The 144,179-nt window shown below is 33.0% G+C and overlaps 2 protein-coding genes across 2 annotated transcripts in view; one reads left to right on the top strand and one right to left on the bottom strand.

Moving 5' to 3' along the window:
* Nucleotides 1–15,320, top strand: part of LOC129231827 (hemocyanin C chain-like) — a 20,373-nt gene extending 5,053 nt beyond the window's left edge. The window contains exons 2-9 of the mRNA XM_054866207.1: nt 2,452–2,672; nt 5,513–5,721; nt 7,136–7,532; nt 8,371–8,499; nt 11,703–11,837; nt 12,035–12,221; nt 13,311–13,534; nt 14,854–15,320. Coding sequence (XP_054722182.1) covers nt 2,452–2,672; nt 5,513–5,721; nt 7,136–7,532; nt 8,371–8,499; nt 11,703–11,837; nt 12,035–12,221; nt 13,311–13,534; nt 14,854–15,045 — 1,694 coding nt within the window. The 3' untranslated portion in view covers nt 15,046–15,320. The remainder of the gene's footprint in view (nt 1–2,451; nt 2,673–5,512; nt 5,722–7,135; nt 7,533–8,370; nt 8,500–11,702; nt 11,838–12,034; nt 12,222–13,310; nt 13,535–14,853) is intronic.
* A 32,432-nt stretch (nt 15,321–47,752) lies between these two features.
* Nucleotides 47,753–137,391, bottom strand: LOC129231436 (sex comb on midleg-like protein 2). Its single transcript, XM_054865751.1, has 13 exons — nt 136,690–137,391; nt 129,596–129,664; nt 106,647–106,789; nt 104,370–104,553; nt 98,857–98,927; nt 94,993–95,316; nt 85,341–85,584; nt 83,488–83,814; nt 78,429–78,629; nt 64,529–64,705; nt 50,947–51,096; nt 48,718–48,842; nt 47,753–48,644 (listed from the first exon to the last, which is right to left on the bottom strand). Exons 2-13 carry the CDS (start codon nt 129,627–129,629, stop codon nt 48,516–48,518), a joined length of 2,109 nt encoding a protein of 702 aa, XP_054721726.1. The 5' UTR covers nt 129,630–129,664; nt 136,690–137,391; the 3' UTR covers nt 47,753–48,515.
* Between the last annotated feature and the right edge of the window lie 6,788 nt (nt 137,392–144,179).

Below are 144,179 nucleotides of genomic sequence, written 5' to 3'. Positions count from 1 at the left end.
TCTGTGGGTCAAACCTACCTTATATCGAGCTTAAATCAAAAATTAAAGATTTTTTTATTTATTATTTATGGTATTTCTTTAATTGCATGTAAATAAGTAAACAAGTTTTTGTTATTTATTTTAGTTTTTTTTTTTATTTCTACCCGATTATATCCTTTGTACATTAATACTATTTGTTCCATTGGTATGGTTGACGTTTGATTTTTGTAAATTAAATTTTGAAAATTGTTCATTATTTCAAGTACTTCAATATTTGTTTGTTTTATACTTACTATTGGTCTAACTTTTTTTTTTTTTTTTTTCATTTTTATTAATACCGAAGTGGGCCAATGGTATACTTTCAGATAGCACTCAAGAGGTTTAAACTTTTAATATATTACGTAAATTTTTCGATCCGATATCAACATACTTCAACCTATAATTATTATGATAGATATCTATCAAAATATCTATCATAATACATCTTAAATCAATCGGCGAACGCTGTTATTTTCCTAAAAAGTTTACTACGATTCAATTTTAAGAAACTTGATAGAAAATAATCTTTAGTCTGTTAGTTAAAGTATCAGATTGTTATTGCTTCATTAACAGCATTTAATATTGAAAATTAAAAAACTTGAAATGTTACACAGTGAAAATGGGTTTTAAATGGGATTGTTCTTGCAAATAAACGTTTTCGTTGAATACTTAAACTACAGTATTTTGTCATGAATAAGGAATTTTTAATTTGTTTTAGATGACTGAAAAGAAATTTGTGATTTTTTTTCCAGACATAAAATACCTACCACGTATTAGTATTTCGATTTTAACTTACTTTATAAAATTTAAAGTAACACATTTGAAATACAAGGCTTCCCTTTTCCAACTGTACCGTAATTTGGTGTGAAGTCAGACTTCCACAGTACGCACATGCCATAAGGCCCCGTTTATAGGGTAGGCAACCATTCACAACACAACAACATATTCACACAAAGGAAGAACAAGAACAGGAGAGAGAAAGTACATCCATGCCAGAGCCGGGATTCGAACCCGGGACCTCCCCATCGCAGTCAGCCTCCTCTGACCCCAAGTCCGAGCGGGCGGCAATTGCTTGTAAAATTTTCTTCATGAAACATTTTTTTTCGCAAAATAATACACATAATAATTTAAGTGCAATTAATTTTGTATCGAATGAGTTACATATGTTTATAACATACATAACTCAACTTGATTTAAAATCACAAAATATAATCACTGCATTCTTTTTTGATCAATTATCGCAGTATCAGGTCTGCTCGTTCATGGACAGATACTTTAAGTTAGATCCTTTAAATGTCATTCATACTCACCTACTTATAAGAGGTAAAAGACAGTTTGGAATGTAGCTGTTAATTCTTACTTCTAATTTATTGCTTTCATCTTCTAGATAAGCAAATGTAATTCAAGAAAAAACACTTCATGGAAAACCCTAAAACTATTCCGCCTTTACAAATGATTTCCAAAAAAAAATGCATTATGTTGCAATGCCATAGTTCATGCAGAAGCACGCTGGTATAACAAAATGTGATGATTTAACTGCTAGAGTTTTCAAGAAATTTATATTTTAACCTGTTTTGCGGACTATCTTTTTGTGTAGTTTAAGGTTTGCAAGAAAATACCATTCACTATCTTAAATATAAACAGATATAATATCAAACTTCCAAATTAAGCAACTGCTATGAAAATTTTCTTTGTTCCGTGCCTTAAAATTATGAAAATCGTAAATAAAATAACTATTTAAGCTCAAACACTACTTGGGAGAAGATGTAGAGAACTGCAAACGCAACCGGTTAAATTGTGCATAACTTAGTAAGCAGTAAGTTACCACCCTTAAGCCGTAATTAAGGCAGAACAACTTGCAATTTTCCGAGAGCTCAGCTTTGACACCCACAGACTGCAGTTTCGTCCTACATATGGATTCATCAGTCTGCAATAGTCAATAACCGAGTTGGAGACGGATGTTTTTTTCATTGTAACTGAGATTATCGTCAAACATGGTTGCTTGGTACTATTGCCTGCGAATTATCGCTTGGGTGCTAAATTAAATTTAGCCACGAGTTTGAAGGTAATCTCAGCTATAATAAGAGGACATCTGCCTTCAGCTCTTTTATCGATTATTACAGACTGATGAATCTGCAGTAAGGACGAAACTGCAGTCTGTGCATGTCATAACCATACTGTCGGTATGTTGCCATGTATTGCAGTTACATAGATTTTGAAGAATTTCACGTTTTTCCTTTTTGGAACAGCCACTGAAAAGCATGGTATACAGAGTTTCATCTATGGTCTCTGAAGGGTTTCATGTTCAAATTTCTAACATCCCTACAGCGCACTTCTAATGTTGAAAGCAGATGAAATAAGTCTATTGTGTCTATTATGTCTATTATGTCTAAGTCTATTTAAATGTATCATTAATGAAAATTCAATTTCTAGGTGCTGAAACCTTCGATGAGTTTGTTGATTTGTGCCATCAAGTACGTGATTTCGTCAATGAAGGTCTCTATGTGTACGCAGTGTCCGTGGCTATCTTGCATCGCAGTGATTGCAAAGGAGTTTCCTTGCCACCGGTGCAAGAAATCTTCCCCGACAAGTTCATTCCCGTTGAAACTATCTACAAAGCTAGAAAAGTAGCCTATAGCCACCCTGACAAAGATGTAAGTTTGAGAAATTAAGCATTTTCTTTCCATCTCTTTTGTACCCATGCTAAGTTATCGATATGTTTTGCTATTGTGTGAATACATTTTTGCGGAGGATAGTGCGCAAAAACAAACATTATGTTGTTATCGATTGCAAAATTGTTCTTGGTACATTGTCCTTAAAAAGTTTGCTTAAAGTTTACAGCTTAAAATATAAAAATATCAATTCTGAAGTTTTTGTCATTGTTTCTTGCTTCGAATAATATCTCTACTCGTCTTTTCATTTAAATTACTACACTAGTGCAACAATTATAAAATTTAACTCATTAAGGGAAAAATGTAAGTTTTCACAAATACTGCTGCCATGGTTTAATGAATCCAAAGTGAATCTTTTGAACTAATATTAAAAATTTGTATCTACGGGTGAGTCAAAAGTTGCTATAAATTACTTATTTAATTTTTTAGTAATACATTGTTAACTTTAGAAACTTTAGATTGTAAGTACAGGTCATCATGTTCTACTATCTTAAGCCAACTTTCAGCCAGTTCTTCGATACCACAACGTTAATTTAACACTTTGTTATGATCGCAATGATGATCGTAACCATCATATTAATCAGTATAAATGTTTTCCGTTAAATAAGAAAATCGAGAAAAAAATTTCAATAAAAATTTATTGAAAGCCCTTGATTTATAAATTAATTTATTTCTAAATGAGTCGGGTAATAAATGCTGAAAATCTTCCTGCCCGCAGCCCTGTTCAAACCCGAGAACTTAAGGTTGCTGGCCCAGCGGTTTACCGACTGAGCTATTCGGGCAACATAAGTTCGAGCTATTGATGCAACGAAAAATGCATCATGATTATTATTGATTTAATTTCAGTTTATTGCAGCTCCACTTTTATTAGTCATATCGTGATGTTATATAGCCTATAGCCTTCCTCAATAACTGCACTATTCAACACAAAAAGCATTTTTCAATTTGAACCAGTAATTCCTGAAAATAGCGCGTTCAAACAAATAAACATTCAGCTTTACATTATTAGTATAGAATAGATATTAACTTTTGATATCAAAACTACTTTGTTTACACGGAAGACAGGTTTAGAACTTTTATGGATTTTTTGATAGAAAAAAAATGATTTTATAGAATCCTATATGAAAATGAGATTTGCACATAAGTAGACATTTAATTCTTTTAGTACTAACTGAAAAGAAAACAGGAAATACAGAAGGGTTGATTGTGTTCCGTACTCTTGTAAAAAAAATATAAAAGTTTTGCAATTATTGTATATTCATGTTTTATATCAATTTAAAGATTTCAAAAAAAAATTAATTAATTAATCAAAACATATGACGCTAATTCTAGCCCAAAAGTTTTTGGCCAATACCCTTTTTTAATATGTGAATGTGTTGACTCATTTGGGCAGTGTTTTTTTTTTTTTTTTTTTTTTTTAATTTTTTAGTTTAACAACTCCAAGTCAAAAAGCTCTTTTGGGCTTTAATTTAAGTGGAGTAAATTGAAATTTTAAGTTCTTTGAAATCTTGGGTATAATTTGCTTTGTAATTTTGGGGGGTTTTTTTATTAGTTGAGGAGTACAACAAATAAACATTTTTTTTTTTTTTTTTGAAATTGACTCAAAGTATTTTATTTTTGAATTTGATTTGAATGTTCTTATTTTCATTTTTTTATTGAGCATAAATATTGGTTTTGATGTCGAACCTCCAAACGTTAACATTTTGAGCTGAACTTTGGAAATAATTTGTTATAGGCAGTTAAAAACAGATAAATTACTCAGACTGCTATGAGTTTTTGAAAGAACACTTTTATTATCCACACTAATAGCCTTGAACCCGACTTACTGTCCAGTCTTAATCAGGCAAAAGTGCAGTCCAAACATCACATTTGAAATCTGTATCCCTTACAGCTCCTGACTTTGCACCTCGCCTTTACGCGTCGTAAGTTATCAACTGGGAAATTAAAGTATTTATTGCAAATGTGCAACAGCGTGAAATGAACGTCAAAAAAAAAAATCTCTCTTACATACAACAGAAACAATGAATCAATACACTGTATGCAGCGGCGTCGTTACGGGGGGGGCGGCGGTCTGCCCCTGGTGTCACCTGTCTGTGGGAGGGGGGAGATACTCAAAGTGAAATCGCAAGTTTTTGAAGAACATAAAGCTAAAATGTATTTTTAAAACTACAAATTTAAAAAAAATTCCCCGGGGGGGTGGGGTAGGTCACCACAAATTACCGCCCCGGATGTCACCCATATTAGGTACACTACTGCTGTATTTGCTAACCTTTATTAAGGAAAAGTTTTCAATTTTTCCCATTCAAAAAAAGAACTGATGAAGAGAATGCTGATAGTCATTAACAGCAACTAACTAACAAGCAATAAATAGTAAAAGTTATACAGAAATCAAGTTTTTTTTTTTTTTTTAACTTTTTTTGACAGAATATTTGCCAGAGAAATATACGGTGTAAATCAAAGCACCAAAAAGAGTATAAAAGAATTCATGAATTTATTTGAATTCATAGCAGGGTAAGTAATGACGGATGCATAAACTTTATATTTTATTTTTGAGCTTCTATTTTATTTTATAAAAACGATATTAAAACAGATTATGTACGCAATATAGCAAATTACATAATAAAGAGTTATATCTTATTAAAAGTTCACTAATTAACCTTGATAGGGTTCCTAAACTATACTTGTAATCTAGCTCGCTATATTTCAGAGCATTAAACTCAGAATATCAGATTTACTTTGAGGGTCTGCATACAATTAGACCAATTTAACGGAACTTAAAACTTTCGCAGTTCTTATAATTCTAATCTACAATAATTTTCCAGGACGAAATCATTATCGACGTAGAAACAACAGGAAACATCTTAGATCCTGAATATAACTTGGCATACTACAGGGAAGACATTGGAATAAATGCCCATCATTGGCACTGGCATTTAGTTTACCCTAGTACATGGAATGCAGCAGTAACTGGAAAAACAAAAGATCGTAAGGGAGAAATTTTCTTCTACATGCACCAGCAAATGTGTGCTCGGTAAGTAATGTAATTATTATTTTTTTACTAGTTTTTTTTAATAGAATAATTTAACTTACATCTACAGTCTAACTCCTTTATAGTTGTTACTAAACTTATCAGATGCTTACTTCATCTAGTGATTTTTTTTTTTTTTCTTTTCTGGAGTAACTCTACTGCAGACTGACAATAAGACAAATATGCCAGAACCAGAAAGTGCTCAAAATGGAGTGAAAACTGCTCATTTTGGGTATAACAGTAGCACTAATCTAAAGAAAAAAAGGAGATATAACAGGGCAAAACTAATTTCATACTTCGATTCATCGCCCCAAATATAGCTAAATTCAGTTCTTAAACTCTGAGCACCAAAGGACAAAAATTGTTGCCAAGTGTTATTGAAAAGCGAAAAACTTGGGGGCCGGGGAAAGACCGTGTTCGGAAAACTGGATCATATTTGGATTCAGGAGGTCAGTTTGCATCAGAATCGACTGGAATGGTCTTGGTTGGAGGGGGTAATTTTCATTCCTTGTAGTATAATTAGTTATCTTATGTCACTTCTCATATTAATGACAGATTTCCAACCTAAAAACATTAAAATAGATCCATGGAAATAGATATTACTAAAAAAAAAGAGCACCGACTGATTTTTTTTTTTTTTTTTGAATGTATCATGCAACGGATGATTTTGTGTTAAAAAAAAATCACAATTGCGGAAATAATATAATAACATAGTAAATTAACCAACGGGGATTAGGATGGCAGGATGAAAGACCTGTGAATGAAATTGTTTTACAGCGTGCTGAATTTTAGTGAAACTGTTCAACTCCTAGTGCCGCAATTTCGAGCAAAACATTTTGAAAGCATGACGCGTATTTTGTTTTTGCAAATTTATACCAGTTCTGTGGGTTCAAGTAATCACAGTCACTGTCGCCCTGCCGACTTGGACTCAATCTTCGGCAGGGGAATAACCTACCACTTCTCCCGTGGTGTATGCTAATCCTACAGCTTCACGATAAATGCTAAGAAATTATTGAATAAAAGTTATAATCTTGCTCCTTGTTCGAGGTGAACACTACTAATACTATAAAGTTTATGGACAACAGCAAATAAACCTAGTGTGGAAATCAGCTAAAACATATATAACTTTATTTTGTTAAAACTTGAGGAGAGAATGCTTGCATCTAATCCTATGCTAATGAGATAAGATGTTAATTTTCAGTCAAAAAATGATTTTCGGCTCCTACTTATGAATGAGATTGAACTCACTTAAGATTATTTCATTTGATCAGCTAGCATACCTAATGTTTTCATTTTCTTGTAAATTTGCAGAGAAAAAAAGCGTTTACATCAGCGGCCACTGTCGACTTATGTCATAGTGCGCTTTGATGCAAGAGTAATGATTTATAACGCCATATTAAGTCTTGACTCATTTCAGATATGATTGTGAAAGACTTTCCAATGGACTGCCCCGCATGATTCCTTTCCACAACTTCCATGAACCACTAGAAGGTTACTCTGCTCACTTGAGTTCCATTGTTAACGGACTGACATATGCATCTCGTCCAGAAGGCATGAGATTGCATGATATTGATGGTATTGGTGTTCAAGATCTGGAACGAATGAGGGAAAGAATCTTGGACGCTATCAATTTGGGTTATGTAACAGATGCAGATGGTAGAGAAACTATTCTGGATGAGACACATGGCATTGACATTTTAGGAGACATCATCGAGTCCAGTCATGAATCTAAAAATCCTGAATTCTATGGAAGTCTACACAACTGGGGACATGTGTTGATGGCTAATGTGCTGGATCCTGACGGCAGGTATCAGGTAAAACTTATGGTTAAAAACTTTCTAAAGGATAGCGTTGAGAAAGTATTTTGAACTTACCATAAAAACATGAAAGTAAAACTGAAGATCCGTTAACTTTCAAAATTTTGCGCTCCAGAACATACCAAATCACATAAATAACTCATGCTGCATTCAAACTACTGGAAAATGATTTCAATGATTCTGTCCAGTATTAAATTAACAAGTGGCGCCATTCAGCAGATCTCATAGTAGTCACTTGGGAAGGGGATGCCCAGATTTACACTTTTTCCTGAAGCAACAAAAATAACCCCACGCTGTGATTTTTTTTTTTTTTCCAAACATTGCATGATGACTTTCATTCAATTATTTAAATTGTGAATTGCTGACAACATTTGCTGTAATAGTTTTTATGCCATGTAAAATTTCTCAACGATAGTGCCAGAAGAGACTTTCGGAATAACCAACTACATTCGATTCGGAAATAACTTATTGACACGGCACACCTTGCTATTTCACTATGCAATTAAACGCAAAAAATGGATCTTATGTTAAACTAAATTCAGTTTTACTGATTTCACTTGAAACAAAAAATAAATAATGCTTTAAACGCAAAAAATAGATCTTATATTAAATTAAATTCAATTTTGCGGATTTAACTTAGAACAAAAAATGAGTAATGTTTTATGTTCAAATGTACCGTTTTAATTGATAAAAAGATACTTTTCCTCAAATCAAAAAATAAACATTGTTTTATGAATAAATATTCTATTTTAATTAATAAAAAGATAATTTTTATTAAGTTTTTGTACTCTTTCCTTAAAAAAATTATTATTATTACTATTATTATCATTTTCAGAACAACCCAGGAGTTATGGACGACGCAACAACTTCCCTTCGGGATCCTATTTTTTACAGATGGCACAGATTCATTGATGACATGTTCAATGAATACAAAAAGAAACTTGAACCTTATTCTAAGGACGAGGTAAGAATGTTCGACCTGATTTTGTGACAAATGACTAGCAGTAGCATATTATAAATGTTCAAGAATTCACATTTAAGTAGTTTTATAAAGTAAATAGCGGCTCGTCCCGACCTTGTTCGGTTTAAAAACTATCTATCTTAAACCAATATTATGCAGGTACTTTTAATTTAAAATTTAATTGTAAGCAACATTTTCTTAATTTTTTTATAAGGTTTGATACAAATTGATTTACTTCATTTCCTGATCAAGAGAAACCAACATATAATTCCCACTGAACAATAGAATCTTCCCGTATGTAACTTTGTACTACGCATCGTGCAGTTGCAGATTTGATGATGGTGATAGTATGAGAAATTTTCATTGGAAATTGTACTCACTTAAATTGGAAAAGGAAATATGCAGGGACCATGGGGATGCAAGGAATACGAGCCAACTAATATATTTCTGATGCTGTAAGAACAATACTCTAAATCATATTATTCCGTAGTGAATTTAATTGGGAACTAATTACACTGCATAGATTAGGCAAATTAAAATTGCGCAATGAAATTATTGCAGTATCGCCTTTAATTTTAAAAGTATGAGTCCTGAATAGTCAAGGGAATTAAGGAATTCATGTGGATGATGCACAATGTTGTTGGATAAAACTATAACCCTCTCGCACATCCACGTGTAATTTTCTTGACAAAGAGACTTGGTTTCAGGATAAACATTGAAGATCAAATCATGTAGAGAAAATTTCCCAGGTCACCTATTTTGATAAGATGTATTTTTCCAGGTATTTTCCCGTTACTTACTTGTAATAAAACACTCTAGTAATGCTTACCACTATCCCCCAAACCGGCTCTTATAATTGTTTTTAAGATACATAGATTGTAAAGGGGTACTAAAAGGAGACGACTTTAATCAGGCTTGAAGTATATCTGCACGCATTCCTCTAGGGCACCAAAAGAAGAGTTTGGTGAAAGTCACCGCCAAATACAAAGGTGACACCTCTCATAATTTTGTCTGAAACTTTTTGGCCTTTTAGGATTCTATCTATGCCTTCTACAGTCGAATGGTGGTTCATCGAACATTCGTCTTGCTTTATGAAACACCCTATTGAAGAAGTTCTCCATGTACCAATCTTGTTTTAGTAGAATTGTTTTTGTTGATTCTCTGCGTCCGGGTGAACTGGAAGCAAAAACGAACCACTTCATTTTGTCGTAGGTAGAATCGGAAAGAGCGTGTAAGCAGTCAAGTCTCGCGTTCTCGCAAATTCCGCCTAGTACAAAATGAAGTGGTCCGTTTCCGCTTCGAGTTCATGCACCATCTCTCCGTGGCCAAGCTTTAGTCCACACATACTCCAAAATTCAACTAACGTCTAATAAACCTTTAACTATCTTAATAGTTGAGTAAAGAAATATTTCACCATTCATCAAATAATAATGAAATGATATGCTAATTGCAATAAAAACGTTTAATTTTAAAAAATGTATTCCTAATCAACTCTCACTCCCCCCCCCCTTTTATTATTATTTTTTTCTATAGTATTCGAAGCGAACTGTAGATATAAATGCTTGGAGCAGACGTAACATAACAACATATTCATAACTACTAATCGATTATTATGTATGATCTGTGAAAGTATCAAAAAACAATAATACATCATATAAAATTAACATTTTTGAGCTGAAATGGTAGATAATAGAGACACAAAATTTGGAATAGGGTTTAATAACAGATAAAGCAAATTATAAGACCCATTTACGAAATGAAAGTATTGAAAAAAAAAGAACAAGGCGCAACATTTTTCGTTTCTTAATTTGATAAATTGAAAAGGTTGAATGAAAATATCGAAAGGTTTCATACAGCTGTAACTCGTAAACTATAAAACTTGGTTTGGCTTGTTCATATTTTTTTCTAATTTAAGTATAAAACAATTTTAACTCGTGGTTTAAGGTGTATTTCATTCAAAAGACAAATGAAACAACAAAAACTCTCTCTCTCTCTTCTCTTAAATTCCTTCTTTATTTCCATATCCGTATTCATTGCATTTTCTCCTCATTATTTGAGCACAAAATACAATGACTTTTGCAGCACTTTTCATGACATTTGTCCAACATCATGTGGACTAGGGAAAACCAGAAAACTCTGAATCGTTTGATTTCGAACCACAACAATAATTTTCCACCCAAGCATTAAAAAAAATATTCATACAAAAACATCAAAAATGAGCTATAGAAAAGGATAAAACGTTAAGGAGCAATACAACGATAAATAACTTATAACAAGGACAAGGAATGAAGTACACTGTTAAAACTACAGGTTGCATTTGGCACCTTTTAGGGTGAAACGTTGTAGCACCATCGGCACCTTTTAAGAGTTTCATTTGTCTCCTTATGGCACCCCAACAGTACCCTTAAAGGTGACATTTGGTTCCTTCTGGTACCCTAAAAGAGGTACCTCTGGAGCTACACCGTTTCACCCTGAAACAAAATGCCAAATGCAACCTGCAGTTTTAACAATGTATTTGCAAAAACTGCGAAGTTTGACCCTCCTACCAAATTTTCACCAAGCCACGCCACTCCTTCATGCTCTTCTCAGATAAAGTGGTGATAAATGTGGTGGTTTTAGGTAGAAAAGTAGAATTATCTGTTCCGGATTATATAAAGACTAGAAAATCGCCCGTCAAGATATGAGGGGTGAAAATTGCTTCTACATTTGAACGAAGCCATTGCCTGTTTGGTGATATTTTGATAGTTGAAATTTTAACCCTAATTCCAGTGCATTAACCCTAAACTCCAGTAGATAGCGTTCATTGTTGACCACTTTTTTGTTTCTTCATTGCCCTGAAATGACAGTCTTACCAGTAAAACAGTTAAGTTACCGGATTCAGTTCAGCCTTGTCACAATAAAGCACTTCCATGCATGTCAAACATTACCAAAACATACTATTAAATTATCATGCCGTTGCGGAAGTTTCATTGTTGATGACGTCAGGAATGTTACTCGATCATTGGCTATTATATATATGAGGATTGATACTGAAAAACGTGAATAATCAGATAGTAAATATGCCGGCAAAACTACTAACCACTAAATTTCAATTTTTATTATTATTTTTTTTTTCCTTTCAGTGAGTTGATTTCAAAAAAAAAAAAAACCTAAGTATAATGTGTAGTTGTACTCCTTATTGTCGGATAACACTTTACTTTTTCTAGCTTGGATTCAATGGTGTCGAGATCGAATCTGTTACAGTGGTTGCTCATCAAAACAATGTCTTAACAACAACTTTTGAAGAGGACACTTTGGACTTATCGAATGCTTTCACCTTTGGAAGAAAAGGAGCTGTAAAGGTAATTTCAGAGATAACATCCTTTTTATAAAAACAAAATATTTCCACCATCCCATTAATCCTCTTTCTCTCTTTATGTATATACATAAGAGAGAAAGTATGTTATATACACATATATCTATCTATATGTATATATAGAGTTACATATATCTATATATACATATAGATATATGTAATGTAATACATCATCTGTTACAGGTACGTTACCAACATCTGGACCACGAGCCCTTCAGCTACGATATCAAAATTCAAAATAATACCAGTAAAACTAAACATGGTACCTGTCGAATCTTCCTTGCTCCGGTCCATGATGAATTGGGAAATGTCATTAGAATCGACGAACTGCGTCGCCTAATGATCGAGCTGGACAGATTCCATCTTGTTTGTAAGCATCATTTTTGTACTCAATTTTAAGCATCAAAGAAGTAGATTCTTTTCTTATAAAATGCATTAAGGCTTCATTTGGAATAAGTTTTTTAAGATTAATCTTATTATTTTAAGAACGCCAATGTTGTAAAGAATTCAAAAGTGGTTCACTAGACAGTTAACCGGACTTTCCAACATGAGAAAATTTGCTTGCATAAATCTGTCGCTAAACTGTGGCTAGAATTTAATTCAGTTTAATAAAATGAGAAGTTTAAGAGCGACGAATTCAGTTAAGAAAAAATAAGAAATAATTCGTTTGAATTTTTTTTCTTTATTTTTCTGCGAACGTAATTTTTTAAAATTTCTCATACTAATGTGTTTTAACTGAAACAGGCCGCTCATTGACAAAAAGCGTTATCTTTTTTTTTTTTTTTTTTTTTTTTTTTTTTTGCTAAAATGAAGTTTTAGAAAAAAGAAAAAAAGTTGAATTAGTTCATATGCACACAGAATAAAACTTATACACTGTGAAAACGATTCCGAAACGCTCCTGGAAAATAATGGGCTAAGTCTAATGTGCACAATTTCTGCCAATAATAGATACAGTGTGTTCCGATTCACCCTGTAAATCTTATATCCATGACGTCGTAAGTAATTATTAATTTTTTATGACTCAATTTGAAAACTACCCAAATTCTAATACGGCATACTGATACGTAAGCCTGTGTCTAATAATAAAATATTATTATTTTGCATAAGAAAATTCTGTACTTACATACAGAGTTTTGCACGGGATGAAAACGTGAGGTTATTTGCCATTCCACAAAATGTCTTCCTCATACTCCAGTTTTATTTACCAGGGGAATTATTTCGATTACTTTGTTTGATAGGAACGTTTTGTTCCGATTCACACCTCTGTTCCGTTACACCCCATTTTACGGTAATAATTTAATTCATTTGCGAAGATCTCCTTGTTTTAATTAATTTTATTTATTTATGAATAAACAAGCTTATAACTAATGTTAAAGCAATAAACTCGCTTAAATCTAGTATTAATGTATTTAATAAGTTGAAGCTAAACATAAATATAATTATGTTTTTCTATACGTAGTGCAACCTGGAGTTAATAATATAACTCGTGCATCAAAGAGTTCAAGTGTTACCGTTTCATCGGAGCGCAAATTCAGCCAACTGTTGTCTGGTGAAGGAGCAAATGAGCATACTTCTGAATATTGCAGTTGTGGGTGGCCAGACCACCTCCTTATTCCAAAAGGAAATGATAAAGGAATGAAGTTCCATCTCTTTGTGATGGTTACAGATCACTTGAAAGATTTGGTGAGTTTTTCTTCATTATAGTAAAACCTAGGGTATCCATATTTAATAGTATAATAGTAGGGAAGCCCAATGGGTAGTTTGGGATTTACTTCGAGAGCGTCAGATGAACACAGGGGGGATACCTTGCATACTGTGGAGTACCTCCGCCAAATGTAAGCCCTTTGTGTAAGATTGTGCATCTAAGACAATCATCAGACTAGTAAACAGCCCATCAGACTATTTTTTTCCCCGTTTTCTGATTCATCAAGCAAATAGGGGATGAGCATAATCTTTGGAATAAGAGATATGCTGGGGCATCTAAGCTATCAATATCTGGAATGCTCAAGTACTTCCATGTAAATGTCTTTTCTTTTCTTTTTTTTTTTTTTTTTTTTTTTTTTTTGAAAATCTGTCGACGCTTTACCCACTACTCAAAGGGAAACATTATGTAACCTTTTATTCATCTTCTAATCTAAACTACAAAATTTAATAAGTCCCCACTACGCTCGAGTCGCCCTATTTAGCATCACGGGCTGGCTCTCTCGCCTACTATAAGCTTTGATGATTTTTCATAATTTTGTATTTAAGTGAATTTAGCTGAATTTCTTTATGTTGAACTTCGAACTTCTTACAAATCTGTAACGCAACATATATTTATTTATTTATTTATTTATTTTTTGTCTTTTGTAAGATGTAATTCAACTATTTTTATTATACAATTTCAAAAACGTAGCATTGTGGAGCGTAGTCGTGTTCGAAAGGTGGCTCAAGTGTTAAGTGAAAAACATAAGCAGCTAACTATTTTTACTTCTAGAAGATTAATACAATATTAAATACATTTTAAAAATTCAATCACAAGGAAATTACGGGGAAAAAACATACAAAAAAAAATTTTTTTTTAACCCATCTTTCTATCCCGCTCTCATGGCTTTAATCGCTCTGGATTTATTTATTTATTTATTTTTATTTTTTATTTTATTTTTTTATTTATTTATTTATTTATTTATTTATTTTTTAATGGTAGAAGAACTCTGTGTACTGTTGAAAATATTATAAAATAATGAATTAATGGAATACGGTAAATTACCTTACTGCATTAGTTCACTTTTCTTCCTTTAAGGGAACATTACAATATAAATTACCAAATCTGGAATTAACTTCCAGACTGTCTTTCTGCTTATATGTTAGCCAACCATTTATTTCTAATTATGAAAATGAATTGAAAGTACATGCAGTTATTAGATAGAGCATGCCACATAATCGATGATCTTTACTGATTCATTGTACCGTAGGAAAAACTATTAAAAAAAAAACACTAATTACAATTTTGTGTTTTACAGGTTGGCCAACTTACCGATAAACTCATCTGCACAGATGCTGTGAGCTATTGTGGTGTAAAAGACGATTTGTACCCAGACAGAAAAGCAATGGGTTTCCCATTTGATAGAACCATCAAAGGCGACTTCATCAGTGACTGGTTATTGTCCAATATGTCAAATACTGAAGTAGTAATCCACCATGCTTCCACCTAAATTGTATAACTAAAGAAAAATCGAAACACAATAACTATACGATTTTCAATTTATCACCAAAACCAATCCAGAACATGAAAAACAGGCACAATAAATAAAGAACTTTTGATCAGCATTTCGTGAGCAGTTTCTGTAAACACCTTGCATTTTCACGAAATCATTGCAGTTTTGTAAATATCTCTTGCGTTTTCATTAAATCATGCAATCTCCAACGTCATGCAGTGAAAACTATTGTGTATTTTATAGTTTAATTAAAGCTAATTTTTATTCTTCAATTTTTAGCAATTTAAAATTTCTTTTTAGCAAACCATTTAAGGCAAAACTACAGTTTTGATTAGCTTGAATTTCAGTCAAAGAGAAACTTAAAGTAATACAGTCTGCAGTCAAAAATATGGTACAACTTAAACAAAATAAGGCTAAAAAGCCTTATTATAGCATTAGTTTTTAAGTAAAAGGTTGTTAAACACTCAAAATGTGCATGAGCAATAAAATACATCAAAACTAAAAATTTATACAAAGAGATTATAGTAATCAAAATCAAAATGTTGTATACTTTCTTTTGAAAAAATAATTGTATGCCGTCATGTAACACAGACAATGATCCAAATTCTTAATATTACAGCTAAATATCCAATGAAAAGCGAGTTGATACTAAAATAAAAATAAAACCAAATATCGTCGCCTCCTAATCCCAGAAATAACACTAACATTAAATAACTAATGAAGCGACGATATATGTAACAATCTTAAATTTCTTTTTATAGCTATTTCTTGAATCTATAAAGAACTGAAAATACAGCCTTCTGTTTCTTGTCTAAACACAAGCAAAAACTATAATTTTTGCAAAACTTTTCAGGTAAAATCTAGAGTTTTTCTGTCGCAATCATCAGTTGCGGAGTTGTCATTTTATAATTCACAAAAATATTTAAAAGCAAATTTACGCCCAAAATGTTATCAATACTTTCAATGGAAAATAATTTTTTCGAATAAAATTACTTTCCGCGTTATACAATTGTTGAAATTCATAATACAAAGAGTCCCTTTACTTAAGTAAAATACCTAAACATAAAACACCAAGTATAGAAAAATATTTTTTTTAAATAATTTTTTACTTCACTTGTGAATCAATGAAACATATATCGTCGCCTCTGAGCAACAGTAGGATATCTTAGTGTCATTCCTGGTGTTAGATGTCTTACTGTTGCTACGAGGTGACAATATATTATTTGTCTTGAGCCTTGGTCCTTAAATCATCAAGGGTGCAAAAATCCCTACCACTTTAATTATGTAAAAAAATTGCAGTCGGATCTCGATCACTCAAATATTCTTTTATCTCGAAGTTTTATTTGGTCCCAAACTCTTGCGACTCTTGTGGAAACTTGCTATATCCAGGCCCTGATTACCTAAAAGGCTCAGGAAGCTTGAGCTTCCCCTCAGAATTAAGAGGGGGCCCAAAAATGACTTAAAATTCTCAGTTTGAATGTACTTTTTAATGTATTCAAACCTTGGAACTCGTTGAATAAAGATTTTGGATGAATTTTAAAAAGTGAGGACACAGTTCATAAAATAAGGTAGTAAGCTATTTTCATCTGTGGAATTTGCCCCAATGTGCTACAATATACTTTTATGACACTTGATAAGTTCTATGAAGTGATAAATCTGAAACACCAACTTATTTGCTGCGAATGGGAATAAAAATAAATAGTGTACAAAAGTTCAATACGTCGGGGGGGGGGGGGGGGGGAATAAACTTTAATTGGAAGTCTGCTTGGCCGTTTTTGGAAACAACACATATAGCATTTGTGAGTTTTGTTTCAAAGGGCATAAAATTTTGAGAAAATATATCCTGAAAACAAAAGATGGTGGGGCCTGAAAAGAGACTTAGCTTCCTCTAACTTCAGATGTTAATCGGGCCCTGCCCATAACTCAAACTACAAATAACTCAAACGTTTTAGCCTGTCCCTTGGGACTTCGATTTATCGAGAGCTGACAATTCTATTATTTTAACAAAAGATCAAAAGCATTGCTATATATGTACATCTGAAAAATTGCTGATTTTCAAGTTTCACTTAATACAATCTGTAACGAGCTGATATGTACATCACATGACTTCCTTTTACTCCAATTTAATGTCATTTCCCCATTACTGGCAATTTTAATGTGATTCAATAGTTTACTCTCTAAATATCACAAACAGTGGCCAAATTAAAACAGGTTTTTTTCTAAAAAAATCGCCAAATTTGTTGCCAATTTCGCGATAAAACTTGGCGACCAAAAGACTGGTGATATATCGTCAAGTATCTGCCAAATTATAACATCATTCGAGTTTACATCGAAATTAACAATGATTCCCCCCCCCCCCAAAAAGGGGCCAAAGATCCCTTTAGAAACATCCGAATGCAACCAAAAGGGGAGCTGCACAATTAGACCCCACTAGGAGACTATGTACCAAATTTCAACGTTCTAGGACTTACCGTTCTTGAGTTATGCGACATACATACGCACATACGCACATACATACATACATACGTACATACATACAGACGTCACGAGAAAACTCGTTGTAATTAACTCGGGAATCGTCATAATGGATATTTCGCGTGTCTATACGTTCTTAGGCACTTATTCAAGTGTGGTCGAGTCGAAAAAAAACTCAATATTCATTCGGGGGTGAGTAAAATGGAAATTAAGGTCGATTTTTTGAGTGAAAATTTTTTCGCGAATACAATTCTTCCTTTTTTGTAAAAGGAAGTAAAAAACGAATGAATTAATAAAAATGTGCGAACCAACCGGAAGTTGAGTTACCAGTTTAAGGGAGGGCGAGTCCAAAGTTCCCAAAAAAACTGAAACTTATTCATTTTTAATATTAAACAAAATATAAATCAGTAGATAAAAAAGTCGTACACTGAAACATATTTACTTCGCCCTGTATTTATGTTATTGGGCTTTTATAATGTGCAATATGAAGGTAACAAGAAGAAAAACTAACAAGGTAATAACGCAAAAATATCAGCTGTCAAAAAAATAAAATTGCTTCTTTTAAGAAAAAAAAAATATGTTTTTCATTTCAAAAGCAACAACTAGCTGCAAAGAAACAACCATGATACAAAGTGACATGCATATGTGACGAATTAATTGATTTAAATTGCATTTAAAATTATATCAATATTTAGCTGCCATGACACTTCAAATTCTTTCGAAGGGTACTCCGATTGGAAGTGAATGAACACGCACCTTAGTGAATGAACAATTGTAATTAATTCAACAAAAAAAAAGAGAGAGAGAGACAAAAGTTTTAGAAAGGTTTATTTATATGAATGGGTCACAGTAGCTCCCGTCAAAATCACGGGCTAAGCTTTAATCTCTTATTCCGTGGTATTTCCGGGCAAAAGCGTACAAAGTTCAAGTTAAAAAGCATTTCCAAAAATCAAACAAATATGTAGATTGTACAAACACCTTTTTCATGTAATTTTCTTAAATAAAAATAGGTGCTTTTAATACCATTTTCTTCAACATAATAAGGGGGTTAATGATTGTCATACTATCATCGATTTGGGATTAATGATTGCACATGTCAAAAAAAAAAAAAAAAAACGTTTTTAGTTTTCAACGACACTTCAAATTTCTGAAAACGATGTTATGCAGTCAATGGTCAGACTAGACCATTGAATGCCCAATTGTGATTGGAGCAAACTTCACATGGCAGCATTATGAAGGGTGCGCACATCATAACGATAGCATTACGACGCTCCCAGGTTAGGTTTGCCCCAACTATCGAAAACTATTTATTTCTTTAAAGCTGAAAGTTTTTTCCTTTTAACATCTCTATAACATTCGGGGCAATCAAAATACTTTCATTCGAAAAGCGTACAGTACAAATTAGATACGAAAGTTCATGTAAAATTGCCTTCAGCACATTTAGGTAATGTACACTGGTGTGCAAAAATTAAGGACGAAGTCGAAAAATTAGCATATCAGCTGAACGAAGAGGCAGAGAGGACAGAAAGACCAATCAGGAGCTAAGTAAGATGATGTACGGTAGCACATGCGCAGATATGCAGGCAGACGTAATGGGGGAGTGTCTGAGTAGTATAAAGCATGTTGTCGGTGTAAGATCAGTATTTCTGGCAAAGAGATTGCATGCCGTATGCAGTTAAAATCACACCGAGTTGCTGCCTCAGCGAGAAATGGCGAATAATCAATCTGTTAGACGACATCTGGATGATTTTACCCGAGGTCGAATCATTGGGAAGTTGGAGGAAGGCCGCAGTGTGACAAGTGTGGCTGCAGAGTTCGGAATTGCTCACAGCATCGCTTCACGACTTTGGAAACAATTTCAAACCACAGGAACAGCTATCCGGGGGTTCAGTAGTGGTCGTCCACGAGGAACCACACTCGCAGATGACCGGTATATTGTCTTACAGGCCAGAAGAAACAGGCGGCAGACAGCGGGAGAAATCGCTAGACACACGACACAGGCGACTGGACGACGGATATCGCGTTTTACCGTGGCCAGAAGACTGCACGGTGGTGGTCTTTTTGCACGACGCCCTATACGGTGTGTGCCTCTAACGCCTGCCCATCGGAGAAGGCGTTCTCTGTGGTGCCGGGAACACCGGAATTGGAGAGACAATGAATGGGGACGAGTACTCTTTACAGATGAAAGCAGATTCAGTCTGAGTAGCGATTCTCATCGCATACTCATCTGGAGAGAGCGGGGAAGCCGCAATCATCCCTCGAACATCATTGAAAGGGACAGGTATGGAGGTCGCGGTGTTCTCGTTTGGGGAGGCATCATGCTTGGTAGTTGTATAGACCTTCACATCTTCGACGCAGGTTCAGTTAACGGGACCCGTTATTGTAACGAGATTCTTCTTCCATATGTGCGTCTTTTTAGAGGCGCTATGGGTCCGCAGTTCCTTTTCATGGACGACAATGCACCATGTCATCGCACAGTAGCTGCCGAACAGCTCTTAGAGAGTGAGGAAATTGAACGTATGGATTGGCCGGCACGATCTCTGGATCTCAATCCCATCGAGCATGTATGGGATTTTCTAGGCAGACGCTTGGCAGCTCGTACCTTACCACCAGTAACGATTCGGGAGCTTCGATTGGCGCTGCAAGACGAATGGGCAGCAATGCCTCAACAAATCATTGACGCCCTCATTCTCAGCATGGGCAGACGCTGTGAAACCTGTCTAGCAGTCGGGGGAGATCATATCCCCTACTAAAGACCGGATGTTTCTTGCTGGACACTCATCACAGGGATGTTTCGGCCTTCAGTCGCATTGCGCTCTATGCTACTTTTTCAATAAAACTTCTTTTTATTCCTCTTATTTCTCTTTTAGTAAGTGTTGCTTACATTACACATGTCGTTACGTATTGGGGATCTTACGGTATTAAATGTGTTGATTTGGAAAGCTTTTGTACAAAGTTATATTGAAAAAAGCGTCTCGTCCTTAATTTTTGCACACCAGTGTAGTGTTTAGGTTTGTAGTAACTTCACCAGGTAGATATAACCAGCAGCGTACATAGACTTCGGTTCACCCCCCCCCCCCCCCCCCAAGATAAGTGCCCCCCCCCTCCTCATAAGTTTTTTTTTTAATTTTTAACATAAGTGTTAGCTATTTTTAACAGTAATTTAGATTCTCAAAGGTGCTTTTTTTCCTTGTAAAAAAAAAAGGACTGCAATATCAAGATGGCATCTCATTTCCCCAGTTTTTGTATTGGACACAAGGAAATAAGCAAGGAAAATGATTACTACAAAAATTGGAACAGTAAATAATGTTTGAAGATAATTTGTTATGTATTTGTTTCATGGTGATTAAGCTGTTTAATATTCGCGCATAAAGAGGGGTACTTGCGAGTTTTTCCTCGATAGCTTTGTTCTAAAAAACCGCATTTTTCGACGATCTTTGATTAGGGTTTCCAATTCCGATCCCGAATCCTGCATGATACTTAGCGGGATTAATCCTGCGGGATTGAGAGTAAAATCCCGCCGGATTTCGATCTCGCAAATTTTTCCCCATTCAAATATTTTCCAACTTTTGTCGCTTATAAAATGACTATTTTCACAAGCATCATGTGTTTGAATCACCTTCCTGGTATGTCTGCAAGAAGAGCAAGAAAACCTCGGTGCCTCATATGATGAAATGTGGATTTACCATTTAAGTACAGAATCAAAATGGAGTATAGTTTTCCGAGAATGTATTGGTATTCTCATTTGAGGTTTCAGTTTTCATACGGACAAGCAGCAATTGAGAAAATGCGTATAATTTAAAAACATTTTTGAAAACCTTTACTAAAGTTTAAAATCCAGGAAATTACACTTCAGAAAAAATATAGAACGTGTATTACTGATTGCAAAACCCGCTGGAGTATCTTGAATGCAATGTTGGATTACTTCTGTAAGCTTCAGGAATGCACTCGAAAACTTTAACTTACAAAATGCGCTCAATATTTTTCTCCAGAAGAAAGCAATGAAAAACTTGGCATTATTAATGATAATTGCTAGTTGGATCTGACTTTGTAGTACTCTGCAATTGGTGTACGGAATTCGTGAAAACTACTAATTCGAGTAATAAAATCAGTTTTTCCTAAAAAGCACGACTTTTTCTATTTCATGTTAAAATTAATTTTTTGGAAAAATAAAATCAATCCCGCGGGATCCCGGGGGTTTGGCTCTTTAAAATCCCGAAATCCCGCGGGACTGAATTCGGCGCGGGATTAGAAACCCTATCTTTGACGCTATTGAGGGAACAGGGCTTCGGTACTTCTCCGGAAATAATTTTCATAAGTAATGAAGCCTTAAAAATGCGATGGTGGTCGGTTTTTGTGATGTTAGGGAGAGGAGAGGCTCGTTGACTTTCTCCCGGAAATTTTCAGAATTTCATTTGGGGCAGGGGTGAGGAACTATTGCCCATCCTCCGTGAATCTGCACCTGATGTATTAACATATTATCCTCCTTTGAACCGTTCGAATAAGTTGACGCACCTCTAATTTACGAACATTCACAATCCTACACTATTCAATTCACTTGTCCCGAAAATCTACCATTGAAACAATAATTTTCCATTCTAATTTACGAACTGAAAATGGCAATAATCTCTGTTTACTAACTCGACGCAGGGGCGGATTTACAGGGGAGGGGGGGCAGGGGGGAACATGACCCTTCCTAAAACCTTGTTAGTGTAGGATTTTTTTAAGAAAAAAAATATCATGAGAAAAATTTAACACATCTGTTTTACTTTAAAAGAAATTTAGATTTTAATTAGGAGAGAAATTATGTCCCTCCCTTTGGAGCAGAATTATTTTACTTCTTAAACTTTGCTCCATCGTTTACGTCATTTTTTGATGCTAACTTTAGAAACTTTGAGTATACCTGAGCTCAGAGCATCGAAAGAGATTAATATTGAGTTTTTATAGCATTAATTTCGAAACTTTTCTGGAGAAGAGCCCCCTATTTCCATGCTCCTCTACAAATGCCACGAAAGGTACCTAAAAATTTCACTTTAGGGCTTCAATTTAAAAACTTTTCGTGCGGCGAGTAGCTTACCCAACCTTCAGTTTCTTGTAGTTTTAAAAGTGGTTTTACCATATTTATCCGGGAACTGTATCTCCATAACCTGGATCATGTTCCGGGCGGAGGAGGGGGGAAAGGAATGCTTCTCCTTTCTGATACACTAGCTAAGACGGGCTGATTTAATTAGATGGCAGTGACCCCCCCCCCCCATTTTTTTTTTTCACATGAAATTCTTACTCCTATTCCAAAAGTTCAGGAAAATACAATGACGAATCGGAAATGGATGAAGATCGTTATCTTAGCAGATTGAAGAAGCAAAAAGAGTTAGGAGACGCTGATAAAACTTATCAAGAACAATTAAGTCAAACATGGAAAAAAAACTCTAAAGATTTTTTTTTTTTTAATGAGCAGAAGAAAGAACTCAAAACTAAGCAGAGATGATTATGAGGATTGTCCTGACTGTCGATGTTTATTTATATCGCAGTGAATTGTGCTCGAAGTCCGTTGAAAATTTAGTGGATTGCTCCGCAAGCAAAATATGGGTGTGTTTTCCTGTGCGAAAGTAAATAGCGGAAATAACGAGGCTGTTCATGTGTGCTTAAGAGTAAACTTAGAAAACGGGCACATACATTACATCTACTGAAAAGGAACATTGGGCATCATTGAAAAAAATTCTATTAAAATAAATTACTTTTAAATAAAAAAAAAACCGCCTTCAAAAAACACCAAGGAACTAAAAAGCAAAAAATAACCGATTACACCACATACTATTTCCTACCCACACCTAGAAATGAAATTTATTTTACAATTCCAGTACAAAAATCAATTCAACTAATCACTCAATTATAAAAAAAATACTGATTTTAATTACTATATGATGAATTATTTTAAATACCTAACTAATTATATACGATCTCTTAATTTTTAGTAACCTTTTGAAGTCGGGGCCTCCTATAAACTACTACCTAACGTAACTGACAACCCACTGATCCTGAATTAAACACTAATTTAACTGAAAGCGAAATTAGTCTTAAAAACTAAACCTACTACTTTTCTCTCTAAACAACAAATAGGGTAAATAAAAGATTTGGAACCTTAAAGTAAAGCTAGACCACCCCCTATCCACTAAACAAAAAAACCCCATAAAAACCGGTTCACTGAGACAATATACAAAGTTAATGAAGTTCGCTTTAAATCCGAGTATGATATTTGAAGAATTCCCTCAATTTCATCAAACCCGAACTTGAGAACCATTAGACCGCCGAGGAACTATACCGTTTCAAACATTAAAAAAAAAAAAGAATTTTTCTAATCGGTACAGGCAGGGGCGAGCACCGAAATTTTGGGGCCCGTCACAAATGACTTTTCGGGGCTCCTCTCCGTATTGTTTTTACCCCTATAGTTCACCCCAATTTTTTAAAATATTGGGCCCCCTTCATTCTCAGGCCCAGGCCAACAGGTGTTCTTTCTCACCCCCCCCCCCCCATGTGCACACCCCTGGGTACAGGTGTCTTCGAGTATTGTACAAAGAAAAAACTAATCTGACGAGTTCAGAACCTCCTCCTTTTTTTTGAGGAGAATAACCCCTATTTTCAAATTAAACTGGCGGCATTGTAAAATAGTTAATCTAGAATACTGGTCAAACTTGAGAAATCAGACACCAGTTACAAAATATTATTAAAGAATATAAGTTGAATCATCGGGGGAGGGGTGTTCTGTATTAAAATTCCCCTTGGATTGAACACTAAATATAAGTGAACACTGAATTATCAAAAAAAAATTAGTGAATAAATTAAGTTATTTTAGTTAAAAATATTATTCAGGTAATTGATTCAGCTATTAAAGTAGCAAAATAAATTTAATTTACTGCTTTGCTACATAGTAAAACATTGGTAACACCTATAAGTAAAAATTAACAGGCGGTGAAAATTAATCATCCATATGCCGCGAGAATTCTCATTCAAGACGAAATCTTTGCTGAGAAAATACACCGGTCACGGGAACACCATGTGACCTGTGACGTAATCCGCCCGCTGACGTAAGCTGGATGTATCCACAGCGTGTGAAATTCATAGGTTCTTGGATTTCTCCGTCACACCTTATCATATCCAGACTAAATTACAATGGGACCACCTAGAAAGTATACCCTTCCAAACAAAAAAAGAATTTTTCAAATTGGTCCAGTAGTTTTGGAATAATCCGAAAACACACATAAAAAGCAGCATAACGAAATCATAACCTCCTTTTCTGAAGTCGGTTCGATTTCGATTCCGAGTCACAACTGACAACTGTATTTATGTCAAGGACTGCATACTAAGTGCCTTGCCTCCATTATTTTTTTATACCGATAGATGGCAGCACCATCACCGAATCGAACAGTTAATGAGAATTTAGAGGTAGTCCAGGAGCTAATAGCTACCTGGTGCTAGCACCCCCAGAGGTATCGTTTCACTTGGAGGACATTGAGACCACGAGCATATTTAACGTCGCCCAGTCCCCTTTAATGACGACGGTGGATCTTCGACCATCGAGGTTCGAACTCAGGACCCTCCGGCCCCGAATTCGACACTCTACCGATCGGGCTACCACGGCCCTTGAAGTCGGTTAAAAATAAGAAGAAAAAGGCTACAATGGTGCCTCCTATTTGTCGAATCAATTAATCAAAATGTTTCACAAAAAAAAAAAAAAAAAAAATGGAGGGCCATCAAATGAAATTGCTAAAAATAAAATACAGTCGACTACCGCTACAACGCGATCCGACTTACGCGAAATGGCTATTTCGATTTCGATTCCGAGTCACTACTGACTACAACCGTATTTATGTCGAGGACTGCATACTAAGTGCCTTGCCTCCATTATTTTTTATACCGATAGATGGCAGCACCATCACCGGATCGAACAGTTAATGAGAATTTAGAACTCCAGGAGCTAATAGCTACCTGGTGCTAGCACCCCCAGAGGTATCGTTTCACTTGGAGGACATTGAGACCACGAGCATATTTAACGTCGCCCAGTCCCCTTTACTGACGACGGTGGATCTTCGACCATTGAGGTTCGAACTCAGGACCCTCCAGCCCCGAATCCGAAACTCTACCGATCGGGCTACCACGGCCCTTGAAATGGCTATAACGGGAGTTTTTCAGGAGCAACGAATTTTAGAGCTAAAGGGAAATTCTCGTTCTTAACACGAAAATATTTGGAAAGGAATCGTGATGCTAAGTTTCGGCTTTATTATTAACTACTAAACATTAGTTCGTGAATGTACTTTTATCCTTTCAGCATCACTGACTGCGCAAGTTCCCACACTGCTCTATAAACATAGCATTGTTAGTGTGTATGTATCACCACTCCTCATTTTTCATTCATTTATTCTAAATATGAAAGGTGATGAAATATTGTGGCACCTAGGCGCATACGCATAATTAAAAGTCAAGAGAAGGCAATCCGCATAAGTTCACGGGGTCCCAGAGGAGTGTTGCCATAGATGTAAATGTTATAAAAGTAAATGCGAAGCTACTTTTTTTAAAAATATATTACAATGACGATCAGATTGCGCTGAATAAATCATCTTCAATTTTAAGTTATAAATGTACTTTATTGTGTCTACTGTATAGTGCTTTTACAGTGCAGTGCTTTATTATTAGTGCATACTGTACGTATCGTACTGGTTAATTTTCTGTCTCTCTCTCCCACTGATCATTAGTTTTGTGCATCGTAACAGTACTTTATGTTGAATTATCCAACTTTTTTTAAAAATACGGTAAAAATTCAGCTCTTTATGTAAGAAATGGTAGTATACAGTTACAAAATCGTCAAAAACACTTTAAAAGTGTTTAAATGTCTAAAATGATTGGGTATGTTAATAAAAAAATCATATACACAACACTTTTCCACAACGCGAAATTTCGACTTACGCGAGGAGTCTTGGAACGCATCCCTCGCGTAAGTCGGGATCCGACTGCAATCATTTTTTAAGAATCTTAAGTAAACTAGAAAATCGCCCGTCTGGATATGACGGGTGAAAATTGCTTCTACTTTGAACGAAGCAGTTGCCTGTTTGATGATACTTTGATAGTTGAAATTTTAACCATAACTCCATTGGATGAACCCTAAACTCCAGTAGATAGCCTTCATTGGTGATCACTTTTTCGTTTCTTCATTCCCCTGAAATGACACAGTCTTACCGGTAAAACAGTTAAGTTATACCGGATCCAGTTCAGCCTTGTCACAATAAAGCCTTTACCCTGCATATTAATCATTACCAAAACATATTATGAAATTATCACGGCGTGGCGCGAGAGTCATTGCTGATGACGTCAGCAGCGTTACTCGGTCAATGACTATCATATACACAGGCCTCAAAAAGTTAAGGTACAACATGTTTTTCGAAGCTCACAATAAAAAAAAATGGCAGTAACAATAAAATGCATAATGTGCATGAATGATAATAACGAACTTTGAAACCTTTTATAAAATAAAAGTTGTAGCAACTTTTATTTTATAGAAAATAACACATTTTTACGAGTGAGAATAAAATATGCAAATATCAAGCTTTCGTACTTTTGTGTGTAAGTTGTGTTGATTTTCAACTGTTGTTGGCAGTTTTTGTGACAATAGTCAATAGAGATTAGAAAATGTCTCAGAGACGTCATTTACCCAATTCGTTAAGGTGGACGGCAGGTAGATGGATGGAAATGGGATTGTCGACGGGTGATGCTGCTAGACCCCGCAATGTGTCTCATAGTGTTGTTTAGCAACTTTAGGGTCGTAACTTCACAATGCAGATCTCTATGCAAGACGACCAATTCTGTGTGTTCCCCTCAACGGACCACAGCGAAGGATCCGCTTATGCTGGACAAGAGAACACGTTTTTTGGACCCAACACAATGTGCTTCTGTGCTGTTCATAGACGAGTCCAGATTTACATTGGAGAGTGATTCAGGGCGTCTTCTGATCTGGAGAGATAACCGCAATAGATATCATCAATCCAACACTGTTGAAAGACCACAGTTATAGAGGTGGTGGAATCATGGTTTGGACAGGGATCTCGCTCGGTGGTCACAGTGACCTGCATGTGTTCCATGGAGGAACTTTAAAAGGTCTGAGATATCGGAATGAAATCCTTGATCCATATGTCCGCCCGTATGCTGGTGCTATTGGTAATGACTTCATTCCGATGGATTATAATGCACGACCTCGCCGAGCTCGGATTATCTTGAGGATCGCGGTTTTGGACGAATGGAATGTCCAGCTTGATCTCCAGACCTGAATCCGATAGAACATCTTTGGGACTATCTTGGCATTCAGGTTGATGCTTTCAATCCTCCTCCAAGGTCGTTACATGAGCTGAAACAAGGCTTACTCTGTGTCTGGTTTTCGCTTCTTATTCCAGTATCCGACAACTTAATATATAGCATTGGAAATGGATGTCGCCATTGAATTCAAGTTAGGTGGGACACATTCCTTATTAGAACTCACTTTTGTATTGTTTCTATGACATTTTACTACATAACACTGTGATGTTCTGTCTTCTTCAAGAATGGACTTTTCCACAAAGATTGCTTTTTTTGTTATAAATCATTTTTGCAATGCACTTATACGAATTTCTATGATGCATTCAATGAAAAACCATGTAATGCACATATCCTACAAATTTTTTGTTTCTGCATTCATTCATTTGCAAATTAGACGCAAAAAACCGGTTGTACCTTAACTTTTTGAGGCCAGTGTATATAAGAGTGACGGTATTTCTCTGTTTGTTTGTACCCGATGGCCAGAAGACCCCATAGCACCTACAGCCCTGAAACTTGACACAAAACTGGAACGTACCCCGGGCCCGTGCACCTCAAATCCCAAATTCTTAATTTCTAATTAATTTTTTCTTAGTTATATGTTTTATGTGATTTTTAGCCCTTTTTTGTGTTTAATTCCTCACAAACACCCAGCCTAGTCGCGCCAGGAAAATACTTTTTGTATCATAGTGTAGGGAATTTAATTTCAAATATGACGACCCAAAAAATTTTGAAGAGTGACTAATTTTTGAATTTTTGAAAAAAGCTTTATTTTGTGTTTTCCCCCGGGTTTACTTTTTGAGCATATATTCTTCAGCACAAAGGTACTATTTACTTATCTTAATATGGAGCTAGGTCCGTAAAAGTCATTTCTGTGAACACCCCTGTGCTGTTGACTAATCTGTCGACTAAACTTGAAGTCCTGATTTATTGAGACACCCGGATCAATTTCTGCCTAACTTACGACTAAACCCTCTAATTAATAACCTGACCGCTTACTGACCAAAATGTAGCGCTTGGCATTCCCCAACTTCCCACTTGTATGCCCACTTAGTGATATGGTCTGAATCCTCTTAAAGCAGTTTTTTCTTTTTTTTCATTTTCTACAATCCCCATAAATTTGACGTCATCAACAACAAAACTGCAAACATTTTCTGGAGTCATTTATGTTTCCAGAAATGTTTTCATGAATATCATTCATAAATATAATAAACAAAAGAGACCCCTTAAACTGATCCCTGAGGAACCCCACAAAAAACATCGCTCTATTTAGAATGATGTCCCCTTACAACTACTCACTATTTCCTTCCCGTCAGTCAATTTCTAACCCAAAGTAAAATTTTCTCTCCTGTTCCTATAACAGCTAGTTAGTTGAGAAAAGCAACATGCGGTACTTATCACAAGTTTTTTGAAAATTAATCTAAAACGAGCTGATGTGTGCATCACATGACTTCCTTTTACTCCAATTTAATGTCATTTTCCCATTATTGGCAATTTTAATGTGATCCAACAGTGGCCAAATCGAAACCAGATTTTAAAAAAAAATCGCCAATTTGTCGCCAAGTTGGCAACAAAACTTGGCGACCAAAAGACTGGCGATATATTGCCAAATGTCCGCCAAATTATAACACCACTTGAGTTTACATCAAAATTAACAATGATTTCCTTCCAAAAAGGGGCAAAAGACCCCCTTAGGAACATCCAAATGCAACCAAAAGGGAAGGTGCACAACTAGACCCCACTAGGAGTCCATGTACCAAATTCAAACTTTCTAGGACATACCGTTTTTGAGTTATGCGAGATACATACACACATGCGCATATACATACGTACATACAGACATCACGAGAAAACTAGTTGTAATTAACTCGGGGATCGTAAAAATGGATATTTCGGGTGTCTGTACATTCCTAGGCATATATCCACGTATGGTCAAGTCGAAAAAAAACAACATTCATTCGTGGGCGAGCAAAATAGAAATTAAGGCTGATTTTTGAGTGAAAATTTTTCCGCGAATACAATACTTCCTTTTTTGTAAAAGGAAGTAAAAACATCTACACACTATCTATTATTCCCAAATGTAACCCGCAGATTACTTGTGAATGTGAACACAAGAGTTGAGAATATGTCTAAAACGATTCCTAAACAATTCAAATACTACAACAAAAGTCCAGAAAACAAAAGCCAGAGCAAAGATGATCTACAAAATAAGGATAAATGATTTTATTGATTCTGAACACATATATACAAGCAAATGATTATGTGAACATAAATAACTAGTATATTGGTTTAAAGATCTATCATAAAAATATACTCTGCAGTAACATGTTTTTTCAGCATCTATAAAATATTTATGATTAAAAAAATTAAACTTTGATATTTCTATAAATGACAAATCAAAATATATATTTATCAGATACTAATAACAGAATCTCTCACTAATAATATTAATTCAACAGTTTAAGACTGTGGAAGGCTTGAGGCTAACCTATATTGTCATATGTGAAATGTAGACAATTTATGAAGATATGTAAGTGAACAACATATTGAAACAAAAATAATTGAAGGAGAAATGTAAAAAATAAACACCAAAATAATAATAGTAATAATGACTTAATACAAAAAATAAAAAAAGAATTGCTTGACAAATCTTCTCTTTTTTGAATTCCAAATATGAATATAAGAGAAAAACCAAGACTTTTAAGCCAGCATAAAACTATGGGGGAGAAGGGGAAACATATGGACAGCTCAATTTTTCCAACTTAAAAAATGTAAAAATTATGAGAAAAAAAAAATTTATTTGCAGCTCTAGGATCCACTTTCCACGAAAGTTTGAAGCGATTGGAGGTAAAATTTACGAAGTTATGCCAATCATGCCATTCTGAAGTCAAAAAGAAATTTATGCTTGATTTGCTTGATTGCTAATTAATACACCTTAACACTTTTACATTAAATTATGAAAATTAATTATTTAAAATTAAACAGCCTATTTATTGAAAATAACGATGATCAAATGCCAAAAACATTTTTCAATAGGCTAGGTTTAACAAAATTATAGACATCTCGCTATGTGGCACATTTGAACATAGATTTTGGGGGTATATATGGACAACCTAAATGTGCCTCTAATGCTATATATCTATAAGTTATAGCAAAAAAATTTTTAAAAAATAGGGTTCCTCAAATAAATTTTCAAAACTAACAAAGACTTGCTTTCATTCTTTGCTTGAGTGTAAGCCGTGTAGTTAAGTTTGGATTGAAGTACAGCAGTCAACATGTCTTTACAAATGAAGAAGAAAAAATGCCATCTTACTACCTTCTAAAATTATTTCAAATAGGTACAATATGACTTGTTCTTCTATGTTTAAGTCCGAATTCTTGCATTTAGCTAAAGCTTTAAATAAAAAGTTTTCTACGTTTGGAGAAATAATAGAATAGCTATATGAGGCAACAGCCAAACCTTTCTCATTCAAGACCAAAGAATAAAAGTTAAATCAGTCCCTAATGCAGAAAATATTGACACATTTTTTTTTTTTAAATGGTTAGATATTAGTGGAGGATACATGTTTATTCCAAGCAGACTTCTAAATTTTGATACAGTAGAAGACCGTTATAACGCCGACCTGTATAACGCAATTCTCTATAAACCGCATACTTTTCAAAAGTAAACAATAGGTTTTGAAGTTTAAAAAATCCCCCAGTTTTGCTTTGCAAAAATAAAAATTGTTAGGCAAATTAAATTTTGAATGTTTTTCATCTTTCCATCTTATTTTAAAGCTTTTAAATTGAAAATTAGCACTCATAGTAAACAAAAAATACCAGATGTCTCTTGAAAATGCAGCTGTTTTGCAAACCATGAAGCTAGCAGAAGTGCAGGATTTTGATTGTGAAACATATTTATTTGTGATTAACTAATTGTAATATTGGTGCTTTAATACTCATTGCAGATAAAACTCATTCTGAAGCGCTAATATATAGATATATTCTGAATATTAGTTTCAAAATTTGTGAAATGATCTATATAACGCAAAAACCTGTATAATGCAAAAGCTCTGGTCCCAAGGTGTGCGTTATAATGGTCTTCTACTGTATTCTGATTTTGATTTCTGGAAACTTACAATTCTTATCCAGTCAAAAGTAATTTCTGGAAGTGGCAAAAAAAAAAAAAAAAGTTGAAAAAAGCAGTTTTAGGAGAGTGAAGAGAGCTACCAATTTATGTGAATTCAAGCCATTTGTCTTTGCCATTTTTAAGAATCAATATTGTTTTATTTATGGTGTCCATATGTGCCCCAAGCATGTCTAAATGTACCCACCCCATGTAGGGGCACAGGTGGATGATTTTTGCACACTTTTATATGTTAAAAAAAAATGTTTTCACATCTCATCTTTCTTTTGCATGCACATTAAAAGAAAATAGGTGTAAGATTATGGTCAGAAAAAAAGAGAAAAAAAATATAACAGGTTTGTTTTTTATGTAAAATAAAAAATGCTCACATGTGCTCCCTCTCTCCCTTACAGTTAAATAAATAAAATTCCTCTGTTGTCTCAAAGCTGATTTAAAAATAATTAAGTTGTATCATAGTTATCTTTATTTTGAATTTGGTTTACACCAAGAGACAGGGAATATTGTATAATCTTGAATTTTTGGAATATCATAACATATTACAGAAAATTCTATGCTTAGTGTTTGCAGAACCACTAATTTATAAAAGCATAAATTTTAAAAAATTCAAAATGACAAATTTACATTTCAATATTAATGGCAATTATTATAGTTCATCAAAAGTACAAAACACTTCTAAAGCGGTACATAATAAGTGATCTATATTTCAACTTCTGCATTTGCATATTCAATATTTGTAATTTTTGCACAAACAATTGTAAAAAATAACAAATACAAAAACGAAAGAGCACATTGCAGCTGATAAAGAAACATGCATTCTAGAATTCAAATTTATTCGAGCCAGTGACAAATGTGGCAATCAAGCTCGCATTGGTTTCTGAAGCTTTTTAGGTGACATTAAATGAGCATAAATAAATTTTTAGCAAAATAGCACAGAGATTTTAAAGACTCAAGTAGGCACTTCTTTATTGGCAAAAAAGGAAACAAATCAATAAAAGAAAATAAATTTAAATGCTTAGGAACAAAAGTAAACTTTCACACGAATGATAGCACAAATTAGTTTTGTAATAGAACCAATTTATTACGGGGGGGGGGGATATCTTAATAATGAGAACTCGGTAGGAAATGTAGATACTTTTGTTGTAACCTGATAACCGACTATCTTATGCTATATAAGTCAATCTCAAAGTGCCCTGATCACTCTGGGATCTGCAGTTTAAAACAGATTCCAAACCAATAAGAAACAAGATGGAAGAAGTACTATATCAATAATCCACATTCATGGCTGGCACAAGATTCAAAACCAAACACCTGGTATAGCAGCATTATGCTTTACAACCCATGCAACTGGGCAACTTTGAGAAATGGATCTTTTTTTTTTCAACAGATCAAAAATATCAAAACATTTCAAATGCATCAGAGCCAAAGAAGAACTAATCTTCTAAATTTATAAAGGTTGAAGCAATGCAAAATGTTATCAATTTTTCCGACAAACCATCCAACTGTCATTAGTAAATTCTGGGCAAGAATGATCATACTGACATACTCCCACAGCACCTGAGTGACACATATCATCAACTTGGTGTTCATGGAAGCTGATTTTTTCTATTGGTAAGAATTATACAAAAGTTTCTAATGATATATTGGCTAAACTATCAAAATACAAGAAAAAAAAAACCTTGGTTGGCTTTCTGACATTTGGAAAGCTCATGAACAGCTTTTTCAACTAATGAATTTGCTCTTGTAGTGAAAAACTCTGAAAAAGCATGATAAAAACAGAAATTTAGATAAAAAGAATAAGCAAAAGATGAGGAAGGGATATATCTAGACAAAAGTTGTACAAGACAACACACTGCACAAATATCTTTAATTAATTCATTGCATAGATATATTCCAAGGCATTAAAACGTTTTATTTGAAATAACAAGCAGGGCTCCAATTAATCCTCTTAGTTGTAGGCATGAGTATATTTCATCCAATTTATGGAGTTTTACAATGAGTGAGCATGATTTGCCACCAGGAAAGTTAACTGTAGTTCTGAATGCAGAATTCAAAATAGTGTACCACCACTGGGAAAACATACAAGAAAAAAAATTCAAGAACAGTTCCATGAAATGAACTCATAATCAAAGGATCTTACTAAAAATTGTACTTGAAATTCTTATATTGGAAAATTTTCCACCGGGGGTTAGGTTTCTTCAGGAAGGCACTAAACTGATGTTAGACAGAAATACCTTTATTAGATTTTTTTAATGACTGTTTTTAAAAATACTTTGCTTTTTCAGAGGTGGAAAAACATTTCTAAATTAGATGCTAAAAAAATTTCACAAATAGCAACTTTAACTTTAAATTACAATAGAATAATTGTTACAAACAATTTTTAATGACAATAAAAACGCAAAAAGCATCATTCAAATTACTTATTGCAGATAATTCAGTACCTCACTAAATTTCAGTAGGAATTATCATACAAGAGAAAGAAAAAGCAAATTCAAAAAAAAAAAAAAAATCCTGAAAGTACAGTATCAAGAAACATGGTGAAAACATATATGTAACTAACGCCATCTATATGCACATCTACCTGGGCAAAGACTGGGGAACTGCGACATGTAGAGGCCCCATGTCAGTGGAAAAAGTGAAATTATAGAAAGGATCCGAAGTACATTTGTGTCCGGTACTCAATCACATATTTTAGATAGCTCTGCATGTAACAACAATTTTCACTCTAAAGATCATAATTGATATTTCAGATTCTGTGACTATACTAGCTTCATAGTAACATTCTTCGTGAAATTAGGTGAACATTAGTTAAATAACAAAAACTGCACTTACTTTTTCAATGCAAATAAAGGGAAATATATTTCTGAATTTTAATTACAAAAAATGTATTCAGATTGCTCCACCATTTAAAGGTTTATAGGCGGCTCGTGCGAGGGGGGAGGGGGGCAACTGCCCCTTCCTTTTAAAAGTAAAGGGGCATTGCCACTCCACTTTTCTAAGCTCAAAATTAAGAGTTGATCAAAAAATGATAGGATTGATCTATTTGCATGTTTAAAGAAAGAAGAATACTTAATAAGTGTGTTTTATACTTTCGTATGTTATTACTTGATAAAATTTAAATTGGAGCTTTGAACTAGAAGAAGTATGGCCGCCTTGTCTAGTGGTCAGTAGAGGTGGGCATAGTCATTCTTTTTAATGATTCGTTCATCAGAAAATCATTCATTCTTTTGACCCGTTCACTGTACTCATTCATTTGAACAACTTCGTTCATTTAAAATGTCACAGGTGATCTCTCTGCAAGACATACTCACGTACATTCCAAATATTTCATTTGTTCAGTAAGATTCTTTTAAGGAAAAACAACTAAAATTACATAAAAGTAGGAAAATATGCCTGCTAATATATATATATATATATATAAGTGAAAAATATTGAAAAGACCACACCAAGAGCCCATAGATGCGCAATGCTGCAAAACTAAAAAGCCAAGTAAATATAAAATTAAGCAAACAGAATTGCAAATATTAAACAAATTATAAATAATTAATGATGATAAGAAGGAAAAATGCAAACAGCTAATAAGTAAGAAAAGATAAAGTATGAATCCAGAGCTCATCAGCCATGGAAGATTCATTAATTATGGTCAAAAGACCAAAATTTTAACTATGAACTAAAAGAGAATGTTTAAGCTCCAGTACATGCAATATAGAGTAACAATGGGCAAAAGCACCACTTGCTAAACTAAAAACAATAAACTAGAGCTCAAACCTAAAACTAAAAGCAGGGGGTTTCGCCTCGACTAATTAGGAAAACAAGTTCCGATAATTAGTCATCCACAGGACAGTACCTGCCTATAACAAAATTGTCTTATCTTGAAATCCACGTATACAAAGCCAAATCTATTGTTCAACCTGATAAAAAACCATTCCAGTTGTCAACGTAACAATAAAATAAAGATAAAAACGTATCCAGAAAATCAATCCATAGACATACCGAGTCGCCTGTTTCCCACGTGCAAAAATTCATCCACCCCGGTGATTCATAAAAAATGGTTTGTCACGGTTGTATCATACATTTACACAGTTAAACAGTTTCAAAAGAAGCGAAATGCTCATTGAAGGCTATACTTAAGCAAATGTTTTCAACTAGATTTTTAGGGAAGTTATTATTAAAAAGTAAGTTTTTGAGTACTGAAATTTCTTGCTTAAATGCAGAAATGGTATTGCAAATTCTTTTTATTCTGATAGCTTGCGAAACAATAATGCCAATAAAAACCTTTTTACTTAAGCAGGAGGAAAAATCTTGTAAGCTGTTAACTGTGAAATTGAATTTGCGTCTCTTATCATGGTGGAACAATTTGAGTCAATTTGTACAGTAAAACCTGTAAAGTTGACCACCTTTGTAAGTTGACCACCTGTCTATGTTGACCGCTTTTGTCAGGAACGGAATTAGTCCTATCTTATATAATGAAGGAAAACCTCTGTAACTTGACCACCTCTCTATCTTGACCACCTGTCTATCTTGACCACTAATGTACCCCAAATTTGGTTTGGAGTATTGTAAAAAACCCTTTGTAAGTTGACCACTTGGTTTATTTTTAAAATTTTACTTAGCAAATTATTTTATTTTATTATTTTTTTATAGCTTTCAAGAATATTTTTGATACCAGACCAGCATTTTACTAACTAAATGAAACAGCAGCATAACTAAACCTCCTTTTGAGTTTAACCACATGGGAAAACTACTAAGAACCCTTTTATTCCCCAAACTTGTTTTTCTTTATGAAAACATGTGTCAATAGAAAAGTACAAAGTATTTTTTCCAGTTGCAATATTTTGTGGTAACAATGGAATTGTGCTAAAGAATCAAGTTACTTGCATTGCAATATTTCTGTTGCAAGGGTTAAGAGATACGACATTTTCATTTTCAACTGTTTTTTTTAACTATGAGAGTCCAGCTTGTTGCTCTTTGTGTTATAGTTTTACATAAAATGACTTCTAAAAGAAAGTTAGTTGAACTTGAGATTGATAGAAAGTATGAAATATTAAAATTAATTGAAAAGGGAGAAAGCCAGAGAAAATTAGCTGACACATATGGAATTTCTAAAACTAGTATCTAATAAGTGTGCCAACTTTAATAAGGAGTTATTTTGTTGAAAAGTAGATCATCATGGGGTTATAAATGTATATGAGAAAAATTTGTAATTTTTGAGAAGCTATGAATTTTTAGGAACTATCAAATGAGTAACTTTTCATAAACAATAAGATTTTTTTTTTTTTTTTTTTTGATCAATTTACTGAAATTTTAAATTTGCATGACACATTACACGTCATTCTGGGAAAATAATCTCTAAAAATATTTGAATAACATTTTAAATTATTGTTTCAAAGTAATGCTAACGAATGAAAGTGAGTTGAAAAGAAAGAGTAAGTGTCAATGAACCAAAAAATGAATACATGGTGCAAGAAATGACAAAAAAAATCATTACCCCCTTCATAAGTTGACCACCTGTCTAAGTTGACCACCAAAGTACTGCACCGCAAATGGTCAACTTACACAGGTTTCATTGTATGTTGATATCCAGGAAATTAATGCTATTTTGATTAGAACTAGTCTTCTTGAGCGTTAATGAACTATGATAAATAGTTTTGCTAAGTTCAGAAAAATTAGGAAAATTTATACACAAAATTGATGACCTTTTGTCTATAAATTTTCCTAATTTTTCTGAACTTAGCAAAACTATTTATCATAGTTCATTAACGCTCAAGAAGACTAGTTCTAATCAAAATAGCTTTAATTTCCTGGATATCAACATACAAATTGACTCAAATTGTTCCACTACAATCTATGATAAGAGACGCGAATTCAATTTCACAGTTAACAGCTTACAAGATTTTTCCTCCTGCTTAAGTAAAAAGGTTTTTATTGGCATTACTGCTTCGCAAGCTATCAGAATAAAAAGAATTTGCAATACCATTTCTGCATTTAAGCAAGAAATTTTAGTACTCAAAAACTTACTTTTTAATAATAACTTCCCTAAAAATCTAGTTGAAAACATTTGCTTAAGTATAGCCTTTGATGAGCATTTCGCTTCTTTTGAAACTGTTTAACTGAGTAAATGTATAATACAACTGTGACAAACCATTTTTTATGAATCACAGGGGTGGATGAATTTTTACATGTGGGAAACAGGCGACTCGGTATGTCTATGGATTGATTTTCTGGATACGTTTTCATCTTTATTTTATTGTTACATTGACAACTGGAATGGTTTTTTATCAGGTTGAACAATGGATTTGGCTTTGTATACATGGATTTCAAGGTAAGACAACTTTGTTATAGGCAGGTACTGTCCTGTGGATGGCTAATTATCGGAACTTGTTTTCCTAATTAGTCGAGGCGAAACCCCCTGCTTTTAGTTTTAGGTTTGAGCTCTAGTTTATTGTTTTTAGTTTAGCAAGTGGTGCTTTTGCCCATTGTTACTCTATATTGCATGTACTGGAGCTTAAACATTCTCTTTTAGTTCATAGTTAAAATTTTGGTCTTTCGACCATAATTAATGAATCCTCCACGGCTGATGAGCTCTGGATTCATACTTTATCTTTTCCTACTTATTAGCTGTTTGCATTTTTCCTTTTTATCATTATTAATTATTTATAATTTGTTTAATATTTGCAATTCTGTTTGCTTAATTTTATATATATATATATATATATATATATATATATATATATATATATATATATATATATATATATATATATATATATATATATATATATATATATATATATATATCCTTGTCCTGAATTCAGTAAAGAATATAATACAAATACAAATGTGACTACCAGCAACAGGTTCTTGGCCCAGCTAGCTGGTTCTAGTCAATTTATTAGTCCCCAATGAAGATCAATGGCCCTCTTAAAGCCTTCCACCCCCTTGATCATTACCACCTCTTCCAGCAAGCTATTCCAAGTGCCCACAACCCTACTAAAGTAGTAGTTTTTCCTTATTTCCAGGTTAGCCTGAGATTTGAATAGCTTAAAACAATTACCCCTTGATCTGCTTTCGGTGCAAAAATTTAATCCATTAACATCATTCATTTTGATAAATTCAAACAACTGAATCATGTCCCCTCAGATCCTCCTTTGCTCCAAGCTAAGCCTATTAAGTCTGTTATCATAATATAAATCTGAAAGTCCTCTTACTGGTCTAGTTACCCTTCTTTGAACTCTGTCCAATACACAAATATCTTTCCTGAGATATGGCGACCAATATTGCACAGCCTACTCCAAAAATGTGGTCTTACTTAACTCCTATATAAAGGCAGAAGAACCTTCTTAGATTTGGTTGAAATAGATCTATTGATAAACCAAAGCATTCTGTTGGTTTTGTTACTTGCAATGCTGCACTGTTGACTAAACTTCCCAGATCAATAACATTTTCTGCCTGACTAATGCTTGAACCCTGTAAACTATAACTCGTACACTTATTTCCATGGCCTAAGTGTAGCACTTAAAATTTCCCTACATTAACTGCCATACCCCACTTATCCGCCCACTTACCGTAATTTCGGGTAGATAAGCCGTGGCTTATACGTGTTTTAAAGTTGAAATTTAACATCTGCAGTGTATCTGCCAGAGCGGCGTATCTGAAGAAATCCCCCCCCCCCTCTTCTTTCTTAGAGCTTTTCATGTTTGCCCAATCGAGCGGCAATGTTAAAATTCATTAAAAAACGTTAGTAGAGCTCTCAAATTGCAACATGAAACAGGTTTTTCATTAAATTTAATTTCTCACTCCCTTAAACCTGAGTTAGTTTGAGCCGATTTTACCGCTGTTGGCTGTTGTTGTTCTTTCCAGTGTTGCTAGATTTGTGATGGTAACATACGTTTCACAAGTCTGAAAAATGGAGGATTAGCTAGCTTGTCTGAGTTAGTCCCTACAGTCTGAGTAATGTTTTAAAATGTCTCGATGATAAATTTAAAAAAAAAAAAATCAATTGATAAAGGGTGAACAATTTTTTGATGAACTGCTAAGTATAACACAATGATTTGAAAACTTCTCATCTAACCAAATGTAGATGTCATCTGGCAACACTAGTTTTTTGTGTAACCGTAGCATTTTCTGACCTTTTTTTATACGAAGTATATTCCATTTCTATCTGGCAACAAGGGCAGTTGCTTGTTACAGTTTTGTTCTAACTATAATAAATAATCGCATCTATACATATGTATATATCAGGGGTGTTTGTGAGTTCATCAAAAAATACCTGAAAGTTTCAAAGCGAGAACGGGGGGGGGGGGGGGTAATCTTTGGCCCCTATTACTTAAGTGCACCTTTGCCAAAGTATTATATAGTTCTGAGTCAAAATATTGTGTGTACATTTGATTAAGTTTTTAATGGGTTACAAAATTACTTTTGGGGTGGTGTTATACAAATTATCGTGACATTTGTTCATCTTAAGGGATAGGTGTCCATCTTAAGGCTCTTGCAGGTATATTAGATGAATATTATATAATTTTAAAAAATTGCGGAGGTAGGGAAATAAAAGCATAACCAAAAAAAAACATAATTTCGGTACTTTCGGACATAAAAATACCGGAAATATGCCCAGAGGGGTGGGGCACCATGTTTTAATACGCTTTTCTGCGGCCTATACGATAGGGCGGCTTATCCGATGAACTTTTGTTTTTAGTTAGTAAATTACTGCATGTGCGGCATATACGATACGGCAGCTTATCTACACGAAATTACGGTAGTTATATAATCTAAATTCTCTTGAAGCTGTTTTACCTGTTCTTCATTTTCTACAATACCCATAACTTTTACATCACCAGCAAAACAATTCATGTTTCCAGAAATATTCTCATTGATGTCATTCATAAAAATAATAAACAAGAGAGACCCTAAAACTGAACCCTGAGGAACCCCGCTTAAAACATCACTGCATTTAGAATGATTTCCCCTCACAAGTTCTCTTTGTTACCTTCCAGTGAGCCAAAGTTTTTCTTCCTATTCCTATATCAGCTAATTTGCTGAGAAGAGCAACATGCAGGACCTTATTAAAAGCTTTTTGAAAATCAATATAAACAACATCCACATACTTTTTGTTATCTAAAGCCAAGATAACCTTGTCATGGAAATGCAATAAATTAGTAGCACACGATTTACCCTTCCTGAACCCATACTGCAAACTAGTCAACAGACTATTAGTCTCTAAGAAATAATATCATTTAATTAATAATGAAGTTAAAATCAAGAAGGTTCTTCTACTATTATATAAGAATTTGATAAGTCCTCATTTGGAGTATGCTGTTCAGTTTTGGTCTCCTTATCTCAAGAAAGATATTTCTCATTAGAAAGGGTTCAAAGAAGGGCTACTAAACTAGTAAGGAGACTTTCAGATTTAGATTATGATAGCAGACTTAAAAGGCTTATATGTATAGCACAGAGCAAAGGAGAGGCAGAGGGGACATGATTCAGTTGTTAAAATTTATCAAAACGAAAGATAATAATGGGTTAAATTTCTGCACTGGAAGCAGGACAAGGGGTCATTGTTTTAAGCTATTCAAATCTTAGGCTAACCTGGAAATTAGGGGAAATTACTAATTTTGTGGGGTCATGAAAACTTGGAACAGCTTACCGGAAGAGGGGGTAATGAGCAAGGGGGTGGATACCTTTAAAAGAGCCATTGATCTTCATTGTTGTCTGATGGTGACTAATAAACTGACTAGGACCAGCCTAGCTGGGCCCAGAGTCTGTTGCTGGTTGTCAAAATTGTATTTGTATTAAGATTCAATGTAAGTTAAAACTCAATGGTGCATTTTTTTTTTCTCTAAGAGTTAGCTTTAGGAGTGTTGCCCACCTAATCTGCCTTTTCCCCCTCCACACTTTCACCTCCACCTTTTTTGTGCACCAGTCACCTATGTAAATATTGATATTTTTATTTAGAAAATTGGAATTTTCAGTGATAGAGTCCTTTGCTTCCAAAAAGAATATTTACATGTATAAAATATATAGCCTAATAATTTACCTGTAAACAACTGTGTTGTACAATATAATTCATTATATTATAATAAAACCTCTACTAAATTTAGAAAACATATAAACAATAAATAATCAAATAGGAGAAACATTTGTACTAATAAACTTTCAAAAAACCAAAGCAATATATGAACATGTGACTAAATCTGATGAAGCATAACATAAAAGAAATTCATAAAACAAATACAAAAAAAATTTGAAATAAGAGTTTTTTCTTTTTTTGTGACAGAAAACTCATAAAGAAAAAATCATTGAAAGGAAAATGAAACTTTCCTTACTAAACTTGAGTTCAAGATTGATTGATCAACAAGACTGAAATATGTAAAAAATTCTCTCAATCTCATTCAACAGAATGTATGGCAAAAATATATCACTTACGTTCTCTTTTTCTTACAGGATTTGCTATATATGCATACAATGACAAGATACATTACACATTGTTAAGATGATATCACTGGATAACACTGGATAACATTATACTAACTCTAAAGTTAATATTCATATTCTTTTATGTATGTAATAGAAAGATACATTTTACAGATATATTCAGATATATAATGAATAACACAGAACTGCTGGTGAGACATTAGTATGGATTTAATAATAATACATTTCATTATTAGTGCAGAAATAAAAATGTAGATAAAATATTTTAACTCACATGATGCACTGAAAAAGCAAGTTATAATTACAAGAAATATTGATAATAAATGTTACACTGCACAGAAATCAAAGATATTTCAATGTACTATCCAAGTACTACAAGCATGTGATAGATTTTAAGATGAAAACTGTATGAAAATTAAAAGTTTGAGATCTTAATCTCTTAAAAATCCAATTAGTCTCTTTAAAAATATTTTGCTTCTTCTTTTGCTTCTACCATTTAACTGTTCAAGATTTTGAAATAACTGCAAGAAACCATGCATGTGGATCGTGATCATTGATTTATCATTTGAATACAGGTTTTACGATCGACCCGACGAGATTTATGATCATGACTTTTTGGACTCTGATGGTTTTTTCAATGATCTTTCTGTTATTTTTTTTTCCACGACTAGATTGGAACTTGATATGCGGGCATTGGATTTGACCTATGTTACTAGAAATTTATGTTAAGATTTTATATTGATATTGCATGCACTGGTTGGTATGGTGGAGTGTTATTATTGATAGCCTTTAGGCTTTTAATAACAGAGAAGAAACATACAGCTTTAGTTTTAAGTATTAGCTTCCATTTATACCCTTGCAGTTGGTTCCTTTTGCCCATTGCTATTCTGTTAAATGAATTTTCAGTGCTTATACAATTCTTTTAGTCTGCCGTTTTAACTTTCTGGTTTTTGAACCATAAGATTGAGTCCTTTTAAATGCCAGGCGCAAAGCAGTAATTCCCAGCAAGTTTACATTAATAAATGTATCCAATCTAAAAGCTCAGAACAGAAACTGATGCCTGTACATGAAGGTCAAATACCATATGACTCGAATGCTGTGAAAATTATGACATTTAGGTCTGATAGAAACAGCATCACTGCATCGCACAGATGGAAGATGTTGGTCAAGAACAGATTATGACAGTTTTGAAATTCCCTCTGTTGGAAAAAATTTTGAGTGATCTCCAGCATTTCAGAATTTTAAGACAAATGCTCAAAATTCAGCCCTTTCTCTTAACTTTTGAGACCAATTTCAAATTTACTACCCTTTTCAAAGCTTTCACAGCCTAAGGACTTTTATTTCCCCTATTCACCCTATTTTGACTTTTTAGCATACTTTCACACTGTAATAAAACCTTTCATTAATGACTAGCCCTACCACACATGACAAAAAATAATGCTGCTTAAATCAAATAAGACAATTAGCAGATTATCTTGGATATAGATTTCAAACAAAATACTTTTTTAAAAAACACTGAAGCCTTAACACCGAATCAAATTTATATAGATCACCGGAAAATAATATGTTGATTATATTTTCAAAAGTTCAACTCATAGCTTCTTTCCTTAAAGATATAGATAGCTGAAATATTGTTAATGTATCTTATGTCCTTGTAGATGTAAAGGGCAGGCTTAGTCATTTAAATATAAATTATTTTTCAATGAAAAATATTAGAAAATTTATTTGATTTCTGAAATATAATCGATCAATAAAACAATATTATTTCAACAGAAATTTTTGCTTTTTTTATTCTTGTCAGATGGCTTGATGGGATCTGTGAGCTTTTTATGTAGTATCAAAGATTTTCTATACTTTTCATGCATTATAATGAAAACACAAATAACTGCTGCAGAAATAAGCAAGTCAGATATAGCCTCAAATTATTCATTTTTTTTTTCATTTAAAATATTTATCTATCACTTCACAATATTACAATAAATAACAGAAAGATTTAACTTCAAATTCAAATACACACATTCATATCAATAAAATAGCACCTTAACAAAGGGGAGGAATGTAATTCCAACTTGAAATTTTACAATAAATGAAGACTAATACTAAACATACCACAAATTGATTCAGAGACTAGTGATGAATTTTTGCATTGAAAATGCACACATCTTATAGCTTTTATACATTTGACTTCATGACTTTTTCTATTAAAGATATACAATTATTTTCTTCATTTATTTTTTCTTTGTATTTTGTTTACTTTGAGTAATACTTGCAGTGTACCATTATTTACTACAACTGAGCATCTGACTGACTATGGTAGAAATAGGTGTGCGTTAGGTGTTGGTATGTTAAGTGCTACGCAATTTAGAAATCAAAGTATTGTTACAGGCTCATTTGAAGAATGTATCACCAGCAATAAATGACATCATTATATACTGAGTAAAAAAAATCTCACAGTTAAAAAAAATCTTAATATAACACATTCTAATCCTCATTTTCATAGCAAAATTCAGTGATGATTTTGATAAATAAATAAATAATAATTATGACATGCTTTGTTAAATACAGTTGCAAAATGGCTACATTAATAACGCTCAAAGTTGAGTGATAAATTCGCCAATAATGTTTTTTGACAAGTGATAACACTGTCATTTGCATTGAACCAACATTTATAATAATCGTTCGTAAACGTTGGTAAACTCACTTCAGTTTTACTCCATCAAAATAACAATTATCACTGCTTACACTTTTCATTAATATGGATTGCATAGCATACTATGAAAAATGAAATCGGTGGTAAGGATAGAAAAATGGATGATATGCATATGTACTATCACTGCCAGCAGTGTACACAGGCACAAGAGACAAAAAATAAACAAACAAAAAATCATTCTCAATTTCAAAAGAGTAGCTATTCATAGTTGCATTTGTTGCTTGAAACGGAATGAGGACTCTATGTAAATACATACAAAGGCATGCCTTTAATTACATATAAACTAGACCCTCCTATAAGTAAATCTCTACTCACAGAGCAACACAATGCCAATGGCATGATATTTGTGTGATGCTGAACCAAAATAGTGATTTTTAGTTCAACATTTTATTTTTCATCATATACTGGAATGAGCATTTTCATGAGCATTGGGTATGTGTTAGAATGAGTCATCTTAAGTTTTTGAAATAGGTAACTTAGCATTTATCACAATAGGTAATTTTTGTACTGTACACGTGCACAAGACAATTAACAAAAAGAAGTTACATTCTCAATTAAAAGAAATAAGTACTCAGAAATGTATTTAATGCTCAAAAAGAAATGAGTGTTCTGTACAAAAGACATGCCTTTAATAACATATACACTAGACTAGGGGTTGGCAATTTTTCTGGAGTTAAGAGCCATTATCTCGATGTTTCATATTATATTTTTTTAAAGCCAAAAATATTTTCATACATCAATAATAGTAGAAATACATCATAACAGTTATCTGATGAAAACGTGCATTTATTATGAAATAAAAATGTTAGATTTTAAGTAGCAACATCATGTATGATTAAACAAATTAAAGAAAATGAAACTTTTGTATACAAATTTAAATAAACCTAATAGTAAAAACCTAATTTCATTGCTTTAGCCAGGATATTTCGTTTCTTCTTGAAAGAGGAATGTCTGGATATGTTCAAGGCAAAAAGCAAAATGTTTCAATACTGAGCCTCAGGAGAGCCAACACACTTTGTTATGCAAAAAAGATCAGAATATAGCCTATTCTTCCTCTAATTAAGAGCAGCAGGTATGAGTCTACTGAGTCACAAGTTACCAACCCCTGCACTAGATCTTTCTAAAAGTAAATCTACACTCTCAGTGAAACATAATAGAAATGCCATCATTTTTGTGTGAAAATGAGCCAATACAGATATTTAAAATTCAACTTTTTTTTCGTTATGAAAATTAATAACCATTTAGATCAGTACAGTAGCTGCCACTTATAAAATCACTATACTTTAAAATCAGTCACTTTTTAAAATCAAATCTGGAAGAACCGAATCTTCACACTTTCAAAACATGTTAAAACCATCCGTCAATAAAATCATTATCACTGTTTCATAAAATCAAGCATTTGGAGAGCATACGTTAAAAACTGATAAAGACAGTTATAGTATGTGCAATATACCAACAGCGTGGTTACCACACCCAGAGACTGCAGTTTCATTCTTGTTGTGGATTCATTAGTCTGGAATAGTGAATAATCAAGGTGGAAGCAGATATTATCCTTAGCTATGGCTTAAGGGCAGTAACTTATTGCTTAATACCCAAGCTTTATCTTTAACTTACGAGTTGAACTGCACCATGCCTGTCGACTCTCACTGGTGTGCTAAATTTACTTTAGCAGCCAGCTTGTTGGCACTATTAGTTTCAATGAAATGATATCTGCCTCCAGCTCGGTTATTCACTATTCCAGACAAATGAGTCCATAACAAGGACCAAACTGTAGTCTCTAGGTGCAGTAACCAGGCCGTCAGTATGCTGCATGTAGTTCTGCCTTAGACCTGGCAGAAGGGCAGTAACTTAAAGTTTAATACAAATATAGTATGTTAAAAATTGTGACAGACATAATTTATGTGGCACCAAGAAGTGGAGGAGTTGGTCTTGGAAGGTGGAGAAATAGCAGTGCCAAATTCTCTTTCTGCAGTTGCTGGCAGAAAAGTGCTTGATGTCATGTGATGCACTTTACAGCAAAAAAGGAATTAATAATGAAAGTTTTAAAAAAACTTATATGAACTGCAAACAATGCTGAATCTTTATTTTCAAACTCATCAACAATTATAATACAATACACCAATCTTTTAAGATCCTTGTGTAAAAGTTTTTTCAAAAATGTACCTCATGCTTACTCAATATATCAACTATTTATGGAAACACTTAAAATAAAATTTAAATATAGTGATTCATTTCCTTCTTAGAGCATTTAAATATGAGATTTTTTTTAAGTGCAGGTATGTCAATTTATAAAATTAGCCGCTTAATAAAACAAAATAAACTCGGAACAAATTGGGTTTTAATAAGTGGCAGGTACTGTACAAGGTGTGTTTGACAATAAGTTCTCTTATTTTTTTAAGTAGGTTATTCTTGCAGTTACATTCATAGCTAACTTCTCATATAAATTTAGACAATATAAATAAAGGGTTTCTTTAATAAAATATAAAACTGGCCAGAACAGTCACTCCTATACTTTTCTAGAGAGACTAAGTATTTTTCATTAGGCTGAAATAAAATTCAATCTAATCACAGAAAGAAGAAAAGAAAAGGTAAGAATAAAACAAAAGGCATGATTTAACATAAAATTTTCCTTTTTCTTTTCTTTTTTTTTTTTTTTTTTGGCGAAGATTGTTGGTAAGATACATTAAGAGAGAATATATTTGTATTAAAATACAACTGAACAGAAAGGGCATGGCATGAATTTTTAAAGGTATACAAATCTAAGGAAATTGAAGGCGTGTTGTGGTAAAAATGAAGATGAAAATGATAACAGATCACAAAGCTATTCATAACTAACAGCACTTTTCCATCAAAGAATGAATTATGTTGATTTTATAAAGATTACAACATGTTACCATTCCAACATGGTCCACATATTTAATTTTTTCATAGTATCCTTGAACGAACTCAAATTTCCAAGCTAATTGGTGGTAATGCAAGGACAGTGATACAACAAATAACATCATTACATTTCATTCCCATAAATCTAAATGCATTTACATGAAAAATTGCATAGTTGTTCCAAATAACACAGGAAACGTGATGTACTCTATAGCAACAAATAAAAATACCTGAAGGGGAGGAAACTTTAAAACCATATAGAAATCTAATGAAAAACTATGAACACAAAAAATTAGTTCACACAAAAATCTGGACAAAACAACATGCATAGATTTACATTTTTTTAATATCACAGAGATATAAGTGAAATTTAAATGTGTAAATACATTTATGAATGGAAAGGTAAATGCAGTCACCTACTTCAAAGCTTTTTTACTCAGACTAAATAAAGTGTGCATAAAATGTATCTTTCAGACACTTCAGGTACTCTGAAAAACTGCTTTTTGATATTCTTTAATATGACTTCTTATTTTTCAACTTCTCAATTAGATTGCAAATTTTTAAAGCAGGCCCCAATTTTAAGCCCATGTACTTCATCATCATTTCACTATTCAAAAGAAGAAATGCTTTTCCATCAATCTCCTATGAAAAGAAAATAATAATGTACAAATGACAAGAAATGAATAAAGAATAAGGCAAATGATTTAAAACTTACATGTTTTTTGAAGAGATCAGCATGTGCAGCCATGTTTTCATCCGCAGAACAAATGTGATTAATCACATCATCAATGCTCCATTCAGCTGGTTTTGAGATGTGTTTTTCAACATGCATATGAATATCTGAAAGGTCAAATAGTTTGTAGTAGTACAAGGACAGTATAAGTTTTACTTTTAAAAGTAGAACTTCTGCATCTCCTCATCACACTATAAAAATGAGAATTGGTTTTGTTTCACTATTTGAACAAAAAAGATTTCCTGATCGTAACCCCCCCCCCCCCTTTTTTTGCACTTTTGTAGCAAATTTGCCGTATCTAAAGGTGAAGATTAACAGTCCTCACTCACCTATTAGCTACCATAAACCAAAATATTTAAATGCCGACTAAAGATTTTAGTGCCTATCGCCACTGAAAATACTCCAGTAATTGGCTGTAAGAGGTCATAGTATCAACCACACTAAGAAAGAATATATAATGTGTCAAAGAGAGAACTTTCTGCAAATTATAGCAACACCAGTACCATTTTTTGATTTTGCCGATCTTCTCTTCCGACATTGCAGCTTGCAATGAATCAAGTGATTTTCCTGTATGACTGTATTTATTTTGCCAAAAACTTTCATCATTAGAATAAGCTTCTTTCTCCCCTTTGTATTTTCTGTATAAGATATAGGCAATTGCGATCATCTCTCGAGCCAGGATTTTCCTTTTCTGCTTGTAAAAGCGCTAATTAATCCACCATTTGTGCCACTTATCAAGTATTCAAATTGAAAATTTCACATTTCTACAAAACTCGAAAATCCCCTTATTTCATCTATTAATTCATGCATAAATCAATGCTTCTATACTGCAAAAGTTTTCATAAATTTGCACTAAAATTGGTAAATTCAGCAGATTGAAGAAAATGAAGCTATTAAAAAAGCTTCAAACTTTTTCATTTTACACTATCCTTTAATTTTTAAAGTATCCATTAATACAGTATGGATGTAAATGAATTATTACTATTCTTAAAATAAGTTTTTTAAACATATACATTGCTTTAAATTACTCCTCATGTCAATGTTTTAATTTATTTTGAGGATTGAACTGAATTTTAGGATGTTTTGAAGATTTTTAGTACTAAAAATGGAGTTTTATAGTTTTCATCACTTAAGAGAAAAAATCTTTTTTTTTTTTTTTTTTTTTTGAAACATGCCAAACTTTGCTCACGAACATATTAAACCGAAAATTAGATGAAGGCTTTTGAAATCTTAATCCCTCTGAATCCAGTAAATATTTCAATTTTGAACGCTGAAAGTCATTTTAACACATTCTGGCTGCTGGGTTGAATGTATGTATTTCATTTTTTTTATCTTGACTGCATAAATCTTGGGACTTATTGGTAGTTAGTAATTATTTTTTGAAAAATATGTGCAATGAAAACTTATGTTGATTGATACCCACTCAAAATTGACCGTTCAAAGCTCCAAGATTTTGAAGAATAATAATGACTATCAGATTTCTTGTTTGATGTTATCAAACCCGTATGCAAGCAAACTCTTAAGTTTAAAAAGAAATTTTTCTGCAGAGTTTGATCTTTGATTAGATATTTTTCAGATTTCTTTAATAAAAGTGACATTAAATTACAAATTTTTATTAACAGTAACTTCTTTTATTATTTTTTAACATGTATATGCGATCATTCTATATTATTGCAAATTAATCTTCATCAAACAAATTGTTTTATATCTACAACTTAATAACTGCTTGTGAATGTTAAGACTTTTGTTGTAGCCACCAAAAATTTTAAGTGGCTACCAAAATTTCATGTATTAGTAGCCACTGGCAACCAAAGAAAATCCCAGTGTACACCATTAGTCTTATATGTATTATTTTTTCATTAAGTCGAAAACTGATGAGAAGATTTTCAAAGGTAGGGAATTTTACATTTCTCTTAGATCCACTGCAATTACCAAGTTTTCATTTTTGGACAAATAATGTTGGAAACTGCATATAAAAAATAAATTTTACTATACAGTAAAGATTTTAAAATTTAAAAAATAATTTTATGACATATTCAAATTACACTATCATTAAAACAACTCAATGCTTGTCACTTATTGACAAAAATTACATTGATATTGACAAAATATAAAATGAACTTTTCAAAAAAAAAAATCTTTAATTAAGAAATATCATGAATTTTTTAAAAACTAGCACAAGCTCTAAAAAAACACTCAAAAGTTGCTTACCCTCAGGTTCAGGCTGCAGACAGAGTTTTGGTAGCTTCAATGGCTTTAATAAAGACAATGAATTCCTTGAACTATTTTCTGATGAATCAGAAGACCAACGCCTTTTTTGACGCACAGGAAGCTCTGAATGAGTTAAAATATCTTCAGATGCTAAAAGAAACAAAACAATTTATAAAAATCTAAGATAAATATACCTTGTAAAAATATGCACTATATTTCATCACAATCATCTGAACTTGTATGTTGAAAGTTGAACATAGCTGAACCCTTCTTATCTGAAAACTTCAGACATTCGAATCTGCTTACATCTGGATTCAATGAGAGGTGATTGACAAAGAACCGTTTGATATTATTTTATAGCAATCAAACTGCAAGTTTTAATAATAGAATTCTATCTGAGCTTATTTCAAATTTTCCAGACTATAGATATCGGATTAAGAATATAAAATGCTGAAATGGGCTGGTAGTCAATGCTTGTATACCCAAATCTTTTATATACTCTAAAACCAGTTCCTAACTTCAACTATTACTTTTATGACATTATTAAACACAAAAGAAGCAACCAAAATATAATTATATTCATTTCATAACTACTGCAGACCTTGTTTATACAGTTCTCATTGATCCAGATCTCCAAATAATCTGCATCAAATTTGTACATTGAAAAAATTTCATATACAAAAATATCAATTTAAAATCATGCTAGCAAGAAAGTCACTAGGAGTGCATCAAATGTTGACTTTTTATTTTGATTAAATGTACAAGTCTGCAGAAAAAATATAACTAATTATGTTAATCTAACGAACAACATTATGGAGGGCTATTCCAACACTGCTCCAGCTGAACTACCAATTATTATAAAGAGTTAATTTGACTATGCTTCAATCGAATGCCACACCTGTTTGCAACAGACGACAGGAGACCAATTTTGATTTGAGAATTGATATGAAAAATTACTTTGTCTTATAAAGAAGTCTATGTAAAATTTATTACAAGACGTGGTTCTTTTATTGTAATAAATGGTGAGCCTGCCGATTAAAGCATTTGTTTCGCTTATTACCCATATTATCCAGATTTTCATAGGACCGCCTTTGTTCTCAGTTCGCTGTACTGTAATTCTTTCCAAAACAAACATATATATATATATATATATATATATATATATATATATATATATATATATATATATATATATATATATATTTTATATTTATATATATATATATATAATAAAAGTGAAAAATATTGAAAAGACCACACCAAAAGCCCATAGATGCGCAAAGCAGCAAAACTAAAAAGCCAAGTAAATATAAAATAAGCAAACAAAATTTCAAATATTAAACAATTATGTAAAAATAATGATGATAAAAAGGAAAATTGCAAATAGCATTAAATAGGAAAAGATAAAATATGAATCCAGAGCTCATCAGCCGTGGAGGATTCATTAATTATGGTCAAAAGACCAAAAATTTTTTTTTTAACTATGAACTAAAAGAGAATGTTTAAGCTCCAGTACATGCAATATAGAATAACATTGGGCAAATGCACCACTTGCTAAACTATAAACAATAAACAAGAGCTCAAACCTAAAACTAAAAGCAGGGGGTTTCACCTCTACTAATTAGGAAAACAAGTTCTGATAATTAGCCATCCACGGGACAGTACCTGCCAATAAGAAAATTATCTTACCTTGAAATCCATATAAAAAGAGCCAATTCCGATGTTCAACGTGATAGAAATTCCTTCCAGTTGTCAACATAAAAATAAAAAATAAAATCATATCCAAAAGATCCAAAATCACCTCCAAAATGGTTCTGGAATAATCTTTTGGATATGATTTTATTTTTTATTTTTACGTTGACAACTGGAAGGAATTTCTATCATGTTGAACATCGGAATTGGCTCTTTTTATATCAATTTCAAGGTAAGATAATTTTGTCATTGGCAGGTACGGTCCCGTGGATGGCTAATTATCGGAACTTGTTTTCCTAATTAGTTGAGGCGAAACCCCCTGCTTTTAGTTTTAGGTTTGAGTTCTTGTTTATTGTTTATAGTTTAGCAAGTGGTGCATTTGCCCAATGTTATTCTATATTGCATGTACTGGAGCTTAAACATTCTCTTTTAGTTCATAGTTAAAAAAAAAAAAATTTTTGGTCTTTTGACCATAATTAATGAATCCTCCACGGCTGATGAGCTCTGGATTCATACTTTATCTTTTCCTATTTAATGCTATTTGCAATTTTCCTTTTTATCACCATTACTTTTATATAATTGTTTAATATCTGAAATTTTGTTTGCTTATTTTATATATGACTCTCTGTTTAACGACTTTCAAGGAACCACAAAAAATCATTTTTAAGTAGCAAGCATCCTTAAATAGCATGCTTTTAAAATTATAGTGGAACGTCTGGGACCTTGAAAAGCCGTCTTTAAATAAAGAAAGTCGTTACTTACTATAAAATATATACATACACCAACTAGAAAATTTAATACCGAGAGCTAGTCAAATACAATACTGTTAGAAAAATAAAAGAAATTAAAATAAATCCTTCCTATTTTGAGTGTTACTTCAGTGTGTGCACAGTTACTTACAGTAGCAGCATGCAGGTTTTGTTTTACAAAAAAAAAAAATATCTTCTGCTTATGGACTGATGATGACATCTTCATATTTTTATAACTTATGATTTGAGGGCTTTTGGAATCATTGATCATTTTCCTCTAAACACTGTTGAACTGAAAGGCTTTGCAGATGGTTAATTTTCATATCAATTTCTTTCATTTTTACATCTGCTACTTTTCTCTTTCCTTTTAAATGACACCATACCCTCCAACATTGGGCATCTGTAGCACACATTACCTACCCTATGACCGATATAAGGGTTTTTTTTTTTCAATCTTTTAAAATACAGAAATTATCGAAATCCACCTCCTTTTAGTGTATGTTTCAAAATTATTTTTAACATTAATTTGTTTCAAATTAGACTTATTTCAATAGTAACTACGGAAATTCTGTCGCAGTTGGGGGGTGTATGAAACATATATTTAGTTGGCTTTGAGGTTTAGCTGGAATGAAAATCAACTTTAAATAAAAAGGGAAATTTTCACTACATAAAAATATTTCACTTCAAAAATCAAACAAAAAATTAAGTATTCTTCCAAAAGAAAGTATGCATATTAAAATTTTAATACTAAAAATCAAGATGAAAGAGAATTAATACAGTAGTCTCTGCTTAATGGAATTGTGGATTTTACTATCAATTGCCTTCTGCTATAAAAAATTCGTTGATACCAATTTCTTCTATTCATTTTTATATTAAAATGATTGCTTTATATGATCATTATATTCTTTGATATTCTATTTTCGAATCTGGGATCAGGTTTGAAACAATCAGAAACTGTTTTGTTTATTCCACATTTTGCAAAACATTGAAAAGGAAACTATAAATGAATGAACTGATCGAAATTTTTTCAGATAATAACATCTCGAAAGCTCAAGTCATGAAAGGAAATTAATCAAAAAACAATCCTGTAGCTTCCACATGCACATAATCAGAAGTTTGATAGATTGTTTCAAAAAAACGGATGTTGGAACAACTGAGTGAGATGAAGAATGCCTTGGTGTTGAACCAGAACCACCTGCTACAAATGATGAAATGAAGAATTTATTATAAGTGTTAAAATGTGGAGCACAACAGAACTTTGATGACTTTTAAAAAACCTTCAGTTGTGAGCGATTTATAAATGAGCTTCAGAAAAATTGCAAACAATTAACTATTATCAATCTTTTTAAAATATGCATACATTTTTTATAGACCCTGAACTTTAGCCCTTTCTCATGGATTTTGCATATAAGTGTGCTAAGTTCCACCTCCTATTTCTCTTTAAAAAATGAATTTTCCAAAAACCCTTCCTTAGTGCTTAAGATATATAATGAACCTACAGTGGTTCCCAAAAGTGTTCGTACACTTTGAAATTTTTTACTAAAACCAAAATAACTCGAAACTGAATTCGAATATGAAGTGCTATATTTTTTCACATCATTCCTATGTCATTCTAAATATAACCCATTGGTTTTTTTTTTCAAAATATTGATGGATCTTCTTTTTGAAATGGGTCAGAAAATGAAGAGCCAGAGAAATAACATGCCACAAAAGTCATCGTACACTCAAATGTTTTCGAATAAATTCATGATTAAAATTATATGTCATTTTTTTATTAGTTTTGCATTGTGTTGACCCTTAAAAGTCATTTGCCTTCAATTTTTTGTTTATTTATTCCTAAATATTGTGCTTATTACTTTAAAATGGCTGGTATTCGCAAAAGAAACAGAAACACCATTCGAAATTTGAATTTTTTCCTCACAATAGTGGTAAATTGGTTTGAAATGTCTAAATTAGTTAAGTTGTTCCATTCTATAGTAAAGTGCTTGATAAAATGCTTTAAAGAAAAACTCGGACTGAAAACAAGGTAAGAAAAGGTCAACCGGCAAAGTTGACAAAGCCTGATCAGAGATTTACAGTTAAAACATTTCTGAAAAATACACATTTGAGTGCTATAAAAGTTCCTGCAGAGTTAAATCAAAATGTTTACATTTAATTTTCACCTAAAATTGTTCGCAAAGTTCTCTGATTAGATGGATTAAATGGAACCTCTTCCCGCAGAAATTTTCTTGGCCATGCGAAAAACAGAAAGCTTAAGCTTTTTGTCGCAAAATTGATGATAAATAAGCTCAAAACGTTTTGGAATTACATCATACTTACAGATAAAAATGAATTCAACGCTTTTGGATAAATTGTTGTATAGTTCTAAATAGAAGAAAAAAATTAGGAACTTAATCTTCAGAACTTAGTTGGACCAGTTAATTAGCACGGGGAAGGTGTTCTTGCGTGAGGGTGCATATCAGCATCAGAACTTGGTAGTTTGGAATTTTTTGATGAAATAATGAATCAGGCAGTTCATTTAAATATTTTAAAAAACCAATTTTGAACTCTTCGTCAAAAATTTGGTTATCGAAACAACTTTTTTTAAAATCAAGATGACGAGAAGAAGCACACGGTTTTCAACCTTTGCATCTAGTGCCTCAAAAATTGTCCTAAAGCTTAGAAAATATCCCTTCAATCTCCAGATTTGAACTTAATGTAACATATTTAGAGATATATGGAGGCTAGATAGCTAGATTATTAAAATATGGCATTGAAATGAAAATAGAGCTAGAAACAGTAAGACTCGAAGAGCAATTGAACACTTACTCAGAAATTACACAAAAAAAGAAAGAGAAAGAATGAAATCTATATTCCTAGGTGTTTAAAAGGTGTTGTTGATACTACATGATAGTCTACTAAATAATACCTTAATAAAAAGTTAGATTATTAAATAATATATACACATTTTTAAAGTGTACGAAGACTTTTGTGAGATAAAATTTCCGGCACTTTTTGGTTTTTAAAAAATTAAGTTTTAATATATTTTTAAAAAACTTCATGTAGTTTTGTTGAAAATTGATCTTAGATCTTATAACTAAATACCTATTCCGAAATATGATTCTAACCAATTTATAGGGTCCTATTTCATTGAAAGTCATAGGTGTACGAACACTTTTGGGAGCCATTGTATAAGTACAGTCTAAGCAGGAAAAAATGAGTCTCATTATTTATTATACAGACCCTGTATACATCCACATTTTAACTGCCTAGACTTAGTAATTTCGGCTATGTGTTGATAAATCAGTGCAGAGAAGCTATTTTATACATGCAGATGAAGTTCAAAATTGTCAGGTTTGCTTCCTCTCTCAGATCAAACATCATTTTGGGGGAGTTGTTTCTTTTACTTAAACAAAAAAGTGCAAATGCTTTGCATAATTTTCATAATTTCAAATAGTATTTTGGCATATTTCAGAAAATGGGATCATCCCACAGACCTTGCTTAATATTAAGAAAGAATACTACTGGGATTTATAAACAGTTTTGATCAATTAGGTTTCAGATCGTACAAACATTTAATAAATTGTAACACCTATAATGTCAGTAAAATATGACTATATAAAGCAGGAGTTCTAAAGCTGAGTGCCGTAGGGGGAGGCAAGGGGTGACACGAGGTGTTCCATTGTATCAATATATCGGTGTCTCACAGCTATCTCAGTGTTATTTCTGGGATTAGATATCTTATTGTTGCTCTGAAGGTGACGATATGTGTATATGACAGATAGAGTAGGGTGCTGTGAGAAAATTCTAATTCTTCAAAGGGTGCCATGAATCCGAAAAGTTTGGGAATCCCTCTGTTTTAAGAGTTTGGAAATATTGAAAATTTTTAGAATTAGTATCTTCAATTTCTTAACATTTAATTTTGAATGATCCATATTTGTACTATTTTTGAAAGTTTTTGAAACTAAGTTCTGAACTATTTTTTTTTTAAATTACATTTAGCGATATTTTTAAAACTATGATCTATTTACTTTTCAGCAGTGCCCATAATATTAAGAAAGACTCCAGGAAAAAGCTAAAATTGAAACAAAACTAAACAACAAATCGGTATTATTATGCTAACATTGCAGTTCTGGAATAAATGTTACTTCAGTGGGCGGATGAAACCAAGTGAATTTATCCCAAAAAGATCTAACTTATGTAGTGCTCTATAAGTCGCAGAGTGCAATAGAAGTCATGTGTATGAAAGAATACTTGTAGTTGAAATTATCTTCATTAGTTTTTCTACATGGTGAATATATACAAAAGAGTTCATCGGTGAGCTACTTACATATGAAAAATATAAATTGAAAAATAATTTATCTTGAAGCAGTTCTTACATAGTAAACTTGCATAACCTTTAATACCCAATCAGTAAAGTGACCAAATAAAGTCTTTTAACAAGCCGAAATACAATTAAGCACTGCCGAGTCACAAATAGGCGACTCGGCAGACCCCCAGTAGCAGAAACTTTCTAGCCAGTCTGCGACACTATTTTGGGCAGTTGAAAATAAACTGCAACTTATTACTAGTTTTATTTTAAGTTTTCATAAAATACACAAGTCCCTTGTAAAGGTCAAGACTCAGAACTGACCAGTGGCCACCAAACAACCAGTGGGCCAACTGGCCAGTGGCCACTAAACCCAAAAAACTTAGTGGCCACCACTGTCGCAGAGTTTTAAAGTATTAAAAGGGGGGAGGGGATAGCAGTTTTCACGACTTTCATAAAAATAAACAGAACTCTGCGCACTATGAAAAACAATTATTCAGTACATATATGTTTAAAGATGGAAAATTTAAGCTAAAATAGGTTTTTGAATTTTTTTCAAAAAATGAATGAATAAATAAATTAATAAATAAGAAGTTGGCAGGAAACTGAATTTTAGATGAATGTTTTAGTTTATAGCAAAACTTTGAAAGCAATGAAGATCAAATTCAATTGTGCAGATAAAAATTCATTTTTCATGAAAATAATTTTTGAAAAACCATGATTTTTTGTACATTTTATGTTATCTTCAATAGTTTGTACTGAAGTAAACATCCAATTCTGTTTTTGGAAATTTTGGAGGCAAGTTAATAGGTTTATCTATTTCCATCTTGCGAATAACCAAACATGGCATCTACATGAAAAATTCATGATTGTAAATAGATTTTTGAATTTGTTACATAAAAGTAGTAATAAATTCAAAATCCTTAAAAAACTACAATTTAAATGAAATAGTAAGTTTTTAGCACATTAGCCTCTAAAGCAATGAAGATCAGATAATATTCTAAAGATAAATTTTGCATTTTTCAAGACAATAATTAAGAATTATCCGATCAAAATGGCACATTTTGCATAATTTTCAATAGTTTGCATTGCAGTAAACATCCAATTCTGTTTATAAAAACGTAGGCACTTAAAGAGTCTTTCTTACCAACATCTTGGGAATGACCAAACATGCCGACTACTCCAAAAATTAAGATATAAATTTCCGACATTGTTGCAAAAAAATAATTTAAAAAATAGAAATCCTCTTGAGACTACAATTCACTTGAAAACTTTTTAGTTCTTTTGTGTCCAAAGCAATGAGAATAAGCTGAAATTTTAAATATAAAAATTTTTCATTTCTCAAGAAAATTATTGAAATTTTTTTTTTAAAAATGAACGATTTGGTGCCATTTTAAGTTATTTTCATTAGTTTGCAATTAAATAAAACATCTAATGAGCCATTCTAGCATTACGTGTGTGGCTTTTTGACACCACTTCTTTGCAAAAAACAATAAAAACGAAAATGATATTTTTAAAATATCTCTTAAATAGTTTCTATTGGAGTTACAGAATATATATAAGAGTTTTTAGGTGACAGTGTTTTTTCCAACGATAATTTTTAATTTTTTTTATAGAATTGAACTTTTATAGAATATTTTTTTATAGTTACGTGTGTGACTCAGAGAATCTGAAAATAAGCTATACCTCTTATCATTTTGTAATTTCCTGCAAAGTTTTGAAAGGTAAATGAACAGAAGTTTTTTTGCATGTGCCTAAGTATACCAAGTAAGTATTCCATAACTTTTTTTCCTAAAGCTCGTACGACAGCAATAAAAAATATTTTATTAGCATTACGTGTGTGACCACGTGCAGCAGTTGAGGGGTATTTCCTAATAAAAATCCAGTTTATGTTGGATCTTTGCCAAATTGCACACAGAGGTTCTTTGGTGCTCAGGAACTCACATGTAGATTTTTGTCCCCCTGTGGGAGGGGAGCTGTGACTCCCCCTCCCACAGGGATTTTCCTGATTCAAATTTCGTTTACATTGGAGCTTTGCAAAATTTGGCAGAGAGGACCTTTGGTGCTTAAGAATTCACATAGGTGTATTTTCGCCCCCCTATATAGGTTGACCCCCCCCCCCATTAGGGGCTTTTTGCCTGAAAATCTGTGTAACAGGATGGTTAGGCCTATTATTAACAACTAGGGGGCTATCGCCCCCTGCTTGCTAACGCTCGCCAACCCCCGGAACTGCTTACGCAGTTCCTTCGGATCGCTTTGCGATCCGAGCTCGCTACGCTCGCTCACCGATCACCAAATATTGGTCTAGCTTTATCTGTATTAAAAAAAGGTAGGTTTTTTTTCATATGAATATCATAACACTTATGATTTTCATACATTTAAAAGGGGACAATTAGTTTGACGTGCAACTCGTGCATTGGATTATTATAAAGCAAAAGTTTGCAATTCCATTATCTTTTGAGAGAAGTATGTAGAGGAACATTTTTGTACTAAAATTACAAACATAATATAATCTTTGTTTCCTACATTTACTGAATGCAAAAGAAATTGCACTGAAAAAAACCCTACCATGTTAACACACTAAAAAACACTTCATAGTCATTAATTATACTATGTTCAGTGTCAAAACATGTGTGTATATATGTTTTAATATGTCTAACAGTTGCAAAGAGCAAGCAACTTCTGATATTCTCTGAAAGCAGTGATTTAGTAAAAAAAATTTTAGAATGAGTGTTTAAGAGTCAAGAAACCAAATCCAGTGGCACGACAGCTTATGACGGCCAAGGCCTACTGTACCCATCTCACTCCTTCTGACCAAGGGCTCTGGAGTGCTAGGCAGATGTTCTGGTTAAGAGGTCAGCCTAACGCGGAACCCCCAGGGTTTAGTTCCCACGCATACTTGGTACTTATTTTATCGACTCACTGAAGGAATGAACAGCTGAATCAATCATGCCCAACCCGGAGATCGAACCCGGACCTGCAGCATGAAAAGGCTACCACTGAGCCTCTGGTCTTCAGAGCACTTGAATATAACTTACGAAGCAGGCTACGGAGTCATCAGATGAAAGATCTGAACGCAATTAGTCAGAAATGCTGCCGATACGCTAAGGTGCACAAATGCACACCGTCTTCAAATCGAGAGAATTCCGCAAGTGTTTCCGAATACATTTACGGATTAATCATGCACTTTACCGGAGAAAAAGGGTTGACATAAGACTGATAATTATAAAACTGGAGAAAAATATTATTGTAGCAAAAAAAATCATGGATTATTATATAACACTAATATTTGTCATACATCGGATACCATTTATTTCATTCGATAGCAATGTGCCTTCGAAATTCAAACGTAAACAATTACCCGTTAGATTAGCCTTCCTAATGACTATAAATAAAGCAGGGGGTCAAAATGATTTTGTGAAAACATATTAGCAGTAAAATCAGGTTTCACGATCAATTTGTTGCTTTACTTTGGCACTGTGGTCAGTTCTCAACATCAATGCCATTGCAAAAGTATGAAATGTTTCACTCTTCAGGTCTTCATGATTCAATTTGTTTTTTTACTTGTCATTGTTGTTTAGTTCTTAACTTCAATGCATTGCAAAACTAAGTGACATGTTTGGCAGTGAGAATTGTCCACTAAATTCATTTAGTCTATGTGGAATAACATGAAGCACGGTTTATATGTTTCTCTTCTATTCGTTTTTATCAATTATACGTTTTTTAAATTGTTCCTAGAGGGTCTAATATACATTTTCTTCACCAATTATACATTTTTTCATTTGTATACTTTTTCATTAGTCCCTTCAAAAACATATAAGCGGTGCTTAACTGTATATAAAAAAATGTGGTTAGAAAAAAACTTCAGTATTCACAGGTTGCAGTTAGTTAAGTTTGACCACGAAAAGAAGGTGGATGACCTTGAAGTGAGACATCATTTGTAATTGGTAGAATCTTCCAGAAAGCACCAAATAGTAAGAGGCATGGTCTCGCTAATCCTATCTATTCCAAATTAATAACAAACAACCTATTACAAATGATACAAGTGATGTTTTCGCATTAAGGTCATCCACCTTCTTTTCGTGGAGTAGGACTCTGGTTTTATGGTAAAGGAGTCAGAGTCGAAGGTGGAAAACTCAAGAGACGGAGTGGGTAATTTTCTCTCAAAATTCGCAGTTCTACCAATATTTGCGGAGTTACAGCCAGAGTCAGACTAATTTTTGGTAAAGAAGTCGGAGTCTCTAAAAATTCTGTAGTCGGAGTAAGACATTTTTCCTCCGCCTCTACAGCCCTGGTAAGTAGGGAACTTTATTTTTTGCAAGCACTATGGTTAAGGGAAAAACTTTTCGACATCAACATTAACTTTGCAAAGGATTTTTTTAAAAAAAGGATTTTTGTTATTAGCATTTTTTTTTTAAATAAAATAATATTTTTCTCCAGTTTCATTAGTATCACTGTTATTTCAACTTTTTTTCTCCAGTAAAGTGCATGATTATACCGGAAATATGTTTGAAACTACTAACAGAACTCACTCGATTTGCAATTCGCAGTTCACGGCATGCGTTTGAGCGCCTAATCCTATCGGCAGCATATCTTACCGATCAGCGTTTAAATCTTTCATCTAAAGACTCCTAAGCACACTGCACTTTTCTTTGTAAATTATATTCAAGTGATTGGAAACACTCATTCAAAAATCAAAATTCTAACGCTAGACATCTAACACTAGAAGCGAGTTTGCAACACTTGTAAACAACGATTGTAAACAAAGCGGAATCGTTGCCAACGGAGAGAAAGAAATAAAGGCTCGTTTTGTGCCACGCATAAGCGTTTTATATATATAGATGATAACATTTTTTTAATTGAAAAAAAAGCCTCAGATGTCTGAATTTAAATTTTGTGGCATAAATCTACACAGCAGCATCTTTTCCACACATTGACGGGAAGTTTTACACTATTTTTTCCTTTATTTAAGCCTGATAATTGCAAATGCATCACTGGACACAACTCTTATTTTCGAGGCAGACCTGTGCAACGCCGGGCAATGCAGCCAGTAAATACTTAAACTGAAAGGATATATTCACAAAACAAAGAATAAAGTGAAATTAATTTTCATTTGAATGCAAATTAAATAGTAATGTCAAGCTTATAAACTATCACGAACTTCGAATACTTACTTTTGTGGTTTGGAATATTTTAAATCATCTGTAGAATTTATTCACTTCTCTTTTCAAAAGCCAAAAATTATCAAAAAATATTAATGCAATTTCAGGTAAATAGAACATTGTACTTTTTATCTTAAAGTATGTAGATTGCGAATACTTAGTTTAAATTGTTCTTATGGTATGAAATAAACAATTCTTACTTATTTATTTATTTATTATTAATATTATTATTAATTATTTTTTAACACAAATCGAGTTTTGGTTTCAGTGCCAGCACACAATATTTATAGTTAAATTATGTAAAGAACCTTTTTTCTGTAAAAATGCTACGTAAAAATGGTTTTATAATGAAAACCAATCAGGAGCGTTACGTGTGCGACATCTTTCAAAAAGCCTCGTTTAAAATTTTCTACCGAATGTTTGAAGATGAAAGCCTGGTTACAGGTATTATGCATCAAATTAATTTATGATATGAAATATTTTTCTTCCAGTCGCTCAATTTGACATTGGAAAAAAACTTTTGTGTCTTTTGCATTATGTGTGTGACCAATAAAAAGTGACCTGCATATATTGGGGGAGTAAAAACTTATCAAAAGCCTTCATTAAAAAAAATTCAGACATAATTATAGTAAAGTATCTGTGTTCATGACATTTGATAGTTTTTCCTAAAAAAATGGGTGATTAAGTAAAAAAATGGCTCTTACATTTATTTCACTAACAATGCCTTTTTTTACCTCGTCTAAATGTTATCAAATAAGGCAAAAATAATATATAAACATATTTTAAACTCAAAATTGATACTAGAATTGAAAAGTGCAGATATTTTTAATATACAAACCAAAAAATAAGGTTTGTTTCGATATTATTTGAAAAAAAAAATTTGGGTGGGACAGGATCACTTTTTGCAGAATTGCCCTAATTCTGCTTTGTTTTTGAAATTTTTGGCACTTAAGCATCTTATCTACTTCAATCTTGTGAATGACCAAACATGGTGACTATGTTTCAAGCTGAACTGCTGAAGCATCCAATGCTTTTCCAGTCAAAAAACGATCTCCAAACGATCTTTGCCAAGTTGCATTTCTTTTTTTTCCCTTTTATTTATTTATTTATTTATTTTTTCTTTCTTTTTGCTCTTTGGTAAAATTGTCTGCAGGTCTCTGAAAAATCTGCGACGGACGCAAGTCTTGCATCTCACAGTTTCTGCAACTGGGGGCAGACTAAACTAAAAATGCAGTACCTTTCTTTGACAGTGAATTCCACCAACTAACGCAAATCATCTGGAGAAACTTTAAATATCCAGAGGCATTTGCATGGCATAGATTTGCATTCCACGGTGTTAGAATGGTGGCCAATGAAATGAACAGGAAATTTTTTCATTGCTTGATGTAAGGCACTCACGTGTTTAAGATTGAGAAATACGTCCCAATTACTAGAATAACATTTGTGGTTTTGAAAGATATAAGAAAATCGAGAACCTACTATAGCCAAAACTTATGAAACAATGTTATATGTTAAATAAATAATAAGAATTCATAGTATCATTAAGAATTCCTTACAAGAAATTTAGCATTTTTCAAAATTAACTAACTCACAATAAATTCCAAATTCTGCTAGCTGAAAATTGAATATTTAAACTTACGGAGAGAAAGATCATTCTGAAATGAAAATCAAACAATTAAAAATGTGCTTACCTCTTCTTACGGGTCCTTTACTTGCACATTTTGTACACCCACCATCTAAGGGTTGACTAGTATAAAAATTTTCACAACACATAAGATCTTCAAAGAGACTTTCCAAAAAACTCCAAAATGATGGAACACTGCCAATAGGGGGTAATCGACATGTATGCATTTTCCCATCAAAATTTGCTAAGGTTTGAAAATAAAAAGAATTTTAATTATTTTCAACAAAATCATAGTAATGATAAGTTCATGTAAATATGTTTTAACAAACAGAACTAAATTGAAAACACTTGCCACAATAAAAGAATTCAAATTATAAAAACTTTCATACAAAACTTTTTGTAATTTAAGCTAAATAAAAGTTATTTCATTGACCAATATGGTATTTTAATCATCTTTAACAATATTTTAAATATAGATCAAAAAGTTAATCATTTTCAACAATATTTTAAATCTATCATAAAGAATGAAAACAATGAACTGAATATTAGTCGATTTGTTAAATGGTTTGTAAGTCGAAATTAGCATCCATCAGTTTGGTGCCAATGGCACCTAATATTTTTTTTTTAGTTGCCAAAATATTTGGTTTGGTTGCAATTTCCAAATAACGTTGGTTAAATCCATAAATTATTCAAAGATTTATGCAAAATTGTATAAAATAAACATAAAAGTTTAAACTAGCTTTTAAAAAAAGTAAATAAAATAAATTTAAAAAAAACTGACGGTACAAAGTTATTGCTATTGTGCATTGTAAATATGAAGAGTAGAATGCCAATCCCTTCCCCAAGAATGAAATGTTGCTAATAAACTTAATCAATTTTAATTCAACTGCAATTTAAATAATTTTATACACTATGACATAAAGCAAACAGGAGCTGCAACATATAGCAATTTTTTTGATCGTCATAAGACCATGAAAGTTACCATTAAAACTAAGAAGTTACAAACTACGGTTTACCCAATGCAAGAGCCCCTCCTCCCCCCCCCCTCTCCAAAAAGAGAAATATACAGGGTTAGCATAAAAGAATATCCTGGTTTTAAAAATCCATATTTCATTACACTTATAACTATAAATGATACATAAAAATAAATATAAACTGAAAGTTTTTTTAAGGCACATAACTACTTAAATGTTCATGTTCCGCACTAGCCCAGCCAGAACTTCCTTCTGGAAGGGTATGTTTTGGTCACAACAGTCCCTACATGTGTATTAACTACTGTATTAGGATTGGCAACAAAGTTAAAACCTAGACCTCTGGGGAGTGTCCCCCCCCCCCTCCCACTTCGCTGTGTCCCTGACGTTTGGCCGTGCAGGTAACGATGATTTACCTTTTATGTGTTGGTCAGCCAGATCCCCAAACCTAACCCCATGTGATTTTTTTAACAAGATTTTATCAAAGCCAGTGTTTTTATAGCACCATTACATACAGTGAAACCTGTGTAAGTTGACCGCTTGCGGTGCACTACTTTAGTGGTCAATGTAAACAGGTGGTCAACTTACAAAGGTTGATTTTTATGATAAGAGCTAATTCCATGCCTGAAAAAAGCGGTCAACTTACAAGGACGGTCAACTTTACAGGTTTTACTGTACAACATTGCAAGCCAAATACCTAACCTTGTGCCAAAAAACCTAATCAAACCAAACAACATTGCAAGAACTGAAAGATCGCATATGTGTAGCATTACGAAAAATTGACAGTGAAACACTCCAAAATTTATGTTATAGATGTGTATTGCATTAGGAAAGGCGCAAACATCGAACATTTGTGAGTGCAAAAACATTTTCAGTTTATTTTTATTTTTGTGTATCATTTGTAGTGCCAAGTGTAATAGTTAATGAAATAAATTTTTAAAACTGGGATATTCTTTTATGCTAACCCTGTATTACTTAAAACCTCCCTCTGAAAATTTAATGAGCATGACCCCCCCCCACCCCCTCTAGGCAGGCACCCCTGATGAAAAGCATTAGAAATACTTTTACAGGCAAATATTTAAATTGAGACGCATCACAAAACAATAAAGTTTGAAAGCAAACCTACCACAAAGTTATCAACCACGAAATACCCCCAATACAGGAGTCCTCCCCTCCCCCACCTCCCAAAAAAAAAGAAAGGAACATGTTACTTAAAACACCCCTCTAAAAATTTTATTGGCACATGACCCCCCCTTCCCTCACCCCCTAAGTGGGCACCCATGATTTAGTGATACTTTAACATGCAAATAATTAAACTGAGACACATCAATGATTTAAAAGCAAATAAAGGAAAAACAAATAATTTCCCGAAACAAAAAATAAAATGAGTAGATTAAAGGTAACAAGGGTTAAAACAGCTTTTAACTTTTAGAAGAATAAAATACTTTCAGGATGCAAACGGAATCTCAAAGTTAGCACGCCACGTGTATGATGTTGGCGTGTTTCCAAAACAAATTCACTTTTCACTAATTAATATAAGCTTACAATGATAAAACTTCTTCTAAACTACAAGAAATCTGTTAAAATGTTATACCCCCCCCCCCCCCCCCCACACACACACACTTTGGTCACAAATCCCCCAACAGATTTAGATTGATCCAAATGCATTTTTTTTTAAGCGGATTTCTGCGAAGACGCGGAAAATAGTCACACTTGAACAGGGGCGGACTGGCTGACTTTAGCCCAGTCGGCAAAAGAGTATTTTAACCCACCTCTGTAAATTAAAAAAGTTGAATTGACCAGTACCGGATCTCGATTCTTTCGAGAAGAGCAAAGACATTAAACTACGGCTATAGTTCCTATTTCCCTTTAAGTTTCTAAATCAAGTTTTAAAGTTTAAAAAAAAGAAAATTGAAACGTAAAATAAAGCTAACACTGACTCATTTTTTATGTGCCTTAAAAAGATACTACTGGTATAAGTCTGAAAAGGCACATCTTTAGGCTACTATACCGACAACATAGGAAGGACACGAGGAAAGGGAGGAATTAGGTAAATTCCCCAGGAATTTTTCGAAATTGGTTGACCTGTATAGGCATAAGGCGAAAAGAATTGGGAGAAGGGGTTCTAGAGTTCCCTTCCAAGCAATATTTTCAAAGTTGATGTCAAAAAGCGTTATTTTACAATTTTCGGTAACGTTAAAACAGGAAAAAGAAAGGGTTCCCCCAGGATTTTGTTTTCTTAACTTTTTTTTTTTAAATTAAAGTCTATTTTTGGCTATCTTTGTTTACAATGAAATGTCGATGGCTCTCGCCAAAAATTCTCCGAAATGGGAAGTTTTTTCAACATTGGAATTTTAAAAACAATCTTATAATGTGTTTGAAAACGTTAAAAGGAAATGGGACAGGTTTATCCAGTGTTTCCCCCCAGATTTTTTAGGAGGACGCTGTGCCCTTCCGCTTTTAAGCTAACTTTTGAACCTTAACTTGATCATCCCTTCTTGCCCCTTAAAAGTTTAGACAAAACTGCACAAAAGCTAATTTTTTTTTCAAAAGGTAAAGATTCACATAAGCCTGTCCTTGAAACGTCACTCTTTCGTTTCAATAACTTACTTATCCACAAGAATATGATTAGAATATATCTGAATATTTTTTGCATTACCTTTAAAACTAAACATCAAAAAGCTTTTCAATATTTTAAAAATAATTACTATGGAAAACACTTGAACATTGTATGTACCTCCAAAAAGTAAAAGAAGCACCTTTTGCATTTTACAAAACTTCTCTAAACAGTACCCTTTTACCTGAAAGCGCACTGCCTCTTTTTTGGTCTGGGGGAAACACTGGTTCCCTCAGGGCATTTTTTCTGAAACTGAAATCAATTTTTGGCTACAGTGCTTATAAAAGGGTTACGGAGCTCTCCCACGAAAATTTCAAAATGTGAAATTTTAGGCTATCTTTAGTGACTTTAAGGGAACGACGAAGTTTCGAAGACTTTATCTGGCAATTTTTTGATATTTAAATCTGAAAAACACAATTGAGGGCCTTGATGCAAGAACCAAGAACCAAGTAAGTCCAGACTTACTCATTTTTGGTAAGACCAACAAATAACATCAGTGTCCAGTAAAAAGGCTAATATCTTTCCCACATTATTTACTAGAAAGCAGAGGTCTGATCTTACATTTGGTTCCCATTGTAGCACCAATCGAAACTTCTATACTATCGGCCACACGCAAAAATGAATTTAAAAAAAAAAATTGGACTGAACTGGTTCTTGGCTAGTATCATCAGTGACTTTTAAACTACAGAGGGACCTCATATCTGAAATACCTTAGGTATCCTGTTAAGCATAAATCTGGGCCCTGATTACAACCTAGGACTAATTTATCAAAAAGGAACATATCCAGTTTCCAAAAATGTTCAGGAGGTGAGAAAAACGAATTAAGGATCTCTTAATTTTGGATATGTGCCCTTTTGAATGAAATCCTGAATGTTAAAAATTCCAATTTCAACTAAACTCTTAATATTTCACCTTCTCATATTCTCTTATCAAAGTACACAAACCTAAAAGTAGTGGATTAAAATTTAAGAATTTTGGACATGTGTTCCTTTGGATCTAAAAGTCTTCGTACTACAGATTCTTTCAGGATATGTCCACTTTTGTTCAAAATAAAACGTGCAGAGGACGGATTTGTTACCTTTTGATCAAAAAGCCACACTTTACCCTTTAATAAAATAGGATTTTCCACGTTCGGACTTCTTGAGAGTAAGTGATTTGATAAAGGTTGTCTGAAAGAATTAAAAAATATCATAAAATGAATTTTTCAAAAAATTTGACATGTTCCCCTTTGATAAATTACTCAACAACTAATGTAGTTCAAAAAAAAGAAGAAGAAAAAGAAAGAAACCTTGCCCTCCCCAGCACCCCGGAACTCAGTCCTAAATCCGCCTGTGTTCAGGAGCTCTTTCGAAGTCGAAATTTTGTTCTGTTTCAGATTCAGTTTATCGTAGTCCAGACTTACTTCAGCTTTCTCGTATGAGATTCGGAGATGAAAATACTCGTATAGCGATAATTTACAATAGAGCAATGAAATATATTGCCAACTGATAGCATTTAGTTGAATCTGTCACAACCAATGAATTCCAGGGGCATGCACAGAAATTTTGGGGCACGTCACAAATGACTTTTTCGGGCTATTACCCTCTATCTTGTTTACCCTCAACGTCCCTACATATATTTCAACCCTCATTTAAAAAATCTCGGGCCTTCTTCAGGATCAGAACCGGACCAACAGCTGTCCCTTCTCTCCCCCCCCCCACCTGTGTATGCCCCTGCTTGTACTCATGTATCAACACCCCAAAGCATTGTCCACACATTTATAGCAGTGCCGGGGCCGCTTTGTCTAATGGTGCAAGTCCCTTCAATTTTTGTTAACAGAAGTACAAATACGAGTTTTTAACCCGCTTTTTTCATCCCGGGCGCTTTTCCAGGCTGCGTCAGACCCCAATTTATCTAGTCCCCTCCCGTTTCCTCAATGTGGGAGCCATGGCCCCAGAGCTCTAAAAACTAAAGAGAAAGTTGATAAAAGAGAGGAAAGCGTTCGTACGTCGTGAACTTCGGCTATTTACTTTGGTCCCTGCTTAGGGTGGAAAAAAAACCTGTTTCCAAATGCCTTTTTTTTTACATAGATTAAACGAATTAAATGTTTTTATTTATTTATTTTTTAATGACACTCTAAAAAATGTTAGGTGTGAGATTAAATGTATTAAGTTCTATTAAAAAAATGCTTGAAGTGGCCCACCGGGCGGTTGGCTCGGTCGGGGATCCCCGACTAGCCGACCTGGCCAGTCCGCCCCTGCACTTGAATATATGTAACAGTTCAAAATCGTAAGAAAATCAAAAAAAAAAGGAAAAAAGAACATTTATAATTTTGTTAAGTCATAAACTGAATTAATCCAGCTAGATTTCTGATTCACCCTTGCAGAGAATGCATAAGTGTGGCTACTAATGGCTGAATGTTTAAGATTATTATAAATGGAAGTACATGAGATTGGACCACAAATGGCAGATAACATGCTTGGCTTTTTCGACCCAGTGTGTTATCGCATTTCAGGCATGACGCTGATAAGGAATGAACAGGTGAAAGGGGCGAGGGGGGGCACAGCAATAATCTCAAGAGGGTAGGAAGTAGATGTTTCAAAACAAATTTTCTGAAACTGGGAGCTGGACATTGAGGTGGGAAGCAAAAAGTTAGGAGTCAGAATGACGACAGGGTTAAAAATCGAGGTTGTCAAGACAAAATTTTTGGTTGCAAAATATTAATAATGACCGCTAATTTTGAGCGCTAACTAATTATTTATTCTCAAAACAAAGCCAGACTAAAATACTGAATTTGTAGACCTAGAACATTTCATCTCAGAAGAAAGATGAAATTCCCAAGCAAAGCATAATACCAAAAAACATATTATATTTTGCATTTGGCACCAAAATAATAAAAGAAAGCTCTTACTCATATACAAATAATGCTCCCTAATTTATTTCCTGCCATAAAAATATTTTTGCTAGAAAAGTAAGAGCAGCAGAACATAGAGTTAACATACAGGTATATAGGCTGACCTCTCTCTGCTCTGAACACCATATAATATGAACATCCCAATATTATGAACGTTATTTTCAATTCTCCGCAATTATCAATTCTCTATATACTGAACATGTTTACAATTTGTCCTCGGGAATTCCTATGAAGCAAATTAGAAAGCCTAAAATACAGTCACGATTTCATCACTGATTGAATGGCATTAAAAAGAAAATTGATCAAGGAAGAAGAAAAATTATTTTCCTGAATATCATTGCATCACATGAAATTATTCAGCTGAGCAATATGAGCCTGAAGTTTGCCACTGAGCTATATTTCAAAAATCCAACCATTGTATCCAGTTGTTTTCAAGACCTTTCAGCAAAATGCAGCTAAGAATCACATGGAAATATTTTCACTAGGATGATAGCAAATACCTTGCATGAGGATATACAATACAAAAACGGTATTGTACCGATAGCTGTATTGTAATATTTTATTGTTGAATGTAAGGTTATACTTTTACACTAAAAAAAGAAATTAATAAATGCAAAAATTTAGATCCTACCTAGTTGAATTAGACATTACAGGGTTGGTCTGGAAAGTAATAGGACTGATTTTTTTCCACCGCGGCTGTACTTCAGAGTGTGCACACGCCGCCAGGATTCGGCAGAGGGCATTCCTAGCTAACGAATGAGCGACTAGTCGATTGTCTCCGAGCACCTGGAGAGTCAGGACAGGCATTTTCGCTCGACGTGTTTCTGTGAGTGGTGCAAGCCGAAAATGCAGCGTTCGTTAGAGCAGAGGTGCGCGATTAAATTCTGTGTCAAAATCGGCAAATCTGCGACAGAGACATTTGATATGATCAAGCAGGCTTACCCAGATGCTGTGTAAGCCTGCAAGAAGTGGTGTGTTTTGGTGGCACCAGGTCTTTTGTGCAGGCCGGGAAGAGGTCGCCGATGAAGACCGTGCTGGAAGACCTTAGACTTCGACAAACACCGACAATGTGACTCGTGTGGGCAAAGTTTTGAACTGAGACCGTCGACTAAGTATTCGTTTAATTGCCCAAATGTTAAATTTACCAAAATCTGAGGTTTATGGTTTTGTGAGGGTGCATTTGAACATGCTCAAGGTGTGCACGAAGTTGGTCCCAAGAGTGCTCACTGACGACGAAAAGCTACCTGACCAAAGCCGGCATCCCAACGCTTCCGTAGCCGCCCTACAGCCCAGATGTGGCCCCCCGGACTTTTTTTTTGTTTCCTCGCCTGAAAAGGCCGATGAAAGGCAAACATTTTGAGACAACAGAGGGGATCCAAGCAGCATGCACCGAAGCTCTCAAGGCTATTCCGGAGAATGCCTACCGTGACGCCTTTAATGCTTAGAAATCACGCTGGCAGGGCTGCATCCGCGCAGAAGGAGCCTATTTTGAAAGTTTTTAAAGAATTGTAACAATTGGCTCAATAAATTTTTTTTAATCGACTCAGTCCTATTACTTTCCGGACAAACCCTGTACACTAGTCACCAATCCAAAGTTCAACACCTCTACCTCAGTTACTGGTATAGATCACTGGACAAAGTACTAAACATAGTCCACAAATGCAACAGAATACATATACATGCATTATCCAAGCTTCCTGTACAGGGTGTAACAGTACAGCAGTTACAGACTTTCAGGGTAGATAGCATACACCTAGATGATGGGAAGTCACATAGCAATGCATGATCGGAAACGCTTTCCTGACGCGATAGTGCCGACACAAAGTGCAAGAAAGAGAGGACACAAATAAGAGGAAAAGACATGTGTGTTATTTCCAATACAGCAAAATTGCTGGTAAGTTTTTGTCTGGTAAGATAGACGTCGTTACGTAAAACGAAGCGTCAAATGACGGTGCATGCGCACATGCAGTTTTTGTGGCCGCACTCGCTTTTACGTTCGATCTTCAATGCGCTGGAGATGTGAGGCATGCATCACGGCCCGGGGTCGCAATTTCAAACACCTACTTTGATGACGATTGTTGGCTCCTTCATTTTCTTTTTCCTTAGTTTTTTGCTGTACTAAGGATAATAAACATGTTTTCTTCCCTTGTTCGTGTCTTGTCTTTTTGGTGATTTGTGTCATCACTACCGGGCCAGGATCGCGTTTCCGACCATGCATTGCTATGTGATTTCCCGTAATCTAGGTGTACTCTATCTGACCTGAAAGTCTGTAAACGCTGTACTGTTATACCCTGTATAATGGACACCCCCATAATCTGAACACTTTTGTTCGGAACCATGAGCATTCAGAATAGAGTGAGTCCACTGTAATATTAAAACCATAATGAAAAATAAAATATTTCCATGTTTCAAAACACTTAAAATATTTACAAGATGCACGAAGTTGTAACCTCAAGCCCTAGTGCAGAGGTATTAAACAGCTTCAAAAAGGCTTATTTGCACAATTTACATAAAAATTTCCCACCCTGTAAAATGGAGGAAAAATGTAGTTGTAATTTAAGATCTTACAATCGATTTTTTTTTAATACAAAATTCCAAACATTCTAAATATTACAAATCAAAATAGAGAGAATGCATCTCTTCTTTCTCTACCATTTTCTATTTTATCATTGGAAAGATTTAAGATGAAAAACGTTTTGTGCACTCATTGTATTAATATGAGAGGTAATTTCTGATGACAAGCTTGCTTAATTCATAATAAATGCATTTCTAATTTATTCATTTGTAGTTCCTTTCTACATTCGTTTTAACACCGGAAAGTCTAAAAGCAATGTTAAATCAAGTTTAGAAAAAAAAAAAATAATGTTCTTATTATTAAAATAAGCTGATTTAAAGAAGTAATGGTTAAAATGACTTCCAACTTCCAAAATAATTGCAGTATATTTAGGATGCAAGCATGACACGCAATTTTCGACAAGCAACATACTCATTTTTAGCATGATGCTGAAACATGTTTCTTTTATACAAGGAGCAAATTTCAAAAATTCAATTAAAATATTAGAGATTTCAGTCAATTTATAAAAAATGAAAGCTATAAATGGATTAAATTTTTGCACGGAAAGCAGGACGATGGGTCATTGTTTTAAGCTTTTCAAATCTCAGGCTAACCTGGAAGTTAGGAAGAACTACTACATTAGAGTAGGGTTGTGGTAAGGCTACTATAGATAGGAACTGACCAGTCAGCCATTTTGATGCCAATGACTACACTTGCTTGTGTCGTCTGCTAACAAAACTCTTACCGATTTGAGGGCATAAATCTAGAAAAATGGGCAATTCTGTCACAATAAATTGCAATAATAGCTCCAATCACAAAATGAGAATGTTTAGATTCCCAAAAGATGAAGAAAAAAGAAAGAAATGGTTAATAAACTGTCGTGGTGAAAATTGGATCCCAACAAAGCATCAGCAATTTGCATTTTAATTACTGTTTTTTTATGAATACCTTACCTGTTTGGGTAGCATCGGTTTTGAAATGTTTTCTTTTCCCTATGTTCAACAAAAAAATCGGTCTACATATTGAAACTTTTGACGTAGTTAACATTTAATTTCTATAAGGGGTTGCCATAAATCTTTGAGTTGAAATGTTGTTGATCTTGTCGCTGTTCAAATTTAAGTAAAGATGGTTTAACTTTTCGTGAAAAATTTGTCATAATTAAATGTCTGATTCCTGATGTGTAAATTTTAAAATTGGTTTAATTAGTTTTATGTTTCTGTGTTTCCATGTGCAAATATACACTATATGACCAAAAATATTAGGGCACTTTCAAAAATTCACATTTTTAAGGATATCTCAAGAAATAAAAGACCAATTGCTTTGTAACTCTTGTCAGCTAACAGGTAGGATCCAGCTGTTATTTTCCAATAAAAATCATATTACCCTTGCCTTTTGGTGGTCAGTAACAAATTGAGGAAAATAAAAATGTTTTTTGGACATCATTCAACGTAAATAGCTGAGAATAAGCTGTAAATTTCAGAAATTAGTTAGCTTACTACGTACAATTATTTTTCATACTTTTGAGAAGCTGTCACTGATATTCACGAAAATATAAGCATTTCTTTCAAAACTACAAATTTTATTTAAAGGTTTTTGGCTCATATCACGCTAAGTTTTTCGTTAAAAGCTTACCAACTTTCAGAAAATTTGACAGCATACAAAAGAAGCATAATACTAAAATTTGAAATTATTGATGCGATATTTGATTGAAATTATTTGAATGCGAAAGATAGCTATTTATCATCTAATACACAATTAGATTCCTTAGCTAATAAAAAAACTCCAGTTCAATGTCTCAAAAATTTAGAAAGTTATCAGCAAACTAACAACTGAATTTGAATAACTTTTGAATAGGCTACGAATCGCGAGCAATCCTTCGCAAAAAGTTGTTTTTATCATAAATCATATTGAACGATAGCAAGCAAATGTTACAAACTTGTGAACGAACCCTCACCACTCGTCGCCTATCTAAAAATTATTGAAATTCGGCTCATTAGATCGCTGATAACTTTGGGAATTTTTAAGATATTGAACTGAAATTTTTTTTCATGAGTTGAAGAATCTAATTGGGTATTAGATGATGAAAGTTTTAAATTGCTATCTTTCGCACTTGCGCAGTGATAAATTAATTGCTTTAAATATTCATATTTTATCAAATTTTCAACATTTTAATTTCAAATTTCAATATTATGTTTCTCTTGTATGCTGTCAAATTTTCTGAAAGTTTCTTAAGCCTTTGATGGAAAACTTTACGTATTATGAGTCTAAAACCTTTAAATAAGATTCGTAGTTTTGAAAGAAATGCTTATATTTTTGTGAATATCAGTGATATCCTTTCAAAAGTATGTCAGTATGATTAAGCTAACTAATTTCTGAAATTTACAGCTTATTCTCAGCTACTTACAATGAATGATAACCAAAAAATATTTTTGTTTTCCTCAATTTGTTACTGATCCCCCAAATGCAAGAGTGATATAATTTTTATTGCAAAATGACTGCTGGAGCATGTTTTTTATGTGACAATAGTTTCAAAGCAATTGGTCTCATATTTTTTAAGAAATCCTTAAAAATGTGAATTTTTGAAAGTGTCCCAATACTTTTGGTCATATAGTGTAGCTACATAATACAGAAAATTTATAGCACAGCTGCGTTGCTATATGGTTTGTTTTATGGATTTATAAGGAGTTTTTAGTTGGAGAATTTTCTTCTAAAGTAAATAACTGCCAGTTTATTATGCATAGTAATTACTTTTTGAGAATTAATTTTATTGAAAGTTACAATTTAAAAAACAGTACAATTAAAAAAAATGCACTTTTTAAAAATCCTTCCTTAAAAATGGATTCAACCTTTATATAAAGTATCTTTTTAAAAGATCTAAATTTTATTTTTTGAAATTTGTTCATACATTTTTATAGTAGAGATATTTATTTATTCATTCATTTTTACTTATAGTGTCTCATACAAATTCACAATCACATTCTTAAGAATATGCATTTTCCTTGCCAAGTAATCTATCAAAAAATAAAAACCCAATTTCAATTTTTAAAAGAATCCTCATTTTTCCAGTTATGAATAGACATGACACTGCAAAAGCACTTGTTTTCGAGAGGCTTTACAATTCACGAACCAGTTGTAATCGCGAATATTTAAGTCTCGCGATCAATTTCAACTTTATATACAAAAGTGACTGGTACTGCCCATCGCCCATATAAATTCGGGAAATCACTGATATCTTCATTTTTGCGAAAATAAGTTATTTTACAATACTACATTTTCTTATGAAAATGCATACCTTTTAATCATTAATAGCTTTACACCTTTATAATATGATACTGTAGTACAATGAATATACATTTTGAATCATTTGTATTCAAAATGTACATGTTTACAAACCATAAGATTTTTTTTCCTGTTGGTATTTTTGTTTGCAATTCATAACTTAATTTTTGACAAAATTGTAGAAACGCTCCATAAGGAATAAGTACGCCAGTATAGCACCTTGCTTGTTTTCATCTCACCTCTCTCGCGGGCACTAACAGCTTACCGGAAGAGGTGATAATGCGCAAGGGGGTGGATGGCTTTAAGAGGGCCATTGATCTGCATTGGGAACTAATAAAATGACTAGGACCAGCCTAGCTGGACCCAGAACCTGTTACTGGTCGTCACATTTGTATTTGTATTTGAAATGATTTCTTGCAAAAGAGGTGTCTTTATTTAATAAAAATTGCTTTCTTTTTACTTTATTTTTTTTAAGTTTCTGCATTTCCTGAATGGCTTAAACAGAAAAGGAGAATGGAGGGAAACTGAGAAGTGAGGAAGGTTTAAAAATAATTTAAATGGCCTTCAATCTACCAATTTTATACTGTTGGTTTCATGGTGTGAATTAAAAGGAAATCTCATGAGATATTAAATTTGATTAATTGCAGCGATCAATGACTTTCATTGTATTAATCTCAAAAACTTACTTAGTAACAAACCAAAATGAATGATCATGAAACAATAAGTTAGGCAGCCAAAAATTTTTAACCAAACATCAATATTAAGCTTTAAAACAATAAATCTTAATTGCAACTTTTTAAAAATGTTAAAAATCGGGAAATTATGAAGAAGGATAAAAAAACTGAGAGGAAAAACTGCTTGAGTGCCTAGATTTGGCTAAAAACAAGGATCTGTCGACAACATTGCAAGAAACAGCAACTGGCAACTTAACTAAATTTACTAAAAGTAAATGATTAACAGTTAAGTTACATATATTTTTTAAATTGTTTTTATCTATTCAAAATCTACATTTGAATTACGAGGAAACCTGAGACAATTAAGTGAGAGGTACAGCTACAGCTAGCAAATTTGTGTTGATAAAAGGGAAAGTAAGCTTGTTAAGCTCTGGATAAACTTCCAATTAACAGAACAAATGTAGTAAGGTACAGGAAATTCAACAGCCAAATTTTAATCATATTAATTCAGAATAATAGCAACAATCAGCAAAAACCATAATTGCAAAACAAACCTTTTGTGCAATTGCAAAAACAATAGTTTTTCAAACAAGAATATAAAAACTGCACAATTCGATCATAAACAGGCATATATCAGCAATTTAACTAATTACATCTCTGGATGCTGCATATCGCTCATCAGAAATCAATTCTACTCAGAGCTGTCTATATGCTTACCTAAACCACACAAAAGGAAATTAAGAAAGAAAGTTATTCCAGTTTTAAAAAAATATATTGTTCTGGACTTTTTCCTGGCATTAAAATTCATTTAATTGAAGTTATTTAACAAAAGCAAGATTTTTTTTTTTTTTTTTTACATAGTCATGAAGTAGTCAAATGAGGGACATACATTCAATGATGTCACTGTAATACACACAACAGAACAAATGAAAAATTAAATATCTAAGAAAAAATAAAATAAAACTGTCAGATTTTTTACCTCTTATAATGACTTTTCCTAACCCTCGTCGTAGTAAACAGAAAATATTTTTTTCATTTTCTGCACAATCAATAAAAGCTTGTACAGCTTCTCTCAATACTCGGTTTAAAGATCCAGGACCATACTTAAGTGGCAAACTAGCTATCCTTTTTGGATTCAAATAGGGTCCACATGTACAGCTGTGATTTATGAATGCACAGACTAAAATAAAGAAAAATAATTACTAATATGAAGTTGCTCAACATTTGTGCATAGATATTTTATCTCTAATTTCAGAATTTTAAATTAAAACACAAGAAGAAGTAAAGCACAAAATTTTATTGACCTTCATTTTCAATCAGAAGAAAAGCAACAATTAAGAAAGATTGTAATCAGAAATGGGAAATCTTTATACAATTTACGATGATAAAAATTAACCCTTAAAAAAATTGTGATCACAAAGCAAAACCTTTTCATATATGAGCATGAATATATGTGATGAATGGTGCCATCAAAAGAACTTGGCAATTTTCTATCCAAGGTGTCTCATCCTCGGTGACAAACCAGGAAAATGCAAATAATATACCTCAATGAAAGTTTGGGTAGCTAGTCATGGTCAAGTTGGGGATTTTTTTATTATCAAATCTGGCGTGCTTAAAGGAGTTAGAAAGTAGGACTCTTCAGCCAAAGATACTTCCTGGTTGCAAGGGGTAAAAAGAGAAAAAAGTCCAAATCCTTTTTCCATCACTATTCCACAAAAACAGTCCTTTTCTTTTTTCTTTTTTTTTCACAATTAACAGCAAGATAGTCAATTTTGCCAACAATTTGGCTAAAATAGACACCATAGTTGAGTTTTCAACAAAAAAGCCATTTTCGCCACTTCTTTAATTGGCAAAGGAAGCCCTACCTTAGTCTGTGCTGCTGTTTCAGGGGAGAGGAGGTAAACGCTTCTGCATAATTTTACAGAATAAAAACATACATGAAATGTACATATTAAAGCATAAGAACCAAATTTAGAGCCCCTAAATCTTGACAACTGCAAACTTCACTTCATAACATATTGTTGACTGGTTCTAAGAATTCTCATGATTTTCTCGTTTTCCAAAATGACCATTTACGAGCATTACTAGGTGGTAATTTTCATGTCCTATCTTATATTTTTTCATGAAAATTCTTATCGGTTCTAAAAGGTTCATAACCTGTTGACTTAAGGGTCTCCAAACAATTTCACATATGTTAGATCAGGAACATATATTCATTTTCTACGTGTCCACAATGTGTTAACTAACAAAGTGTAATTGATAACGAAAAATTATTTCTCAACTTAATAACATACATTACAATACAAAAAGCTTAACATATGAATAAGATAACCAATTTTATGGAACGATCCTTTTCCTAATGGAATTTCTTTTTAAATGCAAATAAATGTGAAACTTGACGATTAGCAACTTTTGGAAAGAAAAAGGATCAATTTCTACCTCTTTTCACACTTCCTGAGAGTACATGCAAATCATTTACTAGTTAAGATTGATTGATATGTTATCTTAAGTTCAAAACAAATCGCCATGCATAATCTCCTATGAAGAAAAAGTAAGGTCCCAGCTGCTTACAGGGTATCTGCTACATTTCGAGTTTTGAAATTCATGAACTACTATGACTTCTGCTTGTAACTTTACATGACTCATGGCAGGCAATTTTTTCCAGAAAAATATATAATTTTTTACAAGAATATCTATGTTTTGTGAAAATCAAATTACAACCGTCTGATCTATGCTTCACACTTCACTTCACACTTTCCAACCTTCGAAAAAAAAAAACAGGAGATTTCACTTTGAGGTACATAGATGATTTACCAGTGACATATTTCACATCGATATTATTATTATGCTTTCAAATGCCGTGAATACAAAATTTAAAATGAAAGAGGAATTTTTCCACATTTAAGCTAATTAGTACAAATACAAGAAATGTACAAAATACTGCGAATGAAAAATCAAATAATGAGGAGTACATTCGCTTAAAATTTCGTGCATTTCCCAATCCCTACCAAAAAAGTAACTACAAAACTTTAATTACTAAAATCTGGGAAAATTATAATAAAATTATTAAAACAAAATGTAAAATAAGTAGTTACACAGGGGGGGGGGGTATATTGTAGCTACACAGGTTCGTTATAGGGTAGCACATGCTGAAATAACTTCCGAAATAATGAAAATATTTTCAAGATGCAAAAAGATTGAAATCTGCTGTAGTTTTCGGCAAAGCATGTGCTTTGTTGTGCATGCAATGTAGAAAGCTTCCAAAAATCATTTTTTACAAAATGAGTTATCAATTGGAAAAAATAAAAGCTCTTCAATAAGCCTATTCCTTTAGTGCACACTAAATACGGCTACAACTAAAAAAAAAAAATTTGAAAAAAGAATAAAAATCTAAAATCGTTGAATTTTTCCAAAAAAAAAAATCAAAAATGGAATTTCCGCAACATACAAATAAATATGGAGAAATGGAGTATTTAGATGGTACCCTTTTCTGGCGATCGTACATATTATGCTAAGGAAAAAAGGCGCAGGATCACCCATAAAGCAGCTCAGGGGTGGATACAGAAAAATCTTTTTGAGGGGGCCAGGAAATTGAATAGCCCCCCCCCCCCCCCGCCCCATTTAATGACTTTATTTTTAAATGGTTTTCAGGTCAATGAATCTACTTCCAGATACATGAATATTATGTACAAAACTTTGAATGTGGATGGAAAACATCTTCAACGTTTCAAGCCAATTAAATACTAAGTCCAAATTAATGTCATCAAGATGCTATACAATGAGCAGTTTTAATCAGGAACATTGAGGACAATGTTGGTAAATAAACCCATACCTCATTTGAGTTTTATAAATTATTTTATATTTTAACTACAAAATATTATTTGAGTAAGAAAATCATAACTTCATAACATATAATTGAAGAATTCAGAAACTATTTCGGTGTTAATTTCAAAGTAGTTGCTGATTTGTTTTTCAAACCATGATACAGTTAAGATAACGTTTTGATACTACATGCCGTTTCCATTAAAATTTTGTTTTTTTTTCAAGAAACTACTACGTGATTTCTTTCATTTTGCATTTTTTATAAGCTGAAAAAGAAATCTATTATTTTGCAAATAGCTTCCTGGATCAAAATGACTCTTTTAGGTGCGCCTTCACATTAAAAAAAGAAAAAAGTGAATTATCGATTCCATCAAAGAAGAATTAGTAGACGAATGGCGATAGTGTGTTCCTTTGAATTCGAAACCAGTGAGTTAAACGTACTCTGCCACTCTAGGCCTCTGACTCCAGTATTACTTCTTTAGCAAACAAAAATGCTTTTATTCAAAATATGCTGTGAGTGTGTGTTCTTTTTAATAACTATATTAAAAAATTGCAAAAAAGTCAATTAAAAATAATAAATAAAATAGTTAAATTAATTCATATTTCTTGGGGGGGCACGGGCCCCTTGTCCCCCTAAAATCCGCTACTGATGTAGCTTTATTGCAAGTTGGTGCAGGATACCTATTTTGGACTTCTGTAGCGATAATTGTCGTAGAATTCCTATCCCTGGGGAAAAAATTGGTTACAGTACTTTTTCTTATTCACTATATGGAGTTCTACTTTCCCCTGGCATTGATGAATGACTAGAAACGGGCACCATCTATTGAGAAGAAACTGAAACTTTTTGATAGTCAATTGAAAAAAACTGAAAAAGGGAGAAAATGGTAAAAAACGGGAAATCGGGAGATAGACGTAAAAAAGGAGAGTCTCCCGTGAAAAACAGTAGAGTTGGCAAGCATGTAACTTAATTATTTTGAAACCAAGGAGATACATTGAAAAATCTAAAATTTTTGAAAATATTTTTCGGATTCCAATAAATTATACAAAATTTTTATACAGGTAAGAATGGATCATGTGCACAAATTTACTATTTTTTCTCTGAAAAATCTGATATGACGCACAATTGTTTTTCAATCACTAAAACTGCTGAAAAATAATTTGAATTGCAAAATGATTTTTCAAAATAAAAGAAGCTTCAAACATGCAGCAATAATGATGTAAAACTACTGGCGAACAGCAAAACATTTAAACGTGATTTTTATTTATTTTCTCTCTTGAATTTTTTCAAATAAATATTTTATTATATAAACAAGTAATGAATCTAAGCAAGTACTTTTCTAAAAATATCTGTGACTTATAATTTAGTAATTACTAAAATTAAGCTTACAATAAATAAAATAAATAAATAAATCAGAAAAAAAAATATTCAATTCAAATACTTAATGATTAACTTACCAGACATTACCAGATATATTACAGCCAATATTTTAGGATAGGCCACAAATATTGGAAACATTCCCAAGTTTGTGCAATTTGCAACATTTTCGGATTTAAAAAAAATTTACCTTTGAAAATTTCCTGATTTCTGTACTTTATCAATGTCCATTAGACCAACTCTTTTTCTAAAATCTTCATTATCTTAAAACACTGATGAAAATTAATGATAATTTTTATGAGTCTCTTGAATCATCACGGATGCGCAAATGACTTAAAATTTTCGGGATAAACAAAATTAGAGAGCGACAAAATTAGAAGTCTACAAGTAAACAACTACACAATTACACAGATATGGAGGAATAAAAATAATGCTAAACACAAAATTATAAATGTCCAAACGGTATAATTACATAGTAAAGAAAAACGAGAGAGTATTATAGAAGCAGAAGCAATCGGATCTTGAAATGTATAAAAATCAGGACTGATGCATAACAGAGTAAGAAACGGCTAAGATGCATAAATTTTGCACTTAATTCGTAGAATTCAATACCTATGCATGTTCTTGAACCCAAAACTCATGACCAGTTATTAGTTTCCATGATTTCTGAGCATTTTTGCTGAATATCAAGACTTTCTGTGACCTTCCAGGAGTGCAGAAACCCTGTGCTTGTTAAGGCCTTTCAATAGGAATAAGGTCTTTTTAAGATTAGTTATTTTTTTCCCTGTAAATAAAGATTGGAACACTGAATTATACAAAAAGATTGGATTAAAAATAATACCTGTAACACTAGATTTAGATACCGAACTAGTGTCAGGCTCTGTCACAAGAACTCTTGACACAGCTGGTGAAGGAGGATTAGTTGCTTCATCAATCTCTTCAGGTTCTGAAACAGTTGAGCTAGCAATTGCACAGTTTTCTGCAGAGGTTGGAATGAATTTATCCGGACTACCTTGAACACCATTTACCACATTGGTTCGAGATCTCGTGCTACTACTAGGACTCTGAGCAGCTCGAGGAGAAGAAGGTAATGGTACTAATGGAGGAGGCGGAACTGAGCTTGTAGCTGCCACTTGTACTTTTGATTTGCATTTCCCAGTAGAACTTCCTAAAATTTAATAGCGTTTGAATTATTAATATGCTACATTTTAAAAATACAAATGTGCACTCAAAATCGTAATGTATATTACAAAAATACCGAATCAAAACTGAAAAAGAACTTTTTTATGAATAAGATTTTATGAAGACATTTTTAAAAACTTAAATGAATCATATCCATACTTGCCAACCTGCGAAGGAAAAAAACAGGAGATTCCACTAGAGCTCCCTAGATAGGTGATTCACCAGCAACATATTTTCACAAGAGAATAATTAAATTATGCTTTTAAATAACATGAATACTAATGTAAAGTGAAAAGGGTATTTTTCGCAGATGTAAGCAAATTGGTAGCAGCAAAAAAAATATACTGCAAAGAAAAAACCAAATAATAGGGAGTGAATTTGCTTAAAGTTTCATACATTTCCCAGTCTCTACCAAAAAAGTAGCAATGAAAAATGTAATTACTAAAATCCGGAAAAAATAAAATCAATATAAAATGAAAATAATTTATAAAATAAGTAGATATAGGGTAGCATATGTTGAAATAACTTCAAACTTTCGAAATCATTCAAATATTTTTAAGATGCAAAAAGATTGAAATCTGCTACAATTTTCGGCAAAGCATGTGCTCCTTTGAACATGCAATGTGGAAAGCTTCCAAAAAAATAATTTTTACTAAATGAGGTATTAATTGGAAAAATTCTTATTCCCTGACATTGGTAGACAAGAAAAGGGCGCAATCTATTTAGAAAAAAGTGAAACTTTTTGATGATTAACTGAAAAAACTGCAAAAACGGGAGAAAATTGTAAAAAATGGGAAATTGGGAGATGAAGCAAAAAACGGGAGCCTTCCATCAAAAACAGTCGAGTTGGCAAGTATGCATATCTAACAGAATTTTTATTTATGTTTAAGTACATTCATTCAAAGATGAAAAACAAAACTTAACTTTAATGGCAGATGAAGCAAGAAAGGTATTTGGTTTTGAAAACCAATATTTTAAAATACATAAACAAGTTTGGAAGTAGAGGGTAAGTACAGGGTGGTTTAAGTCCGATTTCAGAAAGCTCTAAGTTAAAATTACTGGTCATCAGCAATACAATTTCCAGTGTAAAAATATGCAAAGATAAACTGCGCTGACTACTGATTACTAAATTATTTCTTTATTTAGAATTATAAAGTTATAAAATTTTAGTAAGAATGGTTTTGTAATTAAAAATTTATATCAGGCAAGATACATAAGAGTAAAATTGAGACTTTTTTTTTTTTTAAGTTGTATTGATATAGATATAATCATTCAAATAGTGAAATAACATTTTCTATTATACCTTACTCATTGTTTTATTATATTTTCTGTCATAACACACACTATAATTTATTGTTAAACAAATGTTATAAAAATAAGTATGTTAGTCTCTGAACTCTTCTATGCATTCTTTTCCAACATAAGGGTTCTTAGCAACTTACTAAAGATTTATTAACTCATTAAAATTCCATTTATCCTGTTAAAAAGTCAATTAGAAAAAAGTGAAACTACCTTTATTTCCTGGCAGTTGCAATGGATGACCGCTTGCTCTACACCAACCAACAGGGAACAAATCTCTTGAATCATATTTACACCAGTAATCAAATGCACCACGCCACCCATCAAAAGTTACAAATATCATATCCTCGTTGATCGATCCAACAGTTGCAGGACAGATTAAATGAGGATTTTTCCTATCTAAAGCTTCTAACTTTACCCCAACTTCAAATTTATTTGACTTAGGAGAAGGGGGTTCCTGAAAAAGAACAATATAAAAAATTTAGAATGGATATAAAATTTAAGTTACATTAACAAGTAAAATCAGGTTTTCTAACTTTTCATAAATGATTTCAATGCATTTTTCAGCCTTGATTATTTATTTTTTAACATCACATCAGGACTTTTTCATAGTTTACCAACTTTACAAAGACAGGGGGCCACAAGTGAAGCAAAACTTTCCCCAACTTTTCCCTGACCAACTAAAAATTCCCCGATTCCTCTCATAGCTTGGTTTCTCATCCTCTTCCAGCTATACGCCTATGTTACTATACTAAGCCTTTTACACTCAATCAAACATTAAATATTGCGATTCTAAAATGAATAGCAATAATATAAAAAAAAGTTTTAGGGTTTCAAATTTGTAAGAGGTTCAGTTTATTTAATAACATGTAAAAAAGTCATCAACAAAAGGAATGTTACCTATTTAAAATAAGTTAACAGCTCTCTCTATGAAGAAAGAAGGAAACTCTAAACATTTTTAAGACTGAAGTTTCAAATTAATTTTAGGGGAGAATCCCCCAACTCACTCTTCTTCTCTTAACTAAATAAAAAATTATTAAATAAGAACAAAAAATCCAACTGCATAAAAACCAAAAAAACTAAAAAGAAAAATGTATAAGCCCAGTAGTTTAGAATGTTATTAAGTACTACTGAATAACTACACCGTTGAAATAGTTTTATAACCGTAGATGATAAGACAAATCATAAATTCAAAAGCAGAATAGAAGGATCAACAGTCGAGGCCCATTCCTTTCTTATTCAAAGAACCCCGTAAAATTTGAATGGGCCTCGACTGTTGATCCTTCTATTCTGCTTTTGAATTCACGATTTGTCTTATCTGTGTACGGTTAAAAACATTCTAAACTACTGGGCTTATACATTTTTCTTTTTAGTTCTTTTGGTTTTATGCAGTCCGGTTTTTGTTTTTATTTAATAATTTTTTATTTCACACTTTTTAGTTAATTTTCATTGATTTAGCTATTATGATAAGACGGTACCTTTCGCAACCTTTTCATTTCATTGGGACAGTTTGTTTCTATCGTGAGGTTTATTAAGTAACTTACGGTGGCCTAAACTACTGATAATTAGTCCCTCTAGGGACCTAACTCGGCTTAAAGCTACATGTGCTTGACCTTCGGCAAAAATGCGCAAACTTTAGTCAACCACAACACAGCTATATAAACAGCCTGTATAACTCATGATGACACGAAATCGGAACCGTCTATCAGTCAAATCTTTCTTGCAAAACTAAAAAAGCCTCTAAAGAAAGTACACGTTGCAAAACTCAGTCCCTTGAATCAAGGCAAAAACAAATGCAACATGTTAGAGATGAAAATCGAATTAGTAGACTCTTTCTTTTGGTGCTTATTGCATGGGTTTATTTTGATGAGGACTACAATCTGAGTGTCTTGCTTTTGTTACACATGATATATTTTTTATTACAGTACAGAATGCATATAAAGAACACATGAAAGAATTTACATCAGAAAGACGGGAAAGTACATCCGGAACAAGGGTGTCTTGACCCACCGCCTCAAGTGGGAGAAGCAATTGCTTAGACCACTTGGCCAATGAGACCTCAATTAGTAGACTTAGTAAATAAAAAATTTCAGGCAGCAAAAACTACCTGCATTTGTCGCACGCAATAGGGTGCGACACAGTGTGCAACACCAAACGTGCGCCGATCCCAAACAGACAAAATATGGCAACTGGTTGTTGATATGGTGAATTTTGATTACTGTCATGTGTTTAGTGATACTCCCAAGGTTAAGACAAATCGATTGACGTAAGAATTACCAAAATTGGCCAAGGCGTTCAGCCTGCAGAACGCCACATAGGAACAGACATACATACATAGATTTATAAACACATTACCCTCCTTTGCGTCTCGTATGAGCAGTCGGGTAAAAAAATAGCTAAAAAATTGGGCGTTTCAGACTTTGGTTTTGTAAAAATTACGGAGAGAAGAAAACTGGAATCTCCTCCCACTTTAGTCACTCAAAGATAGCTCAAAATAGCGTTTTTAATGATTCAGCATTTAAAAATTCTCGGTTAAGAGTCCCTGAACTTCCCCCTAAGTTTAGCAAAGTTGGCTTAGAAGTGTTTTTAATATTTCAGCTTCCAAATAAAAAAAAAATTCAGGGGAAGACTCCAGAACCCCTAGCTCTAGTTTCACCTTAGATGACCTACAAGTTTATAAAGCTTCAATTTCTATATATAACTTTATTTATTTATTTTTTCGGAGGTTGGAACACCCAAATCTTCTCCTTTCCCCCATAAATCATTTAATGAAAGCTTAAAACAATATTTTTATTGCTACAGCTTCGAAAAACATTTTGGGGAAGAAAACCTGAACCCCCTTCGACATAAGCCACCTAAAGATAGTCTAAAGTAGCTTTTTTAATAACCCTTTGATAACATTTTTTTAATAACATTTTTGGGGGAGAAATCATTAATTCCTTCCCCAAGGTTCACCAAAGATGGCCTAAACTTTGCAATTTAAAGCGTCCTGTTTTGAAAATTTGTGCATGATGCATGGTGTGACTCTCACCTTTTAATCACTAAAAATGGCCAAAAAAAAACTTCAGTCCCAAAAATATTTTGGGGGAAGTCTCACAATTTGCCTCTTTCTTAAGTCCCAAAGCTAGCTTAAAATAGCTTGTTCCGTAAATCAGCTTCAACACATTTTCAAGTTAAAGCATCCCCTCTCGTTAGTGCACCAAAGAAAGAAAAACTTGCATTTTTAGGACTCTAGCTTCAAAACATTTTCCCTTTTTAGCATCGTCAAAGACCGTAAAAAAATTTTTTAACTTCAATTTTGAAAAATTTTTAGTGAGGGGGGGAATTGGAATCCCTTCCCTTTTCACACGGTCATTCAAAGAAATCTTAAAACAGCACTTTTATTACTTCAGCTTCAAAAACTTTTTGCGGAAGAGCACCCAAACCTTTTCCCTTTAAATCACTCAAAGAAAATTAAAATAGTGTTTTCAACACTTCAGCTTTGAAACAATTTGCAGGGGAGAACCCCTGAATCTTTTCCCTACATTCACCAAAGATGACCTCAAATGGCTTTTTTATTACTTTAGCTCAGAAGTGAAATATTAACTAAAAAATTTATGTATATTTCAGCTCAGAAGTGAATAATTATCTAAATATGCTTTGTATATATATAAAAAGTTCAGGTAGTGATTCAGCATTTAACGTTTTGACATTTGGCACACACAAAAAGCATAGAATTTTGTTTAAAACTTTTCAATTTGGTAATCTTAATAAAATATTTTTTTTTTTAATTTGTTTGCACTTGTTGAAGCATGGTAAACATCAAAAATGAGACAATCTGATTCTTATATCGGATGCAAGAGATCACAATTTTCAAAATAAAAACAAAAAAAGCATAAAAACAGCATAAAAAAGAATTTTTGTAAATAAAATTACACCAGAATTGCATTTTAAAGGTCTGCAATAAACATATGTAGTATGCTATTAGCAAATGAGAACCGAGACTGTAACCACAAAAAATTAATTTTCTACTAAGCATGCTGAAGAAGCAGCAGAAAACATAGAAGAATTGCAATCTGTTATAGAAAAAAATATACTTTGCAACATCAAGAAATTTCACTCGGAGGGATGGATGATTTTGAAAAAATAATGAATGTGATGGAGGGTTACAGGAATACCAATGATAGAAGTGTTGCCCCCCCCCCCCTAGTGTAATTTGAATTTCTTATGAGGATTCGGTAGTTATGAAAACATTTAGAGACAGGTTCAGGAAAGGTACAATTTACAAGTTTATTAGTACAACACCAAATAATTCATATTAGTGGAAATATGATAAAGGAAAAATTGTCAAAAAAGCAAATGATGCAGAATGTTTCAGTGACGGTAGATGGAACAACAGACATTTCTCAAAAAGAACAGCTTTCAATATGCAGATTGAGAAATGTAAATGAAGAAAAAGAAAACTTTCTTGTAATATGTGCCAATTGTAGAGACTAGGAAAGGCATGGCTAAGCTTATTTTAGAATCATTAAAATGTAACAACTTTAACTGAACTGTTGGTAGCACAACGATGTGAAGGTGCAGTTGCCTTTAGAGGCAACTTGCATAGAGCACAAGATTATTGCTTGAACATGACCAGGTAATGGATTTCTCCATAATAACTACAAAGCAAATACAGGCATCCAACTAAAAAGTTTTAAAGAGAACATGGTTTAAGGTTTTGAAAACCATGACTTTCCACAAACTCTGCTTGTAACTTTCCATGATTCACAGGATGCAATTTTTGCAAAAAGAGAGAAAAACATGTATTTTTGACAAGAATGTCTAAACTAGTGTTTTGTGACAGTAAAATTTCAACCATTTGGTAGCGATACTTCCCTAAAATGTGTCAATAGACTTAAAAATGCTATTTTCAAAGTTTTAAGTCATTTTGATAATATTAATATGTGCCTCAAAGAGATTAAAGTTACGAAAATAGCAATTTTTAGCAAAAAATAAGCAGCTTTTCATCTTTAAAATCAAAACTATTTATTCTAGAAACCTCATTCTAGTCTCATTTAAAAAAAAAATTTATTCTCTTCAAATATAACTTCATCTAAATTCTTGTAAAAAATGATTGCACATTATTCAGGATTTTTCAAGTCAGATCGTAGGAATTATCCTCAAAATCCTATAAACAGAATAAATCATCATAACATAAATTGTATTAGTTCTTTAAGTTAATAATTGAAATTTCCTGTTTAATGCTAAGTTATCAGAGCAAAAGCAGCTATATTATCAGAAATACATACTTTAGTTATGTATGTAAAACTCAAAGCTAAAACAAATAACTATGTGTAAAACTTATGAAATTAGCTTTACAGGCCAAAAAAACTGAGTGCTGCTTTCTCCACCCAGGTCAACGCTGAAAACAGCTTAAAAATCCCAGCCTTGCTAGGGCTTTTGACCCTCCAGGGAAGGGAAAAACTACAGTCCCCAGGAAAGTGGTCTGTGTTCCCAGAACGAGAACCTGTTGCCGCTTTTGAAAAATTGACTGCAATGCAGACATTTTATGGCTCCATTCAGCAGCAGAAACCTGCGTTTTATTTTAACAGTTGTCACAGAAAAATATTCTGCATTTAGCATGTCACTACCATATCTTTGAAGTAGTTATAGAAGCAGTGTTCATTTGCAAAATGGGTACATTCACTGGTCATCAACCAGATATTTTTCAAAAATTTCAGTCTAAATGGTCTCAGTAAGATAAGAAGCAATTCAAAGCAGGTATAGATGATGAAAGTATTAGAAATAAAACAAGCAATCTAGATGAAGTTTCAAGCCTTTTTTTTTTTTTTTTTTTGAGTAATTTAAAAAGTGGCAGTCAAGGGATGACCACAAAGAATTCATTCAACTTTGCTTAATTTGTTTAGGGACTCTTCCTACAAACAACATCACTTTTCAAGAATTTGGTTTTTATTCATCATGCCAGATGGATGGTAAAAAAGGCCTTATACTCTTTAAAAATATATCTTTTCATAAATCAGTCTTCTTTGAGCAAATTAGAGATAAAAAGTATTGAAGATATTTGGTTGTTTATTTTCAATATTTACGTAAAAGTATAAAAAAGCCCAAGATCCAGCTTTGGCCCCAACCAAGATCTAAAATTAGTAAATCTTTGGTTCAATACAAGAGTATTGATGATTGATGAAGATGTTGCAGAAACAGCACTATCTAAAATAATTAAACGTTTCTGGTGCCTGAAGTCAGAGAAAGTTACATTTTCCTTTTTTGATAATACTTTAGAAAAAACTATCAAAACAAACAAAGTTGTAAAATTATGATCCAAAGTAGGAGATAATGTACATTATTGGTGATTATAAGAACACAAAAACACAGCTCAACCTGAAAGAAGTTAATAGTTCATTGGACAAATAAGTAGATTATTTTGCTTCTTTTCAAAATTTAAATTTTTTTAAGAGATTAGAAATCAATACAGAGTTTTTAAATACAGTTTCTACTACAAGTTATGTCTGAATGCAGGCGCATTTTTTCAGATTCATCAAAAGCTACGTATCCAAGCCAATGTGAAGAGTTTTTGTCATTTTGATGTATAATTTAACAGTGTAAGTAACAAAATGCATTTTAACATTTTTTAACTCTTTGTTTTTTTCTTCTGAACCGCTTAGTTCCTTTATTTTAAATCTGCAATTTGTTGCATTTAATTTTTAAAATACCTCCTAATAATGCCTTTTTAATGGGCAAAATAAAACAAACAAGGAGTAAATAAATGTGATATAATTTTGTAATGCTTTTACGTATTTGCATGAAAATTTCTTATTGGGGATATCCTCTATGAATTGGCGTAAGAAATGCCTAGTTCTATTCTGTACATTTTGCAAAAAAATATGGTGAGATAGTTTATAACCATAATAAAATGTCCTATAAAAAAAGACGAAAACAAACTTCTATGATGAATAGTTTAGGTTTTAAACAGGAAAAACTACATTGCTAAAAATCGCTGCATTTCGTAACTTTAAGCCTGTTTAGGCATGTTTTAATATTATCAGATAAAGGTGAAATTTTGCAAATCATGTTTTCTAGCCTATTGGCAAGTTTTAAAGGGATGCAGAGGTAGGAATTCGAAAATTGAAATTTCTTAACCTTAATGCAACAACATGAAATAATCAGAGTTTACAAAAGCATTTGCAATCAGATTTCAAAATGCATAAAAAATCGGGACTGAGGTATAAAAGTGTAAGAAATGGCAAAGATATGTGAAGTTTTCAACTAACTCATAAAATTTGGTAAGTACTTATGTTCTAGAACCCAAAAACCATGACCGATTGTCAGTTTCTATGCTTTTTGAGCATTTTTGGCTGAAAACCATGACTTTCCATAACTACTTTCGATCATCGTGGAAATCCATTACTTTACAAATTTTCCCTGACTTTCCAGCTGTGCAGATACCCTGTTTGATAAACATTTTCACTAATTTCATTGTTGGAAAAATGGATTCCAAGCAGATGTTCAATGGTTTAACATAAGGATTTAAAAGGCATTTTAAGCAGCTATCCTACCTCAAGCAGCTGTATTAAACGCTGGATTTTATCATGACAATTTAAGTGTAAAGGAGTGAAGGAAAACTAAACTATTCCATGGAAAATTTTTTGATGGGCAACAAGGCCTTCTTCCCAAAGATTTAGACACTTCATCAAATTTTAACAATATTGCTCCTCAGCGCTGAAGCTGTGCCATCAACACCAGGGTGAACTTTTCCACTATGAGGATGCTAAAACATGTTTAGGGAATTCAACAGAAAATATTGTCTTAACGACTTGAGTTTATAGAGGGATTTGTAATGCTACAAATAGTAGAACGTTGAAAGAAAAAGGCTGTATTGATTTATAAGAAATGATGCTTGCAATAATTACAATAAAAATAAATACTGCACTGAATTTAAAATTTTCAATAAAACTATTTTTTTTCCAAATTAAATTAAAATAATAAAACTAATTTCAGCAAAAAAAAGTAATATGAAAAGCATTTTTTGGAATAGCTTTGAAAAAATTCAGAGAGGGTTTGAACCCTATAAACCTCCCTCTTTTATGCAGCAATGCATAAAATATATGAAATATTCAAAATTCATGCAACATGAGCAATCTTTCTTACAACTGTATCATCCAATCAAAATTTGTAAGTTGTATAGAAAAACATGTACATTGATCTCAAAAACAGCCAGAAAGCCCTTTAAAAAGTCGAAAACTTTTATGCCTGGATTAATTAAGAAGATTTGATCAGACTTCACAAGAAAAAGAAACAGAAAAAGAGTTATTCTATTCAAATTAAAACTAAGAAAGAAAAATTAATTTAATTTCAGAATTATATTTTCAGAATAAATAATATTTTTAGTCTAACTTTGAGCTTAAACTTTCAGTTTAAAAATAGTTATTTTTAGTTATTAGTGCACATGGATATCAAACTTTTGTAGTTCTTAGGGCATCTAATGGTCTAAATCCAGCCCTGAATTCATAAAAATATACCTAGCATTATATCCAGTGATGTTCCCATCAATTTTTCTTAGGGTATACTTCCAGTAATCCATTATGCACAATATGTGTATGCGATCATATATATAATATGTCATAATATGAAAATTTTTGAAGTTTGATGGTATATGCTATGTGTCTAAAAATGTTTGAGAGTACACAGCATATATGGAATATACCCTATGGGAACACCACAGATTATATCACTAACAGAGATATAGCTAGAAGTTTCTTTAAAGCTTGAAAATACTCCTTGACACTTTTTGGAGCAGTAAAATAGTGAAATGTACAAAAAAGCATAAAAGAGCCCAATTCCACAAAAAAAAAAAATTAAATGTAAAAACTTACTAAGAATTAAATGGAAGTTGCCAGGGTAAGAAGAGATGTGCATTATTTAAATTTTGCCATATAAATTGTAGAGGCATTAAAAATATCTCTGATCACTCATTAGCAGTTCTGCAAAATTTTTGATATACAATGAAACATTGATTTTACCTCCCCAGAATCTACATTTTCCCCGTACTTCCCCTCTTTTCATCAGATCCCAGTTTTTCCGTGTAATAATGTTAATTTAACCCGGATGAAAAAATCTGTTATTCATTAACTTCCTGCAGTTTACATTTTCCATGGGAAGGGGGAAAAGTAAAAAATACATTCTAAAATAAAGAATGTCTAACCTATTGCGCTTTTTTGAAGTTAATCTACACTGTTGAAGGCTAATCTACAAAAAAAAAAAGAAATGCTACTGCTCCATTCACATCCGACATTATAAGCTTTATATCTGCCAATAAAGATGAACAAGAACTGTCCCTTAATTTGATACTGCATTAAAAAGCTTACAAATAGTCGTGAAAGACTATTTTCTTTCTCATAAAACCCAGGAAAAAACTTGCCAAGTATTTCAATCTTGAAAGATGCTACATTTACTTTGAACTCAATTCCTTAAAAACAATCCACTATTACGGACTACTTTCAACCTAAACCCCGAATTTGCAACTATATGTGTTAAAATGATCTAAAATGGGATGTATAATAGGGTTTTTTTCTTAAAATAGATATCAACTCTTGATAACTCAACTATTCTTTTATCTCAAAGTTTTCATTGGGTCCTATACTCTTGAGAGAGCTGTGGGAACTTCCCATAGCTCGAAATACTAATAACTCGAAGGTTTTGGTCGGTCCCTTGCGGCTTTGCGTTATTAAGAGTTGACTGTATATTATACCTTTTAGAAGAGTCATCTCTACTACCTGTAGGTTTTTTGCTCTCTGTGTACTTCCCGTATTTTACGTTATTTTACCCAGTTCCTTGAGCAACATAAAATTGAGGTTTCACTGTAATAAATAAAAGATTAAATACTTACCTTCATAAATATTCTACCTGGTGCAATATCAGCACCAGATAGCGTTTTTAATAAAAACATAGGCCAGGATGAAGCATTCATTCGAAATCCAAGGGGTGGTTGCAACATTCCACCATTTTTCTCACAATGACCAATAGGATGAATTTCAGCAGAATCTACTAATCTCCAAAAGTCATTTTTGTTATCTCCTCCATCAAGCCGTAGTCTCAGAAGAGGCCCTTGAATACCAACAACAGTAGCTATACAAGTTGATGTAACATTTCGAGGATCCAATGCTTCAAGTTTCATACCAATTCGAAATTCATTTTTCGGTGGAACAGGATGCTGTGAGAATTAAAAAAACCAAGCATAAAAATATAATACATTATAGAGGAAGAGATATCATTCAAGAATAAATACAGAAACTAGGGATTGCAATACCGGACCAAAAGTGCAATACCTATATTTGGTATTTTTTTAACGTGATAGTGGAACACTGGTATTAATACTGGGATTAGGAATTTTCCCAGAAACATTCAAAAACATAATGATTCATTGCCATATTTCATTTGAAAAATGCAAAGTTTACTTATTGTGAACAAATATAGAACTACACACCTCCTGTAGTTGCTTGAAAGTCCTTCATCTTCAAATAATTCAGTTTTTAACTTGTTGCTTTTTTAAAAAAATCACATTTGTGAATGTGTTTTTTTCTTTTTTGTATAGTGTGTGGCTTTTTTTTATCGTTATTATTCATAGCAAATTGTAACTGTTTGTCGAGTGAGTTTTTTTTTTTTTTAATTTCAGTATTAACATCATCTTTGGCAATTTCCTCTTGATCAGAATAGGTTTGTGTTTGCTTTATATTAACCTGTTCGGGATGGCAGCCCACGGAAGATAGTGCTCCCTCAGGACGGCAGCTGTTACAAGTGGTCTGTACCTACAGGCCGAGGCAATTTCTATTGCTAAGGCTAATAGGCGATTTCGGAAAGAACGCGTTACATAATAACGGATAAAATGTACACTTTACGTAGAAACGAAACCATTTTTCAATATATCATAAAATATATCATAATTTCAATCATATCAAAAAAATTTAAAGAAAATAATTGGTATTTAGCAATAAAAATACAAAATATATTGTTTTTTTACTATAACGAAAAGTATGAAAATTAAACAATATATTTTGTACAAAACAGGAAAAATTTTTGCTCTTAATAATATGAAATACTTGAAGAATATTGTAACAATTATCATTTTAAAGCAGCATGAAAAGTTTCAAAGCACTGATCAATGCGCATTGCGCATTTTACACTCATAGGCTGTGTTACGTTTTTTATTGTGCTTCAATCGAACGACACATCTCCGTCTAAGTTCTTTGCCTTCTTTTTCAGCATATGATTTTAGAAAGTAACTATTGTATGAAGAACTCCACTAAAAATAATTTATAGATTTTTTCAATGTCGCCAGAAAGATCCATTGATGGATCAGTCATAAATTGAGATATTTCCTCATCGGAAAGATGATGTGTTCACCATGACTACATAAATTAATCTAAAAGTAAAACCCCTTGCTAGATTATCTCCCATGAAATCCCATTATAAATGGAATCGAAATTAGAAACAGCCACTTCAAAATGAGTATGCGTTTCCGTTTTCACTTGATAGCACATGTTTATATTTTCTTTCACGAAATCCAATAAATCACAAACACTTGACAGAGCCCGCATTCTGACGTCAGAAAGAGAAATACTAATGTTTGAGACCAATCATCTGGATGGAACATGGATAAGTAATGGCATTTAATAGTAAGCGTTTCATTCCGAAACCAGGACGCAGACTAGCGTCTTTCGGACGGCTGCGTAGTATCTGCCGTAACTCGGGGGTTTGTCTTTCGTCTCTGAAAAACCACCTAGTGGTATTGCAAATATGCGTTGTTCGTCCCAAATTTGTAAACCTTTTGCTTTGAAATTTACAATTAATTTGATCTTGTTAATTTCTTTTTTTATCCGTTTTCTTTTCAAAATTCTTTACAATTATGTAAATACCTGAAAATATGTTCTAACTGAATTGTCTTTTTTCTTCGTAAATGTTTAAGGCATTATAAATATTATCTCCCTTAGTGTAAAACTGAATATCGAGACAGAACAGCACGCTAATACACAAGAAAAAAAATTCTCTCTAAATTCAGTACAGTCGAGACAAATATATTTTTTTAAATATTATAAAGAATAGTTTGCAATTAATTGTTGGAATAAACTTCTCATAGTGCAACACTTAATTTCCAATACTTTTATACATTTAAAATTAATTTGTACAAGAGGGCAAGTCTAAAAAACAAAGATTTAAAAAAGTGATTCACATCAACTCACGTAAGTACGATTCATCACGCCATCTAGTGATGAAAATATTATTATGCAATACTACAAACAACTTAATTACAAACAATTTATTATTTTTAACTAATACCAAAAATAACGGTATTCTACCCAGCAAACACCGGTATTACGAAATTGCTAAAAAAGCTCCAAATACTGGTATTCGGTATTCCAGTATACCGGTATTGCGCTCACAACAGAATCTGATATAAATGTCATGTCTTAAAGGGGTAAAAGGTTTGCTGTAATAGGAGTAAAGGAGCTGAAATGCCCAAATTCAACTTCAAAAAAAGCTTTTATTGCCTAAAACAGTGAAGATAAACACTCTGTTCGGAGGGTGAGCGGAAAAGTTTTGTGCCCTCTGATGAGTTCTGGGCTGCTTTATCTAGATTTTAAACACAAAGCATGCATACCTGCTCAAAGTTCTCTAATAGAATATTTCAAATTTAAGATTTATAAGCAATAAGTAGTTAATTTATAGTGCACAAGGAACCTAAAATGCATCACATGTGACAAACTATATAATAATTTCAGATGAATACAGCAAAAACAACATTCGAAAAAATTTAATTAAAACAATAAAAAATAGGAAGTTTTGAAACTTCTACACATTTGCGGAAACGAAAGGAACTATACCACACACCTCAATTTTTTTATGGAATTTAGTGCCACCAGTAGCATTTTTTAATGCTACCCATCATTGAAATTAGGAAAAAACTTTCTTTTTGGTAATTTTGTTGAAAAATCAAAAGGCAGGATGAAGTCGAAACTTTAACGCAATTGCAACAGATCAAGAAATTGTTCGAAAATTTTCATCTTTTTATCTGCACTTTGCTCTACTCTAATGGCCCCTTTTTGGCACTATCCATCATCAAAATCTTTAAAAAAGTTTTTTGGCACACTCTATGCAATGGCTATAGCAACAGTAGTGTCTTATCGCTTGTCAGAAATTCCAACAATAAAGTTTTCCATATGTTGTCATTAACTCCTTGAAAAAGTTTCAGTTCCGAAGAAAAAATTTATCCTGTCTTTCACCCTTAAGTAATGTGGTAACTGAAGCTTCAAAATAAAACAGTCGTAGAATCCGGAGCCATTAAGGTTATCATGACATAAAATCGGGACTATGTAAAAGTGAAGTGACAACTGGAGTGTTGAGGACTACGGGTGTCACAAACACGAGGTTTGACTACATTGCATGTATTAAAACAAAAATCTATGCTTAAATCAAAGATTAAACCTCTTTTTTTTAAGTCTTAATAATTTGAAAAAGCATACTTAATGGGTTTCTGAAATAAATAATTTATTTTCAATACAATAGTGTCAAGCAGTTTGTTGCAACCAGCCTTTCATGACAAAAAGGTATGGGAAAGTTTGAATAATGATAATTCAAAATAGAAGATTTATATTAAATTATAATTTTTAAATACAAGTTTGCTGAAAACTGGTTTCATTGAAAATATTTTTTCATGCTAAACAAAACTACACACAACACACAAAATTAAAACTACCTGCTTAAACCATGAAACTGGTGCAGCAGTAGCATTGCACTCTTTGAGGTAAACATCCCAATCAAAAATACCTAAATTATAAAAAATTTAGATAAGTAGTAAAATTTTTTGGTATAAAGCTACAAAGTAATAAAATAATTTGTAATTAATTCAAAAAGTACTTTAAAATATCAGACCTAAGAGGCATGGAAATATTTTGTAGCAGAAACAAAATAATAATAATAATAATAAGCAGAGATTATAGTATTTTTACTATTAATTTAAATCAAATTTTATGTAACATTCAAAAAGTGATTCAAGTAAAATTAACTAAAATATAACACAAAATTGTTCAAATAATTACTACTTTTTGAAATAATTTTTAAATAAAATACAATTTTAACTTTTTATTTTATTTTGGAAATTACATTTAGTTTTGATGACATTAACTCGAAGCAGAATCTTCAGATCAGCATATCTTGCGACTACATGCATTATTTCACATTTTTGTTTAAAAAAAAATTTCTAATGCATTATACATGAAACAAATGCAATATGATTTTGTTTATATACATAAGGTGAATACTTTGGAATAAGTGAATACTTTTTTGCAGGGCCGGATTTGGAAGTGTGGAGGCCCGGGGCAACGAAGGAGTGGAGGCCCCTAATCAGAGTTTGAAAATATCATCATATTTTCGAAAATATCCGATACTTTGATATATATCCGAATATTTTGATATATTTGTATATATCCGATATTTTCAAACCGTGAAAGTCAGGATATATTGTAAAAATTTGATTGTGGGGGCCCCTCTGTTGTGGAGGCCCTGGGGCATTTGTCCCGCCTGCCCTCCCCTAAATCCGGCCCTGCTTCCATTCTTTGTAAATGGCTGCTCTTTGGAATCCGTTGAGGAGTTTAACTATCTTGGAAGTGTCATCACTAGAAATAATGATATTAGCGTTGAAATCAATTGCCGCCTGGCTATGGCAAACAAATGCTACTTTGGTTTGAAAAGTCAATTAAAAAGTAAACTTCTTAGTCAAAGTACAAACATAAATATATACAAGACCCTTTTAAGACCAGTCCTAACTTATGGAAGTGACTGTTGGGTTTTAACTAAAGCAGAAGATAGATTGGTGGTTTTTGAAAGGAAAATTTTGAGAAGAATTTTTGGTGCTGTCCAGAAAAACAACAAATGGCACACTCTCTATAATTTTGAGATACATAAAAAATTCTATAAACAGCCAGATATTACCCACTTTATTAAAGCCAATCGCATTAGATGGCTGGGGCACCTCTTTAGTCTAGGTAGTGGGGAACCAATCCATAAAGTCACCTTCACACATCCAGATGCTACCTGCTAGAGGGGCCGGGCCGCTCACCAACCAGATGGCTCGACTGTGCCGAAAAAGACTTAAAAACTGTTGGCCTCAGTGGATGGAGGAAATATGTTTCTGACAGGGGGGTGATGGAGGAAACTGATTGAGACGGTCTTGGCCTGCCCTACGCTGTAGTGCCGAAAAAGAAGAAGTGTTCGACCTTTGGTATAAATGGAAAAATACTATGCCAAATTGAAATTACAAGCTTCACCCAGTAAACCTTTAACTATTTATTCGTGAATACAATGTAAAACATTAAAATTATTATCAACTTCATTGGTAAGGAATCATTTTCTACTCCTCTGCTTTCAGGGGGGAGGGTGCATTTTGTATACGTTCGAAAATTTACACTTAAAAATGGACTCAGTTCAACTGATTCTGGTTTTGAATTTTAAATATTCGATTAAAAGAAAAATGTGTGCTGGCATTCAAGCCGTAACGGTTAAAGCAGCCTGCTATGTGAAGTATCATTTTTCAAAAAATAAAACTTATTTTCAATCTAATTTATTATTTCTCTAAAATGTTTATTTCAATCCCTACACCAGATCTTCCTCAATCCTTAATCAAATTCCATGTTTTAAGAATAATTTTAAATCGTATCATGCTGGCTAATGACAAAACATAGACGCATTTTTTTTTTCGGCAAAAAGCTTTTTTACTGTTTTTATTACACATTGCTTCAAACGAAGGCACAACTGCTCTTGTTGGTTGGAGTGTCATGCTGTTAATCAGAATGGCGCCAATTAAAATCCATGCCAATAAATATCTCTTTTTTTTCTGTCAGATGCTCATAGAGGCAGGACTGTATTTGCCACAGCCGTTTTTATGCATGCACAATTACTGCTTTTTCTCAAGTCAGCCAAAGGTGAGCGATGATCACATTATCACAATGTTGTATTTAACGAAGTTTTGCTGCTTATGTCTTCAAATTACATGCCTTCTTTGTGCGTTTACTTTTTTCCGTTTACTTTAATATGTTAACTTTTTTCGATTCTTGTTCATAATGTTCTTTCTCTGAAATTTTTAAAGAGCGAAATGCCACATGAAGGGCTCCAAAGCAGTGTGGAGTTTTGCATGGGTCGACTAGTAATTATTATATTGGACAATGTAACTTTCAGCCTTTTTACGAGCACAAAATACCAAAATCTCTTTTTTACTAACTCTCGGTAAGGTTAAAATAGCTCTTCCTAAAGAATTCCTGCTGCAGGTCCTGGAAAGCTGAGGGAAAAAGAAAATCTCTCTCGCATTTATTATTCCATTCCCCCGCCCCCCCCCCATAACCATTTATTTCTATCAAAAAATATATTTTTTTATTAGTCAATAGATCTCAACCTTACGATCTGAAGTTTTTAGGGTTTGGCTCTTTTAAGTTGGCACAAAACAAAAATTAAGTGCCTATTAGTGTTCATAAAATGGAATAATGCAAATTTCAAAATATTATACCTAAGCAAAACAAAACTAAAGGGTACTTCAGTGTTTCACTCTTGAATAAGGATATCATTAATGTTGTAATACACATTCAACTGATTTGACTTCAAAGCTTTGTTTTCAACATAACTTACCATGGAAATATACACATCATATGTAATTCCTAGTTTTCAATGCTTTTCCTGATTTCAAGCACTCTCGTTTTATGAACTTCTTAGATGGTTCCAAAGAGTTTTTAAAATCGAGCGTCAACTGTAGTTGTGTTTTGGCGTAATTTTGTTACAATTAGTGATGTAAAATACCTGGGTATTTATTTTTAGGGATAAATACCCAGGGTATATACCCAGGTAAATACCCAAAATGGGTATTTGCCCGGGTATTTATTTCAAAATTTATATTCAACTAAAATACTTTTCTGTCTGTATTCCACTATGTATATATATAACCAATCATATACAAAACAATGAATTTTTGCTCAAAAATTGTATTTTGATCACATATTTAAAGAATTATTGTGTGAAACAACTTAACAATCTCATATGATATTCACATTAAATGTGTTGGATATGCCTAATCAATGTCCCTATCTTTCTTTTTTGTTTTTCACTTTTCAAAGCAAAATTTAAAGTTTTACCAGTACAAATAAAAAGTGAGTGAAGAACTAATGCCTCCTAAATACTAAATGCCTATCGGGTTCTCCCTTTTAAAATAGAGCAAAATGATCCCAGTAAGCATAATTTCGGTCTTCTGGCTACTACCAACTATCGAAGGTCGAAAGCATTAGAAATTAAAAGAGGAGAAAACAATTGGTTAACTTTTAAATTTAAATTTTAAAATTATCGATTTGATTTGCATTGTTTGCATCTATCGTCATAGCAACACCTTTCATGTATTGCCTTCAGGTAGTAGCATTGTTTGTGTACCGGCGAAGGATCACTTCTAAAGCAAATGTGACAGGCATTTAGTATTTAGGAGGCTTTGGACAAACTGATTACAACTCAAAGCCAAAACTAACTAGTAGCATGACATTATGAAAAATCAAAGATGAAAAGTTGTGCTAGCGCCATCTATGTGACAAAATTAAACTTAAATCCCTTTGCTTTACCACATAAAAAATTAAATTATCCTGCCATCCTATTTAAGTTTTAGAATAGTTCATTCTAAGTTCTGACAGTTTTTTTTTTTTTTTTGATAAGATTTCATTACGCCTTTAATTAAAGAAATTATAGGAATATATAAATTTTTATATTTTTAATCTTTCATTTTACAGTTTATGTTTTAAAAAGAAAATCATCACCTTTTGATACCACCTTAAGTTTTTTTTGGCAAAGTGCGCAATTACTAGGGGATTTACCCTGCCTTCGGATAAATACCCAAAAAAATATTTACCTTCCCACCCGACATCACTAATTGTGTGTATTAAAAATAGTTCGAATAAATTTTCATCATGAAGTACCGGGGAGCAAATGCAAATGAGCAAGGAAACAGAAAACAATTTTTTGTTTTGCTTATTAATATGAAAACTTTATATTTGCCACGTTATCACTTAAACAGCAATTAAATAAATAAATAAATAAATAACATCATAGTCTTAATAACTTCTCAGTAAATTCTTCCAAGCATCCCTCGTGCTTCCTTTTTTTTTTTTCATTTTGGATATGACTAACCTAGATTGTGATTTTGAAATCCTGAAGTTCATCATTGAATTGCTTATACTTGTCCAATTATGACATTGAAAAGAAAGATTCTTTGGTTCACGATATGTTTCTTTCATAATTTCATCAAGTCTTCCAATAAAAAATATTATAAACTGCGTAATACATATGTATCAGTTTTACCAATTATTTCATATTTAAATTTAAAAAAAAAAATTTACATCAAAAAAAAAATTTTTAATACCCAAAAAATATTTACCTACCCACTGGGTATTTACCCAATCCACATCACTAGTTACAATTTAATTTTTCTTTACAAAATTGAAGCTAATTTCTTATGGAAAGTGAAAACTTTCTTTGACATCACTCACCAAACTGATATGATAAAATGCCATATCAGTTTATATTAGGAGCACAACATTGATGTCAATATTTTAGAAACAATATTTTTACAAAAATATCAATGTTTTAGGGCGATGTTTCTTTTGAACATCAACGTTTTGCATTCGAAGTTTTCTCTATGTCAATGTTTCTTAAATGAAGTAAAAATATATTTTAAAAATGTGAAAATGTCTAGATGAAAGCTTCAATATTGATTACTTATTGCACTTCAAAGAGTTTTCTCTGGTTAGTTACCTACAGACATAGAAATATTAAGAATCCTTTTTTCCAGCACACCATGAATTAGAATATTAAGTTTTTACTAAGGTTTTCCCAAAAAATAAATATGAGTACATATAATAGTTTTTTCTAAGATACCTGAACTTACATGACAGTCCAGAGCTCTAACTATGAAGTTAATTTTAAAAATTATAATATTACTTTAAATATGTACTATAATGTTACTAGTATGTATTTAAAGTTGCTAGAAATAATTACTGTTTAATATATTTTGTATTTTCAACATATTTTATACAATTCTTCAATGTTACGCTGGAAGAAAGTATACCAGAACAATCACACAGAAACTATGAAGAAAAACAAGTAAAAAAAGCTGCAAATTCCAAAAACCATCTTCAAGTTTATTTAAAATCTAAATAGTTAGAAACTATATCAAATTTATTATTTTACCAGTTATTTCATACTGATACTGAATGCTGTTGGCCTGTTTCCCCTTTTGCTTCTCAAGCTGTGAATTCAACTCTTTTGCATTGTACTTCTGAAGACAAGTTTGGTTGCAAAAATCTCTGATACTGGGCTCAGTAATAACAACCGCATTTTTGGTTATTTCATTTTCACAGAAGGCACATGTCAGCTGAAATAAGCAAAAATATTGAAGAATAAGAAGAATGTGTTTAATAATACCTATTAATGAATAGTTTTCATGATTTTAGACATACATTATCATTTTGTTAGAAAAAAAATGGTTAGACAGAGTGCAATAATTTAAATTGGTTGATTTTTTCCCCCTTTTAATCATTGATTTAAAGCCTTGTTAATAAAAATCCTCTTGAAAAATATAAATTTCACTGGTTCTGCTTTTTTCCCTAAGTCAGTATAACTCCATTCTTTACTGATTTTGTACCTAGGGTTTATTTTTACATGACTATTTTCATCTTTTCAATATTTCTCCTCCCACTCCTATGACGCTACTCGTCAAACTTTGTGCAAAAAAAATGCTGAATTTAAATTTTCATAAAGAATTTTCTAAAAATTCCTTTTATCTCTTTTCTGGCAATCTTTTAGTCTTTTATGTATAAAATCTCTATTAATTACCTCTATTAATTTAATTTATCTATATTAATTTGGCTTTCTTTTAACTAGCTTGGCGTCTTTAAGGTCTCAAATTTTACATTCAGAATTCTAAGAATTTCTGATGATGATTATTACTATTTTTTACCTCATTTCAATATGTGCAGCATTTTTTTTTTCCCATTTGTACTATCGGATAATTTTCAAGCTCCCTAATATTCAGATGAGTCCTTTTTTTTTAAATTAAATTATCCAGTATCCCGGCTGAGCTACCGATATTTTTGCTGTTACTTTTTTCGTTATACAGTCAAACCCTGTTATTACGAACCCTCAACAGACTGACTTTGGAGATAAATGGCTATAACTGAGGGTTGGCTACATCCTATTTTCTTTTTTCTTTTTTTTTCTTTTCAAATTCACACTTGCCAACATACTTCTGTAATGAATGTCTTTGTTGCAGGGTATTTGTATTAGTGATTAGGGTAACTTTTGGTAAAATATTTGCATGAACTATACTCTAACTAAACTACAGAAATGTATCTTTTTATGTATTCATAATTAGGGCAGAAAAATGTAGGTTGCATGCATTTATGCACACTTTGTTGATTTTTCTGTAAAATATTGTAACTAAATCTACAACTTATTCAGGGGCACCCACCAGGAGCACAGAATGCGCTATTGAAATTTTTAGGGGGTGTTTGAGGGATATTTTTCATTTTTTGGGGGGCCCTTGAGATATTTAAGGGGGGTGGTGCACCCTTACTCTTACGGGAGCACATGACTTATTTACCAAACTTCTGTCGTAAATAAAATCCCCAAAACATTGACTGGTGCCTTAGAATTACAATTCTGCCTTATAATGGCTACAGTAAATTTCAAAAGGAAAAATTTCTTGCAAATATTGCTAATTTAGCAATAGGCAGTATAAAGTTCACAAAACAATAGTATCAGAGGAACAATAGATGAGGAGTGGGGTTGGAATCGGGGTGTTTTTTGGATCGCTATAGCCGATTTTGTAGCATTTAGTGATCGTTACAAGTGTTTGAAAATACATTAACGACATAGAGCCTCAGTAGGGACCATTTGAAAGGTCTACTACAACGGGGGGATCATTATATCCTGGGTTCGCTTTAGAGGAGTGCGACTGTATATGGTCAATTGGTATATAATTAGCTTTATCCACCAAAATAACTTTTCATTAATTTTTTTGGCATATTTTCTGACTTTTAGAAAATTTTAGTTGTTTTTCCTTAAAAGAATGAATTACTGATCAAATGACACATTTCAAATGTTAGTGATTATGTCTTGCAGAGAGATCACCTGCAACATGTTAATACAAATACAAAAGTGACGACCAGCAACAGGCTCTGGGCCCAGCTAGACTGGTCCTAGTCAATTTAAAGGGTTGAAAGGAACAAAGCTGTTTAAGTGAAAGAGCTGAATTAGTGGGTCAAAAGAATGAACGATCCTATGATTTACGGATCATTGAAAAGAATTACATTGCCCACCTCTATTAATACCCAAATTTTAAAGTATTTTTGAAAATGTATAAAAAATCTAATTTAAATTTTAGAAAATCTGACTCATTAAAAAATATTACATCTTACGCCCCAAAAAAATGCATGTAATAATATTTATAGGAATAAATTTACAAACCTTTAAAAATGCTGCTTTATACTCGTGCAAACACATTTCCGAGCAGAAGTCTTTCTTTTGGTGATCAACAGTTAGACAATACTTAAGGTCCTTTTTCTCTGAACACCATGCACAGCATGGCTTAGTTCTGCCTTTTCCAGGCCCTAAAACATTCAAAAATTATAACTTTAATTTTATACTTCATACTGTTAGGCACCGATCAAGAATGACAAAAAGTAACAAATTAATATACAATAAAATCCCTCTAACATGAACACTAATGGGACAAATTTTTTTTTTTTTTTTTTTTTTGTCCACAATAGGGGGGGGTGTCCTCAGGACAGGGGTGTAGTATTGTTATTTGCCTTGAAATTGGGGAATTAAAAATTGTTCGTATAAGAGGGGTGTCCATTAGGAGGGATTTTACTGTACTTTAACCTTAAGCCCTATTAATACAATATATATATATATATATATATATATATATATGGGTCATTCAGACTTCAAAAAGTGTAACTTTTCTGTCACACGCCTTTTACGGTAAAAACTTTAAGGAACTGTTCATTTAACAATGATTTTTAATTTCATCAAAAATATATCTATTTAAATCTGCCAACAATTTTTTAATAATAATTTTTATTTTAGTATATTTTTGGTTCACAACATGTGAATTCTCATCTCCGTAGCATGTCACCCACCTTGTGTGACTGTTTATGTTGCTTAATAACTTGTTTGGTTAAAAGTATATACTTATTTATTTATTATTCCCTTCACAAGTGTCTCAAATGCTAATTGTTCAGGTGGATTTAATTGTTTTATAATGTGTTTTAGTTCGTTTTAGAAGGACAAGGATTCATGTCACACAATAAATTCTCACCTCCGTTACTTAAACATAAAATGCCATACCTCATTAACACATGGCAGTAATGACATCAAATTTTATTTTCCATGACACAAGGGAGCCCCATTGTTTATTTTCAGCCATAGTCGAAGTTGTGAGATTTTTGTCGAAAAACAAGAACATAGATTTTGCTTTAAAAACTTAGTGTGGTTATTCCGACTTCTCACCTCCGTGAACTTGAAATTCAGGGATGTAAATTAATGTAAAAACAGAAGTGAACATGTTTTCATATGCTTAACATGTGCAGAGTGTAGCAACGAAGAAAAAAAAATTTCCTTGAAAAATGTATCTATTAGGCCTATATTAATGGAAGGATCCTCACCTCCCTGAATCTCATCTCTGTGACAGACCTTATCAATGTCATTATTTCTGAGGATAAAATAACTGCTGGAGGGGAAATACATTGATAATAGGCATTCTACCAAATTTATAAATTGCCAGTATATCCTCAAACTTACTAAATACTATTTTTTAACATACATTTGAAACTACTAATTAAGCCGTACTTTAATTAAGAGAGCTTAATATTATATTCCCATTAATCATTAAAATAGCTGATTGTTTGCACAATTAACAAAATTACTACTTTGATATTAAATTGGCCTCAATTTTTTAATATTAAAAGTTTTTTTCTTTTTTTTATTTCTGTGAACAAGGCATTTTTCAATTTTTTTATTTATGAGTAAAATAATAGGAACTTAGCTGGGCCATTGCTTATGGTTACTTCTGGTAGGTAACACTTTCATGTAAGAATTTAAAAAAAAGAAAACAAAAGGCTTTGAAAATGAAAAATATTTGTGTTCAAAAATAAGGTTTTCTGGAGAATGACCCATATACACACACAGGGTCAATTTCCCACTACCAGGCAATTCAACTTACACAAAATGGCTATAACCCGAGTTTTTCAAGAATACAAATTTTAAAGCTAAAGCAAATTCTTCGCTCTTAACAAGAAAATATTTGGAAAGGAATCATGGTGCTAAGTGTCGGCTTCATTATTGACTAAAAAATATTGTTTTCGTGAATATGATGTCATTTTCTCAGCATCACTGACTGCGCTATTCCCACACCGCACTAGTCTAAACATCGCTTTGTTAGTGTGTATAGATAACCACTCCATATGTTTTCTTCATCTTTTTAAATTCTGCATATGAAAGGTGATGAAATATTGCGGCACTTAAGCACACTGTTTCATCCGAAGTTCATGAAGATGGAAAGCAAAAGAGAAGGTTTGTGACAATTTAAGAAAAGGTAAAGATTCTTGATTCGCTTGAACAACTTAAAAGTGGATCGAAGGTAACAAACGACTATTAGAAATGATTCACTCATTCCTTCTTCCTTACATAAAATTAGAAGTCAAGAAAAGGTAATGCAATCCGTCTGTGTTCAGAACTTAAGTTTTAACACGAAGCTTCAAGCGTCGTGTTTAAGCAAAATGCAAACAGTATGAAATTGGAAGCTGCTCTTGCATTGTGGATAGTGATTGCAATACCGAATACCGATATTTCGAGCAATTTTATGATTTCCTAATACCGGTATTTGCTGAGGTACAATATTGGTATTTTCGGTGTTAGCTGAAAATGATAAATAGTTTCAGTTAAAGGATTTTCAATTAAATTTATTAAATATCTACTTATATTTTAAATGTACAGTTCTTTTGCCATGATACAAAACCAAAATTGATCTATTGATGTAAAATTTTGGCTTCAAAAGCATGAACTAGTAGAATTTGGACGCACATAATAAACAATAACTTTAATGCTAATGAAAATATTACGACCAAACTTCAAAATTAATATTGTTAAGAGTTCGTGACACAATTTCAAACGTTCTTTAAATGATGATACAGTTCTTGAGAAAACACAGGAGATTTATTTACAGCTATGTACAGGCAATGTAGTTACAACTGCTAAATGAACAAACAGCAATTACAGAAATATCAAATAAACACCGTAAGCACAATGGTCACACATGTATTTGCTTCCAAAAACGCAAAAAACACAGAGAAAAAGAAGGCTAATACATACAGAGCAAAATACATGCTCTCAGCCCAACGGCTCAGGAGAGTCTCCCTTTGAACTCACTGCATGGCTAATTATAAATCCTTCAAAAGTTTCCACAATATTTCAAATGCTTCTCATATTTTCTTTTCATTCATTCACGAATCTTATCAATGAAAAATAGGGGAACTGTATACTTCATTTGAATGTAAAGGGGTTGTATATTCATTACATGAAACTATTTACAGGTTACGTTAATAAGACAATTTTAGGTGAAAGATAATGGAATAAACACCAAATTTAGCTAGATTACAACAAATTAGTCATAAAAATAACTACTATTTACAGAATTTGTAGCATTGCCCCCTTCCTAAGGACTGCTCGTCCCAGGCAGTACAATCTCCAGAAAAGATGCCAAACTTATATCACAAGTTTACAAATACACAAATTAAATTGACACTAATCAGACACAGAAAACACAATAATAACAAGAAATATTACTAAACATTGAAAGCAAAAATTTTCTACAACTTTTATGTTATCAACCATGGTTGTTTACGTAAATACTCATGAACTATGGCCATAGTATGGGGCTAACCGATCATAATGTACAACCGTAGGTTTTTCATTAGGTGATTTTTGGATCCTCACTATGACGTCATTCAGTCGTTTAAGGACTTTGTAGTCTCCATTCCAATGCGACTGCAATTTGGGTGAAAAACCTTTCCGTTGGATAGGATTCCATAACCAAACCTTGTCACCTTCCTTGAACTAATGTCCAGTGGACCTTGTGTCATATTGGGTCTTCATCTTCTCCGCCGCGATGTCGATCTGCTCCAACTGGTCTGGATATCCTGGATGTACTCCTCAGGCAAAGAAGGCGCATCCAGAGGGCGATCGAAGACGAGATCACACGGTAGCCGAAGCTCTCGTCCGAAAAGCATCTGAGATGGGGCATACCCGGTAGTCTCATGGACAGCACAGCGGTAGGCCAGCAGGAACAAAGATAGCTTCTTGTCCCAATCCTGTTGATTTCTGGAGACCATAAGCGAGAGATTATTTAGGATGGTGTGGTTAAATCTCTCCACCATGCCGTCCGATTGTGGGTGTAGTGGTGTTGTCCTAGTTTTCTCATTTCTGAGAATTTGACATAGGCCCTTAAACACAGCAGAGATGAAATTCCTCCCTTGATCGGAATGAATCTGCAAAGGTGTTCCATCTCCCGAGATCCAATGCTGGACTAGAGTCTCTGCTACGGTGGTAGCTTCTTGATCTGGAATGGGATATGCTTCGGGCCATTTGGAGAAATAGTCAATGGAAACAAGGATGTATTCGTTCCTGTCAGCAGTTCTTGGTAGGATGTCAATTCGTTTGAAAGGAGCTCCAACGTTGTACAGATATAGCTTCCCTTGGCTTCTTTTCTTCGGTCCTTTATGGGCAGCACAGGTGTCACAAGAATGGCACCATTTCACCACGTCATCCTTCGCCTTGCTCCAGATAAGCGCTCTTGAACCTTATTGAGGGTTTTCAAGGCACCAAAATGTCTTTCAGTCGCACTACTATGCAGTTCCTGCATCAAATCTGAAATTCTTGACCGAGGAAGTAACAACTACCATCTAGATGTTTTGCCGTCGTCAGATTCCCATTTTCGGTACAATATGCCATTCCATAAATGGAGTGAGTTCCATAAAGCTCAGTATCTTTTTGTTCCAGGACTGAGGATGGAAACGTCCTGCCAACTAGTTCGCCGACTCACTTTCCATAAACTCCAAAATTGGTTTTATGTCTGGGTCTTCAAGTTGATCTTTTCGAACTTGGTCGTCACTCCATGGATCAGGTTCTGATGGTGTTGACGTCACTGTCACCTGAAAGGCAGTAGGGCTAGCCGTTCCATATTGCTTCTCGATTTGGGAACAATGGTGGCAGCTCTCAGCACAGGGCGTCCTTGATAGAGCATCTGCATTACCATGAGACTAATCTTTTCAGTGCTTGATCTCCATGTCATATTCCTGGAGCCGCTGTATCCACCTGGCTATCTGACTTTCCGGATTTTTGAAGCTCAAAAGCCAAGTGAACGAGGCATGATCTGTCCGAAGGAGAAACTTTAGACCGTAGAGGTAATGATGGAAGTGTTCTACAGCTTTGACTGTGGCCAGCAACACCTTTCTGGTAATGCAGTAATTTCGCTCCGACTTTGATAAGCTTTGCTCCAGCAAGCAATGACATTTTTATTGCCATTAATTTCTTGGGATAAAACAGCTCTGATGCCCTCGTGGCTCGCATCAGTGTCGAGTATGAAGGATTTTCCAGGCTCGGGATATGAGAGAATAGGTGTAGATGTTAAAGCCTCCTTCAGTCGTAGAAATGCATCTTCGCATTCTTTGGACCATTCAAACTTTTGCTTGCTCTACGTCAGCTTATGCAAAGTTCGTGCAATGTTGGAAAAACCCTTCACAAATTTCCTGTAGTACGTGCAGAGCCCTAGGAAACTATGCAGCTGATGGAGGTTTTCGGGACGACTCCAACTCTTGACCGCAGATACCTTTTCTGGATCGGTTTGTACACCTTCAGAAGAGATGATGTGACCAAGGTAGTTCACTTCCCGGCGGAACAAATTACATTTGGACGGGCTTAACTTCAGATTGGCTTCCTTAAGCTTTTGCAGCACCTTCCTAAGATTTGCCAGATGTTCTTCGAAACTGCTTCCCACGATGATGATATCGTCTAAATAGACCAGACAGCATTCGTAGGAGAGTCCTCTTAACACTGTCTCCAAAAGACGCTCGAACGTAGCTGATGCATTGCAGAGGCCGAAGGGCATCACTTTAAACTGCCATAAGCCTTGACCAGTTGTAAACGCTGTCTTCTCTCGGTCATCACGGTGTATCTCAACCTGCCAGTCGCCGCTCTTCAAGTCCAGGGTCGAAAACCACTTGTGTCCGGAAAGAGTGTCCAAGATGTCGTCTATCCGTGGAAGAGGGTAACTGTCTTTCTTGGTGATTTCATTCAGCCGTCGGTATCAACACAAAATCTGGTGGAGCCATCTTTCTTTCGGACCAAGACGATGGGTGAGGCCCAAGAACTCGACGAAGGTTCGATGACATCATTCTCCTTCATCTCTTTCAGGAGGGTCTCAACCTCTTCCTTCTTGGCAAACGGTAGTCGTCTTGATTACTGTTTAATAGGGGGTGTTCTCCAGTGTAGATCCTACCAGCTGCGTTAAATTCGTACGGCCAACATCCTCCGATGTAGATGAAAACAGAAGTCATCCACCAATTGTTCCGCAGCAGTTCTTTGACTTTTCGATAAGGGTGCACTCCCAATTAACTTTGATGTCAAGGACTCAGAAGACACAGTCTCGGGGGAATTGATTCTTCTAATGATGCAGTTTACTGGAGTACAAGTTGCCAACACTTCACCTTTCCGGATATTCCTTGGTCTTTCACTCACGTTGACGACTCGCACATGAATTACATCTTTAGAAAGGTCCACAAGCATAGATGCTACCAGCACTCCTTTTGGGTTAATGCTTAAGTTGGGGTATTCAATGAGTCCAAATCGAAAACTATTGCTTTCTTCAATGGAGCCAGGTATTAATGATTCTTGAGGGAATCGATAAATCTGTTTGGACTATTATTTGATGAGCGGATTTTACATCACTTTCTGCGGGGAAAACGGCGATGTCTTCTCTCATCGAGTGCAGCTCATTAGTCTTGAAGTCGAGGTTGAAATCATACTTCTTTAAAAAGTCCAATCCAAGAATGAAGGGGTCTGTGATAGCAGCAACGAATGCCGTATGATGGTAAGTGGCATTTCCAAACACAATTTCTAAGTTCACTTTACTTTCAATCTCGATCTTGTCATCTGTCACAGTTTGGAGGGTAACGCAGGGCGGCGTCCATAGAATGTTGAGACCAAATTGACGAGCCACATCTGTTCTAATGATTGTAACATTGGCTCCAGTGTCAATAATCAGTTCGCAGGGGAACCCGTTTACATATGTGTAAACAAATAGTCCATTACTGCCACCACTCGTCCATGAAATCTGGAAAACTTTAAGATGGGGCTCATTCCAATTTGGCGACCTCCGCCCCGTGAGATTGCCATGGCTTAGTTTTCCTGGACCTGAGAGAGAGAGGTGCTCTTCCCTCTGGTTTCTTGGCGAGCTTCAGTTTCTTCGTAAGTGACCCTCGCCGCCACATTTCCAGCACTTAAGTGATTGTTCATTTTGGTCCTTGGGAGCCGAAATCTTTTTTGAGGGTTTCTGCAACTTCTTTTATTTGCTTTTCCAGTTCAGCAAAGCGTGACGAAACCGGATCAGACTCATCAGTTTTCGCGCCGCGCATTGAAAGGTGATCCTTGCGGGTTGCTTGCTGGGCAGCCTCCAACTTCATCGCATACACAACAGCAGAATTCAGGTCTTTGACATCCGCCATCCATAGAGCTTTCTGGATTTCCGGATCTCGAACCCCGTCGATGTAGTAGTTGAGTGCCAGGTTGTCTCGAACTTCCGCAGGACAGTCGCAAAAAGCAAGATGAGACAGTCTCTCGACGTCCGCTGCTAGCTCTTGCAGGGTTTCCCCGGTTTTCTGGAAACGGGACTTCAACTGGAGTCGGCTGAAATCTTTCTGGCACTTCTCACCGAAGCGAAGCTCCAGCGCAGATGTGAGGGCGGCGAAATCCTGGCGCTGGCTGTCCGGAAGGGTCTGAAGAATGTCCGCTGCGTCACCTCTCAGGGATGCTGCAAGATGGCAGGCCTTGGTAGCAGAGTCCCATCCGTTCGCTTCCGCCACTATCATGAATTGGGTCTTGTATACCTGCCACGAACTTTTCCCATCAAATGTGGCCAGTTTAATGGACGGTCGAGCAACAGATGTGGGAGCGCCAAACTGTACAGAGCTGCTTTCCGCGGTCACCAATCTCCTTTCCATGTTTTTAATTTTCTCATCCACATGATTTTCAACTGTTGCGATACGGTTTTCTACTGTTTCAAATTTTTCATCAAAAGCATCAACTCGATGCTCTACCTCATTAAATTTATTTTCCATCATAGTTTTTACCGAAGTAAGGTCGTTTTTAATTTCCTCTTGGTTAGAAGCTAAATGGTTTTTTAGCACCATTAAATCACTTTTCCATTGTTCTTGATTAGCTGCCAATTCATTTTTCAATTGTTCTTGATTAGCCGTCACATCACGCTTCACAGAGTTGATTGCGTCAAGAAGTTGTTTTAATTGTTCATCTATTGCGCGAGTACTCACCATAAAAATAAAGTCCAAATTCAAAAAGTCTTTATAAAAAAATGTCCAAAGTCACACTTACTCCAAGAAAGTCCTGAAGTAGCCCCATGTTGGGCGCCAATTGTAACGGATCCGGTGCCACTTCCAACTTTCTTGAAAGGACGACACAGTTCTTGATTAAGAATACAGGAAATTTATTTACACTATGTACAGGGAAGATCGTCAACAACTGCTAAATTAATCATCAGCAGTTAAGAAAATATCACACAACACCATAAACTCAACGGTTACACACGTATTTACTTCCAAATACGAAAAACAACACAGCGAAATGCCTCGCAATAAACAGAGCTAATACACTCTCAGTACAAATTCTCAATCGAAACTTACTTTTTATCATGCATACCGGCTTTTTATACACACCAAAAGAGATCTCTCAATTATTCCAGAAAATGCTACACTGTTCCACACTTTCTTATTTCTTTTCATTCACAAATCTTATCAATGAAAAAATAGGGGGACATATACTTCAGCCGAATATATAGGGGCTGTATATTCATTACGGGGAAACTATTAACAGGTTACGTTACTACAATAATTACTATTTACAGAATTTGTAACAATAAGATACAGCCTACAGCTAAAGCAAATCATCTATTAATTACGAAAGCTTAAAAAATCTGACTAGGGACAAGTGCTAATTTATCTCACTATGAAAAAAAAGCCACGCTAACTTTTAAATCTGCTACTAAGCTTATCGGATGCTTTGCTTTCCTAAAGTTGTAAATGAAATTTGAAAATTAATGAGCTTTTTTTCTTTTCTTTTCTTGGAGACTACTAATTTTAGCTAATTCTTGGAGTTGACTTTGAAATAATTTTGCAGTTTATGACATTGAAACACTAATATTTTTGTCATTAGTATATAATACGTTAAATTTAAATTTTTTTTAAAAATATTGATTGCTTAGTTTTCACTGAATACTTAATCAACACCAATGACAAGTATAAGTTTCTTTAGAAATGTAAGTTGTTTCCAATTACGGACCTAATTTAGTTTGTTATAAATCACTTTTGTTTTATTTTTGATTTGACATGAATAAGTTTATTTTTTAATGAATAACTAATAGACATGTCGCAAAAATAAATGTTTATCTTGTATTCAACACTTATTTTTGTTTTTCTTTAAAATATTTCATTAGAATAAGTTAATTCAAAAAACGGCACAACATTTTGATAGGAAAAAGACTTCCAATTTTTGAACAATGAGAATGTTTTGTTTCACTGATTCAAAGTTATAAGCTCCAACAAAAAAGGGGATTAACTGTTCCCAATCTCACTAGAAATCGAACTTCCAAGAAGTTGAAAGTTTTTTGTTGGTTCCGTCAGATTTGAGTTATCTCGCAAATTGACTCTATTTATCAAAATACTGCATACAAGGCAAAAGTATTTAATGGAATACACAGCATTTTAAGGTCATATAGCTGTTTTAGCAAAACAAAATACATAGTTTTACAGAATAATTTTGGTTATTCTGGGGTTTCCAATTGTACATACACTATATACATGTCACAACACAAACAAATACAGTCAGACCTCTATATATGGAAATAGCAAATTGCAGGAAAAAAATTCGATATATAGAAATTTCGATATATGGAAGCCTCATTCCATTTCAAATCGACCAATCACTCAAAATGACCATCTCAGATTTTCATGAAAATTTCAGGGATTATACTGTTTGATCATCTAAATTCAGATCTACTTTTTAAAAAATCTATCTTTTTTTGGTTAATGAGTTATTAATTTTTTAAATGTGTAAAAACTCACGTTTTTTTACTCATCTGTTGTGCTTAAAAATGCTACAATTTTAGTTCTATGGGGTCAATACAGTTGGTTAACAGTTCATTTTAAAGAGAACTGCATGACCTTTAATTTGACATGCAACTTGCATATTTCTCTTAAATTTTTAATATTTTTTTAAATTTTAAAATTTAAATTTTTTTAAAGTTAGTGTCTTTTAAAAATTTTGAAAAAAATATATGTTTTTATTATGTTTTAATAAATACATCCTAAAAATTACAGAGTGGGGACATGATGGGATCAGCAGTTATAGCAAATAATGCAATGGTACTACTTAGTATTTTTGTTTAAAAATTAAAAAAACAATAAATAAATAAAAAATACTTTTAAATGCACAAAACTATTTTTAACAATTTAAATTTATTTCAAAATGTACATGTTTTAGTTTTTTTAAATAATATTATAAACATTTTGTAGTAAAACTATAAACAGTTCAATTAATTAAAAACCCTTTAAATTTCAAAAAAATCTTAAATTTTGGTTATCTTTTATTCCTTTGAAGTTCAGTAAACAGAACTAGCACAGAAACTTTGAGGATGTAATTTTGAAATGTATAAACACAAAGTAGAATTTGATACTTCTTTTACTTCGAAATATCTTTTTGAAGATTCGTTTGAGCAAAACAGCATTGATACTGTAACATACAAGCAGTGGATGCAAATTGATAATAGGACTGCACTTGAAGCAATAACAAAACAAACTGATGATTTCTTAAATTGTTTGTTTGATAGCTTACCCAAACTGCTGAAACATTCTTTTATTGCTAGCAAACAATCTGCTCATCTTAGATATATGAAAAAAAATCTGGTTGAAAATCAATGTACTGTATTATGTGATTTTGCTGAGAACTACTCTTTCATTCTAAAAGATGCTGCACAAGGATTCAACTGGAACAATGCACAAGCAACGATACATCCTTTTGTTGTACATGGAAAATGTTATGTTACAGCACCTGAATTTAGCTATTATCTCTGATTGCATATCCCATGATACAGTTGCTGTGCATTTGTTCCGGAGGCTTATGATAGCACACTTAAAGCAAAAATTGCTGCAAAGAGTAGACAAAATTCATTATTTCTCAGATGGAGCTACATCCCAGTACAAAAATAAATCGAATTTTGTAAACCTCTGTCACCATACTGCAGATTTTTCTATTGAAGCAGAATGGAATTTTTTTGCATCATACCATGGGAAAAATGCTTGTGATGGTATAGGCGGCACAGTTAAGCGATTAGCTGCACAAGCAAGTCTTCGTATGGTCTATAATGAACAGATTATGACCCCCCGTCAATTATACCAATGGTTTAAAGACAATATTAAAAATATCGATTTCATATGTTCAACAGAAAAAGATTACGAAAAAGAATTAGCATTTCTGAAAACAAGGTTTGAAGAAGCCATAACAGTGAAAGGAACTCAACAGTTCCACAATTACAGACAAAAAAACAAAAGCACAGTTTTCGTTAAATATTACTCTTTTTCACACCACACAAAGGAAGAGATAGTAAGCAAACATGATAATGCTGATGATTTGAACTTGAATGATATAGTTGGTTTTGTAACATGTGTATATAATAATGAATGGTGGCTAGGTTGTGTTTTAGGAATTGAAAATGAGGAGGTTAAAGTAAGCTTTTTACAACGTCATAGACCTTCTCCATCCTTTAAGTAACCTCATATTCCCGATGTATTGGTTGTAAATAAAACGGAAATACTAACCAAAGTTGACCCTACAACACAAACTGGAAGGGTTTACAATCTCTCAGAATCTGAAAGTTCAAAGGCGAGTAAAAAGCTACTTTCCAAACTGAGGAGATGAAAGACTTATCTGCCACAAGGTATTTTATGTATCGAATTCTACTTTGTGTTTATACATTTCAAAATTACATCCTCGAAATTTCTGTGCTAGTTCTGTTTACTGAACTTCAAAGGAATAAAAGATAACCAAAATTTAAGATTTTTTTGAAATTTAAAGGTTTTTTAATTAATTGAACTATTCATAGTTTTACTACAAAATGTTTATAATAATATTTAAAAAAACTAAAACATGTACATTTTGAAATAAATTTAAATTGTTAAAAATAGTTTTGTGCATTTAAAAAAGTATTTTTTATTTATTTATTGTATTTTAATTTTTAAACAAAAATGCTAAGTAGCACCATTGCATTATTTGCTATAACTGCTGATCCCATCACGTCCCCACTCTGTAATTTTTAGGATGTATTTATTAAAACATTAAAAAACATATATTTTTTTCAAAATTTTTAAAGGACACTACTTTAAAAAAAATTTAAATTTTAAATTTTAAAATTTAAAAAAATATTAAAAATTTAAGAGAAATATGCAAGTTGCATGTCAAATTAAAGGTCATGCAATTCTCTTTAAAATGAGCTGTTAACCAACTGTATTGACCCCATAGAACTAAAATTGTAGCATTTTTAAGCACAACAGATGAGGAAAAAAACCTGAGTTTTTACACATTTAAAAAATTAATAACTCATTAACCAAAAAAGATAGATTTTTTTTTAAGTAGATCTGAATTTAGAATGTCAAACAGTATAATCCCTGAAATTTTCATGAAAATCTGAGATGGTAAATTTGAAAATAATTTTTTTTTTGGTTGATTTGACATGGAATGGACCCAGAAACAATTTTATTTTATCATCTCCTCTCTCCTCTCCTCTCTTATCTTTTTAAATCTCCTAAAACATTAAAATTAAAGCTAATTTTTGTGAATGAAATCCTATTTCTAATTAATTAGAGCATCGGATTAAATGAAAATTGATAATTAAAAAATTAACCGAAATTACACATTTTTGTGCTATCATACATCTATATTCTTCAGCAATTCACCTTGATCCGCAATATTAGGGGGATTTTCGTTTTGAGAATGTAATCGGAGAAAAGTAAAAAATCATTCTACCTAACTTGAATGATTTTTATTGAAGCTAAAAAGACTAGGAATGAGAATAAACAGACAAAAGGGATAATTTGAAACTGATTTTACAGTGCAACTGGTTAAAACTAAGATTTGAAATAAACTTGAGGGAATTTAAGAACTCCAGAACGGAACAATGACCTATCTACACACCCCTCAACCCTAGATTCCTTATGCGTTTCGTAGCAACCTTTAGAGAACATAATTTTCTCCCGTAACCTTCAATTTTCATGAGACAATCAGTCAAAAGTGGAAAAAAAATCTACCAATGTCTCGAAAAAATTCTCGATATATAGACATTTTTTCGATGTATAGAAACAATTTTTCTATGTAATGAACATAGAATTTGCTGGGATTTCGATGTATAGAAAATTTTGATAAGTGGAAGTTCGATATATGGAGGTTCGACTGTACATACACGAACACATACATACTAGATATACATGCACATCTATATACATACATACACACAAGGGCACAACAGAATTTGAGTCATAAGAAGGACACAAGCAAAAAATTTTTAGAATATGTACTATTTTTACAAGGAGCATTTTGCACTGCTATACTAAATCACAATAAAATTTGAAGTATAAAGAAGTGATGAAAAATACATAAGTTTAATTACAAAGGATGACAAAAAAATTCTAATCCTTTTCCTATACATGAGTTATTAGTCAGACCAGCATTTATAGTTAAATGGTCAAAGCAATATAAAATATAATCAAGCAATAATTGCTGAATTGTAAAACCAATAAAAGATCCAAAGCATTAGAACTATTTTTAAATGGTAAAATATGAAATTTTAAAGGTTAAGTTAAAGGTATAAGTTTACTCTATTTGGGATCAGTCAAATTATGAAATAATGAGTAAAAATTAGGTAGGAGATCAACAGTAGACCAGACAACTAAGTAACATATTGTCAAAAGCCTAAAGAACTAGCCATTAATAATAGATATAGAAATTAATTGAAAGATAAGTGAGGAACATACGCTGGATAAAGGAAATGCTCATTGTGCCACTCATTCAAAACAGACAAGAATCTTGGAAAAACCAATACTAATTCGAGAAATTTTCTCATGTGTGTGTGTCACAAAACTCTCCTCTGGAAATGAAAAAGTTTCTTATGTAAGTATTACTTAAGAATCTACAAAAGCTTTTAAAAAATTCCAAATAAAGCAATAAGTAAATGTTCTCAAAAACTCATGATTGTCATACAATAGAAACCCACTATAACAAGGATCGACTGAAGTTCTACAAAATAGTGGATGCATAAATAAATTTCTGAAATATATTTATCAGATCAAGCGAACTCTCTCTTTCTCACTTTTGTAAGATTATTTGTTTATACCTATTAAGAAAAAAAAATCAGTAATGAAAGAAGGATTGAATCATGAAATCTGATGACATTTTGTATACTAATTTTAAAGAAGAAAATGAGATTCTTTTCTCAATATATATTCATATAGATCACAGAAAACATGTATTAGATGGTTAAAGATAAGATTATGAATGTTGGATTACTAAGTAATGCTTAAAACTACAAAGACATAAAATTTCTGTACACCTAGAAAGACTGAAGGGGCCTGTGTGGCCCCTACGCATTTTTCGGATGAATTCATTTAAAAACTCTTCTTGAGTGAGTCCACATGCCCGAGACATCTTCTTTAAGATCAAATAAAAACTAAATAAATAATAATTTTTAGTTTTTCCATCTTTACACGTAAAAAGGAAGAATTAGTTTCTATTTCGATGAGCGATGGCAACCCTTTGGCTAGTTAGCACTCAGCATTGTATAAAGCATTTGGAATTCCAACCAGTTGCATAGAGACAGGTCTAGAAAAATCTTTAAAATATTACATGCCCTGCCGGGCATGTTTGTCTAAAAAACACACACCAGAATCAAATTTTTATACACCCAGTTTTTTTTTATAGTGTAATGATAAAAATATTTGAATCTGTCCTACAGCATTAATCAGACAAAAAATTAATTTAAGAGTTTTATTTCTGAATCCAAAATTATTTCAATTTCAAACATTAAAATCAAGTTTAAACAAATAGTACATAACTCATCATTATATTTACCAATACTTGATTTAAAAAATAAAATTACATGCCTATTCGGACATGTAAGGGTGAAAGATTGGAGTTTTTACATGCCCTGATAGAGAGGAAGTTACAGGTGAAACTAGAGGAAAGAGCTTTTTTTTTACGTAACAACAAATCAGAGAAAGGAAAAATATAATTTTTTTTTTTGTAAAATAGCTTAGGGGCAACTGTGGCCTCTCCAGTCTTTATAGGTATAAGGATCAATATTTACAGTACTTTGAGGTGAATAACTAAATGATTAAATAAGCATTCATGTGGTGTCATATACAATCGTCCTCACTTAATCGGGTAACGAACAATCAAATATATCGCTCATTAGTCCAGTCATTTAAGCTTAAATTAGGTAAGAATCTCGGAATTCAAGATACCCAGCTGTAAGTCTGTAAATACTTGTATATTGACACCCTAAAAGTTGTCTCAAAACCTACATATGGTAGGGTGTACGCAACTATTAAATTTCAAGGTCAAAAGTCACAAAAATCGTTTTTTTGCGCTTTTTTTTTTTGTAAATATCTCATTTCCTATGGGTTTTTTGCTGTTTGTATTTATTATCAATATTGTAGAATACAAAATTCTCTACAAATTTTGTTAACAAAAAATTTTTATACGGTGAACCGTTTTCGAGATAGAGGGCGGAGAGCGCACGGTCACAGGATCACTTCAGGTCAACCGGTGCCTCCGGTCGAAAACGCACCATATATAGTTGATGAACTATATATGAACTTCAATATGAATTGAGTCCGTATCCAACAGCTCTACTACTCTCAATATTTGATAATGATGGCATGAGAAAAACAACAAAATCATCATTGTATGACAACATGAGCCCAATTGATTTTGTTCTCAATGAAAATAATGTGACGTTCATTATTGATGGTGAATTTCTTCTTCATCATGTTGTATGGAGCAGAGACGATATTTTTTCGATTATTTTTGATAAATATATTAATTATTTACAAAGGCATTACAGTTCCAAAATAATTGTTGTATTTGACGGATATTCAGACTACAGTAAGAACGTAAAAGCTATGGAGCAGCAGAGAAGAACTGTTGCACTTTCAAAAACGTATGAAGTCTGTTTCGATGAAACAATGGTTGTACCAGTTACTCAAGAAAAATTCTTATCAAATCGAAATAACAAAGATATGCTCATTAATATGTTAATTGAAAAATTACAATCTGCAAATATTACTACTAAACAAGCCAGACATGATGCGGAAGTTCTTATTGTTGAAACTGCAGTTGAAGAATCAAAGTCTGAAAAAACTGCAGTTATAATAGGACAAGATATTGATTTACTTGTCATTTTAATTGGGCGTACACTGTCTTACGAACAAGAAATTTTCTTTAAAAAAGTTGAGGAAAGGAAATGTAAAAAAGGAGATATACTCGACCAAAAGTTTTGATAATTATCCTCATTCCAAAACACATGTTTTATTTCTGCACGCATTAAGTGGCTGTGACATAACTTCTGCTCTTTTTAAAAAGGGAAAAAAATCATTTTTAAAAGTTTTTGAGAAACTGACAAATTTGGATGAACTAGCTGCAGCATTTGAGGAAGAAAATTGTTCGGCCAATAGATTATTATAGAGAGGAACTCAAACTTGATTGGCAGTCTATAATGCTCCGAAATCTGTGAAAAGTCTCGATCATCTTCGTTATATGCATTACGTCAAGTCTACAAAACTTAATACACCTGTGCAGCTTTCAAGTATTCCACCAACAAGTGCAGCTGCTCATCAACATTTCAAACGTGTATATTATCAAGTCCAAATTTGGTTAGGACATGATTTGGAACCCCAGGTAGGGGGTTGGGCAATGCGAAATGATTTTCTGGAGCCTATCATGACAATTTTACCACCTGCTCCAGAAGATTTGCTAAATACAATTTTCTGCAACTGCAAGAGTGGTTGTGGTTCGCAATGCGGATGCAGGAAAGTGGGCTTGCAATGTTCGTTAACTTGTGGCCAATGTAATGGGCAAGCTTGTCTCAATGCTCTACCATATCAGAGCAACATTAACGAAGATGGAACCTTTGACCCCGAAATCATGGAAGAACTTGAGACAAATGTCGTTGAAGACGATAATGAAGATCAGTTTGAAATTTACCAGCAGCCGTAAGACGACAATGAAGAGGAAAAAGATGATTAAAATTATAAATTGTAGTTTTTGTACCCTTTATTTCATTTTTTTACTTTTAATAAAAATAAATGTATTGAATGATATTTTTTAATAAAAAGCATAATTCATAATTTATTTGTTTTTTTTTTCATCATGTAAGAAGTTATTAATATTAATTAGGTTAAAATTCAGATTTAATTCCTATATTTTCATTAACAATTCTGCAATTACATGGGCAGGTAAGTGTTGTTAAGTAAATTAATACTGAATAAAAAGTGGATAGGTTAGGGAAAAAATGATAAAATATAATATAATAGTTAATAAAAATTGACAAATATTTATAATCATTGATTTATCGATAGTTCACCAACTATATATGGCGCGTTTTTGACCGGAGGCACCGGTTGACCTGAAGTGATCCTATGACCGCGCGCTCTCCGCCCTCTATCTCGAAAACGGTTCACCATATAAAAAAATTTTTAAACAAAATTTGTAGAGAATTTTGTATTCTACAATATTGATAATAAATACAAATGGCAAAAAATCTATAGGAAATAAGATATTTACAAAAAAAAGCGCAAATAAACGATTTTTGTGACTTTTGACCTTGAAATTTAATAGTTGCGTACACCCTACCATATGTAGGTTTTGAGACAACTTTTAGAGTGTCAATATACAAGTATTTACAGACTTACAGCTGGGTGTCTCGAATTCCGAGGTGAACTTACTATAATGACTGGACTACATAGGAATATAAATCTATGGAACAAAAAAAAATCCTACAGCAATAATGTTAAATTTCCCCGCTTTAAGAAATATTTTTTCCATCGATACTCTGCTTAATCGCATACATATTCAAAGTTTCTTGAACAAAACTTTTTATTTCAAGTCGAATTTTTCCATCGCTTTTCTTGCAAAAGGTTGCTTTTAACAAAGCACAAAAGGGGCTAACTGTAATCTTTGTGGCTTCTAAATGTAATCTTTATCTAAAGCTGTAAAATACATCAGCGGTTGGGCAGGCTTGGAAGAATTGGAACACATGCAAGTGAGCGGGAATCAAAATGTTTCTTTGATTGGGGTCCTATGCGGTCCTGTCCCATCTAATGCCGCAAGGAACTCGGCTCCTTTCTGAATAGAAAAGTGGTTCCCATGGCTACCGACCAAGTACTTTCTAAGTTAATAACATTTAATTTTACAAAAAGAGTTGAAGCTTTATCCATAACTCAGTAAATGTTCCTCTTTTACACTCTGGCTCTTGAAAGGGTTATGAAACTGGTTAGTGAGTCGGTAGGTTTGTATATAGGGATGAGAAAAGGTATGAACTTAGAGAAAAAACTAAAGCTCATGATCATCAATGCGAAAATTGAGTCACAAGTCCACCTTCAAACCTTTATTCAAACGTAGAAACTTGTTTAAAATCACATAGTAATTGTAAATGTAAGTGATTTCACAAATACAGTGGAGTCTTGAAAGTTCAAGGTTTTGCTTAATTCTAGGTGCTTACTTAATGTTTTCAGTTATGTTTTTTAATTCCAAAAAACTGATTTTTACTAAAATTTGAAAATAGAAATATTTTGCTACTGTTAAATTTATTTAACAACATACAGTAAATAATACAAAATGCATTGAGAGGTTGGTGTCAACAACGCTCAATAAGCGGCACAAAATATTCATTGACAACAAAATATGGATTAAGAGATGCCTTGGAGATAATAACTTGATATGTAAAATTAACATTAACTTGCCACAAAGAAGCTGTAAATGTGCCTTTTAGAACTCTTGATTGGAGTCAAAAAAAAAAAGGTTCACAACTTAACAAAGCACAAGTCGTATATATGAAATTTCAACCTTCTACAATTAACTTCTTTGTGTTATGTGTGATACATACATACACTTGCAAGCCCCATAGATACATACATAATGATAAAACTCATTGAAATGGATTCGGCACTGTGAAAATGCATGTTTGGTTGCCTTCAAATTTGCACACATAAATGGGTCATTCTTCAAAATGTGTAACTTTTCTGTCACACGCCTTTTACAGAAAAAATTTTATGGAACTATTCATTTAACAATGCTTTTTAATTTTATCAAAAAAAAATTAAATAAAAACAAAAAACCCCGACTTCGTAGAAACGAAAAAAAGGAAAAAGAAAAATGCATATGAATGTTATTGAGTACTAACGAATAACTATACCATTGAAATAGTTTTATAATTGTACACAAGTAAGACAAATCATAAATTCAAAAGCAGAACAGAAGGATCAATAGTCGGGGCCTATTCCTTTCTAAATCAAGGAACCTTGTAAAATTTGAATGAATCAGAAAGTGGGGAAAGTACATCTGAAGCGAGGGTGGGAGTCAAACCCACCACCTCAAGTGTGAGAAGCAATTGCTTAGACCACTTGGCCACTGAGGCACCAATTAGTAGAAAAATTAGTAGCAACTTCAGTTTTGAAAAATAATTGGAGAGAAACCACAAACCTTCATCTGCTAAAATTAGCTATGTTTGACGTCAATTTAGAAAAATTCTCTGGGAGAAAATCCAGATTTTTAAATTTTTTTCCACAAAAGATTGATTAAAACTAAGTTTTTAAAAAAATTCTGAAAGTCTGTTCGATTTGTGATTCTTCCTCCCTCCATTATCCCTTTTCTGTCTTTTCTCTGACATTCCACAGGTGGCCTAAAATTGACCTTTTAGTACGTGTAACTTTTGAAATCTATCTTTCGTTCAAAGCAATAAATTGCCCAAAAAGGAATTTTTCCATTTTAAATTTGTCAAAGGTTTAATTAATTCACTCTAATTCTATTTTTTTCTCATGTTAGTTAAACGTTAACAGTTATTTAAATAAAGGTGGGTAAGGAAGGCTGCTTCAAGTCAAGACATTCCCAAGAGTAATAATGCCCCTTCTCTTCTTAAAAATTCCTACAGAGGCAATGCCCTCCTCCCACCCTTAAAGTTTGAATACGTATGGTCAGACCTGAAACAGAAATGGATCTACGAGGGGAGATTGGAGAAGAAAAAATTCCGAGAGAAGACCAGGGAAACCTCTCATTCCATAACAACACGAAACATCGTCTGCAACGGCATTTTCACAGCCTGAATTTCTAAAATTTTTCGAGGAAGTGAGCCCCCGAAACCTGAACCAGCCCAAGCCACTGAACAGTGTCCAAAATTTTGCATTCTCGAGCTTGTTTCTAAACACGGCCGAGAAAGATTACATGAATCCCATATCTTCCCGTGCATTACCAAAGAAGGCCTAAAATTGCGTTTTTTAAAACCCCAATACTGAAAAACTCTTCCAGGGGAAGAAAGATCACAAAATCTCTCCTGTCCCTAACATCACATTTCTTTTTTCTAAAATTGCGTTTTTGAACTTGAACATCATACATTTCCGGCGGTGCTGAACCCCATGCCTTTGCCAGACAAAGATGACAAAAAAATGCAATTTTAAGATTTAGAGCGAACCAGATCTCCCTCTATCAAAACACAAAGATCGTTCAAAATTGTGCTTTGGGTACTTCAATAACGAAAAGTGACTGAGAAGGAGTTCTCGAATTTGATTATTTCTCATGAAACTACTGAGAACAGTTAACTTCTGCATGCTTAAAATTTTATCTTTGAAAAATTTCTGGGGGAAGGCCACAAAGCTCAAAAGATTGCATTTTTGGAACTTAAATTATGAAAGCTTTAAGGGGAAGTTCCTAACAACATCCAATCCCATAACGTCAAAAGATGGCCGGCGATTGCGTTTTGATGACTTCAATTTCAAAAAAATTCAGAAGACGAGCTCTTAAATTCATAAATCCCTATTCCCAAGCATCATTGAGGATTGTCTAACAAAGCTACGTTTTTGAAAGTTCTGTTTTGAAAAACTACCAGGATAGCATACCTGAACCTCATCTCTTTCCTTAACATCATGGCCCATAAAAATCCCATTTTTAGACCTCAACATTGAAACATTTTCGGGGAAAGGTTTCAGAAACTCTTATTTCTCTAAAATCATTGTAAAAAAAAAAAAGTCCAAAATTATGTTTGTAGAGCTCCAATATTGAAACATATGTGGGGGAGAGTTCTGAGGCCAATGCCTTCTAGCATTATCAAAGATGGCTCACAATTTCGTTTTTTGGACTTCAATTCTGAAAATTTTCCGGGGGAGATCCACCGAACCCTCCTTTTCACTGTTACTGAAAGTGGTAAAAAGAGATGTCATCTTGATATTATTACTTTTCATTTTTAAAAAAACAGTACCACTAAGGATATAATTGATTATCAATTTTAGCTTCTGAGCCCTCAGACGAATCTGTGGTTGAACGGTTTGAGAAAAGTTAATGGATTCAGAATACTGTTGAAAAATTTTTGTTTCACTCTTGACACTCGAAACATTTTAATTTTCATCTAAATCTTTTTAATAACATATATTTTATGATAAAAAAACGACATGCTTCAGATCTTAACTTCTCTTAATTTTTTAAATTTTATTTTTATTAGTCACTCCCCCCTTCCCCATATAATGAATAAGTTATATCCTCCCCCCCCCCCATTATTGTAGGGATACACCCCTGACTTGAAAAATCAGGCGCCCCCAAGCTGGTCTTTCTACCGCCTCTTTGGGTGCCCAGCACGGGCCTGCTTTACACCCTTCTTTTAGAATTGTTTTTTAAGATTGCTGTATAATTTCAGCAAAGATAAAAGGCCTGCATTAAGTGACAACTAATAGTAAAAAAGTGGATGCTAAACTAAAAGTATTTATATAGACAATGGTCTACTAACTAAACATTTTAATTTTTATGTCTAGTTCTATAGGAGCTAATATAGCTCATTTTGAAGACAATTACATTAACTTAAATTTCATACAAAGAGTGTTCTGCCTCCTGCTTGCCAAATTCGCCAACCGTATCAACAAATTGGGCACCAATCTGGATGACAATTGATGATTTTAATGGTATGATTTTCAATTCATATCTCTTGCACTTTAAGGTTTAGAGGGATGAGATAAGGTGAAATGGCTTCCACTGGATATTCTGTAATCAAGAGTAGCTAGTTGTATCGACTAGGGAAACATCGATAGTTTGCAGGAGATAGGGTTACAGATACACACGCACAGACGGATACTTACAGATTTGAATTGTAAAATGTAACTTGAATAACATTTGAGAAAAAGAAATTTCACAAAACTTTGAAGCTAATTTTTTTTACAAAATTAAAAACTCAAAAATTATTTAGTCAAAAAAATTTTTTAAAAACATGTTCTTTTTAAAAAATTTTAATGAATACATCCAAAATTTTTCTGAGTGGGAATCAGTCAGAATTATTAATATATAAAATGTGAATGTACACAATGTAATAACAGCAAATAATGTAGAACACTTGATTGCAATTTTTGCTGAAATATTTTAGTAGCTGCTGATCCCTTCATGGTCCCACTCTGAAAATTGTTGGCTGTATTTTCATTACCTTAAAATTAATTTAAAAACGCATCATTTTTACAAAATTTTTAAAGGGCATTTAAGCATTTTTATATTACTGAGATTTGATTACAAAAGAGAAACAGATTGATAAGAATAAGTTAAAGTACAATAATCACATTCAAGAAAACTTTTACATAAAAATTTAAGATCATTTTGTATTCAGATATGAACTGCACTTTATACTTATTTTTCTAGATCTTGAAGTATAACTGTTGAAAAAACACTAAATTTTAAAGTCTGAATGCACAAAAGAATCTTAAGAAATGCATTTGAAATCCATTTGGTTTTTTTTAAATATACAGTCAAATTAGTACTTAAAATCTAAACATTATTACCTTTAACAGGCACACTAGCCATGTGGTGCAGCATCAATACATGCACTTCAGCACATAGTCTGCAGTACTCTGGTTGAGAAAGAAATAAAGTATTATGAAGAGTTACATACATATATGCATATTACATACATATATACAACTCTCAACAACTTGAAGCCTTATGACTTGAATCTTCCTTTATCTTAAGGTTTTCATTGGGTCCCAAACTCTTGAGAAGGCTGTAAGAACTTCCCATAGCTCAAACTAACAATATCTCAAAGGCTTTAGCTGACCCCTTGGGACTTCTGAATCATGAAGAGTTGACTGTATACAGTCAAACCCCGTTAACACAAACTCGTTTAGCGTGAAATTTCGCTCGAGAAGTAAATACAACTCCCTGTCAGATAAAGCTACAAATTAGTGTTAAATCAAAAGCTTAACATGAAAAGGATTTAGACAAATTCCCACATAAGACGAAGAAAATTTTAAGGTCTTAAAGAAAAAATTAAAACCTCATCCTTTTACATGAAATTACTTTCGAAAGTTGAAAGATCTGCACTTGGAAGCAAGCAACATAGATGGCAGCGAGAAAATTTCCCTCCTTATTATACAAAAATAGTGAAAATCTCGTTGCTTCAAGAAAAAACGAACTTTAGCTGGAGACAGTAAAAAAGCTTGGATGAACAATGAAATCTTTTACCAAGTGGCTGATAAACCCAGATTTAAAATTTCATTGTGAAAAAAGAAAAATTTGTCTGATTCTGGACAACTGTTCCGCCCATGTAGAGGTTTAAGGGCTAAAAGCGATAAATTGTGTTTTTTTTACCTGCCAACAATGCAGTGAAAATCCAGTTTTTGGATCAGATGTTTGAAAATGCAGTTATAGAGAAATACCCCGCTTGTTTCCATGTTTCCAGATGCCATTGCTTGTTTCGAATTACTTGTGTTTCTTACTTAAATTATAAATATAAATGCTTGTGTATACATTTTTGTACAAATGTACTTTGGTTCCTACATTTTCTGAGTCACAAAGACAAAAAAACTTGTTTGCTTACACAAAATCTGGTAAACGTGGAAATCGGTTAACACAAAATTTGGTTAACAGGAAATATTTCGGCGTCCCCCTCGAGTTCGTGTTACTGAAGTTTGACTGTATATGATTTATTAGAGGCTAAATACATGTTAATGGCTCGGGACCAAGAAATTTATTTCATGCATTTCTAATTTTACTTAAATTCTTAGTCATCAATAAAGTCTGTTTTAATCCACAAAATTTCTACATGCATTTAAAGTTATAACCAGATCTTTAAAATTTTAGTTGAGTGATTGTAAACTAGAACAGAAGTTTCAGCATTCTTTTGTCATTTACTCCCACACATAAAAAAAATTAAATTTCACTCAAAATATTGAAAAAAAAATCTGCTCATTCTGGGTGGCGACAGGATCTGTGAAAAAAGTTTTCCTGACTTCTCCCTGATTAAGTTCACCAAATTTCCTTGATTTATGTTACCAATGAAAAAGGTTTCCTCTCCTAGCCCTATTTGAAAACCATTGTATGTTTAGATAAAATGTAATATTTAAAATGATTTAAGCTGTCAGTTGAAAATACATTTTTATAAGATGATGGTGTTTTTTTTTTTTTTATAATTAAAGTTATAATTTTAGAAAAATTTATCAAGTGAACTTTATTGAGCAAAAAAAACTATGAAATATTAAATCATCTATATGGAAATATTTTAGGAAATTTGAAACAAAAACTTTTCTTCCAGTTACCAATTGGCATAAGAATTCTAAGAAATTTTCAAAATCACTTAAAGACATAAATCTAATCATGACAAAACTAAAAAGTAAATATTGAATTAATTTTGAACTAAATTTTCAAGCAGTATAAAACTTGCTTCAAAAATAACAAGTGAAGTAGCAGTGAAAGTATAAAAGTGATGTAATTATACTTTCGGTAAATAGATATATTTTTGTAACACAAACTGAAACCCTTTTGACATCCATTCATATAGAGCTATTCTCTAATCAAGAACTTAGGTTTTAATGAATGAGTACAGCATTTTAGCTATTAAAAATAATTAAAATATTTACTTATGTACACAAGTCTAACACAATTTCATTAAATCTTAGATAAAGTTCGTAACAAACAACTTTTTCAGAAAACAATAATAGTTGATTAGTTTTAAAATATATATGTATAAACATATATATTTTTGGTTTAAAAAATTGGAAGTCAGAAGGGAAAAAAACCTTTGCATAATCTTCAGCGACAGCGAAAAATATGATGGCAAAAAGCAAAATTTATTTTGATTTATCATTCAATTTTAGCAATTAAATTACAAACAGGAAGAAGTATTTTTTAAGCTTTTAATTAATCTAAATTTAAAGATTCTTTCTTGACATTGACTATAGTATGCTAATAACTTTTAGACAATGAGTAAAGGCAAGGGAGCTAAGGAAGTAATGAGGGCTTCCTCTTTGTCTATATGTTTTTTTTTTTTACATAGCGGGCACAGAAGCAGTCTTTGTAAGTGAATCCTGGTTTATAATTTAAGGTTCAATACTTCGACATTGCAGGAAAAAGGTGCAAAAATACGTGGCAGCATATAATTCACACCTCATAAATTTTAATTTTTTGTTTAAACAGACTAATCGGCAGATAACGTAAAGGGAATTGAATAGTTTATTTCAGAAAACCGTCAACCGGCATTTTTTTCCAAAAATGACATAATTTATGACGAGTGAAAATAGAGTTTTCACACATCTATAAAAACATCTTCAAAAAAGATAATTTCGGAAAATCCCGATTTTTTTCAAGATTTGTGTCGATGAAATACTTTTGAAAGAACAATTTTGTTGGTGCTGTTTTCAATAGCAAATTGTCTACGCCTTTCATACCTACATACATTTTTTTTTCTTTTTCAAAAAAGTGGTGTTAAAAGTAGACTGATTTATACCCCAATTTAGTGGGGTAATTCTGGGTCACCGTGGTAATGCTGTGTCAGTATATGTTCTGATATTTTAGACGTTTTACTTATTTATTTCTGTGTAAATAATATTAGTATTGAATTCAACTTATCCTTTTCTGTGCCAAATTCTCTCTCAGAAAGAAATTTTAAAGCTCCAAGTGCAGCATTGGATGATATATCATTTTCAATTGCTGCTGAAGTATCATGCCTTTTGATTAGCAAACCAATTCTAGCTTTGATGATAAATTATGTCAGCATGCAATTTTTTCACACATCAAGTACCAAAATAAGCAACAAATTAATATGATTCCTTAGAGTGCCAAATAAGGAGACAAATTGGACAGTTATAAGAAATATCTCTTGTATCATGTAAGTGCAAGAGAAAAAGAAGCAGAAGAGAAATCAAATGAACAAATGGAGTCATCAAGAAAAACCTTGCTTGAAAGATAAAAAGTAACTCAACAAGCTGATATAGAGGCTCGAAATGCAAAATAAGCTTACTTTGGAATTGTTTATGAGAACCAGGAAAAGAGAAAAATTTGCAATAACACAATTGCAAAAACATTCCTGTTCTAAAAATGTTTAAAAATGGTGAAGTTACAAATGAATTCTTTCTGTACTTGAACATCAGATATACTTTGTTGTGTATGATGATAGCGAAATATTTTACAATTAGAAAGTAATTTAAATTTTAAACAAGGAAAAAGCAAGAATAAATTTTCTGGAACAAGGTGTCGGAAATTTTAGTTTGTCCAAGCGAGGCATTTTTAGAAGTAATTTGAAATAAGAGCATTTTTTCAGTCTAGTTAATTGAAATTCAAAAAAAAAAAAAAAAAACATGCAGCTGATAGAAACATGATTGATGAGGGTAGCATACAAATATTAAAGAATTTTTTTCATAGAATCGTGGGCTTAGAGCAAAGAGCAATAACCAATTGTATAGTTGACTAGTAAGAATAAAATCAAATTATTTAAATTATAATGTGTTATTTCTTTAATATAAAACTTTTTATCATTATCTTTGTGGGCTAGGAAATGATAATTCAGAATAGTTAATTACTTTTCACATTGAGTGCCTTAAAAAAAGGGGGTGACCCATATTTACCCCATGTGTGATCCATAATTGCCCCAATCCGGGGTAATTCTTGTTCACTCATTTAACTTAAATAAAATAAATAATAATACAATTTCAGGTAAAGGGATTATTTGAATAATTTCTAAATTATTTAAGCTTACTCCATGCCAAATTAAATTATTTTATCTTTTATACCCTAAAGCAGAATACTGGACGATGTTCTGCAACGTAAAATCATTTAACCAAAATTGTTTTGCAAGTACTTCAAGCATTGTATACACAAGCTGTTAATTTCTTTTAAAGAAACAAACAAGCATTATATTTATTTGGCAATAGTAGTTATTTATCGCTTGTAGTAGTGCAGATTTGTTTCTTTCTTTTTTTGCAAAATTAGCAGATTTTGTATAAGCTCATCTCTCTAATTTAACTTTAAAAAAGGTTCCAAAATTTATTGGTTTTATGTACAGGAAATATGCATTATTTTGATTTCAGATTTTCTCTTTCAACAAACAATTTGTGAAAGATCCGTTTTTTGTTTATCAGAATTTTGTGAAGGGTCCATTTTGGTTGATCAGAATTTTGTGAAAGGTCCGTTTTGGTTTGATCGGATTTTTGTGAAGAGTTCGTTAACGGACCCAAATTTTTTCTAGCCAGACCCCTGATTAGCCACTTTTTTTTTGAAAACATAATAATGATTCTAGTATCGACACCATTCTGAGAAAAAAAAAAACATCATTTAGAAGGAAAAAAAGAACACAATCTTTTTAAAATATTTCAGTGCTTAAGGCTTGTTTCCAACTTTTAAATTGCCAATTTGTAAACAATATTTAGAATCTCGACAAGCAACAACAAACCCACTCTTTTAAAATCTGCAGATAAAATTTAGTCTCAGTCATCTAATTGGTAATTTATTCATTAATTCATTTCACTGGATTTTTAGTTTTTTGATGCTGCTTGTAATTGTTAGTCTTATTATTTTCTGTTAACTCATCATTTCAATGGTAGAATCTTGTCTTTGCACAGCAATAGTTTTTTCTGTTTTATTTTTAAATATATATTTTGTAACGTAATGTATTTCTTGAAAAACATTTCTTATTTAATTTTGTATTATTGAATAAAATGTTCAATTTATTTAGTTTGGCTGCCTTAATATTTGATGTTTTTTTTTTTTTTTTTTTTTTTTTTTTTTTATTGTGGAAAATTATTAGTCAACGCACCATATGTATTTTACATGAATTATAAAAATATCTCTTAATGAGAGCAATTTTTTAAAAAAACTTTAGTTTTTATCATTGGATTTAGAAATAATGATGCTTTTGTGCATTTCAATTTGTTAAAAACATGTCTGTTGGAAACGATGTTCAATTTTATGCGTAAAATGTAAGTAATAAAATTCAACATTATAAGAACAAAATTACAAAAATATAGCATAAACTATATCATATATATATATATATATGCAATATTTTTCTATATGCCCTTTTTCATATGCAAGGAATGTTTTGAACCTCTGATGGCTATAGCAGCAGTGACAAGAAAAGCTGCTTTGCATCAGAAGCTTGAAACATTTTTTGCAGTGTAAAAAGTTCACCTTTTGCAGCAATTTGTCTTCTTTAGTTGATACCAGCTATTTTATTATTTCTCCAAGTATTAGGAAACTTAATTTAAAGCTTCTGCATAATTAAATGAAGCATTATGTCTCAAACATAGGACAGGATAGATTGTTCCCTATTAAAAATAATTTCATAAATGGTAGAAGATTTTTTTTCCTTCTTCACTTAAGCAGTGCCTTATCTTTTCAATTTTGTGTAATAACATACAGGTATATATATATATATATATATATGGAACAAATCTGATATACCCCCCTCTCGGCGACTTTTTCCTGTTGGCGCCAAAAAAGCGTCGCCAAGAAAACTATGTATGACGTCATATGTCATACATCGTTCTTAGCGATGCTTTTTTAGCGCCAACAGGAAAAATTCAAATTATGTCATTAATTATTTAATGAAATTAATGCATTAATTTTTTTCCGTTGTTTCTCCGGGATACGAGCCCTCGGTCTCATAGTACTTTCGTAATGAGACCTCGGCTCGCCGGCCCTGCCTCGGTCTCATTACGAAAGTACTATGAGACCTCGGGCTCGCCAGGACCTCGCTGCCGCTCGGTCCGTTATCCCTCCGACTTTTAATATACATCACAGTCGGATATAAGTCACAGATCTCCTCCGTTCAGTATACAATAAAGTCACAGATTTTATGTGAAATTAACACCATTTTTGTGCTACAAAAATGCCAACCAGACCAAAATACAAACTACCAGAAACACACTAAAAACACAATAATTCAAAATATGTTCACTTACCTTTTTTACTTCCTCACGTGAGGCAGTGCACATATGTTCCGCTCTTAGGGAAATTATCCCATTTTTTATTATCATTACTTTACAAAAATATTTAAATTATGTTTGTTTTGACAAAAAAAATTCCAAAAAAACAACCTTATTTTACTTGTATTTTGTACTCCACCCAATTAATTTCGCGAATTATTTCCAAAAACTTTACAAACATATCCTCATTTTTGTATTCACAATTTTTTTTGTATAAATAATAAGCTAAATAAAATTTAAAATCCCCTAATCTATTATATATATATATATATATATATATAACATTATGCACACATTTAGACTGTTTATGTGGCCCATTGCTAGATGCTTATAATTTTGTCAAACTCAGCATTTTTTTTTTCTTTGACAAATTTTATTAAAAAATCATAACATTCAATAAGTAAGTTATTTAATTTCAAATATTTTTTTTATAATTAAATACAAAGGTTTATAAAAAAAATCATTCAAAAAAAAAAAGAAAAAATCAGCATAAATTGAATTTTTAAACTGTTTGGAAAGTTTGACCATCATTTGCTAAAAGTTTTCTTGGGAAGTAGATCACAGTACTGCCATTAAAGTTTATTTTTTTTAAAAGTTTAGGATAATAGAGTTGTTCATATGTGCCCCCTCTCCCCTATAATATAATGTATATAAAGTAGAGTAAATTTTATATTTCTTACCTGATATACTTAGCAGTAATCTACTAAGAAGTAACTAGTCACAGTTAAATGAAAAATTATTAAACGTATTCATCTTCTGAATCGTACAGCAGATGTTTTTTTTTCACAAAACACTGTCATTATGTATTAGAATATTTTCACAAAATCGTCTCTTCACCATTAAGCAATTTAATATGCAGACTGTAATAATGCATCACTAGACATCATGATCACTGAGTATTTATTGAATACGACATTTCAATCAAACAATGAACCTTAGCCAACAATATTGAGTAAAATGAGTACGATTCATTATCTTTTACATTGCAATTTTCACAAATGAGAGTCATATTTTACTTTGTGAGTTTTTTAATGGTAAAAATCACATTAAAATCATGTACAATACGAATACAAGGAAATCACAACACTCGCACCAGTACGTACTCATGTACTAAGAGTAATTATAATTTTCATAACGCCGATAAATAACTGCGTTGACAACATGTTATGCAGTGATATTTTCGCAAACGAAAGACGCATGTCCATTAAACATCTCTATATGACTTCTTAAACTGAGTCTGCATACCAAATAAAACGGTAATTTGAGTTGGCATAACCGGCGTATCAATGAAAGCAAGTGACACCAAACGTAAATAACAACAACGACAACACAACAGTTACGCACTAGTAACCGACATTTAAAGCACGCTAAACCATTTTTGCTGATTTCAACCATAAAGAAGAAGTGACAGTGATAATGCTCTTCGAGCTAGCAGTGTAGCCTCAAAGCTTCCGTCCGAGGACCTGGACCGGTCGCTACCGGTGGTTGATCACATGTTAGCTAATGACATCAGTGCATGCTAAAGCATAAGAGCTAAAGATCATTGTTTGTCATGTGATCAACCGGTTGGCAAGCTACCAGTTGATCAACGTACGCAACCTTGTAAAAATAAATAAAATGCAGACTCTTTTCAGCCCTAAAATTTTTGAAGTATTTTGAGAAACCAAATCATTTGAAAAAAGTGATGTCACGCTTCTTTTGTGGAGGGTTCGATGCGGTGGTTGACTCATAGGGACTCTACATAGGCGGCTGGTACACCAGAAAAGTGGTTGGTCAAAAGAAGTGTGTGGGATTAGGGGGCATGACTCCTAAAGCTATTTTTTTTAATTGGGCTATAATAAAGGATTTTTATATTATTGATTCTATGACCTCCAAAAAATGGAATATAGGCTCAAAATCGGGAAGGATGTCCACCGTCGTTGAATGTCCCTTTCCAATACAAAGTTCCATTCTTATGAAAAAAAGGTGAGAACAGTCCATTTGTTTTGAACCCTTAATCTTTACTTTTGTGAAATGAATCAACCCACCAAGTAAAAAATCATTTTTAAATCGACCATTAATTTTAAATTATGGAAAGTGAAAGGGCGTGGCCATTCTAATTCTTGAAGCGACGGGGCAGTTGCCCCCTCACCCCCCCCCCCCCCCCTGTTCGAGCCACCTATGGGACTCTAGTTAACTCCGAAGGGACAAAAGTTTTCAGGATCATCACTTTTGTCCAGTAGGCTGCTGTGATATTTTTTGAGCAATCACATTGTTTATTATTTTCATTTGACTGTTTTGATGTTCCTATGATTTTATTTTCCCACGCCTCCCTCTGCAGCACCACCGTCGACCGGCCTCACGATGCTGCTTCTCTAGCGAAAACCGTCTCCAGGTTGCGTTCATATCCTACACACACACGCATACATACACACGTACACACACACACACGTACACACACACCTACATGCACACACTCATGCCTGCACATAGACACAAACACAAACACACACGTCTACATACTCACACACCTCAAAACCTCCCCCAGAACGCTTGAATTTACTCAAAAATGGTGAGATTTTATAAAACTTACCCACAATATACAACGTATAGTAAGGTAAAATTAACACAAATAGAAATTGCCAGTCAAATTATGGCACGTACTACGTACGTGTATAAAATAAACAAATCGAAGATGTCAGTTTGATGTAGGAAAAGTACCTTCAATATGGAATATGATTTCCTCTAGAAGCAATACAGCCATGGATGGTCTTAAGGGGGATAACGGTTAAGCTCCCGCCCCCCCAGGCAAAACACCTTTCGCATGCTTTGCTGGGAATAAGACATCTTGCAAGATGCAGACGCAGGGTCCAATTTCACAATAGGCAGAGTAACTACCCAGGGCGGCGAATTTTGCTTTAACCACTACGTTTTTTCAAATTATTATTCTTCAAAGTGAAATATTAGCATTCTTTGATTTTCCATAGTGACATCATTTTCTTGTAATTTAATGATGTTTACTTTCACACATCTGACGAAAGATGAGTACTAAACAATAAGTGTGAAAACGAAAAGCGGTCGTTGACGATTAGAAAAATTGGTTAAATTGCGCTTGGCCAGAATTTGCTACAAATTTGAAGCTTAACTAAAATTTTTAGTGTCATACTAAAGTTTATTCCATTATGTGGTTTATTAAGTAATTGATGTTTATTTTCTCTTTTACATTATTAATATTTAAAAACAGTTTTCTGTTAGTATTAAGTCTCGGTGGAAAATTAAAATGAGTAAAAAGCGAAAAAGGCTGAATATTCAGCCTTTTTCGCTTTTCACATAAAGGAAACACCCATAAAAGAAACATACTAAATTCAAAACCGAAGAAGAAACGAGCTGATGTGTGCATCACATGACTTCCTTTTACTCCAATTTAATGTCATTTTCTCATTATTGGCAGTTTTAATGTGATTCAATAGTTCACTCTCTTACTATCACCAACAGTGGCCAAATTAAAACCAGATTTAAAAATAAAAATAAAAAAAATCACCAAATTTGTCACCAAGTTGGTGACAAAACTTGGCGAGCAAAAGACTGGCAATATATCGCCAAGTGTCCTGCCAAATTATAACACCACTTGAGTTTAAATCGAAATAAACAATGAGTTCCCCCCAAAAAGGGGCAAAAGACCCCTTTAGAAACACCCGAATGCAACCAAAAGAGAAGGTGCACAACTAGACCCCACTAGGAGTCTGAGTACCAAATTTAAACTTTCTAGGACATTCCGTTCTTGAGTTATACGACACACATACGCACATACATACGTACATGCAGACGTCACGAGAAAACTCGTTGTAATTAACTCGGGGATCGTCAAAACGGATATTTCGGGTGTCTGTACGTTCCTAACATATATCCACGTGTGATCGGGTCGAAAAATAAGGTGAGTAAAATGGAAATTAAGGTCGATTTTTTAGTGAAATTTATTTCGCGAATACAATACTTCCTTTTTTTGGAAAAGGAAGTAAAAAGAGTGTTTAAAAAGTTTTTAGAACTTGATACATGTTTTTAAAATGAGCAATTTTCTAAAGCAGAAATTTTTGACTCTTTAGACAGTAATCCAGTTACAATTTGGAAATGAAACACCATCGAACAGTGAGGACTGATATGAAACTCAAGGAAGTGAACGTGATAACACAGGGGAAATTATTCAGTTCGTTGATTAGTAGATAAAAACAAATTAACAGAATAAAGATGTTATTATGAATAAAGATGATGACTGATAAAAATGGTGTTTGGTATTTGCTTAATGCACAAGACATTCATTTCAGCAAAGATTTAGCTATATAGATATTAAATAACTAAACTAGAGATGCGATTGAAAAACGCGTTTCTGATCAAAATAGCACTAAATATAATTTTGAAAACAGTAACAAAATTTATTCGAAATGTAATCGTTTTGAGCATGCAGGCATATCATACATAACATCTAATGAGAAGAAACGTTAAGTACGAGGCGTGTTTTTAATGTAAAGTCCGTTCTGACATTAAAAAAAAAAAAAAAAAAAAAAAAACGAGTACAAATAGAGCAATGAAATTTACTGCACAAAAATCTACCACCCTTACGCTATTTTTCGACATTGCTCTCATGATATTCCAAGCATTTGTCATAGCGTGGTACAGAATTTTGTATATCTATTCGTACAAAGTTGCCGCCTGTGTAGTAGGGTAGATCGAAAAAACTTTTTTTTCGGAATTACAAATCGGCCAGGGTGAGAAATGTTGTCCACTATGACTAAACAATTACATGAGAAATTTCAAGTTGGTCAGATAATATCTTCATGCGCCGCAAGGCAGTCAAAGCTCGCAAATTCAGCCCAAAAATGCATTTTTTCTTCTTTAGGAATACATTAATTTTTAATAACTTTTCAAATCGGCCAGGATGAAAAAAGGTACCCAATGGGGTGAAATACAATGCTGTTAAATAACATCACAGTCCGATTAAATCTTCATGCGCCGCATGGTGGTCGAAATTCGCAAATTGAGCCCTCAAATAGTATTTTTTCATCACAAATGAAAAAAAAAAAAAAAATCTTCACAAATTTAAAAAAAAAAAAAAATCTTCACAAATTTAAAAAAAAAAAATCTTCACAAATAAAAAAAAAACTTCTAGTCTAAGACTGAGAATTTCAAATTTTAGTTAACAGCACGTAGTCATTTTAACGTAAATCCTCAGAAACAGATTCGAAATTCAATTGTTTATATCACGAAGTGTGGGGTCTAAATGCCTAACAGCGCAACAGTTCTCAAATGAAATAACGAGAAAAACCACATAACCAAGACGGTATATTAGAAAGAAAGCATCGTTTGACTTTTTCCGAATTCCATCCTTCATAGTTTACGTTTTGTCTTAAATTTATGCTGAGTACCGCAGAATTGAGGGCCATATGTAGGCCATCTGTCTCTTATAGATTGCCAAATAGTACTGCTGGCTGATTTGTGCTTCAATTTCAGTGACATGTATGTATTCGACTAATCGAAAAAAAAGTATCCCTACAAAGAATCACGCTCTTAGTCCTCTTGAAGTTATACACTAACTTAGAATGTGAAACAAACAATTTTGAAATATAGTACAACCAAGTTATGGAGTGAATGGAGCACTCAGAGGGTGAAAAGTTATATTTTCTCGTCATTCAGCACCTTCCCCCCCCCCCCCCCCCCCACTGTGATAAGAATTTCATTATAATTATTACCAATCTTCAAATTTTTATATTCGAAAAAATATTACATGGAATCAATGTTAACCTGTTTTTTGCTTTATTCTGTAAGGTATTTCTTCTCAGCACGTCACAGTTCAAAGGATTGACTGGGTTCGTTTGAATGGGCTACTGCTATTTTCAGTTTTTTTTGTTCATTTTCAAAAGCACAATCATCTCTAATGAGCTTAACCATTGAAAAATTGTAGGGAGAGGATATTTGAATAGGTTTTCATTTCATTGGGGGAGGGGGGGAGGATGGGCACCCCTGTTTCAGAGAAGCTTTTTTACGTAGAAAATATAGCGCCGGTCATTGAAACTCGACCCCCCCCCCCTTACAAATATTTCTTCCTTATAAATATTTGCGCACGACGGTGCTAGAATCAAAAAGGCGCCGAGCACAACCAATTAAAAACGCTCCAAATCGAAGGAAAAAATTTTTAACCAAAAAAAAAGTTGACTTTTCATTTCATCAAAGGCTGACGGTGAAACAATATTGCTCATTGAAACAAACAATCCGTCTCGCTGCCCATCTAACAGCAGGGGTGCCTATCCCCCCCCCCCCAAGCTCAACGGCCCAAATTCCCCCCCCCCCCCCCCAAATTTTCCCAACTCTCTTGCTTTTAAATTAGGTTAAACATAACACAACACTATTTAGAGTCACCAATTTTCAGATACATTTACATCATTTAATGAATCTACCAGAAAAATATTCAACAAAATAAAGTTGCTTGAGATAAAAAAAAAGTTACAATAGAATCGAAAACGAACAGCTTACATATACGGCAGCAATTAAGTACAAGTAATAGTTTTTATGATAAATTTACGATCTTGCGAATAATCGCTGCTAATTCAGGGTGCGGCGAAAGGTATGCCCTCATTTTGAACAGCAATAAATAAAATACTATTAAATGTAGATGATTGAAATTTTTACTTCCTTTTACAAAAAAGGAAGTATTGTATTCGCAAAAAAATTTTCACTCAAAAATCGACCTTAATTTCCATTTTGCTCACCTCCGAGTGAATGTAAGTGCCTAAGAACGTATAGACACGCGAAATATCCCTTTTGACTATTCCCGAGTTAGTTACAACAAGTTTTTCTCGTGACGTCTGTATGTACGTATGTATGCATGTGCGCATATGCGTATGTGCGTATGTATGTCGCATAACTCAAGAACGGTATGTCCTAGAAAGTTGAAATTTGGTACGTAGACTCCTAGTGGAGTCTAGTTGTGTACTTCCCCTTTAGGGTTCATTCGGGTGTTTCTAAGGGGGTCTTTTACTTTTTGGGGGGGGGGGGAAATTATTGCTAATTTCGATGTAAACTCAAGTGGTGTTACAATTTGGCGATATATAGCCAGTCTTTTGGTCGACAACTTGGAGACAAATTTGACGATTTTTTTTTTAATCTGGTTTTAATTTGGTCACTGTTGGTGATATTTAGACAGTAAACTATTGAATCACATTAAAATTGCCAATAATGGGAAAATGACATTAAATTGGAGTAAAGGGAAGTCATGTGATTCACACTTTAGTTCGTTTTTATTACCTTTCGTACTTCAAACAGTTCTTTTACATTAACGTTTAAAAATGGTATCTGCAAGATGGCGGCCTCCAGTAGCAATGCACTGATGTCCGTTTTTCACAAGAAGGCACTTGACTCCTCTTTCGTCACGTGGTATCCGATGATTCTATTTCGCTGTTTTCGGCAGAAGGTATATTTGGATCATAGCATTTTGTTGTAAAAGCAGGTGTTTTCAAAATGTAAAGGTAACTAAAATGACAACAGACAAGTGAAGTAAGTGATGTAAAAGACACTAAGACTTTTTTTTTTTTTTTTTTTTTTTTGTACTTTAAAATGCACACCCAAGTTAAGACTGTCTGGTTTCTCTTGTGCCAAAACGCAGCCAGAAGCTTCCAAAAGCGGCTATATCAGTGCATTGCTACTGGAGGCCACCGTCTTACAGATATCGGTTTTTAAACGTTAATGTAAAAAAAAACTGTTTGAAGGACTAAAAGGTAATAAAATAAAATTCCAATCCTCTACATTTAATAGTACTTTATTTATTGCTCTCCAAAATGAGAGCATACCTTTCGCCACACCCTGTACTAAAATAAGTTTAAAGCCGTTTGCTCGGAACTTCAAATTTGAGTATTAAGCTACCAGATTTGTTCTATTTACTGCATGTGCCGGCAAAATTTGTAATTTATGTATAAATCCCAGCTAAAATAATAATAATACCTACTAAATTTTTAAGGGCCGTCGTGAGATTTAAAAAAAAAAATTAAGAGGGAAGGGCATGGGTTTTAGCAAGCACCTCATCCCTTTTTTCTTTAATATATTTTTTTCTTTCATATATTTTAAAATACGCAAAAAGAGAGATAATTCAGCTTTTGATTTGTGTGCGAAGCATTACTCGATTGCATTACGACCACTATCGTAA

The sequence above is a fragment of the Uloborus diversus genome, chromosome 10 (genome assembly GCF_026930045.1).
Source record: "Uloborus diversus isolate 005 chromosome 10, Udiv.v.3.1, whole genome shotgun sequence".
Classification (NCBI taxonomy): Eukaryota; Metazoa; Arthropoda; class Arachnida; order Araneae; family Uloboridae; genus Uloborus; species Uloborus diversus.
This window is presented reverse-complemented; position numbering and strand designations above follow the sequence as displayed.

Excerpts from the sequence above, each read along its gene's own strand:
- LOC129231436 (XM_054865751.1), bottom strand. The coding sequence starts at position 129,629 with ATGCTGCACCACATGGCTAGTGTGCCTGTTAAAG. Across the intron at positions 95,317-98,856 it reads CAGTTTCATGGTTTAAGCAG|CATCCTGTTCCACCGAAAAA; the intron begins GTAGTTTTAATT and ends TAATTCTCACAG. Across the intron at positions 78,630-83,487 it reads ATCTAAATCTAGTGTTACAG|TCTGTGCATTCATAAATCAC; the intron begins GTATTATTTTTA and ends TCTTTATTTTAG.